Genomic DNA, 144,179 nt, shown 5'->3' on the forward strand with positions numbered 1-144,179 from the left:
TGCGGTAATCAAACATGAGATTAATAATAATTCAGGGTTGAAACGGTTATACTATCCACCGGGAATTTTACAGTCCAGTCATGAAATTGGTAGCTGTTCATCTCTAGCTGCATATTTTGGCTGAAATACTCTCAGGGTCTAAATTAAGGACTTCTGTTCTGTCTTGGTTAAGCTGGAGGAAGCTGTATGACAATTCTTGATAGCAGTTAAACAGTATAGTCTTGTAGTTACAGGAGAACTGTTGGCAGTAAAGTAATCCCAGTGTGTCCTTTAAGCAATAACTTGCAGCTGTTGTTTCCCTGTCACCATTTTTACATCTGCAAATTGCAGCTACCATGTGGCAACCAACAGAGGATGCTATTGTATCATAAACCCATAAAAAGTCAGTGCTACAGTGTGACTACACAAGCTGTCACGGCACCATATAAAGCCATAACCTAGCATGTTTAGTGGTTATTTGTTTATACACAACACAATAAAAGTAGTGAAATGTCAGCCAGACTGTAGATAAAATACAAAACAGTTGTTGGGAGGAAGAAAAAAAACTGTGTATTATATAATAGCTATAGAAGGTGTGAAATCTATGCATTCATTGTACAGACACACATAAACAGAACACAACACTGGCAGGCTTTAGCTGCTGACTACCCAGGATTTCTTACTGTTATCTGGTTTGACTTACCCTAACATTGGCCGTCCAGTATTAAAAAGCTGGTTATCAGCTAGTTCAGTCAACTCTGGGTTTTCCTCTCCAGCCACGAGTGTGTTCATGTGAAAGATGCAGGGGTGTTAATTACGAACAACATCATCAGTACCATGATTGAAGTAGGCTGCTTCATGTCACATGAGTGAAAGGTACTGAAAGTGTCTGTGACTGCGAGACAGTAAAATGTCATTGGCGTGGGATGTAAACGATACTCTGTAATGTTATAAAAGAAATATTGAAAATACTATGATGAATATGTCACATGAAACACTTTAAGGTGATGCCAGACTGTTTCTGCTGCTGAAATAAAGGGTGGAAAAGTTGCCTCGTTAATGACTGATGAGGTCTATCTGACTGAAGTGTTGCATTTATAATAACAGAAGCCAATTAACAGTGTGTGGATCATTTTGTTATTGTTATTTAGAGCTGCAGTGGTGGAATCAGAGTGTAAAAGTAGCAGCACTATCACTGTGGACTAAAATAAACTTTGTGTAAGTTAAAATCCTGCTAAATTTATGTGTGTAGTGCTGCAAAGATCTCTCTGTTCGTTGACCTCCTATTATCACTGACCTCTAACAATATATAGGTTACTTTTTTCTACCTGAGATTCCAAAATTTCATCCATGGATACTTTTTCTTCAGTGATCTGATTGGTCAGAGGTCGGGTTGTTGACAGGCTGTGATACGATACCATGAACATTACCTGCCCCGGAGCAGCATAAGTTATCACAGTGATTTATCCCGATGAAAACAGAACCAGCTTTGTAGCACTGAAAACCCAGAGTTAACCCTGAAGTTACCTCGCTACCTCCAAATCCTGCTTCGTCTTACAGGCCTTAGGTTAGATAACGACGTCAAGGACACACACCAGTATAAGGTGTGGGGGTGTTTACGAAACAGGCACCAAGAAGTCTGATGTCACAGCAACCATATAGACTCACAGATACACATGTATCCACATCATACTGTATGCATGCATACTGTAAATTTGCCCATATAGTCTTAAATGCAGACAGTGTAAAAATGATGCTCCAGTGTCCCTGCTCTCTGACCCTGATCTTTGTTAACAGCCGATCGCAAATGAATCACATAAACACTTAATTCCTGTGCTGTTCCCCACTGTTTATGTACAGTATCAATGAGAGGCTAAAGATTAGCTAGTATCAAAGTCTGTTAGCTTGTTAACATGCTAAAAATCCACTGTGTTCAGGTTCACAATCTGTGCCAAAGCCACAGAGTTGTGAAGACTGTTAGTTGCAGTAGATTGTAAAGTCTTTTATCCCTGTCCAGCGTTTGTCACAATGAACTTGTGTCATTATTTAAGAGCCCCGAAATCAATCAAGTTTTACTGTATTTGGTGAAAGACGTGATCTGAGTAAACACATCCTCATACTTAAATTAGGCCTGGACTTGTGAGGTCAGACAGTAGGAGAGTCACTTCCTCATCCCTTCAGCTCTCACTTAACCAAAACTAACCACACACGAGGTGGGAATTACCCAAATAAAGTAGCCTGTCTGCTTTAATGTCAAGTGACAAGTTGCTGATCTCTTTATCAAAGAGAAGGATTTTTTACACTCGAACATTTCCACACATTTCCACGTGAGAGCTGCTCAGTTTATCGGGGCTAACTGCTTCTCTCAAGGGAACGACTTGTGAGGGAAGGGAAAGCAATGTTCGCTCTGTTTACCAGTGTTTTCGTCTCCTCCCCGTCTCTGTTGTCCTCATCTTGTCTCTCTCCTTCCTCTCTTGCTTTGCCTTTCTCTTTCTTTCTTTCTTTCTTTCTTTCTATTTCTGTTTCTCGCTGTCTAGGAGGTATCGCTGCAGGATGTGCGAAAGGAGATCAGGTTCTGCAAGAAGGTGAAACTGCCCATCATCGGAGTGGTGGAGAATATGAGTGGCTTCGTTTGTCCTTCATGCAAGGTCACTGACAGATGCACACGCGCCTACACAGTGATGCAAACACACAGTCAGACACACACAAAAGAAACTGGTAACTATCTAATATGATGAAAGGCAATACAAGCAGAGGTTTGGACAGTTTTTGCCAAATGACCTCAGGACACACACAACAAAGAGGAGCAGTTGTTGATGGAGATGGTAAAACCAACGTGACCACAGAGTTGTCACTTCATCTGTTATAGCAAAACAAGTTAATACTGGCCTCCCTTGAAGTCTGATTAGGTCAAAACACCAGCTTGCACTGTGACACACAGACTTTGAGAGAGTTGCAGAGTGAGCATGCAGTGCACAGGTTTTCTCAACCACATGCAGCTCACTTTTGAAACCCACAAAATCAACCAAGACCTATGTGCTTTCTTCATGTCTGATGTGTTTTTCTTCTTGGTATTTTTGTCCTCTGAGATGATATTCTTGGTGAGAGACTTTGTACAGAATAGGGCTGGGCAATATGGCCAGAAATTCATATCTCAGTATTTACAGGCAGACTGGTGATACACTATATATATCTTGGGATTTTCTACAAAATGGGCTACATGTTTTCAGCTGCAAGTCAAAGTCACATTTGAGATGTCACAAGCACTTTTATAAAAACAGACTGTGATCAAAATAAGACAGGCAAAGACAGGGGTTTTTCCCCCCTGTTTGAAAATATATAGCTGCACAACATGTAAATGAAAATGATATGTTAACTTTTTGCACACAGCACTGGAGCTACAGAGGTTTTAAAGGTTTGCACCACAGGATACAAAACTATAACACGAGTGTTAAAGTATCAAGTAGGCCTAAATCCTTTATAGTTTAGAACAAGTCACAGCTCCACGGACCTGCTTCTCCCTCTGTTGTTGTGTCAGATCCCGGTTCCCACTTGGACTGTGTCTCTCCTACTGTTTCCCACGGAGTTCTGCCCCATTTGAAAGGCGAAGGAAGCCCGTATGTGGAAAGACGTCGCCTCCAAGATGTATAATGTGTATTATAGAAGAGAAACACACATTTCAGGACCGCTGACTTGTATCATAGGAACAGACATGTCCTGTGATTTTCAGCCTCCTTTCATATTTAATAGAGGGGGGAACAATACCTGACAGTCATATTCTCAGCTGTCAGGATGTGCCTGCTGTAAAGGGGAAATATAATCATAGAAGGCTGAAAATCACAGGACATGTCTGTTCTGATTATACAAGTCAGCAGTGTAAAGCTCAAGCATGTGGGGGCCTCCTTTCATATTTGATAGAGGGGGGCAGGGTTTCTAAAAGTACAGCTGTCAAGATGCCCCAGCCACAGGCCTTTGCCACCTTGGTCTTGAAAAAACCCAGGGAAAACCCCGTCTTTGTCTGCGTTATATACGTCTTGTATATGAAACGTCTGAGTTGTCGCTGCATTTTCTTAAACACATCTGTCACCTGCATCCAGGTGCTGGCTCAATGTCACAAAATAGACTCCAACTACCGAGAGGAACGGTGACACGCTACGATCGAACCTCACACACAAACTAGTAGCGCAGCGCTGCATTGCACATGTGCTGCGGTAATGTCAGCTCACAGACTGATTCAGCGTAGCATGTGCAACATACAGACTGATGTCACACTGTAGACTAAATTAACAGACAGATTAAACAGAGGAGCAGCTCTGTGTCTCTCTGAGTGTTGCTGGAGAGTGAGTGAGTGATAAACTTTCATGTAATGTAACATAACATCCAATTCAATTCAGTTCAGTTCAATTTTATTTACAAAGCCCAATATCACAAATCACAGTTTGCCTCAGAGGGCTTTACAGTATATGACATCCCTCTGTCCTTCGGATCCTCATAGCGGATAAGGAGAAAGTCCCTACTAAAATAAAGAGGAGATTCTTCATTCTCCAATATCGTAGATAAGAAAATCTACACAGTATGATAACCATCAACTTTTATATCACGGTATTCCTTGAAACCGGTATATCACCACAACCCTAATAGTGACATCATCAAAGTAGTGTCACATGTGGCTTTGAGACTGCATGTTTACAACAGAAAGCCTGTGTTACAAACTTTAAATGTAGCATTTAAAAGATGCTATTAGTTTCCAAATGCAGTGTTTGTGGTGCTTGACTCATTCGAGGGACTAAAAATCAGGATATCTCAGCCTCAGCTTCTCAATTTTGACCGCTCAGTTTTTAATCTGTCTCGTGAGTAACCCAACTTCATGACAGTAAAATGCTAAATTGCCTCCAAGCACGTGTGGCTTTTAATTTTGGCACCTGGTTTGGTTTTAATCTCAGTCCGATAAAAAGTTAGATAAGTTTCGGTCAAAGTTTAGTCATTAAATGTTTGTTACTTTCGTCCAGTTATTGTAAATGAAATGTTTATCTGATTTTAGTCATGCATTATTTTTATGTCTTCGAAGCATTTTGAGGTCACAGCTGTCACAGTTTTTGTTTTGTGCAGTTACAGCAGTTACATATATGACTTACAGTTCCCGTCACTCCCAAGGTTAGAGGAAAAGGCAGTGTTCACACACCCACAGTGTCTTATCCCTCTGCTCTCAGTGGCACAATGGACTGAATCTCCTCAGTGAATACTGTTATCACTTCCAAACTTTGGCTGCTCATTTAATCAGAGTTCTTGTTTTCAAAGGGTTTTTTATTTAGTTTTACTCTTTGTTGTTGCCGTGAAAAAAAGGTTGTCAAAGAATGTTTTGTCGTAGTGAAAATAATGCTGGTGTACATCTTGAAAAGATCTGAGAAAAGGCCTTTTGAAGTAGCAAACAGCTTCAGTTTGTGAACTAAAAATTAGCTGTTAATGCTTTATGTTGTGTCCCATGTGTCCCACAGACATGCCAAATGTTGAAAAGTTCCTATGTAACTTAGGTTCCACAGAATCTGAAGTGCAAACATTGATTTTTCTTTGTCCTCTCTGTTGTAGAACACGTCACAGATCTTCCCTCCCACCACCGGGGGCGCCGAGCGGATGTGTGCAGATCTAAATCTGCCCCTGTTAGGAAAGGTACCTCTGGACCCCAGGATAGCACGAAGCTGCGACGAGGGCAGGTCTTTCCTAAATGTAGTGCCTGACTCTCCTGCTGCTCAAGTCTACCAGAGTATTGTGCAGAGTAAGTGTTTTACAGGAATACATACCCACCACACACGCATATACACGAGCATCTCCGATGTCAGTTTCGTCACCTTTCACATCATATCGTACATTTTGTTACATTCTAGAGAAAGGAAGTTAGACACAAAAATGACTTCCAGTGAAGTCCCTTGTTGTTTTTGATGACTAGATGATTTGCTTAACATCCCAATTCCCGATTAAATGTAACGAAAGAAGAAGTGATCACTTCACAAATGGGAAGCAGTCGACTAAAGGGGAAGAAGGCGAGATCAAAATTCAATAACTGTACTTAAAGCATGAGATTAAAGTTGAATAGTTAAATGTGGTTTGTGTCACAGATGATTCACAGTCGTTAGCAGGCAGTTCATGAAAAGCAAAAACACACAAAGACGTTAAAACACAGAGTTGTATTTCTTTGCGTTCTTGGGAATCCTCATCAAGCTCATCATTGTCTTCCTCCTCTGCTCTCTCCTCCTCCAGGTATAAAGGACTACTGTTCCAACCGTGTGACAGAGGAGCAGAGCGCCGCCTGAACCCACTGATGGCGGCCATGTTGGACCAGAACACTGAGAGAGATCACATGATAAGAGTGTGGTAGCAATAATGAACTAGTGAATAAGAAACACACACAAAGCTAATGGCCTCCCAGAATGATCTCAACATGATAATCAGTCTTGACAGGCAGCAGCTTGCAAACCACTTTGGTGAAGTATTGGGGATAAAAAAAAATCGGAAATAAAGAGAAAAAATGTTGTAATGATGGGTGGGCTTATCAAAAACAAAAAGCACTAGGTCCTAATTTTAAACACGAATGCTTGCATCTAAAAAATAAATAGCATATAAATTCAAACTACCACTCTGGAGATACTTTGTATATGACATTTTATACTTACGCTGAGATAAAATACACTTTTAAATCTCTGAGGAAAAATCAATATATTGATATAAGGCTTTTTGAAATGTTTATCTTAAAGGATAAAGCTGGAGATATTATTCTTATTTATGTTATTGTCTTACAAATTCCATAAAAAGACCAAAACCCAACAATGTGTTGTGCTGTTTCTCAATTGACCTTTTGCTAAGCCCCGCACCTTTGTGATGGTCAGACAAGCTGTCGCAGTAAGCATGGAGCCCACACTGTAACTAACTGCACTTCCTGAAGAAATATTATCATATTTTTGGAGAAATGAAAGAGTGATTCCAGAGAGAAGCAGACAGAGGGATCTAGAGTCTGTGTTTGAAGGATATATCCAGGATGTCAAACTGATTCAGCAGCAACAACAGGTTAAAAAGACAAAGATAGTTGGAAGCTAAAGCCGAACTATAGGCTACAGATCACAGTGTAAAAGTGAACTACCACATCACTGCTGATCGCCACACAAGACAATGAATATAAAGGGAAACTTTGCTGATATTGAACCAGCTGTGTGGCATCGCAGTGTGTGCAGATGAACTGTGTTTGGCTTCACCCCGTGCTGCTGCCAGCACCCGGACATCCACCGCCAGATGGGCAGGGATCTCTGGGGGAAGCCAAACAACGTTCATCTGCACACAGTGCGATGACACAGTGTGGTGAATATCAGCAAAGTTTCCCTGCTTTCCTTCACTGGTTCCTGTACAGCAGGGTCGGTCTTTGTTTCACTGTTATAATCATTAAAAAGCAAAAGCAGCATGTGTATACATTCAGTAGGCTATATCTTCAGTAGCTAGCTGGCTAACCCTACACTTTTCAGGGTTTGATTTTGGTTTTGGAACAGGGAAGAAACGTATATCTTTTTCCAACCTCTCCAGGTAACGAGTATCATTAATACATGACGTGCCCCAGACACAACATTTAGCTCCAAATCCACAAAACCAGCCTGACAATGAAGGAAATCTGAAATGATTGCATTAGAGTCAATGGACCACAGCTGTGTTAGACCCTGGTCTGAGCAGACCTGATGCTATGTTATGATTGGTCAGTGTGCGTCCGGGGGCGGGATTTAGCGAAGGGTCAATTCTGTCAGCAGTGCACAGGTTCTGCTGTATGTGGTTCTAGGTGACAAGCCCATGGGTTAACACTGAAGATATATACTTATTCTGTAACAGCTGGGCACTCTACATTTTCTAAATATGGACTCAAATGGTCGCAAATAGTGCATTTACTGGGAACTATTTTCAGCTGCGGATGAATACACATTTGGGGCCCTATCTCACACCCAACACAAAGTGCCACACAGAGCAGTGTAACTGTCATTGCTAGTTTCAGGCCAGCACAGCTGTCATTTTCATGGCCAGCAGCCACATTGTGCAAATGTATTTGTACCCATCTGTGTAGGTCTTAAAATGAGCTGTGGTTAGGTACATTGTTTGCACACTGCTGTTTTGAGGAGGCAAAAAGCAACTGTGCCATTTACTAATAAAAAAAACCTGCTCTAAAGTGAGAATGGCACAGTATCGTCCTATTTAAAAGGCACGTAACTCAGAGAGTAAGGTGCACCAGCATAAATGGGCTCACAACACGCATACAGTCCACTTGTTACGCACACAGGGAGCATCAAGCTTCTGTTTGTTCTGACTCCTGACATCATTACATCTTCTCTGGCGTTCATTGTTTCAGTAAGATGAAATGAGCCAAGCTGACGATGTGTAGCATCTTCATATTAGCAAAAGTTTGAACATTTATATTTGTATGTGCGCTCTCAACAGCTAATTAATGTTAGCTCAAGTGGGTAGTCAACACTCCGGTTTTATACATCCAAAAAAATGAACTGCTTGGCAAAAAGACCAGGCGTCTAATTAAGACAGGCCTATATTTGTCAAAATGTGTAGCTACACCAGGCTAGTAAAAGGGACCGGGCGTTTAATTTAAGTTTTACGGTATATCACTTTCGGCACTGTGCGGCTGTTGTGGTGATGCCAGGAGATCAGGACACACTCAACGCTGCCGCCTCCAAGCACCTCAGGTAGCACTGGGGGATTCCTGCTGCCCCTGGTTCACTCGTGGGTTTTCACTTCGCTCAGGAGCAGATCTGTTTCCTCAGCAGAAAACTGCTCGCTTCTCCAATTTGTCACATCTGCAATTAAATAGCAGTGCGCCAGGCACCAGGCGCCAGGTGCAGCGAGCCTGGCTTTTAAAGGGAATGAGAGATGATACTGATTTGTTGAAGTCATGTTACACCTAAAACACACCCATGATCAATAAAAGAATTAAATACAACCCCTCTGCCCCTTGCACCTCAGTTTGTGCCCGGATTATTATGCGCTGTTTAGCTAGCAAAGTGGAGCTTGATGCCCTAAATGCACTTGCACCATGCACTCTAGACCATGCACATCATTTAAATGGGGTCTGTGGTGTTCCAGCTTTCATAGCAGCAGGACAGGATTGCACTCAGGATTGACTCAAAATAAAAAGTACATGTCTTTCAGTGCAGCGGTGGCGCAATGATGTGTTTTTAATGGAGTTCTGCAATGCGGAGGAAACTACATGAGGCATTAAATACTTAATTGATCCATTTATTGTTGTTTTTGGTCCCAGCATGGAATTTGTTGACGATAAGATGTAGAATATCACCAGACTTATTCTTTCATCTTAGAGTATATGTGGGGACCTGAGCAGTGCCACAGGCTCAGTCTGTCAGGGCGCTACATGTCATGTAGACATCTTACAATATGTATTATGCACTTTGTCTGAGAATGAGACTGTTGCGGATGCTGTGGTGCGTCCTGAGATACCGAATATATCCACTTAGTTCCTTTAGTCGATGAAAAGAGGTAGAGACTCTCACCATTATGCTGTAGTAAGGAAGGTGCTATTTGGGGAAGTTAAATGTCAGATCAGGTAGTAAATCAAGCAGTCATGTGAAACATTTAACCATTTCCTACAAGGACATTTAGCAGCCCTGAATCGTGATAGTGTATCCACTGACCCTCACTGTGCGTGGTTGCAGTGAATCGATTGTAAGAAGGGAGATAAAGTCAAATGATGGTACCGTCAAGGGGATTTAAACCTGGTTTATCACTTCCTCTAAATATAAAGCACAGTATCATCGTCATAGTATAAAATCTTAACTTCCCATGTGCTTTCTCAGTCACTAAAATCATTCCACATTTAAAATGAGGAGGCTTTACGGAGATTATAACCTTCCAAGCAACGTAGATGGTTTGCCTTGTTTTCAGCAGATCTAGTGGTTTTAAAAATGTGAATGTGTGAATCTGGGAGAGCTACATAGATTACTCCGTCTGAGATATGCAAACTGTGCATACAGTATGTGGAACTTTAACTTTCTCATTTACATTTCAGAGCCACTGACTCAATTGTGCAGAATTTAAAAAATGTTTTCACACATAAAACTGAAGGCAAAATCTTTGATTTTCTTCAAGTTCAGATGTAGCTAGGACTGCAGTAATTCAGTTGTTCCTGATTCACAGTAAATATGTTTTTGGATGAGATTTTTCATTTGTTATACACGATTGTTTCAGACACATTTTGGTTAGTGTAATGCACTTGCTTTAACTGATTTATGAAATAGATTACCAAACATGAAATGACCTGTAATGATTTTTCAGTCAAAATGATTAAACTCCTAATGCAGGATTAATTGCAATAACCTTGTCTTTAATATTAAAACCCTCACTCTGAGTCTTTTTCCAATATATTCCACTCATAATAATATTGGTTATGTGTACAGTGTTAGTCAAAGTGGTGTGAACACAGTCTCACCAGGTCTGTAGTGCCCCAGTCTTGCCACCATGTGTTATTTGTGTATGCATGTACAAGTGTCTGTGTGTGTACTTTGCCTTACATGGTCGTAGTTCCTCCCTGGTTCACTAAAAAACACATGTGAAACTGCATCTGCATCCTGCTAACAGACAAAACAACAGCAGCCCAAAGCCACACATGATGTTTTTCTCACACAAAGCTCTACTTTTATTTTATGATCGCACCGGCTGCGGTCAGGTGAGTTATAGAAGTATGTCTTTAAGGAAACCTTATACTGAGGGTACAAAATAGTTTTTCTCACCAAATAAGAATAGTGAAAGCAGCACACTGGACTGTTTAATATGGAAGATTATTAACAAATTATTTCACCTGCCTTAAAAAGCATCAGCAGCAACACCAATGAGCACCAGCAAATTTAAATGTCTTGACCCTCAATCATCATTAAAGGGTAAGTTTGCCCCAAAATCAAAAATACATATTTTACCTCCCACCTGTAGTGCTATTTATTAGTCTAGATTGCTTTGGTGTGAGTTGCCGAATGTTGGAGATATCGGCTATAGAGATGTCTGCCTTCTCTCCAATATAATGGAACTAGATGGCACTCGGCTTGTGGTGCGCAAAGCCACCAAAAATACTCAACAGCAATGTCTCTTTCCAGAAATCATGACCTGGTTACTCAAGATAATCCATGTTTCATGTATCATTTCATATCAGGAACTATTTTGTTTCTACTGAACTACATCCGCCTACCGTGTCACTGCGCAGAAGGAAGAGTGCATCTACTGCTAGCTCACCTAGCACCACTGATCTAGCTAACGTTACAGCTCAGCAGAAGAGAACACCATTAATATTTACATATGGAGCTGTCCTCTCATCCATGAGTAGATGCACGCTTCCTTCTGCGCAGTGATACAGTTGGCAGGTGTATGTCGATAGCAAGAAAACAGTTCCTACATGAAACTGCTCACAACAAGGTCTGTGAATTATCTTGAGTAACCGGGTCTTGATTTTTGAGTTTTTCAAAAGCATTTGAGCACCACAAGCCGAGTGCCATCTAGTTCCATTATATTGGAGAGAAGGGAGACATCTCTACGGCTGATGTCGCCAACACCTGGCAACTCACACCAAAACGTTTTGGTGTGAACTCCCTTTGACTTTCCAGGTATGCTCTGCTGTGGCGCTGTAGGTGTGGCACAGGTCATACAAAGGAAATGAAGTGCAGTGAATACAAGTCATGGCAGCTAGGCATGCATTGTTTGGCCAAACCAGTTCCAAACCCTAAAATAGGCAACACAGTGGACACATTAATTGCTAATGGTGACGCTGGTTTGCGTAGTAACAACTTGAGGAGAGAGCATACTGTTTATCAGTGCTTAGTTATGTGTGAACAGCAGTTTTGTGTCTGACTGCAAACCGATAAGTGTGTGAATGTGTTAAATCATGATGGCTCAACATGGAATGGGGAAGGACTTTAATGAGAAAAATAAACAAAAGTATTTCCTTCACTGTTATATTGTTTCACACAGAGGAAAAGTCCCTAAATCAGTGACAACTATAAGTCATCAAACCGGATTTCGGAATATGGTGATCCTGAGCGCCTTAAAGTAAATGTTTTGTAGACATATAAAACAGTGAAAACTGTTATAAGCATTGGAATAATGATGTTTTTATGAATAAATGAATTTGCTGTGATGAAAATACTGTTTTCTTGGTTACAGAGGTGGGCAGGGTGTTATGGCACAAGTAATGACGTGCATGTCAAACAAGAAGCAGTATGTGAATGTTGTAGATTATTTGAACACCATTAGACAAAATGAATACTAATTAATAATGCCGAATACACAACAGGGTTGGGTTGTAGAAAGAGTAATGAAAGTATTGTGTCTGACATTGAAAAACACTTCCTTATGTAAGCAGACTCCAACCTCACTTCCTAATAATAATGAAATCTCTGCCTACATGCCATTAGAGTCACCCTCACATGAAATCCCACGCAAAAACTGAAACAATGCTTCAAACAGACCCCACCTTCAGTGACACAAACACCTCCTTCTTCTAATGAAAACGCCTCCTGAACAAAATAAAAAGAACAACTTAAAACTTAATCATCTCTGCCAGCAGCTGTCTTATTTAGACATCAATGTGCCGGGAGCAGGCGTCGTCGCCATGACCCAGTTTGAGGAGGTCCTGGACGGAGTGCGGCTGGCTCTAACCTGGGCCTCTCCCGCCGAGATCCAAGCACTCCTGGAGGATTTGGTGGAAGGGCAGATAATTTCGGAGGCCTACGGCAAGAGCTTGATTTGGCAGCAACTTACTGAGGGGATCGCACCTGCGGCGTGTAAAGTGGGATCTGATCTGAGAGGATCGACCACACATTGGCACCTCGACCAAGGTCAGCTCAGCCAGGTGAAGAATTTAGGGTCAGGAAAGTCTATAGGAAGGGCTGTATCATCAGTGGGTGAGCATGTCAGCATGAGGTCTAGGCTAAAAATTCATCTACTTTGTGAACATCAAGTTGATCCAAGACTAAATCAAGAATTGAGGGGAGGACCGGTGACGGACGAATGCTTCAATCTCTTTTCTACCCCGATGGGACGTGACAACCAGTGCAGTCTTATTTTTGATGACGAAAATACAGAACTGCTGAGGAGTGCAGAATTAATGCAGAAGCCAGTAAGTGATAATGAAAGAGTGTTTAAGGGGAATTTGGAAGATGAGAAGGAGTGGTTAGAGCAGGTAGAGGAGGCGGCTAGGAGGATAGCTGTTCCTCTGTGGCAGCACTGGGACAGAGGACAGAAGATGCTGCTGCCACTGGTTCCTGCCAGCATGACTGCTGCCAGCTGTGCAACAAGTGAAAACACAGCGCGAGACGGCAAAGCACAATGCCCTGTTTTTAATATGGAAGAGGAAACAGAGCTTGCAGTCGCTTGCAGGACATTAGACTTGTACGCTGACAACTTTGACTACACAGAGGTGGGGATCACTGACCCGAGCTTCACACTGTGTACAGACGGAGCAGCAAAAGGCCTCTGTTTCTCGACATATGACTCTGTGGCGACTACTGGACTGAATCATTTGAATATCTCCGGAGCAGAAAGAAATGCTTCACCTGCTCAAGCCTGTGCAGCAACAGTCACAAACATCACAGACAGGCTGCAGGGCATTCTGGATGCCTGCCGGGTAGCTGACAGTACAACAGAAGTGGACCTGCTCTGCTTGATGGAAGGCGCACAATGTGGCACGGATGCGGAATTTACAGAAGATATTGCACATTTGATTTCTCCATGTGCACCAACAGATACTCAAACTGACGCACAAGATGACTCTTTTTACTCCAGCGTGGATCAGAGCATGACATTAGACAATGTAGAAAATGTTTGCAGGGCTGAGGAGAGGGTGGACTCACAGTGGGGTAAGTTTGCATCATCACATCACGTCTCCTCTTAACAAAAATCATTAATTTGTTTATCTAAAGATACAGTATCAATAACATTTGCTCTGTATTTTATGACTATGTCCTCATATTAGACAAAAACAAGCTGTTGGTTGGTGTATTTGTTTAGGACAGGGTCCATCTTATTGCCATGTCCTTGGTATTTCTGTAGCCTGGGGCTGACTCAAAATGAAACTGAAAGTAGGGTACAACTCAACCACCAAAACCTGTCCAGACGTTTACCTAAAACAGCAGTGAATTAACACTGCCTGCCATCTCATGCAGGTGACAGAGCTGACTTTCATTTATGCAGTGATTATTATGGTGAAGCACGAAAGGGGAAATGGAAAGTACCTGGATATCTTGGAGAGAAAATATGTTTCTTTTAAATGTTATGGCTTCAGTTTTCATATAACCCCCAATTCATCATGCACTTGAGTACATATATAAGAATAGACTACTACTGGCATCAGTGATCCATTGGCAGAATCAGTTCTAGAAATTCAAGAAGACACAGAGTGTAAAAAGAGGAATAAAGAGTTAGTATTTGTTGTGCAAGTTGAGGTGGACCAAACACCCATGCTTGGTCATGAACAACCTGCTATCAGTGCGCATAACACAAAGTTGAGGCAAGGTTTAAGAATGTTTGGCCTGCATAATGATTAGCTCTGTGGAAGTTACTGTAACATGACTCAATTAAAAGGGCAGCCTGGCTTTCATACATTTGGGTGTGACCTATTGTGATCCCTGTTTACCACGTCAAAGGTTAACATTATTTATGTGCTAGCATTTGGCTAACAGTCGTTTCATTTATTCCCCCCAGTTCAGTTGATGTTACAGCTTCAGAAACACATTTGTGCCCATTTATATTTAAGTTACAAAGAGAAACAGCAGTCCCTGAGTCAGCTTCATAAGAATAGACTGCCTTTATGAAGATTCATTTCGCCTCTCTTTGTCTTTGCTTCCTCTCACCTCCTGTCATCCTGCTCACACTCTTCGGACTCTTTCCTTTCCTTACTCCTGCAGGACAGACCGCCATATTTCCTTGCACTGACTGTGTATGTGTGTATGTTTGTGTGTGAGTGTCCATCTTGCACATCCACACACACCCATTGTTTCTGAGGACAGTAGTTTACCAGTATCATGTAAGTGGCAAAACGGGTACTAATCTCGTGATGTAATGAGCATGGCAGCATAGCACACAGCAAGCGGTGTATCTGCAGTGAGAAACAGGTAGAACAGGTACTTTCCACTCATAGCCAAAACTCCCCGTGTTTCCTTGTCCACAGCAAGAGATGTTGAAGTGTGTGTGTGATGTTTTTATTTTACCTGTTGGATAGGGGTCACACAGAGAATCAGAGACTCAAATAGTAGATTTTAGACATGAGCATATATATTTAATATTGTAATATTTGGAAGAGAAAAAATACAAGGATAGCTGAAAAAGTGTTCAAAAAGCAACAGATGAACATATGAGGAGGGGCAGAGCCGGCCACTGTAAATATTTGGGGCTCAGCCCAAACCAAAGGGGGGCCAGGGTCATGCTCCCGCTCAGATTTTTTTCACATTCATGGCAGCTTTATGCACTATTTTTCAAGCAATTTGAGATACTAAAATGCCCAAAAATCTGTACATAATTTGTTAAAAACGTGAGAGAAGAACACAACAAATGACTAATTTTCACTCCTGCCACCTAAAACGAGGCGTGATGTTACTATTTTTAAGTTACATAACATAGGTAGGGTAGAAATTTGGAGTAAAGGCATTACTAATCTTGAAACCTACTTTTGCACAGGATGAATATTTAGCTGACAGATCTGCTACATTTGAATTCATGCAATAATAATCTGTGGTCTTCAATGCTCTGCACATTTACTCAGTTATATTAGATTTCTTTAATATAAAAGCATAAACAACACGGGTATATATTATTATCTGAATGACATGGTTCAAAGTATTTTAAAAATCTAAAAGATTTGGGGCTTTTGAGAAAACATCCAGGGCAGGAACCACAGGAGTCACAGGAGTCACGCCAAAGCTCCGCCTCTGCATACATGTCTGTTATGAAGCATTCACTCAGGCAGAGCTCAGGTAGAAAAGAAAGAGGATCTTAGATATAGAAGGCCATGATGGAAAGGGGGACAATAAACTGACAGACCACCCTAATAATAATGATAACAAGGTGATAACACAGTGATAACAAGGCTGTAGTTATGATACATATTGGGGGGGGGGGCATCACCCCCAATATTAAAATATGCCCAAAAAGTCCCCCCAAGTATATTGTTGACAATATATACATGAATAAAAAATGTACTATGCTACGTAAGGCAACCACACACCACTGTCCAAAATAATCATGAGCAAATGTAAATTGCAAATGTTACATTTGGTTCTACCTACATATGGTGTGCTGCAGTTCTGCTGCCGCACCTGAGCAGAAGCCATTCTTCGACCAGTGTGTAGGTACAATCATTGTCAAACACTACTGTCTCTTCTTTTCATTGCTTTGAAATGTATTAAAAAGTGGAAACTAGAAAGTAATTAGGGATGTCCGGCTCAAGTTTTTATGCACCTGATCCCGATCCGAGTCATTTATCATTGAGCATCTGCCGCTACCAAGTCCCGATTTGATACTTCTGTGATCCTAGATAATACAGCTACACAGTGTACACTTCACACCCTGCATCAAAGCTGTTCCTTAGTGTTACTTTATGTATTTATTTATTTATTACTTAAAAAGTAACTAGGTATAAAATGACAACCCCCTAAACGCAAGATACTGTCAAACTGAGCTGAAAGTTCTCATAAATTTTGGTAACAAAAACATAAATTAACAGTCTCGTGCTGCATTTTTGCTGTTGTTTATGGCGTGTGGTGTTTTACCGTGGGCGGGGCTCAACCCGGGCTCTTACACATACACACAGGTGCACAGCGGAGTGAAGGAAAGAAAGACAGCAGGAGAGTTGGAGACGGCTGCACTCTGCATATCTCTACATTAAAGCTTTGAGTAAAAATGCCTGTGTGACAGGTGACATTAAACAAAGGATCAAATCATCTTTATAACTCTATATAGCCAATGCCGATCAGATAAAAAAATGCTTTAATTGGCCCTGATACCGATCTTTGAGATCAGATCGGAACATCCCTGAAGGTATTGTGAGTGTTTTGTAGGCTATATCACTGTCCATACTTATATTTTTTAAGTGTTAGCGTGCCTTAAAAATGTCGTAAATCAGGTCATAATTAAGTCATATGTTGGCTCCCTAACATGGCGCTTAATCATCGAAACTTTGTGAACCTCTGATCTAAGATTTTTATTTTAAAATACTCTTAAATGAGCTGGGATAGGCTCCAGCCCCCCCGCGACCCTCAAGAGGATGAAGAGGTTAGAAGATGAAGATGAATACTCTTAAATGGTCTGTTTAGCTAGCCTGGTAGACCATCCTGACAAGTCTGGACTGGGTGCCACCCCAAACCTTCTCAGTGGGTGGGAGTCCTCGCCTTGACAGACCAACTCCTTCAGCCAGTCAGCGTGACAAAACACCAGGACACGTCTTCATCATCAACAGAGCCAGTTGATAAATCAAGCTTTTGCCAAATCCAGTTGGAAGAAGGGAAAAAACATCTTTTCCTTCGTGAAACTCCACAAGTGCATACTCTTGTTCTTGATTAATTATTGTTATTTGACAATCTTGCAATGACTTCACTAATTGCTGTGTTTACTGTGCTAACAATACAGTTAGCGCTTGTTGCCTCTGGAGCAGCCATTACTGTTCTGCAAGCTGCGCCCTGCATTTTTCATCATCAGCTACAACGTAATCCCTGATTGATTGCTTACGCCAGGGCCACACCGGACGCGGAAGCGCTGCGAATAGCCTTGAAGCGCCTCAAAGCGAAGCCAGTTTCCTTTCGGCGCCCATGTTAACCGATTGTGTCATCCACACTGGCCGCGCCGCACAGCTCCGCGAGAGAGATGAACACACACACACACACACGCTCTCACACCCACTAATACAACACACACACACACGAGAGAGAGAGAGAGAGAGAGAGAGAGAGAGAGAGAGAGAGACAGCTATAGGGGGTGGGGGTTGGGGCACACACACGCAAACAGAGAGAGATACCCATGATGGAAAAACAGCCCCAAATGTGACGGAGACAACAGCTGGGAGCAGAAGCGCTTGTCGACCGGCGTGGAGAAATGCGCGTCTGATGTGAACGGGCTCGCGCAAGAATTTCGGTGCGCTGCGCTCCGCAGCACTTCGTTGGCAGTGTGGCCCTGGTGTTACACTGACAACTACGGTGCGGATCCCTCATTGGCCCCAATTGGATTTTAATTCCTGGATACATGGCGGGGTGGCACTGAGTGCAGACTGATACAGAGAGTGGAACAGAATATAAGTTCATGTCATCAGGATGGTCTTACCAGGCTACAGTTTAGCTGTTAAGTTTCTAAAACATTATTCTCCAAAGTTGTTGCAATCCGGCATTGGGCAGTGGTTGGAGAATCAGACACTGACGAAAAAAGGGGAGTGGTGGTGGATGGGTCCAACAAACGCTAACATTCACCTGGGAGGACTGTGTTCGCATCCCGTAAGACTATAAAGCCAAACCCTGTTTTTTTTTTCCTCAACCTAACCATGTGCTTTTGTTGCTTAAAACTAACCACATATGTTAGTTGTAGGAGAAAAAAAAAATCAATTCGTAGTGCATGTATTTTAAAAGAGATGTATGCAAACTGAATGCGTTGCCCATACCCCATTCAGGGGTCGGCTCGCAAAAAGTGTAGATTAAAACGGTCCCCCTAATGTTGAATAGCTGATTACGGCCCTGGATGATAATAATAAAATAAAACTGACTGATACAAAACTGATCCATGGCAGCAACATGCCACAGATGTCAGATGTCAGCTGTCTTCACATCCAAATGGGGAGATTATTTTTAGAACCACAGAAATTTGATGAAGCTGAATGGCATGGTGGAATCAAGGGTCTGCAAAGACATATTTTGGCCACATGTCTGCAAGACAGTACAAGAGAGGTCCATGACTGGATTTCTAGTGAAGTGAAAGGCAATTACTGGAAGCCAGAGCGCACAGGGACATGAGCCAGGCAACAGAATTCTGTACATATTTGTTTAACAGTATTTTTTTTCCTGACTGAGCTGTTGTGTCAGATTTTTGGTCATGAGCAGTGACACCTGTGGTTGTGGTTGATGTGGTGATGTACAGTATGTAAAGCTTTGACATGCGCTGTGTGACATCAATAAGCACATCCCATCTCCTGTGCCCAACTGATCGTTTACGCACCGTTGAAGGGCTTTTAAAAACTTTCACACTAAAGCAGTTACATGAAGATCTAAACCGAAACTGCAGCTTGTTTCAGAAACAAACCGATGCTCCCTATTTGTGGCAACCCAACCGCCACAGGCGGTTGGGTTGGCTGCTGTGGATGCGCATTTTTAGGCAAAGTGAAAGTAAAAGCCGAGTTTATTGTTAGACCAAGCAGGTTGCGCGCACTCACCGCGGTTACTGTATAGAATGTGAGAGGAAATGCGCAACGATTGATGTACACTCAGAGACTGGGAGTTCATCGCACAGATAATATACAGCAGGGGTGCAGAGGACTTGAGCATCACCCAGTGAGGCTGGCCCAGCAGGTAAATGTAATCCCGGCTCTGATGGGGAGATTTGGGCGCGTTTATCCAAAATGCGCATGCATCGACAGGAAAAAATGTCGGGGGGGTTTCAACTTTTAATTTTTATATCCGTGTTTGACGTATTTTAGCGCCGTTTTGTAATGCTTTCAAGTTATTTTGATTAAATATTCGCAGTGATAAAAGTTTTATCTGTGTTTTGCATCATGATGTGATCGGCATTGAGAAAAATACATTTCCAAAAAGGCTTTTTGTTATCTGATACCTTTTCTACCTTTAAATAACCTTATTTATGACCACCCCAAAAAATGTAGATGGGTTTAATACTTTTTCAGACTTCTAATAATATGATGCTTTGTATGACTTTACCCTCCGAAATGGCGAGTCTACTCCATTACGCATGTGTTCAGTGCTCTACTCCAGCAGCCCCCCACCCACCTCCGTATGTGAAATGGTGTATGTGTAAACGAGATTGGAGGTTCTTGCCAGGGGGTGTTAGTGGAACAGGGTATTTGGGGGGACTTCCAGGACAGAAAAGAAAGTGATTTTAGTAAAGGCGTGGATGTGTGTAGGAGTAGGCACAAGGAATTTCACTCATTCATGATCAATAAACACTTGAAGCTTTTCTCTGTCTCTTGCACTTTCTCTTGTAGTTTGACAGTCCTGCAGTTTGCAGTTTCTGGACCATGTGTTAAGCTGCATGTGATTGTGTGTTGTTTTTATCTGTGGACTTGCTGTATAAAGCAGCACGGTACTGTACTTATTTAAGTTGACAAGTTCCTCATTCTTTGGCTGAGGCCTTTTGTTTTGGGTATTATCGGGTGATAAATCAATTCCTCTAATGTGTCATTTAAAGCTGGCTGAAGTAGCATTAAAAACTGGGGTATTATTTACACTCGTAAAGGGACAGTTCACCCCCATATCAAAAATACACATTTTCCCCTCTTACCTGTGGTGCTGTTGCTCAGTCTAGATTGTTTTGGTGTGAGTTGTGGGTGTGTGAAATAAAGGATGCCTACCTTTTCTCACATATAATGGAACCAGGTGGCACTAGATGACTCAACAGCAGTGTCTCTCTCTAAAAATCACAGCACAGTTACTCAAGTTGACATCTCGTGCATGCAGCAACCTGGAAAATGAGGCTAATGCATAAGTGTCTAGTCTCCATATACAGACTCTACATTCAGTGAATGTAGAGTCTGTAGGCAAACCCCGGAGATCTTGCCTCCCGAAGAAGAGCGGAAGAGCCCTGGTTTCCGGTTGTAGGCTGTTTGTAGTCTGCGTGATATTGACCAATCACATTTGAGCCAGCTACAGTTGTTGCCAGGTTAAACGGTCCGTGCGGTGAACTAACGAGGCGGAACATAATTGGCGTCACTGCAAACTCTGAATCCATCGCAATGGTTCAATATATTTAGGCTACTTATATATAAACGGAAGTCGGAAACGGAAATTCGCCTCCTCCGCCCAAATCAAACTGGAATGCCAAAAAATCTGGGGTCTGCCCCCAGAGGCTGTATCGCCATCTGCCGGAAGTCAGACGCCGAATACAGCCGATGGGTTCCGAGAATGATAAGTGCCAAACACTGCAGTTCTTTTGAATGGCCTGTTGAGGTTGGCTCCAGAAGTGAGTCGATCCCCATAGACCCCCATAATAAAATGCCAAACTTTACAGCAGAAATAAACATGTTAACAGACAGTTTTGGTCTCTGTAGGTAATTTCAATATTTGTGACAACTGTACTGGGATGAATTTTCACATAACTCACCTGTTTACATTTTATTAAGGCTTAAAGTTACGCATATTTTAGGGCGAGCCCACTAGAGTGACAGGCTGCCGGCAAGGAGTCAGATCCACCCCTTGCTCCTCCAACCTCTCATCCAAATATGGCCACTTCTGGCTCCAAAAAATCAAGATGCTGACGGCCAAAATTGCTGCACTCGAGCCTTCAAAATGGCAGTCCACAAACCAATGGGTGATGCGTCTAGTATTTTATACAGTCTATGATCTCGTACTGTCACGAGCACAAGCCTGTCATCCATGATAACATTCACAACGCTCCTTCTGCGCTGTGATATGATAGGCGGATGTAGTCTTGTAGAAACAAAATAGTTCCTACATGAAACTATTCACAACATGATCTGTGGATTATCTTGAGTAACCAGGTCGTGATTTCTGGAAAGAGCTGTTGAGTTTTTCAAATGTATTTTCGATGCCTTGTGCACCACAAGCCGAGTGCCATGTAGTTCCATTATACTGGAGAGAAGGCAGACATCTCTACAGCCGATATCTCCAATAATCAGCAACTCACACCAAAACAATCTGAACTGATAAATAGCACCACTGGTAGGAGGAGAAATATGTGTTTTTGATTTTGGGGTAAACTGCCCCTTTAATTTACAGTAAACAGCAAATGCTGACTAATTAAATTTTGATAACGTGAGACACATTTGAGCTTGTAAGTCAGAGTTATGGTGAGCTTTGTTTGGTGAGAGTGCATGTGCATGGCAGGAAGTTGGTCTGCCTATCCAGCAGCTGCCACCATGTAACCTGAGAAGACAAACAAATTGCCTACAAGGAAGTCTGTCTTCTGCCAACTGGACCCAAAGCCTATCTTGAACTTTAAAAGCTACATGGCCCTGATGCCTGTGGCTAAATTTTTTTATTCATTTTAAGTGGTCCAAACAGTCAGTCAGCCAAAGAGAAAAGTCAGCAGTAAAATTCAGGTGCTTTCCATATAGCGCTTGTGTAACCCCTCGAACACCACCTGACAGGGACCAGAGCAGAGGCACTGCTTTCTGGGTCGACTTTTTTTGCAATCGCTCCTCTCCCTAAAACACAGGAACTGCCAATCTGCAAATTATCTGATCCTCCTGACATCCTCTGTGGTCTTTGCACCAGTGTTTGCTGTTGTTTTGTCAATCTGCAACGCAGATAAAATGGGTCATTAGAAAATTTAGTGTTTTATTGTACTGAAAGTTATGAGTCATCAGAGACAAGCATTTTAACAAGTGGTTGGTGTCAGCAGTGATTTTGCCTCCTCTTAAAACGAAAGTTAGTTGCATACCGTCTGAGCCTTTTCATACAAAAAGAGGCGAGTCAGGGCCTGTCTCTGAAACAGTCCTACACCGAGACAAAAGTGACCACCTGTGGAAACCACCTACCATACACAATACATGATACAAGTTGCACGCTGTATTATGTAATGTGACCCGTCTTAGATTATTATCAGTGGATGATATCATAACTGTCTGATGACTCATAACTTTTGGTAGAATAAAACATTAAATTTCCTGATGATCCATTTTAGCTGGGTTGTCGATAGACAAAACCACAGCGAACGCTGGCTCAAACACCACCTCGAGTCACGTTTTCAAGCTGTACTAAAAGAAGGTTGTCTCTGGCAGGTAATTTTATGTCTGATGATCCCTCTCGCATTTATTTTATCACACAGAAGATTTAGAGTCCCACAAGCTTGATTGGACAGGTTGAGGCACACTCGTGTGCTGTGGCTCTGCACCTCTGAGAAACAAACCATACATACATAAGAGTCCTGGGTCTCTATTTAAAGTGGACTTTGATATTTGTAAATTTAAGAGAGCTGTGGAGATTTCTCTGCCTGATTTAGGGAAGTCGTTTAGCATCCCAGATAGCTGCAGCACAGGCACAGAGGCACACCCAAGAAATGTTGTGAAATTACTGTACAATAAACTGTAGCATTGGCTGTGATGAATAGACGACATCTGAACTGAGCTCTGTGATTCAGAATAGGGTAGTTTTATCGTAACAGTTGGCGGCTGTGGCTCAGAGGTGGAGCAGGTCGTCTACCAATCAGAAGATTGGCAGTTGGAGCCCCAGCTCCTTCAGTCCGCATGTTGAGGTATCCTTGGGCAAGATACTGAACCCCAAGTTGTGTGAGTGCATTTATAGTTTAACTTAAAGTTGCTGTCTTGTAAGCTGTACTGTCTAAAAACACATGTGATTGGATGTTCCAGAACACGTTGGAGCAACTTAGTGGTGGTACAGTTCCTTTATTATATGTTATCATATGCATCTTAATTGCTGCTGAGGATAGTAAATACTTGGCTGGACATGGCTTGAATGTTTAGATGTGTTGTAGGGCTGTCTCAGATACCAGTTTTTGGCCATTGAAGCTTCATTGAGAGTTGAGAGATGACGAGACTGGAGACAAGAGGACATTTCTTAGAAACATCAGGCGGCACGGTGGTGCAGTGGTTAGCATTGTTGCCTCACAGCAAGAGGTTCCTTGTTCGAACCCAGGGTGGGGGAGCCTTCTGCGTGGAGTTTGCATGTTTGTCCCCAAGTCAGCGTGGGTTTTCTCGGGGTACTCCGGCTTCCTCCCACAGTCCAAAGACATGCATGTTAATTGGTGACTCTAAATTGCCCTCAAGTGTGAATGGTTGTCTGTCTCTGTGTGTCAGCCCTGTGATAGTCTGGTGACCTGTCCAGGGGGTACCCCACCTGTCACCCAATATCAGCTTTGTTAGCATGCAGGTCACAGTAAATTAGGCATAATAGCTAGAAAAAATTTGCAACGGTTTGACGGTTTAGCTGATACTTAGTTTTCAGATGATTTGCCAAGTCCGTTCTAGAGTTTTGATGTGCCAGCTTCCTTTAGCATATCTTGCACTTAAATTTCAGGGGGCGTCTTTGTAAATTTTGAAACTATTCCAGATGCTTGGCTTTTGACATCTTGCTACCGTACCTGTAAACCTGTCACAGATGGTCAAATTGTTGTAGTCACAATAGTAGGCCTATCACTACGTTTAAATGTTCTTGTCTGAGAATAATTGTGTTGGATCACTATATATTGATTCATGGGCTATTTGGGATTTTGGGGTGAAGGTATAGAAAGACAGAGCATTCGAATACTGATTTGGACATGGGTTACCGTTGCGGACGAAGCATTGAAGCTTTCAGCTAAGCCCTACTGTGTTCTGATTGTCAGTATAGTATACTGCATGTGAACAGTAAGTGATGACATCATAGCTGCTCTAAAATAATACCCGTGAGTTGAGGTAAGACAAGGTCATTTTATTTGGATAGCACATTGTAATACACAGAAACTTATTGTGCTTTAACTGCAACGTGTAACATGTACAGAAAAATAAAGACAAAGAAAGTGAAACAATCACAAAATTGTAAAAAAAAAAACCACCTAAAACCCACATCCACCTTAGAGACATAAACCACACACACATGCAGAGAGGCCATCAACAAGCCTGACAAACAAACTGTTTTCATTTTGCAACTGATTATGAGTAAGTTGCTTCACGAACGTGTCTCTTTTGCTTTTGACCCGTGTCTGATGATCTGTTGTGAAGACCTCTTTACACTGAGACTTTACAATAAGATGCACACATCGTCAGCATTTATTGAATCTAACTGGTGCAGTGCTCGTTCAAAATGTTCCTGTTCGGATGGGGTTGATTGCTTGGCCTGTGGTATTGCTGCTGGCAGCTTTGTTGAGAACTGCTCACATACGCAACTTCACACTTGACACTGAACTTCCTGAGCAACACATCTCAGCTCCAAACAGCTTTTGTTTTATTGTGATTTAGATATGAAAAGTATTGAATCACATTGCTATTTTAACTGTGCCCCAACGTAACAAACAGAAGGCCCTTGACGCATTAGAAAGAAAATATGCAACTCAGGCTACTTACTTACAGTGAGGAAGAACTTTGTACCACTACGTTTTACTGGTTACACTGCAGATTTAGATTTTGCTCACAAAATATCACAATAAAACATTAAAATATCCAGAATTATACTAGAACTGAAAGCTCATCTTTGAACAGACTTTAATTAAATGTAAGCACATTGGACTGCTAATGCCTCTTTGTCACTTCTACTTCAAAGGAAGACACTATAGCCTACTGACAGAAAAATGTTACTGGTCACGTCACTCAAGCACATCACATTCCTTATACATTTAAGAGAACAATGAGAGCAACCTCATGTTTACAGTGACATTTAGCTATGAGGAAACTCGCCAACTTGCCAACACGTGCCAAATCCTCATCTAATGCTGTCTGTGACAGTCATTATGTAATGACTCTGGTGGAAACTCAAATGCAGAGAACACACAGGAGGCAGAGTAGGGTAAAAAAAAAAAAAAAGCATGGACTTTACTTCAGTGCAAAAAGGTAATAACAAAACTGACGAGGAGGCAAAAAAATCCTTGAAACCAAACGGGCTAAGTTACAAACTGGTCCAGGAAATCAAACAAAGAGATTGCTAGAAAGGGGTGGGTATATATACAGGGATGGCTGAGAGGATAATCAGGGGCAGGTGAGTAAGTGGCAGCAGGTGCGATGAAAGGCGGGAAAACTGCAATAACACAAAAGTTAGTTAGTACTTCAAAATAAAACAGGAAATATAACAAAGTCCAGAGTGTTACACATTAGCCACTGCTAATCAAGAAGTTCCCATCAGTTCAATGCAATACTCAGGCTACTTAAATGCTGCATGATGCTTTCAGTCTTCATGCATCAACATGTTGGCAATATTTTTAATTTCATTTTTGTGTATGTGCGTGTGTGTGTCCTGTCAGGTGCCAAGATGCAGGACGTCAGTCAGGACCCGTTTCTCTGTTTGGGAGATCTACCAGGTTTGTATTGTTCGAGTTTGGATTACTTGTTCGACTGTAAAAAAGGCTGAATGGCTCAACATGAATCAAAACATTGACTTCATGGAAAGTTACTGCTTTTACCTCATCGTATCCAAAAAATATGAGGCAGACCGTGTTGAAGCCTACTGAATGAAACAGAACTACACTGCAAGTGCAAAACTGATAAGCATCAAAGCTACAGCAGGTAACTTCTGTGAAAATAAATTTAGTCATATTGATGAAACTGTCACTGTATCCACACAGTATAACACGAGACAGATATTTATGTTCCTCCTCCTCCTTCAAGTGCTCCTCTGCTCCTCTATCACCACATTCTGTCATTTCCTAGTGGAAGTGACAGAATATGGTGGTAGATGTGTTCTTGTTTCTCTTGAGAGGCCACAGTGTTTGAACAGTTGTCGTTTTATTGTGGATTTTTGTATTATTTGTTGTATTTGTTGGGTTTTAAATGTGTTTTGACGGGTTGCTACCAATCTCAATGGGACTTCCTGGTTAAATAAAGGTTAAACAAATCAAATAAAAGTTACCAGCTGTAGCTTTAAAGGAAATTTAGTGAATTTAATATAATATTATTGATTGAACTGAGCTACTGTTGCTTTGAATACAGCCATAGAGATGTTAACTGATGAAAAAAATCAATTTTAATGGGCATGTTTAACATGATCATATCACAAAAAGATGGTCTAGAATCTGGGCTGGTTGAAGGTGAAAATAGTGTACATTCACACATTACTGGTATTCTATACACTGGGTTCATTTGTCTACACTAAAGGACAAGATAAAGACGACAATTGTAGTGCCCTACAATTGTAGTCAGAAAAAGCTGATAGATATTGTTCTCTACCTGTGTAACTGCATCCTGATCATTCACCTTCAAGTGTGCAACTTGTTATAACGTCCATTTATCAGAACTGTTTTAGCTGCATATCTAAGTCAGTCTTAAAGAAGCTCAGATAGCCGGTAAGACTTGTAGCAGCTGGACCTTGAGCTTGTTGTGCTCCTCCTCTTCATTCAGAGATGTTGCTCAGTAGGAAGAGGTGCCAAAACCCTCTGAACTGTTTGAGACGCCTATCTTGATTCAGAAGTTCTCGTACGCCTCAAAAACATAACCGAGACTTTAGGAAAGCAGCCAAAAAAACAGACGTGCACACCTTAAACTGTCCTTAGCAAATATGAGCAGAGATGGGAAAGCAAATGGTTGCAAATGCTTTGTCTAATAAATGCTCATTGTTTGTGTTTTAGATGATTTATCGGAATTCCTGAATGATGATTACCTTGGGAAGTTTGTGGGTAAGTTGCAACCAAACTTCCGCACACATTCAGTGTATCAAATGGCTTACACATGAGCACACATATTCAAGTATGAATGCAAAGGTAATCTTTTGTCTAATTGCCTCCTTTCTTAGACACAGGAGCGCTCTTTGACGATCCCTGTCTCAACTGTGAGGAAGAACTCATCACCTGCTGTAAGAGGCTCTTGTTGCAGATGTTGACACAAACAGGCAATACATGAGAGTAAAGGAGGAAAAATAAAGGGGCTTAAGCTTTAAAAAAAAACTTTACTAGATAGTACAATCAGGGGCTGGGCAGGAAATATGTTATACTCCATATAACATATTTCCCTATTTGATATAATTACAATGCTATATGGCCATTTTGTGTAGTAATGTCATCTCAGCAAATGTGCAAGACCAGTTTGTGGCAAAGAGGAAGGTTTTAAACTCAACACTTTTCTACATATTGGGTTTTAAAAAGGTCAGTAGAAAAGAAAAATATATATTTGGTGCCAAAAAAATTGAGACATTCTGCAGCGGCGTCTATAAGACCCCAAACACCAAGAAAGTGAAACCAATGGATAAAAAACACAAGGGTTAGGAACCATTTTTCTGAGTTTTATCTTGTCTACCATTTCCTTCAAAATCTTCAAGATGTTTGGGGAAACGTGTTGCTGCTTTGATTTTCAGTTCACTACCGAAATGCATGAGAGCCATTTTTGGTTATTGTGTCCGTTAGCTGCTTCACTGACTCTTTTACTTCCTCTTTCGTGCACTTTAGGTGATCTTCCCCCGCCAATGGAGCTGCCCGGCTTTGACAGCCTTCAGCAGATACAGGAGGACAAAGTTACAAGCACAACAAACACCAGGAGAAAAAGATCCAGAGGTATAAAACCGTCGCTAAGTAGAACTAGAATTGGTGAAAACTCTCCTGGTCACCTCTTCGTCATGTAACACTTAATTTTTGGAATGCAGCCACAAAATTCTGTAAGCCTGAATTAATGTGTGGGTTTTAACTGTAACTTTACACTTTACATCTTCTGTTTATATTTTTCATCTCCAGCTTCCCGATCACAGCCACGCACTGATGAGAACACACCATCTAGGCCGAAAAGGCAGAAAAGAGCAGGTGACCGACCCTGACTGTGTTTGGTTTCTGTCTGTTGAGTATTCATGACGTGGCTTCAAATGTGGGACACTGTGAAATATATAACCAGAGCAGTGTCATGTCTGCCAAAAGCAAATTACCTAGCTAATGTTTTATCATTTTGGAAACCACCCTCTTTTGTTTGGCAGTCTCAGTGTTTTGTCAACAGTTTCAGGGAGCCACTGCTTTCATTCATGTATATATCAAATCATGTGGCGTTTTTTTTTGTCACACAGTGGACATTACTATTAGGAAATGATGCAGTCCAATGAAATCCATCCATCTCTTTTCTGTAGCTTGTCCAAGCTGGGTTCACCCTGGACAGGTCACCAGACTAATATCAGGGCCAACACATAGCAACAGACAACCATTCACGCTCACATTCACACAGGGAACTTAGAGTCAACAATTAACCTAACCTGCATGTCTTTGGACTGTGGGTAAACCCCTCCAAAAAACAAGTTGACATGGAGACAAACTCCACACAGAATGGATTCAAGCTGAGATGCAAGGTCGACCCCAATGAAATCAGGCTGTACAGAAATCAGTGTAAACCAATGGCTGCCTTGAATGCTAAGATGCTAACAAAATTTGTAGTTAAAGGGACAATTCACCCCCAAATCATTACAATCTACATCTTACACTGTCACAAGCACAAGCCTCTCGTCCATGAGTAGATGCACAGTCACTTCTGCACAGTGATATGGTTGGTAGTTGTGGTTTGGTAGAAAGAAAATAGTTACGACATGAAACTGCTCGCAGCAAGGTCTGTGGATTATCTTGAGTAACTGGGTCATGATTTCTGGAAAGAGACATTGCTGTTGAGTATTTCAAATGTATTTTTTTTAGTACTTTAAACACCACAAGCTGAGTGCCATCTAGTTCCATTATATTGAAGAGAAAACAGACATCTCTATGGCTGATATCTCCAACACTCAGCAACTCCCAGAAAAACAGCCTAGACTGTTAAATAGTGCTACAGGTGAGAGGAAAAATATGTACTTTTGATTTTGGGGTGAACTGTCCCTTTAAGGAGCTTAAACTTGCAAACACAATGGTGTGTTCCTTTAAATAATTCTGGTGGGTCTGGGCTTCTTTTGTGGCTGCCTTCCTGTGAGGTTAGCCAAGAATCATACTGTAATGTTTACAACCCTTCAACTCTTGCAGGTCGACCAAAAACCGAAGAGCCACAGGCTGAGCTGACTGTCACTCAAGGTACGTTTCTCATGTTCCTACTGTAAACTGAAGCAATACTTAGGGGAAGAGATAGACCCTGTAAGTTTTGTTTTAACATTTTAAAGGAGCATTAAAAATATATTATATAATATATTAATGTTATAAATATCAACTGAATAGCTTTTGCAATGCACAGTGCAAGGCTATGTCATATGAACACTATGCACATGAGAGTTCTCTATGTGAGTAAAATGACATTTTACAAACAGGGCAAACCACGTGAGGCTACAGTAGTAACATATGACTCATGGTTTAAGGGAATGTTGGTTGGTTATGGTTGACTCGGTTCCTTCGTGGCACAAGGATGCAGATTGAGAAACAGGAAGTTTAATTTTGAAGTCGTCAGATAAGCCATCACACCGTGAACCAAAAGAAGAACTCTGTCCTCACTTGACTCGATTCTATTTTCAAATCTTCTAAGTCTGCTCAAATGAAAGTCGCAGGCATGACACAAAATCTTTGGGTCCTAATCTCTTGTAATTCCCTTGGAAGCAAACCTATCTGCATGTTTTCCTTTACCATCCTTTGTTTTTGATTCACCCAAGGTCAACAAAACCTGTGGGCACAGACAGATGAGGGTTGTTGTCTGTGTTTCTTTTGCAGACGCTGACACAGGGTCAGAGCTGAGTTCACCAGAGACGGCGGCCCCCCCATCCACTCCCCCAAGAATCCTTCATCTCCATCCCTCCATTCAGTTCATCACCATCCCAGACAATCCGGGATATCAGGTTGTTCAGACACTGAGTCTCTCTCCTCCAGTTATTACACTTCCACTCCCCAACACAGCTGCTGCGCCTACTTACATTTTAGGTGAGTAAAGTATTCACATACACTGATTAACCAGTTTCAGTGCAGTAGCGCTGGGAAACATCCCGTCTTTTTTTGTTGACATTGTGTGAGAGAGGAGTTGATTGTGAAGAGGAAATGAAAATTCAGTTGGTATGCAGTTGCCCTGAAAACTGGATTATCAAGCTTCCTCTAAGAAGTGTAGCTTAAATAGGGGTGTAATTAGCAACCGCTGAACTATTTCCTGTTTGAAGCGACTGAAAAAGTTTTCTAGCAACTACTTTTCATGTTCATCTAGATACTTGTTATCCACAAAAATTTCAGTCCTAGTCCCACTGAATATTATGCTGTGTTTGAGTCAGTTAAGCATGTCCTAGGTCAGTGGTTTCCAACTGGTGGGTCGCAGTCCAAAAGTGGGCCACTGGTCCATTTGAAAGGGACTGCAAGTGACTTGCAAATGTGTCAAGCTTAAAAGTTCAGTGAATTTCCGGCACAATTTAGGTGCTGGTTTTTGTTGTAGAGTGAGTGACTAATGGACAGCTACTTGACAGGGACAGCAAACTAGCTTGACGATATGGCCAAATGCCAGTATGACGCTGAATATATTAAGCAGTAAGGACATTGAACTAATGACCGAGGAGAAATCTAGACCCGTGGCTGGACCAGTTGGGAACCATGTCCTAGACAGACTGGAACCACATTGTCTCCATTAGAAGTTATGTATCTGGTAGGATGTGGAGTCTCCCAGGGCTCAGTCCTAGGTCCTCTTTTGTTTGAAACCCCCACACCTTTGCCCAAAATGAATTTCTGAATTTGGCGACTGGTTCTGACCACGCGTGCATGTTAGTGCATGCGTGTACTGGCTAGCATTCACCACTACTTTGCACTGAGCTCACATGGAAGTTACCACTGTTATTGGGACTGTGTCATTGTGGAAGCATAGTGCCCACCCTTACATTCCCCCCTGGTTAACACGGTTAGCTCTGTCAGCACTGTTGCTGTTGTTTGGTGCCATTTATGGAGTTAGCACCTTTAGCAACTAGCCGCTAGCTCAGCCTCCTTCCATGTTGAGAACCATGTCTGGAAAACTTATAGGCTTTGAATTTCACATAGAGCTCCTTTAAATTAATACTAAATGACTCTTTTACAATGTAATGTATTCTGTGCACTATAAAGCACTTTGTTTATGAAACATGTTAAACATATTAACTTGCCTTGCCCCTTTTTTTATCCAGTTCCTGCTGCTTCACCACCCTTCAAACGCCAAGTGCCACCCCTCTCCCCGAGTGAGTAAAGAACTCTTTAATCTTGGATGTACATGTGCGTGTCTGCCTGTCTCTACTTCTTGTGCACATATGCAAAGATCCCATTCTGTCAGTTTTGTGTAGTTTATACTCCCACATGTATAGTTTTATTTCTGTCTTTTAAGAAACAAAATGGAAACCTCTCTGTACTGACTGCCGTGTGTGAGAATTCAGGGTATTGATTGTTCTCCCTTTGTGTTTTTAGTTGACGGTGCAGTTGCACCAGTCCAGATGAGTTCATCCCCATTAGGATCTCTGTCGGAAACCGCTAGCAAAGCCATGTCTCCCACTTGTACCTCACCCCAGTCTCCTAGCATTGGTGAGTTTCAGTATCTCTCTTTTCTCCCTGTGTGTAAATTACTGTGTGGAGTTACTGTCATCTTACAAAAAACTTGACATGCTGAATTTCAGAGATGTCTGCATGTAAGGAGTCACCCCTTCCTCAGTCTCCCACTGTCACTGACATTCCACGTAAGTTACCACATGCTTTAATTCCTCTTTTCTGCTTTGATGTAAAATTTCTCAAAAACACAAATCATGTTTTGTGGATAAGCAGGTTCACAAACAATTGTGTTTCTTTTTCAGAAGTTGTAAAGGACTACATCCAGGAAGCCAAAGCCCATATGAGTCAAACCTGCCAGGATATGGAGGCAGGCCTTAGCCTGACCTCTCATTATGTGGATGTGCCAGTGAGCCAGAGAGAGACTCGCTCTGGAAAAAGCACAAACAAAACCCTGGATAAGGAGCTTATCATCATGGGAGACACTGATCGGCAAAAGACCTTGCTGGGGCCGAGTCAGGTAACACTTTCACTTTAATGGGATGGATAAACAGTTATCATGTAGTGCTTTCTAAACATAGCCAAATTCAATACTATACAATGTATCCTCATACAACAGCTTGTATGATATCCTACAAATTTGCACCCCATGAATAACATTATGTGCTTAATGTAAAGTTGCAAAGGTTAGGTTAAGTCAAGTAAAGTTACTGTAGTTAGGTCAAGCTCCCAGGAACATCGCTCAGCATTGCTTCCAGTTTTTCCCAGTGGCCACTTGTGGTATCACAGCAAATAAAATCCTGTGTGGCCCAAAACCATTATAAAGAGACATCTGTAAAACAGTTGACAGGACACCTTTAACTGCAACAAGTTCAGTTATGACTCTTTCTAAAATAAATTCTGATCCATGGAGGTTTCATATTTGTAAAACTTTCCTTGAGCTGAGAAAAATGATTATAAATCTGGGACATCTGAAACATGATGATGATGTACATTAAAATGCCTCAGAGTTTACTGAAAGTTCACACGTTTCCGAACACCAGTGTCCTGGGGAAAGTGTTTTGTGGCCCATCCACCACCCCTAACTGCCCCCTTACAAGACCCCTTCTGTCTTTACCTTCCCAAAGACGTGGGTTATACACAAATTAGTGTCTCATGATGATGTGGGATATGTATGAAATACGTACAAACAGTGCATGAGAACAGCCTATACTGTAAAGTATGAAAGTTTTGATTTGTTTATATCCAAAACATTGCTGAAATCATTGGCTGCAACTCACTGGTATCCATATGTTTGTCTTTATCCACCTAGATCTTCGAAGGCTCAAATGGAGACAAACCCAAACGCTACATAGCGCTACTTGGCAATGCTGGTATGGGAAAAACCACCCTGATCAGGAAGCTGTGTCTCGACTGGTCCAGGGACTGCATCCCACAGTTTGACTTTGTCTTCTTATTAGATGGAAAATCACTCTCTTTAACAGAGGCGACCTTTAGCCTTAAGACCCTCCTCCTAAACCTCTCCTCCTTTGCTCCTTCCTGCATGGACCCCGAGGCAGTGTACACTCAGATCCTCGCAGCCCCTAAGCGCGTGCTGATCATTTTTGATGGGTTTGGCGAGTTGCGGGACTTTGAAACTCTTCTCCAGACTCAGGAAAAAGACATTATAGCATCATTGCAGAAAGACAGTAAAGCACAGAACTTCACAGTAAGACATTTATACTCTGGCATCCTTCAGAGGATCCTCCTTCCAGGCTGCACTCTTCTGCTCTCGACACGGCCAAAAGGCACTGCCACCCAGCTACTCCGGCGGACAGACAGCATTTTGGAGGTGTGTGGCTTCAGTCCCACAGACGTAGAGACATATTTGTCTCAGTACTTCACTGATCCTGACCTCAGAGCATCTGCTTTGCACTGCTTAAAAAATTGCAGCTATCTCCACCTCCTCTGCTGGAACCCTGGACTGTGTCGGTTAGTCTGCTTGGTTTTAGAACAGTGCAGAAGTTCAGAGGACCTCCCGAGAACTTTAACTGGACTCTGCCATCAAGTGCTTCGTCTGATAATGGAAATGGACAGAAAGAGCATGCACTCACAGGCTGAATCTCAGTCAGAAACATCTATGCAAACAGAAGAAGAAGCCCAGACAGAAATCTCAAGTAGTTCTCAAGCAAAAACGCAGCACAAAAACACTCGGAGAAAGTCCAGAGCACAAGTTCGCCCTGGCTCGCGCACCCAACGAGCAAGGAGGACAAAAGAACAGGACAAAGAGGAAGATGATGGCGATGGGGAGGGGATGAGGAGTGCTGGAGAGGAAGCAGACAGAACAGAGGAGAAAGAGTTGCTGTCCCAGCTGAGTTCTTTGGCCTGGGAGTCAGTCAAAGCAAACACCTGCACCCTCCCCACAGGACGAACCATATCAGCCAAACTCAAGGCGTTTGGCCACAGGACAGGGCTTTTCTTCTCTTGCCACCTGAGGGCGGGGCAGGTTGTCGCAAGTGGTGAGACAGAGGGAGGGGGAAGAGAGGATAGTGAAGAAATGGGAACTGGAAAGAAAGGAAAAAAGGGGACAGTCTCTGAACATGCTGACACTAGTGATGACCACATCCTGTTGTGGGCCAATCCTTTTCTTCAGAGTTACCTGGCAGGGGTGCATTTGTCTCTATCAAGGTAAAAGTTTCTTGATTCATCAGAGTAAAATAGTCTTCCTCTATGTTTTCTATTAGAATTATTTGGATAAAAAGATTAAATGAAAAGTGGTTGATTGAGTGTTAAGCTTTTAAGCTGGCATAGTATCTTCTATGTCCTTTGTTTAAAAATGAAAGAGCACATCTTTTTCCACTCCCAGCCTCTTTTCTCTTTCACTTTCAGTGCTCTACCCTCTCTGAATTTCCCTGACTCTTTCCCACTTTCTGTTTCCTCAGGACTATAACAGACCGTGCCTTTCATCCAACCCTCCCTTTCCAGTCAGGCCAGAAGGGACGTCGGAGACCCCAAAGGGAGGAGCTTGAGCTCACTCAGCGATTTGCAGTCGGACTCCTGTTCCACGACAGAACAGAGCTGCGGAGGCTTCACTCACACACAGAGAAAACCTTCAGAGATATGGTCACCGCCAAGCAGGCTTTAGTAACAAAACACCTTGAGGGTCTTTCCTACAGTGACCTGAGCCCCGCCCAGGTCCTGGAAGCATGTCACTATGTGTATGAGGCGAACTCCACGCATGGTGATGGTAACAGAGACAGTGGCAGCACACAATTAGTTGCCCACCTGGCAGCAAATCTTCCGGAAGTTCTGACATTTCGTGGAGTTCCACTTAAGCCGTCGGACGTGTTCGCTGTGCAGCATGTTCTCGAAAAGGGTGGAACTGAAGGTAGAAGGTTCTGTTTGGATCTGGAGGATTCGGGGATACAGATTTCTGGACTCAGAGCTCTCGTAGGGCTCCACAACATCAACACATACAGGTATACAATTAAGTTTGTAAAACCCCTTCCCCAAACAGTGATTGTCCAATCATAGCTTAACAACCCTAATAAGTGCTCAGTTCAAAGAGAGCTCTATGATACTAATCCATTGAAACCAATATCAACCCTTGGGTGTCTTCTAGGGCATGCATTGCTGATGTCATCACCTTATGGGAGCAGTTAGAGCAGAGTGGTGAAGAAGGTCTCCTACAGGAGACGGTGTCCAAATTCAAGATCCATCCTCTGAAAGCCACACAGGTGTGTCACATAGAGCACCTGGCAAAGCTGGTGAACATACATGTGCACAAGAGGCTGTCAGACAGGTAATACAACCCGCCACCTTCCCACACACACATGCAGATAAACTGCAACATACAGACTGTGTGTGTCTGGCCTCTGATGTGTGTGTGTTTGCTTTTAGTTCCAGCCAATCAGATTCAATCCTGGCAGAGGGAATACCAGCCGTCAAAGAGCTACGCAAGCTGGAGTTTGAGTGAGTAGATCTGACATTTGACCAGTGTTGGGGTCATTACTTCAAAAAGTAATCTATTACTTCACTTAATCACTCCCTGTAGAAAACTATGCTGGTTAGATTACTTCTGCAGCACTCGGCAACATCGCCTGAGATGCATTGTTACGTATTGCCAATTGATAATATGATGTTAAACCTTACATTTGCCCACATATAGGCACAAAACAAGGCTCAATAGGAGAGTCAATATGGCACTGCAGTAGGCTGTAACTACCTACACCACCTAGTATAAATCTTAATTGCCTCAAAATAACACATCAAGAGGCCTAAACAAGGTAATACAGGAGACTGGCCTTCTAACACCATTAGATGACAATGGACTAAAATGGCGTACAAACTGTTTTTAAGGGGTCAAACATACTCCAATGAACTCACTCAGTTTGCTCGTTCACAAACCATGGTTTCATAGCAGATATGTCCAGTTTATTTGACATATTTATCACTAAAGCAGTGGTTATACCTCATGAGGAAGAGTCTCTCAAGTCGTTTGTCAGACAACCTGTTCCTTCTCGGAGTCAGCACTGTACGGCATCGCTGTTGTCGTCACGTTTAATGAGCTTTTCCTATCCACCCATGCAGATGATTAATTAACTTATGTAACGTAATTAGTAACAACATTGATTAGGAACTGTAATGTGATTACTGAATTTAGGAAGAGTACATTTGAGTAGAATTGATGATTACAATGACAATAATGACTTTATCTTTCTGTCTAGGCTTGGTCCAGAGAAAGGTCCACTTGCTCTTCTCAAGCTGTGGGGGCTCCTGCCTGATCTACAAAACCTCCAGCACTTAGAGTAAATATACACCCCTTTACTTTTAGTTCTTCTAGTGCATTTGTGCGTTTGTCTCAAATGTCTGATGGTTGCTCTCCTTCTCCTTCAGTCTAGAAAACAGCAAGATAGGTGACAAAGGAGCAGAGAAACTGGCCGATGCTTTAGTCTCACTCTGTTCTCTGGAGATACTCAAGTGAGTACACTGTGTTCCTTTCTCAACCTGTGCAACATAGTCTTTATGTATAGAATGTGTGTTTAGCAAAGTGTGACCTCTCTCCTTCCGGTTTCTAGTGTGTCACAGAACTGTATCGGAGACCAGGGGATGAAGAGACTGGCAACCACACTGAGGGATCTGCCCAAACTGCACTGTTTAAGGTATATTACACACACACACACACACACACACACACAGGTATATATACAAATACCTACACAACACCACCCACTGTGGTACATACTGTAGACCCACATAATTTCACTTCCCTATCCCCTCCCTGTGTTTGTTCCAGTCTCTACAGTAACGTGATTTCTGATGAAGGGGCAGAGAGTTTAGCAGCTGTCCTCCCACACATGGCTTCGCTCACTGACCTGGAGTAAGACCTTACATATATATGTCATTAGAATTCACATGTATGATTTCTGTGTGTACGTGTGTGTTTTAATGGCGTGCTGTCCTCATATCTGATACCTCTTTGTTTATTCAACTGAAAATGCTCTGTGGTATCTGTACTTTGCACTGGATATCGTTTTCATTAAACTATGGACAGAAATTGAAACACACACATCAAATGAGGAACCACTGAAATAAAATTAGACACAAGTAAATGTTGATCAGGTGATCTTTAGTGAGTAATACGTTGGGGTGACATTTAAAGTGTAAATTGTTTTCTGTTTGGCAGTGTGAAGTACAACAAGCTAACAGACGTTGGCGCACAAAGCTTGGCAGCCAGTCTGAGAAACTGTAAGAAAATGAAAACACTGAGGTAAGAAAACATGTGTGTGTAACCACCTCGCCCCTCTCCTTTTGGGCAAAATATTTCACTGCTCCACAACCAAAACCAAAACCAGAGCATTGTTATCTCACTTCCTTCCCTGTCATGCCATATTACATCACAATATTTTGTCCATCTCATCCCATCACAGGATGTGGAACCAGTGTATTCCATACGGAGTGTTTGAGAGGCTTCAACACCAGGACAGCCGGATCCAGTCCTGGCAGTAGAGCCACATGAAACCTCCTTACCAAAATGAACTTTTTATCATGCGTCTCAAACATACATGTTTACACTACACAATACATTTTCTAAAACATTTATGTTGAAGAAAAAGGAACAAAGTGAAAGCGTGAGAAAGTGAAAGTGCACTAAAAGAAACTAAAAATGAAGTTCTTTGCTGCTTTAGTCAACATTTGATCTTGCCAGAGTCTTCCAAAGATCCCACTTAGTGCCACAGGGAAGTAATTCATCCTTCAGCATTACACAGTGTTGCATGTGTGCACTGTGTGAGTGTGTTGTAATTCTTGGTACAATTTCAAGAAGCTCATTTGCACTATGATATGTGACTTTATGTTGGTTGGTCTTTTTGTTACGCTGTTTTTATCAAATGTCTGCTACCATGTGTTGTTTTTGTGACATGAACAGTATTTTTGTTTGCACTTCTCTCTGTTGGCTGTTAATGAAACATTGCTTAACAATCACCTGGCACTTTATTTTACATAAAATGTCTCATCTTGTCACCATCGTTTTCTTTCCTCTTTTTTTTACCGCTTGTCATTTGACATGTTCACTGAAGTTATTGTTTTTTTTAATAACTTCTTTCCCAACAGGTTTCTGTTCTCTGTTTTCATCCAGCCTGACCTTTATCGTGTTTTGGTGTTTGCCACTGTGCGTAATTGACCATATCACTTTATCTGCATTAAGCCATTATTTTCCACCAATAGTTTGCTGACTCTACAGGGGAGGCCAGACTTTCCCCTATTGTGATATCTTGGTAGAATAAGGGGAACAACTCATCTTTACTGACAACATAAATACTTTGTTTTTACTTGTCGTGTTCCTCAAAGGAAAATTTTGGTATTTATGATTCTAGACCTGTATTCCCATGTGTTTGTGTCTAAAGTACTATTCGGACGGGATTAGTTTTACATAGGGATGTGGACTAATGTCAGTTTACCACAGGATGTCTGTAATATAAATGTCCGATTAGCACGGGACAAAAAATCTCCTTAATTCTACCAAAGATGGAAGTGGTGACTCGGTTTGCGCCCTGGCATCACCTCCCTGTCGGCATGTGTGTGCTATGTTGCTTCCTGTATGTGTTATATTTAGCTGAAGGATAATAATAATCAATGATTAGCCTAATATGAAATATTGCCCATGATCAGGATTGTGTGTACACAGTGTGCTTTCTTCTCGACCTTTTTGATTGGTCTCCCATGTAGGGCTATGCGATCATTAGAAGAATGTCCACTATTACAACTGCCGACGACACCGAATGCATCTTCAAGCGCCTCCATCATCGAAAAACGCAGTAAAATGGTTGTAAACAGGACGTGACGAAATATTTACATACATTTTTACAGAGGATCACGTTTGCACGGGATAAATATTACCCGAGGTATTTTCTCCGGACCGTTTTACAGAAGGTAAAAGTCAGACAGACATGGCACATTTGGACAGGACTAAAATCCCTGGTAATAATTACTTTACCCCACGTCTCCAGGTTAAACTAATCCCGTCCAAATAGGGCTTAAGTGACTAATGGAGACAGCCATTTTATGCTTCCACACCAGCGATGGCCATGGCTAGAGGCATTATGTTTTCATGTTGTCCATCTGTCTGTACATCTCATTCTCATAAATGCTATATCTCAAGAACACCTTCAGGGAATTTCTTCAAATTTGGCACAAACGTCCATTTTGATTAAACAACGAGCTGATCAGATTATTAGATTTTGGTTGTCAAAGGTCAATGACACTGTGACCTTGCATCTGTTTAACTCTTGTAAACGCTATAATTTAAGAAAGCCTCGAAAGAATTTCCTCAAATTTGGCACAAACATCCACTTAGACTCAAGGATGAACTGCTAAGAACTTGGTGGTCAAAGGTGAAGGTCACTGTGACGTAACAAATATGTTTTTGGCCTTAAATAAAGAATTCATACACTAATTATGACAATATTTCACACAAATGCCTAATAAGATACAATTATGAAGTAATAACAGTTTATATTCAAAAGGTCAAAGGTCAACTTTAATGCAAAAACACTAGCAGTCACAGCAGTGTAACAGGCTTCAATGTAATCCTTACGGCTACAGGCAATTATACACAGTCAATTTACATCCATTAAAAGTGCTTGCCAACTTGCTTAGACTGTGATTATCAGTGTCTGACAATGTTACGGAAAAGACCCTACAGAGAAATTAACCGTTTTTTTCTTGGTTAAAAAAACCCCCAAAGTTTCCATTTAAGGTGACCTCTGATCTTCAGACTGCGGTTCTTAGCGTAAAGTCCATGCTAAAAAAAAAGTGTGAGGTGTGCACCTTGAAAGACATAGACAGGAACAAGGCAGATGTTGAGTTGCCTTATGGGAAATGAAGGAGCCAGTGTTATGGGGGCTTGACCCAAAAGTCAGGATATCGAGGCTCTAACGCATTTCATTTTGCCAATTCTTTTCCTAAGCTGTTTCTTGTCAGTTCTCCAACATTATGGAAGTGGACTATGGCAGTGCTTTAAAAGTAAAATTAAACAAAAGTAAATACTGAATCACTATAGAGCTCAAATATCAGAGAATCACAGGTATCTCCCACAAGTTTAGACATTTGGACCAGGTTCCACCAGACCTCTGAACCATCATCCACATCTCTAATTTGATTACTACTTTGACTGGGCATTTTAATTATTTGCATGCCATCACGCACATCATAGATATGAAACTCTCAACATACAGTGGCTTCCTCTTTTGTATTTTTAGTTTTTATCTTAGACAAGTTATTGAGTTCAGAAGGAAGGATACAAGTGGCAGATGCTCCGTAGGTTGGTACTAGAAGTCTTCAATATATGCACTTGCTTTTATGAACCCTCTAGGAATATAATTACAGTTCTAATTCAGTCAATGAAGACATATTTGGTTGATGTGTAAATCAACCAAGCTGCACTTGAATCTGAATAAAAAGAAAATACAAATTGATTAAATTATTTTTTCTATATTTCACTGTCTGTGAAGTACTGCCATGCTCAGGTTAAATTTTGGTATACTTCCTGGCTGCATCACAATAATCTCAAATATCACATGTGAACTTTCCAACCCTCTCTTCAGTCAGAAACAGCAGGTGGCTGTGGTGCATCAGATCAGGACACATAACGTGGTGTCAGTTGTCGATCACAGACATTTTACTGAAACACCTGCCATGCTCTGGAGATTCTAAATACATTTAAAGACCAGAGCACCACTGATGTGTCACAAATTTCCATTGTCAAGCACCACTGACATCAAAGCACTCCAACAATGTCCTGCTGTTGTTGACTGGTGCACTGATGCTCTCTTGTGGACAAAATGTAAAGTGACACCAAAAGAGCACATGGTAACAAGTAAACAGTCTGAGATCAACACAGCAAGATAATCAGTAAGCACACATCTGAAATGACAGTTCAAGTAAGAGGCAAACAAGTTGGCATTCGCTCAAAGTTTATTAAATACACATTGGAAAATAAAACTCTGTTACGATCCATAGCTTATTATAGCATGTGCATGTCTGCAAAGAAGCAGATGTGGAGGGATGACACGAGCACTGGGTAAAGGCTGTATGATGATGATGTGTCACAGTCCTTTCGGAGTCTAATGGGGTTTCCACTTAAACTAAGATGCTGTGAACAGAGTTGATCAGAACCTGACCAGCACAGTGTGGTATCATGCCTGGGAAATGGCACAAACAGTCTCATACCTGCAACTTAACACCAGTGATATAACAGTTTAAATACAAAACATGGATCCTCCCCATCAAACAGCTTCACTTGCAAAATGATTTTTAGAATATGGGGGGCGACTTTAATATTTGAATTACTCAACTCATCATATGGGCATCCGCGTGTTGAAGGGATAGTGTGGATCTTTTGAATTCATAGTCAGTGTATTACATACAGTAGATGTCAGTCGGCATGCCACCAGTTTGGAGAAGCAGGCTGGAGTCTGACATGGAAGCTAAGCAATGTACTGCTGTAGACATCTTTTAGTAACCTTAAATGAAATATCACTTAAAGTGCGCACTATATTTGGAGTATTTTGACAGCTTTACTTTATGTTAAACAGTGATTGCAAGCGTGGAAATGAAGTTGTTATATCGCTCTCATCAAAGCCAGACTACATTGAGAAAAGAGGCGATTTAACATCACTGAACACAGGAGCTACTGGTCTACCACTGCCTTTGTTAGTTAGTTAGTTTTTATTATTGTGTGACTTTGGCTTTAAAAGGATTGGTTTGGATTCACTGAAGTCACACAATTGCACAAACAAACTAACTGACAGAGGCAGGGATAGGCCAGCAGCTCCTGTAATCAGCGATCCAAAATAACTGTTTTTGTCAATGGAGTCTGGTGGCTTTGATGCTGTTTACCGCTTACCCATCAGACCAGGCTGTCTAATGGAAAGGTAAAGTAAAGCAATCAAAATGTTCTTAATATGATGTACACTTAAGCTGTTACGTACTTTTTTAGGTGGCTAAAATATGTTTTGCTGCTGGCCCCCATCCACAGCAGTGCATTGCTTCGGTTCCGTGTCGATACTCCTGCTGCTTCTCCAAACTGGGGGCATGCTGACAGACATGTACTGTATGCAATACACTGACTATTGATAAGCACTCCGTACAGCCCCACTTTAAAAAATCCAAACTACCCCTTTAATGCTCTCCACCTCCAGCATAATGCGGTTTGATTACACATGATTCACTGTTCATCAACAGCAAGCCCTTTCCTGTTATTGATCGCATGATTGTTTGATCAAATTCCACACAAACATGTTTAACAATACTTAATGAATATTAGTATCCTGAGCTTTAGTGTCGCGAGATCTAAGTGCTGTTTCAGATGGACTTTTGTCCTGCCCAAAACAGACACACTGATTCATTCAAATGCACAAACAATCTGATCCAAACACTGTAAATGTCACCACAATATATTGCTTACAGGCAGCTTCAATCCAAATGGAAGAAAGAATCTGGTTATCAGCCATGATTAATCAATACTGGCTGAACTCTGAAAAACAGTCTTGCAAGGCATACGAAGTCTCCGAAGTTTCCTGCTAAACTTTGACACAATTATTTTTTAACATCCCTGTTCTTGAGTTTGAGTATGGCCTTTTCTGGACAACTATCTGGTTATATTCAGTGAGCCATCTTGATGAAAGGTTGTCCCGCAGAATGTTACGTTTAAAACACTGACAGTCAGGCAATGAAATCCTGGACTAAAGCTTAATTAGAGTATGAAACGTGCATGTGCACCACATCGCAATGATTATTTTGCACAATTTGCTTATTCTGGTAGATGCTGAATGCTGTGAGAATACACTGGTTCCTCTGCACTGCCTCCAAAATCAACGTTAAGTTAATCAGCTTGGCTTTAGGTGCTCTTAACAGACCTACAGTATGTACAGTACTTTCAAGGCTTACAAATAGCTAGTAAATCAAGTGAACGATCCCTTTAGAGGCGCTTTGCTTCCACCCATCCACAGCCACACTTAACCAACTGATTACCTTATTCTGTACATGAGCTCATTTGTATAACTACCGAAGTGCCGCACTGCTTGAATCCAGTTTATTATTGCTGCCAAGAATATACATTTAATTAACTGAATTCTAATTTCATAACAAAGTAAAACAGAAGAAAGTGCAATAAAACAGAATTTTGACAACCAAAGCCAATCTCTTTAAAAAAAAAACACACACAACCAATATCATGCTTTGAGTCTTTTCTCTGTGTCTAACACACACTTGTTAACATTAAAAGAACAAACACGAATGCAACAAATAGAGGATGAAAACGTCAAATATCTGAAGCACTTCTTCTTCTGAGGTTCTTTTTCATGTGAGGTTTCAGCCGTTGACATGACTCATACAGACAACAGCTGCGATCACAGCTTTCGTAACTATTGCTGTTCACTTTTATGTGGAAAAATTAAATGTGCACGTCATCCCAATTACTAATGTGATATAGATCATCAGAAGACAGACTGTATCAAAGAAATAACTCTCCCTAGATACTTTTGGAGTTTCTACATTATACTGAATAGTGTGGCAGGTGTGATATGGTTCATGAGAAAGCTTGAAAAGATTAGGGCTCTCATATATTCTACAGTTTCACAGCCTGTGTCCAGTGTCAGTGTCTTACCAGAGTTCCTGACTGTACTCCTGAGAGTGTGTACATCCCTGAAGCAGATATACAGATGACCTCAAAAGACACTTTTTTTTAAATTACACCTCAAGGATGAACCTGCAAAGTACCAATGCATTCTGAAAACTTAAAAGGACAAACAGTTAAAACAAGTTCTGCAAGTGATTTAGTATGCAACGGACCTAAAGTGGACATCGTTCCCACGCTGTTTGCCAGTTCTTCTGAGATGTCACACCGCGTAGGACATCACACTGTGACTGTGTGTGAAGATTTGATTCACTTCCTTCAGCAGTTGGCCACCAGATCCTGCACAGCCTGGGTGATTGTTCAGTGTAAATACCAGACACATCAGGCGACTGTATCTGAACTGGCTGCACTGCAGACAACCTGAGTCATGCTCCACATCTCTGTTAACATTCATTTTACATCCACGGGGAATAGCTGTCTCTGAGCACTTGCAGCACATGGTGCTTTCTTTCATTGTGTCCAAAGTGAAGGAAACAGATGCCAGTGCTAACCCCTTGGTGTGGCTATTCCTTCTAGTATGGCAACAGACTGACAGCTGATCCAGTGCAGAGTCCCATGAGACAGTCGCTAATCATGTGGCCAGTGGCGCCGAGTCTCCCCCTCAGGCTACCTTCTTTTAAGTCGAGACAACCTAAAAACATGTGGCACACCGAGAAATAGGACAGATAATTACCAAAATATTTATTCCAGCTTATCTTTCAATAGGACATTAAATTGTGAGGCTGATGAATAACAAAAAAAATATATGTTTACATTCACAAAACCTCCTGTTTGTATCAGGTGCTGCCTAAAAATGCAGTTTGTTTGTTTTTTTGCTGTTTGTCCTGTAAGGTAACCTTGTCTTGGATTAGTCGACTAATCGATGACTGGTTTGAGTCATTTTTCATAGAAAAGTACTATAAAAGTACCCAAAATACTCTTATTGCAGCTTCTTACGTTCAAATATTGGCAGCTTTACACACTCTCCCATGACGGTGAACTAAACCCCTTTGGCATGAGTACGAAACAAGACATTAGATGTCATAATTTTGGGGTTCTGGAGAGACGTTTTTCAACATTTTAACACATTTCCCGATAAATAGTCGACTAATCGAAGAAATAAGTGACAGATTAGTCGACAACGAAAATAATCATTAGTTGCAGCCTTTCTGTACAGGGCTACCAGGCACAGGCTGAGGGGCCCAAAGTGTCTTTACCTGCAAAATGTCACTCAAATGAATACATACCAACCACAAAGAGACTCAAGATGACCACTAAAAGATGCAAAGGAACTGCAAATACACATAAAATAACTAAAAAAGGGCCCAAACAACCACAGAGTGACACAAAATGAATACAAAGAGACACAAACAACTCAAAAAACAAAACAAAACAAACACACACAATCATCCTCAAAGAGACACAAAACGATGTATAACCTCTACTAGTTGCAACACAACAAAGAAGTAGGCAGAGTCTGTGTTTCCTGCTGCTATGTAGCATGGTGGGGTCTCGTGCATATCGGTGCCCAGGGGCCCATGAGCCCAATAGTACATAATGATCTATACCTCTCATTATGGACATGAAAAAAAATTTAAAACACAAAATATCTTGCGTGCACTTACTTTTTCACTGATATGTCTGTGTGAGAAAAAGGCAGCAACAGCATCCACTGTGAGGCATGTCCTCCCCACATCACTGACCAGGGAGTGTTCACGCTGGTCCAATCTGCCCCGGACCTCTGCATCATCATCATCATCATCATCATCATCATCATCATCACCACCACCTCCACTTCACTGTCTTTATCTTCCTTCAGGGCCGCCCTGTCACTCAAGATACCCCTCAAATACATCCAGCTCCGTGTCCGTGTCATAAGGGACAGAGGCCGGGTCGGACAGCACCCCGAGGTCCACCAGCGCCTGGTCCATATCCTCCGGCAGAAACACTATCCCCACATTCAGGACGATGTACTCCATCAGAAAGGCATAGTAGAGGATCAGGACATTCACAAAGAACAGGCCCAGATAAAACATATATGGAAGTTCGTCCAACAGCGATTCTACCGAATCTAGCTGGGCATAAATTGGATGTGTCATAGAAAAGAAAGACAGCCACGGTTTGGGTTGTTGCGTGTGAGCAAGGCCAGGACGTGGCGGAGTGGAGTCGCTGGTGTCACCGCTAGAAATCTGTCAGGGGTGATGAGGATGGGGCGTCCATTTCGGGTCGTCCCGACCTGTGAACAGTGAGTGAGAGGCGGCTACTTTATCTGTACGGTCCAGAAGAAAACGACACACACACAGGTAGACTCGAGGGCGTAGCGTTCATAGCTAAAAATAACTATTGGACGGTATCAAAATATCACGTTAGCTAGCTCGACGCATTCTTGACATTGGTTCTTTGGGTTTGCGGAATTCACGCCATGCCAGCTGGCTAGGGTTAAAAACAGTAGCATGCGATGATAGTGAAAACAAACGCGAACATATGTTCAAGCTACGTATTTGGACTTATCTAGTATACACAGCCGTACCGGTAAATAAGAAAACATTCACAAATACACGCGTCTGCCGATGTTTCTAAAGCTAAACGTCCCTTTTAACATTTTTGCTAACTGCATCAAAACAGTCCTCACCAGAAGCAACACCCGAAGCCTCGGCAGATGATTGGCTGTCCGCTTGACAAGCTCAACTGTGATTGGTCTTCACGGTGTCGATCAATAACAGAACCCTCGCGAGGACCTGTCGCATCCTTTTATCGTCACTGCCACACCGGAAGTGATTTTTCTTTTCTTTTATTTAAAAACGGTACATCAGATTATATTAATATAACTGAGCGAACTGCAAGACCGAAATAAATAATACAATAGATAAATAAATAAAATAAATTAAAAGGTAACAAAATACAAGTAGTCATTCAGAAAATTAAAGTACACTCATAAAGAGAGGGCCTTTCCAATTTTCCAGCACTTTACCTTTTTTTGTATAGAATTACTTAATTTAGTAATAAAGGAAATACTGGGGTAGTTTTAAAAATGACATTTGTGAATAAAATATTTTTGCCAAGATAATTAAATTATTTCTTGTCCACCAACTGGATCCCAACCATTATGTTTTCATAATTTAGAATTATAATATTCTGATCATCATGAGTTAACCAATATTTCAAAAAGTCCCAACGTTTTTAGGTACAACACAAGAAAAAAGAAATGTTCTAAGGTTTCAGTGCCTGAGTTGCAGACTGTACAAATATTCAAATCTAAATTAAACCTTTGGTGTAAGAAGTCATTACTTGTGTAAATCTCATTTGTTATTTTAAAGTGAACTTCTTTAGCATTGAGGGAATTGGAAAAGAGAGGTATCAGGTTCTTATTTTGACTGTCAACATACTGCTGTATTCTTAGAAAATATGTCTTTGCTTCAAAGGTGATGGTAAACAAACTGAAGTGAGAATATTCCCTTATTATTTAACAATGCCTTTTTGTTATCTTAAAAAAGTACATGCAACTATAATTAATAAAGGCTTTTGTGGAATAACCACAGAATAAATCAGCATGCCTCTAATTAACTGAATCATTTCTTGTGAGATTGCCTTAATTGCTGTGTTATATTGCCCATCAGTAGAAACAATTTTGTATTTTTTCATAAAAGTATATGTTAAAATATGAGTATGATTATCTAATAAATTAATAATGAACCAGATACCCCTCCCCATCCATTTTCAAAATTAATATACTTCTATTATTTCACATAGAAACCATGTGTGGGGTAAAGTTATGCATATATATCAATATCCAATAATGGAGGACTACATGTCAATAAGAAATGTCAATAAGACATGTCAATAAGAAATCTATACCACCAAAATTCATGAGTATTTTAGACAGAAAATAAAACCAAAAATGTCCACCTTTTTATGAGGAAACTTTGTAATCATTTTAATTTAATTTGATCTAAGTCAATAGCATTTAGATCCCTTCCTCAATACATTTATCAATATCACTTTTTCTTATATAATTTTGTTTATTTTTCCATATTAATTTATATTAATTTTTCAAGTACATCAAATGACTAATGAAAGTCTAGATAAACTACAGGAAGTGAATGTTGTAGTTTTCCTCCACTCGCTCTTGTAGGCTGTGTCCAGTGTCCATCGCAGGGAAAGAACTACAACTCCCACACAAACCACGCGCTGTAGTGTTACGCAATGACCCCTCAGCGCTGCTATCGCTGCCTATCACCTTCTGTTTGCTAAGTAGCTATCTGCACGGGAAAGTGGGTGTAATGGGTAGCTGCGGACGCTAACGTGAGCAAAATAACGCGCCTGTCAAAACATTACACCCCGTAAAACCACCACCATGTTCGGCCGGTCACGGAGCTGGGTCGGAGGACAGGGGAAAACGAAAAACATCCACTCCTTGGACCATTTGAAGTGAGTAGCTAGCATTAAATATGCTAACGTTAGCCTGTGTGATAGCCGGTTAAGAACGGCTGTTAGCGCTATCATTAGCTTAGTGTATAACAGCTTAAATAACAGTTGCTAACTAAATGTAGCTGTCTAATTAGGTGTTCTTCTATATGGTTGCTGCGTTCTTACTGTTCTGTTTGACAACGTAGTTCTACATGTGAGCTAGCGGTTAGCTTTAAAGTGACAAATCCACCCTAAAACAGAATTTGACCCTGTGCTACTGTAATGGTTTTGGACATAGTCAGTATCAAACATTGAGCACCAAGTGTCCATACAAGCTGGACAGCGAAGCACCGACATTTAAAGGGCTTGCACCAGTCTTTAGACATATGCCCAGGTTGAAATAGGGGGGAGCTATACTCGCTATTACAGAGGTCACCAAAATGTAATCAGAATGGCAGAATTTAAAGTTGTCCCACCACAACAGGTGCAACTAATTAACCAGGGAGTAATCAAGCTCAGTCTGCACACATGCACAGAGTCCTGAGAAGCAGTCCAATGAGGCATAAGTGAAAACACCTGTGTGAATGTACAGTGCAGGGGCTTTAATTTGGTGGTTATTATATTACACTATTAGAGATGATCATTTGACTAACTGTATGGGCTCATAGTACTCAGATTTTTCTACCACACAGATGGGTTTTATTTTGAACACAGGGTTTACAGTCAGTTCCTCAAAAGTTGTTTCATTATTCTGGTCTGTAGAGCAGCTTCTAGATACAGTATGTCTTCATATCACTGCAGTCTGTCTCTCTGCTGCTAAGTTCAGAGATAGATTTGTACAGATTAATACTAAGCTTTATGACTATCTCTCACACATCTTACCCTCGTTCCTGTCTCTCCATCAGGTATATGTACCATGTCCTGACCAAAAACACCACAGTGACCGACCACAACCGAAACCTTCTAGTGGAGACCATCCGCTCCATCACAGAGATCCTCATCTGGGGGGACCAGAATGACAGCTCTGTATTTGAGTAAGAACCAGTCCACGACTTTATGCAAAATGTCTCACCTGTAGCTGCAAATATGCAGATGTGATTCCTGTATAGGACTCGAGCAATCAAATTGACAGCATTGTATTTACTTGAATTTGAATCTCTATTCATGGAAGCAAGGTTGTGCAAACTCTATTATAACGTCACATTCATGCATTTGAAAAGCCACAGAAAACTGCTCCTCACTGATTTTTACGATTCATGTTTGATCACCTGATTGGGGGAAATCCTCAACTTAGATCCCCTTTCTCCAACATTGTAACTAACCTAGCTGGATAGTCATATTCAAGCAACTCAGGACTCCTACCGCACCTTATTTATATATAGCAACATTGCTAACAAGTAGGTTGCCATGCTGCTCTTCTCTGGCTGAGAGCCATTCCTAATAAGATAAACCTGTATCTCTGTGTCGCAATGATTCTTGATTTTCAGCCTGCCATGCTGGCTCTGCACCAAGTAGTTACATACTTGTGTTGTCAAAAAATACATAAAACATATTCTGGTCAAGAACATTTTTGCATTTATAAGCCCTTGGCAGTTCATTTCCCCCAAACCACTGAGGCATTTCAGTAGTTTTCGGGGACTCGAGCTTATTAAAATATGGTGTTTTGTTTTTAATCAGAAGCAGCTCTGCAATTAGAGCTGCATGTCATCGCTTCCGTTCATCCACTTTGCCACCTTTGGCTTTATTATATGAAGCAGGAAATGGTTTTGAAGAGCAGAAAAGCCACAGAGGATGTTGAAAGAGTACTTTGTGTGATCAGGAAACCCATGAAATAAACATGGACATGAAAACTCGCTTTTCACTTACTTGGTTAGGAGTTTCTCGGAATTTTTACAGTCTTATTGCAACATTATGATGATGATCTTCATGTTCAAAAAATCAAAACGTAAATTTCTATGGTTCAAAGTACTGGAGCACTCTTGTCGGTGTTTACTGAGGTGTGGCTCAGTCTGAGAGCTGGTCCAGTAAACTGAGGTAGTGATAAACTGCAAATCTTTCAAGGGTGAAATGAGCAGTATGCGAGTTCAGAATATTGACAAAGCACAGCACAAAAATGATGGTTGAATATGTTCCTGTTTCTTTTTTTTTAGATTTGTTTTGGTGTTTGTTGCCTTTTATCAGATATTGACAGTATAGATATAGACAGGAAACACGAGGAGAGACGGGGGTAGAAATCCAACGAAGGCCCATTGCTGCAATCAGATTAGTGATGTTGTGGGTATAATATGGTATGAGTCTTAATACTGTAAAAGAGAAACATTCTTCCCTTTTGATAATTATATTTCAGGATCAAGTCATCATGAACTGACAGCTGTATGTGTTGTTGTGCACTTTCCTGTATGTGTTCAGCTTCTTCCTGGAGAAGAACATGTTTGCCTTCTTCCTGAACATCCTGCGTCAGAAGTCGGGGCGCTACGTGTGCGTCCAACTCCTCCAGACCCTCAACATACTGTTTGAGAACATCAGCCATGAGACTTCCCTATGTAAGCATTTAAATCAACACTGTTAAAAAAAATTAGACACATACATTGATGTAATGCATTGCAGTTAAATAGTCCTGAAATATGTAATACATTTCTTATATTGTTACATTTCTGAGACTGCTGCTTAGTTTATTTTTTTGGTGAATCATGTGGTATGTTTTGAGGCTGTGGTGGTGTTCAGAACACTTCATAATAGCATCTACAGAGATGCCACAGCCTACAAATCCTATTCCAGATGTCAGGGAACGTGTTTGTTTGGTACAGACCCCACCAAAAATCACATCAACATTTGTATTTTATTTTTCCAGTGAGAATGAAATGGAAAAGTAGCTTTCCATCTTAATTCACAACATATATCGCAATTGCAATATTTTTCAAAATAATTGAAATAGATTTTTTTTTTGCACATCATGCATCCCTAGTTTATATTTTGTACAAGAATATTAGAAATATCTTACTATATAGTACAATATAGGGCTGCAACTAATGATTCTTTTTGATTATTCATAATTTGTCAATTTTTTTGTAGTTTGTGACATCATATTTAAATTGTGAATAAATTTGTTTTAGGTTAGATTAAATGTGAGCAGTGAAAGATGCCCATAGTAGTTATTACAGTGGTGCTGTATTGCATTGCCTTAAGATAGACGTATACATGTTTTTTTATAGGCTAAACAATGCAAGGCATGTTGCACTGGCTGTCTTTGTTGAAACATGCAATGCAGAGCAGACTGCTGCATGTTTTGCTGTTGCTAGGCAACCAAAGACTCAGCAGATGATACTGTAATTTATAAAGTGGGCTGATGTCTTTAAATAAGTAACCGAGGTTTGCATTTTGGTGAATTGTGGAGGTATTACAATCAGAGTCGTGGCACATTGTCTCAGCAGGAATTAATAGAGTTTTCTCATGTTCACTGTGCACATCAGTCACTGCTGTAGTCCATCCTCACTGCTGATCTCATGATAACAGCGCTAAAATGAAAGTAGTGCAGGGAAACTATGCACTGATCTCTTCTCTTCTCTTCTCTTCTCAGATTACCTCTTGTCAAACAACCACGTGAACTCCATTATCGTCCACAAGTTTGACTTCTCGGACGAGGAGATCATGGCCTACTATATCTCCTTCCTCAAGACCCTGTCGCTCAAACTCAACAACCACACGGTGCACTTCTTTTACAATGAGGTGAGGTTGATAACAGCTGGGGGGATGAGAGGAAAGAAAGAGATAGAGGATCTGTCATTCAGTGTCAACTTCCATCGTGCACTCACTATCACACAGAGGAAGGAAGAGACAAAAGATTAGAGGCTAAGAATTAAGCAAGTGAGTGATGAAACAGATTAGTAAAACCAGCAAGACAGACTGACAGAGACAACCTGTTTCTTGAATTCACCAACTTGTGAAAATTTACAATGGTACACATGTAAAAATTAGTTGTGCAACAAAAAAGATTTTTTTTTTTTTTACATCTGTTTAATTTGTTATATTTTCAGAAGCTCATTTGTATTTCCTGCAAGTTGACCTGTGTTTGTACTCATCAGGCTACTTCTATCCACACACTTCCTCTGTCAAAACATTGGCTTCCTGTGTAGATGGGTTGATTAGCTGATCTTGTTTACACGTCATCTTTCCCTTCACCAGCTGAAACATACATATGTGTCAATGTTACCTTCATTTAGGGGAATATTTCATGTATAGACCTCTGTTTTCACAACAAGATGTTGTTTCTCTGTCACTCAAAACTGTTATTATTCCGTATTTAAACTATTAATGGAATATTATCATGCAGACCTGTTGCTGTGTGTGTCTGTGTGTACCAAAAAAAAACTGATCTCCTGAACAATCTCTGATGATATTGTTACCCTTCAGTGTTTCAGCAGTATCTGTAGTCCTTCCACTGGCCTGTGTGTGCTGGGAAAAGTTATTGGTGTACTGTCGATGGTAGCCTTGCCCCTGAAGCCAAATCCAGACCCAGTGTGTAGATCTGAGAGTGTTTGTGCATGTGGTTAAATAACCTATAACTATTTTATTTTAGATTGATTTCACTTTACTTGGTTTATCAATTAACAATAAAAGTAAAGCTTGCCTTTTGGAAAGCAAAGGAAGATATTTATTTTTGGATGTAGATATACAGAACATGTTCATAATTAATCTCTCACTTCATGTATGATATTTAATTTATAACCTATTGATTTATCCTTTACTCACCTCCAGAGGGTGCTGTTGGATAGCTGATTACTTTGGCCACCTCTGTTCCTGTCAGATCTACACAAGTGACATTTGTAAGACCGGAGGACGCGCTCTTGGTTTGGGTTTGACGTCAGGGTCAAGTTTCTTCACTTGCTGCGACCTCTGTTTGTTTCTGGCCCTCCGCTGTGATCGGCTGGAGGTCGCAGTGACTGAGGAATGATTGGGTTGAGGATCAGGCACTGGCACAAAGAGAGATGACTGTAAGATGCAGAGCAGCCGGTTTGTCATATGCAGATTTACTTATGGTACTATGTGGTAGCTTTGTTGAGGTTTTGTCATGTTTCAGCATGGGCCAAAAACTCCCAGATAAAAGGTTTCCTAAGTGTTCTTCAGCTTGATACTAATCTTAAGATATGAAGTACAACCGCTGCAAGTTAGCAGAAGAATATGCCTACTTATTCATCCTGTATAGCATCGACATTGACTGGATTTTAAGAGACATGAGACATTTATCATGGATTCTGTAGGATTTGAGTTAGTCCACACAGTAACTTGTGGGCTGGTTGTTTACTGAAGCTGGAGGAATCCTCCTTGTTTAGTATCATGCTGCCTAATCTGTAGCATCTCAAAATAACTCTGACCTTTGTATATTTGCCCAGCCTGTAACTCTGAAAAAACTTTCCCAGTCAAATAGAGAACTAAATACCAGTTTGTTACTCTCATGAAGTCATTTTGACACTGCCCAGAATGTCTGTCTCCACTAGGTGCTTTCTCTCTGTCTCTCTCTCGCTCTGTGGTCATCTTTGGCCAGAGCACAGCCATGCAATGCCGTGCCTTGCTCACCAGCGCCCCCTCTCTGTCTCCCACACACAGCACACTAATGACTTTGCCCTGTACACCGAGGCCATTAAGTTTTTCAACCACCCTGAAAGCATGGTCCGCATCGCAGTCCGGACCATCACACTCAACGTCTACAAAGGTGAGTGCCAGGAACACGCATGCGCACATGCTAACCATACACACACACACACACACGGGTGCATACACAAACACTCACGAGATGCTGGGACTGCCTACCGCCTCTCTCTGTACTCCTGCCCTCTTCTCACTGCTGCTTCTGGTGCATGAGCATGACTAACAGGTAACGCTGTGATGAACACACACAGATACAGTCTGCTGAAGTTTTGGCCGGAAATAATTCATTGCCTTCTAATGTGTGTGTTGAACTAAAAAATTCTTTAAGCTGTCATTCTAACACAGTCCTTCATTTCAAGTTTTTCCAAAGGTCTGTAACTGAAGTAGTGTGTGGAAATCTGTCCATTATTCACAGCCACCTGGTACTAGTCAAAGAAGTATCTCTAAGCAGGTGTCAGGTCGACTACACCCGATCCCGTTTTTTACAGAAATACCATCTGCCATTAGGCACATGTGTTTTCTTACGATATCTCAGACTGCACGTCTTCAACACAGACTAGACATTCAGTAAATATTTGCTCAGAACCTGACAGATGAAAGCTGTTCACCTCTGACACTCAGCTGAAATGGCAGAATTGTAAAAAATATGTAGAAATACTTTAATCTACAGTGGGGCAAAAAAGTATTTAGTCAGCCACTGATTTTGCAAGTTCTCCTACTTAGAAAGATGAGAGAGGTCTGTAATTTTCATCAGAGGTACACTTCAACTATGAGAGACAAAATGAGAAAAAAAATCCAGGAAATCACATTGTAGGATTTTTAAAGAATTTATTTGTAAATTATGGTGGAAAATAAGTATTTGGTCACCCACAAACAAGCAAGATTTCTGGCTCTCACAGACCTGTAACTTCTTCTTTAAGAAGCTCTTCTGTCCTCCACTCGTTACCTGTATTAATGGCACCTGTTTGAACTCGTTATCTGTATAAAAGACACCTGTCCACAGCCTCAAACAGTCAGACTCAACCATGGCCAAGACCAAAGAGCTGTCGAAGGACACCAGGAATAAAATTGTAGACCTGCACCAGGCTGGGAAGAGTGAATCTACAATAGGCAAGCAGGTTGGTGTGAATAAATCAACTGTGGGAGCAATTGTAAGAAAATGGAAGACATACAAGACCATTGATAATCTCCCTCGATCTGGGGCCCCACGCAAGATCTCATCCCGTGGGGTCAAAATGATCATGAGAACGGTGAGCAAAAATCCCAGAACTACACGGGGGGACCTGATGAATGACCTGCAGAGAGCTGGGACCAAAGTAACAAAGGCTACCATCAGTAACACACTACACAGAGAGGGACTCAAATCCTGCAGCGCCAGGCGTGTCCCCCTGCTTAAGCCAGTACATATCCAGGCCTGTCTGAAGTTTGCCAGAGAGCACATGGATGATCCAGAAGAGGATTGGGAGAATATCATGTGGTCAGATGAAACCAAAATAGAACTTTTTGGTAAAAGCTCAACTCGTCGTGTTTGGAGGAAGAAGAATGCTGAGTTGCATCCCAAGAACACCATACCTACTGTGAAGCATGGGGGTTGAAACATCATGCTTTGGGGCTGTTTTTCTGCAAAGGGGACAGGACGACTGATCCGTGTTAAGGGAAGAATGAACGGGGCCATGTATCGTGAGATTTTAAGCCAAAACCTCCTTCCATCAGTAAGAGCATTGAAGATGGAACGTGGCTGGGTCTTCCAGCATGACAATGATCCCAAACACACCGCTCGGGCAACGAAGGAGTGGCTCCCAAAAAGCATTTCAAGGTCCTGGAGTGGCCTAGCCAGTCTCCAGACCTCAACCCCATAGAAAATTTGTGGAGGGAGTTGAAAGTCTGTGTTGCCCAGCGACTGCCCCAAAACATCACTGCTCTAGAGGAGATCTGCATGGAGGAATGGGCCAAAATACCAGCTACAGTGTGTGCAAACCTGGTGAAGACTTACAGGAAACGTTTGACCTCTGTCATTGCCAACAAAGGTTATGTTACAAAGTATTGAGTTGAACTTTTGTTATTGACCAAATACTTATTTTCCACCATAATTTACAAATAAATTCTTTAAAAATCCTACAATGTGATTTCCTGGATTTTTTTTTCTCATTTTGTCTCTCATAGTTGAAGTGTACCTCTGATGGAAATTACAGAACTCTCTCATCTTTCTAAGTAGGAGAACTTGCAAAATCAGTGGCTGACTAAATACTTTTTTGCCCCACTGTATATACAGCAAGATCTTGCTGTAACCCTGCCAGCAGCTGTCTGGCTCTTTGTCGTTGTGCAAACAAGCCACTGTGGAGCATGATCGGCTACTTTGGGGACGAATTAAGGGTTTTATTCCCTTTTTTCTTATTCTATACATTTGTTATCTCAGTAACATCTGCTGATGCTTAATTCAAACATTTGCCCTTGGCTTTGTCTCATTGCAACAAGCCAACTGTGGTCATAAGAGCATTTAGCCCGCATCAAATACCCATGAATTATTATATACTTTCACATTTGTACAGAAGATAACTGGATCCAGATACTGGACATACGTACTATAAGTATTTACCCACAATTCAGGTTGTTTTAGTTACCATTCACAGCTGTAATCCATTTACTGTATTGTCATGATTAGCTTCTCTTATATTATTCTTGAGAACTCCTGTTAAGTCACTGTCATGCATTACTTTTACACTTTACGGTGTAATAATTACACAATAAATACATTCTGACGTGACCAACTAAGGACAAGAATAGATTAAAAAAAAATCATCTGTTATAGATTACTATAATCCAGCAACTTATAAATCAGAAGAAAAACAACTTGATAAATGTTGGTTTAAGTTTTTCAAACCTGTGTACCTTTGAACAGAAAATCCCGCACTGCTCTTGCTCAGCTTCACAATTTACTAATTTACTAACGTTATGTTCCTCTGAAACTGAAACGTTAGTATTACTAATAAATTGTGAAGCTGAGCAAGAGCAGTGTGCAAGTTTTCTGTTCAAAGACTCTAGTGATATTTCACAGCGCACCTGCATCTCAAACAGTTGGATGTGCGAATACATTTCTTAGAACAAATGAACCCATGTACCTGAAACAGCAGATAACATTTGAGCTTTGCATGTGTGCAACGGCCAAGGTAGCGTCACCACAAGGTTCAGTATCACCGCCTCACGGAGTACCCAGTATGCACCCAAAATGTATTGCAACCTGCAGGTGTTTCAAAGTCAACGTCCTGTGACTGCAGCACCAGCACAACAGTGATGCTGTGAGTCTGTAAACAGCAGGATTCTTACAAAGGCTGTGCTGCTTTCTGCACTGTGCTGCTTCTTCTTCCTGCCGTCTCTCTGGGCTCCTCGGGGCTCGGAGCTGTCCACTGGCACTCCAGGGGAGGCGGGTGCTGCATTTAGCGGGTTTGGCTCTTCTCCACATCATGCTTCTCTTCATTAAACATAACATTTCCTCAACATACAGTCACTGCAACATACCAACTATGGCGTCCTGTCTGTCTCCGTACCTGTTTGTCTAACCCTGCATGCAACACTTTGCACAACTTTGCGTCTTGCGTCGTCCATGAAGTCTTGATTCTGTAACTCCCAACAGTAATGTCAGACAGTTAGCACAACTGACTTTAACCACAGTAGAAGTACAAGTCATGTATGAAGTAACTAAGTGGTGTGGGGAACATGTCATTGCTGGTCTGGCTATGGGCTAATCTATAGTAAGGAATCTGTTAAAGAGGGAAGCATCAACTCAGTGCAGCAACTCTGACATTTTTTTGTCAGGGAACAACACAGAACATCTGTATCCTGACGTACAGGCTGACATACTGCTGTAATTTCATTGTAAAATTATGCAGTGAAAGCTTTTCTAAAATAAACCCATTACTTTTGGTGGCAATTTTAAAGATTTCAGTTCTTGTATATTTGGCGACACCTGTAGTTTCTGGTGGGAACAGCAAGTGCAGTTTGATACAGGTCACAGAATTCTGTGGGCAGCAAGACAAACTGTTGTCATTTTAAGAAAGAAATCAGGCAACAATTTGCCTTTTTCCATCAATCTGTGACCAACCTTGATCTGATTTTATACTGCACACAGCATGAGTCTGTGGACAGCAGGGCACAGTGAAAGGAGTTGGTAAGTTGGAGGTGTGCAGCCTGCAGCCTTTGATCAAACAGTTCACTGTGACTGCTCCTTGATATTTCAAATTGATCCGCTGTCAAGAAATGCATAAAATGGCTGTTGCCTTGTTTTGTAGTCTCATACGTCACAGAAAATTGGGCTAGGTATCGTTAAAGAAAATTACAATACCAGTGCCAACACCAGTACCCTTAAAGTGATACCAATACCAAAAGAGTACCTTTTTTGTATATTTTTTTGCATAAAATAACACCACCACTCCTCCCCATCCAAATGATTTTTACATGAATACATTTTGAAAGAGTTCAAATTATTAAAATATTTGTTAACAACAAACTGCCAGCCCTTTCAAACACACTGCGCTCGACGTTGATACAGCACTTACTGAATGGGTTGTAGCTTCAGTAGTGAACCAATTACAGGTCGCATTCAATCAAAGAATGCTTGCATTCATTAACTAAGATAAGATAAGATAAGATAAGATGCACCTTTATTGATCCCATAATTGAGAAATTCCAGTGTTACAGCAGTCAAGGAGAAAGAGTCAGATTAAAGATTTCAAAATTAAACTTAAAAAAACTTAAATAACTAGGCATGCAAATAAGTACAAAAATACAAGAGATGGTGATAAATAACAATAACGATAATAATAATAATAATAATAATAACAATAATAATAATAATGATAATGATAATAATGAAAATAATAGGAAGTGGATAATAATGAGCAGCAGTGAATGAAAATGAGCAGTGGATAAAGGGAGCACATCTAGTGCAAGTGAAGGCAGAAGGCAAGCAAAACCATAAAAATTGTGATTTTTTTTTTTTTTTCCTTCTAGATTTGGGTACAAAAACGGATTGAATGCAGGTAGTATTTGACTGGAGAAGTTTCAACACTGCTTGCCACTGGGTTATGTCAGTGGACACCTTAAAGGTATTGAGTACTGATACCAAGCCCTACTGTAAGACACGTTGCCCATCCTGTGACGACTTCATATCAAAATTCAACACTTATTGCAGCAGTTCAATGATTTTAATGTGACGTTACAGCAGTTGGAAACATTCAGTTTGCATTAGCAGTAACTTAATACAGCATTTTTTCCACCAATGTCACCCTCAACCCCCAGTTTCTAATACTGCGAATATATAATCTTGCAGTACTTTCATAAGTGGGCCAAAGGCTCAGTCACCATTGTGTCACCTCATTCAGCAATAGATAGCAACCTAACAGACATTTATTTGAATACTTGCAGTGTCACGACTGTGAAAATGGGTCAGTATGTTCCAATAAAAATTTTAAGCATTACGATGTTGAACATTTCAGTTTGATGCTTCCTACTGATTCCTTGGGTCATGTACTGCAACAAATGACAACCTGGAAAAGGATTTTATGCAGCATTAAGACTAATTAAGCTAGTGTGAAGATATTTTAGTGAACTGATGCTACTACACTAGCTGTTTTTGTGGTTACTTGCTGCTTGTTCAGTTTTCTTTTGTTGGAATGTTACTCAGTGGAGACCAATGTGATATTCTGAAAATAAAGTGTGATGTAACATGTAAACTCCTTTACCAGATGTGCCATTGTTTGCAGTTTGCATTTGTTAAAATACGTGCGGGGTCCCACCCAGCCTCCACCCCCCCTCCACAGCCGCCCCTTTACACACATTAACCCTGTGTCTGTTTCCCCCTCTCCCTCCTCTTCAACAACCACTCCTACTCTTCCTCTCCCTTGTCTCTCTCCTCCTCTCCCTCCTCCCTCTGCGCGCCCCATCTGCCTAACTCCAGTTTCATGTAAGTTGGTTCCATTCATTCAGTCTTTTTTTTAGGGCTGGGTATCCTAGAAACATGTTGTGTTGTTATTTTCTGTCCCTTAAATAAGTCAGTGTTGTTCTAGTGTGTTGATTTTAGAAGTATAGCTGCTGTTAATGAGACTTGTCATTGTTTTTAATTCCTCAAATTTGAAATGTTTACAAAATCGTGTCTAAAGTTAGTTATTAATACTCAGTTCCTCTCAGTGTTTGTTGATACCCAGCCCTATTTGTACCTAATGGTGTATTTGATATAAATGTACGGGTATGAATATCCTTGCAATTCCTGTTCTTGTAAATCAATCTGTATCACCCACCTACATACATGCAGAAAAACCCTGCATGCCTATTTTAATTTCTTTTTCTTGGATTATTTGTTCCACATACTTAATTTCAGTTTAGCCCCACATGTTGGTTGTTATTTTGGTGATGGGTTTGACAGTTTTGGTCACTGTGGTTATTCAGTCAGTGTCACCCTCTGCTTAATCCTCAGCTCATCCACTAAATGGACTAATCTGGAATGACACTGTGACTCTGAGTAGTGGCAGCTTGTGATTTGTCCGTTTGTCTTCTGTTATTATGTAATTCATACATTTGATTTGGCTGCTCATTCATTACTTGTGTCAGTTTGACCTGTGTGGATTGGCACTGTGAGAATACTATCAGCTTTTATTTGCATTTGGATTACAGCATAAGAAAGTGGTACTACACCAGGACTGTTCACATCTCAAGTCAGTTAAGATGTCATTTACAGAAGAGATGTATCCTAAAGTGATTGTCTAGAATGTCTGGTTTTCCCTCACGTGCCCTGTGTGTTAAACTGGAGTAGGTTTTTATTCCAGACACATTAAAACAGATGCATACAAGTATTTGCAAATACATGTAACAAAGGTGTCTCTTACCCATCTTGTTATTCATCAGTCTAGATTGTTCTGGTGTGAGTTGCATAGTGAGATATCTGCCATAGAGATGTGTACCTTCTCTCCACTATAATCAGTAGCCCTTTTTAAATAGGAATTGTGCAAATTTGCAGGAAAGCCCAGTCAGTCTTTTTTCAGCATTGGCAGTATAAAAACAAAATTGGGGAGTGCAGCAAAATGCCGCCTACCTACTTTTGTTTATACAGAATGTGCCTTTTTCGGGGCAATGGGGGGCGTGAGCAAGTAACAAAACGTGTAGCTCAGCGTGTGACGTAAACAGTGACGTGGGTCCTTTGGCGACTCTCTCATAAGTTGGCCTGTCCTCCACTGCCCCGTCATTTGACCGTTAATGGCCTCTTCGTTTGCGAGGGCAAGGAGGGCGCGCAATTCTTTGTCTCCCCAGTTGCTCATCTTTACAGTGTCTGTCAGGTTTGCGTTTCCCTCTTGCTACTAGCTGCTCATTCCTGCTATCAGCTGTTTCCTGTTTATCCACCGCCAGTGGGTCGCACGTGCGCCGTCATCAACAGCTCCTCCCACAAGTCATCAACAGCCCCTCCTGTGGCGGAAGGCCGCCTCATTCTGTTTAAGCCAAAAAGGTTCCGCCAATATGACTACCCTACGAGGTGGAAAAATTGGGCACCTCGGATGAACTCGTCAATCCGGCTCTGTGTGTCTTGCCGGCAAAATGGCCCAACATTAGCGGAAAATCTGAGAGTGTAAAAGGGGCTAGTATCTCTTTCCTGGAATCATGACCCACTCAAGATAATCCACAGACCTTGTTGTGAGCAGTTTCATGTAGGAACTATTTTCTTTCTACTGACCTACATCTGCCAACAGCATCACTGTCCAGCAGGAAGAGTGCATCTACTGCTGAATCTCCACCACCACTGAGCTAGTTAACATTATACCTCAGCCGAGGAGGACACCATTTATGGTCATAAGCATGAGCCTCTCATCCAGGAGTAGATGGACTATTTCTCCTGCATGTTGATGCGGTTTGCGGGCGTAGTTGAGTAGAAATAAAATAATAGTATCTACATGAAACTGCTCACAACAAGGTTTGTAGATTATCTTGAGTAACCTGGTCATGATTTCTCGAAAGAAACTTTACTGGTGAGTTTTTCAAATGTATTTTTTTTGGTGCTTTTAGCTCCACAAGCTGAGTGTCATCTAGTTCTCTTATATTGGAGAGAAGGCAGACATTGGCAACACACTGCAACTCACACCAAAACATCTACATGGATATTTGTCCCTTTAAAAGCACAACACCAATTTAGCATTGCACTCCTTTAACATTGTCAGACTCAAAATGGACAGTTTAAAAAAACAATTGGTGCAGCAGAAATAGTGTGTTATGCTAGTAGAGGCTAATGTAGCTTTGAGCTGTTAGCACAGTGGAGTTCCCCTCAAACTTTGCACATGAATGAAATTTTTAGATTTTTTTTTTTAAACATTATGACTCATTTTGTGACTTTCATTACCACTAATACAAACTTGGACCAAATCTGGCTCAGATTTCTTGTCTAAAGACAACTCCTCTTCAGAGAGCATCAGTGAGCGTGACAAACTCATGAGTGCAGGCTCAGACCACAGGCTTGGATCAAACAGACATACAATCAGTAGGAGATGCCGTTTGCTCTTGTCTAATTACAGCCCCAGTCACACTGTTGTTTCAACTTGGACCTGAACTGGCTTTTCTCTTAATCCCACTCCACTATTCCCTTTATATTATATCAACAATGGACCAATTCATGTGTTTAATTTGACTTAACGTGGTTGGTTAATTTTCTTAATTTATGTCTTAATTTTATGGCTTTGCTGTTTTTTTTACTCATATTTAACTGTCACATTCTTGTAATTCTGCAGGCTCACAAATTGTGTGTACATATGAGTATATGTGAGTGTGTGTAGGTATTTGATACCAGTGGGCAGCCTTGGTGACAGTCCTAACCCAGTTCTCGATCCTGACCCTCATCTCTCCAGTGGACAACCAGCACATGCTGCACTACATCCGAGATAAGACAGCCGTGCCGTATTTCAGCAACTTGGTGTGGTTTATTGGCAGCCATGTCATCGAACTAGACAAGTGTGTGCAGACAGATGAAGAGTAAGTGCCATTTATTCGTCAGTGTGTTTCTCAGTGTAATTCACACTGTAGCCTCTAGGTGTCAGGCATATCTGGTCTGTAATGTCATCCTGGCGCCCTTTAGATGACATTTCCATTCATGATACACTAGTCATTGCATAATGATAAACTTAAAAAGAAAAACGTTGATATCACTGAATGCAGCCTGTAATGTTTTACTTTTAAGTAGCTTTCAAGCTTGCTAAAAAAAATAAATAAATAAAGTGTCACTGATATACAATAAAGCATGAACACCATGACTTTTTAATTCCTGAAAGTGTTTTTTAAATTCACAACATCTCTCTGCCTCCTTGTTGTGTCCCAGACATAAGAACAGAGGGAAGTTAAGTGACCTGGTAGCGGAGCACCTTGACCACCTGCACTACCTGAACGACATCCTCATCATCAACTGTGAATTCCTCAATGACGTTTTGACTGACCACCTCCTCAACCGTCTGTTCCTGCCCCTCTACGTCTACTCTTTGGTTATCCCCGAGACGGTATGTCACCCTCTGCATATCTAAATGAATGAGGTCACACTGATGTTATCAGGTTGCAAGTGGAGAGCTTGTGTCATATAGAAGCTGCTTCTTCCATTCACGTCTAAAATATGTTAACCCCAAACCATAGCACATGACATGTTATACCACCTAGTCATGTACGTGTTTCTCAGTAAGCTGATGTGTTAAAGAACACTTCAGAGAAACTGTGTACAGTTTGTCTCAGTTGAGGCCATCAATGGCTAAAAATGTTGACAGTTGAAATCACATTATAAAAAACTCAACATGTTTTTTCTTTATTGATTAATCTTTTGATTCGTTTTGTGATTGATCAATGAATTAAGTATTTTAAATGTCAGAAAATAGTGTCCCTAGTGTCGTAAAAGTCCATCACAGTCCAAGTTGACATCTTTCAGTGTGATTTGATTTCACTATATTGTAAGACAGAATTCTGAAATTTGTCCATAAATACACACAAATACAAAAAAATACAAAACAACATTTAACCAAATAACAAAATCATGCAACAAACTCTACAAATCACAGCCGACGTTACAAAAAAGTGGATGCAGTGCAACATATTACCCATTACCTGTCACAGTGGTTCCCAACTGGTGGGTCGCGGTCCAAAAGTGGGTCACAGATCCATTCTGAATGGACCACAAGTGGCTTGCAGAAGTGTCAGGTTTGTAAAAAACACATTGTTTCTTAAAGTACAGTGAATTTCCATTAAATAGCTTTTATTTTGAAGTGCTGTTTCCTGCTGTAGAGTGAGTGACAAACTGACAGCTACTTGACAGAGACAGCAAATTAGCTTGACCACATGGCCAAACACAAGTATGACGCTGAATATATTAATTAATATATAACTGTGTGGACCTTGAACTCATGACTAAGGAGAAATCTGGACCCTGTTGCTGGACCAGTTGGGAACCACTGGTCCATTACAATCTGTGTTCGGCCCAGGCTACTTAGACCCACAACCCTTAATGTCTTGTCCAACCAACCCTCCAAACTCCAAGCTATTCAATTTACAGAGATACAAAATGAACAAAAGCTGTGAATTACATTTGCCAAGGTGGAACCAGTAAATCATTTGCCTAATTAATTACTTAAAAGACCATACCAGTGCCTTTGCACAATCAGCCCAGTAAATCCTATGTGCTTAAACTTATATTACTGACAACCATTTCCAAATACTGGCAAGTTGTGCTGCAGATTTTATGTGTTTTTCCCTCCAGGGGCCATTGGTTTTAATTTGAATACATCATCAAAATCACATAACATGTGAATCAGTCATGGTGGTGCATTCACGTGCTGAAGTCGAGGTCTGACGACAAACCGTCTCCATTCAGCTACTACATACCATTGCATTCTTAAGTCATGTTGTTTGGAAACTAAACAGGGATGACAAAAATTATCAAGCATGGTTGTAGTAGAAGTTTTTCATACATTTGATAGTTGTATTGAATGGTCTGTGAAATGCTTAGGAAAATAACTGACAGCACTAAATGACAGGGTAAGCAGATAAAAGTCATTTGGGTTAATATACAAACTACTGGAACGGTCGTTTTTAAGCTATTAAATGATCATCAGACGAGTTAATCATTCCAGCTCTATGCTTCGTCTCTCCACACTTTAGTTTCAGCTTATTATGCATTTTACCCTCCCTGCCATTTTCTTAAAGGTACAAGCTATGGACCTGCTGTATGTGTGACATTGACTGGCCTTTAATTGTTGTGTTTCTTTAGTCTGAAGAGCGAAAGATCAACCCTCAGGTGTCCCTTTACCTGCTGTCTCAAGTAAGTGACACACACATCAGACGCTATGAAAAAGCCATCACCAAACCACTGATATACAGTCGTGTGGTTGGATTTCAACCTGCCTTTTTGGCCTTAGCATTACTTTTCTGTGTCAGCTAAACATGTGCAATGAACTCCTTTAGCTTGCAAAGTTTAAATTTAAAATTCAAAGTATGCTTTTCAGACTTTTATCTGACATGCAGCACAGTTGTAAGAGCTGATTACTGGGAGGCAGTGATATCTGTGGGGATATTTTGTGAGGGTCATGGGTCATTGTGTGTTGTTCTAGATACACTTTGTTGTACAGTTATGAACTTAAGCAAAAAAAAAAAAAATATCAGATATACTTGTGAATGTTTCTTGTATTTAAAGATGTTTTGATTACTCTGTGTTTTCCAGGTGTTCCTGATCATCCACTATCAGCCAATGGTCAACGCCCTGGCTGAAGTTATTCTCAACGGAGATCTGTCTGTCTTCACCCCGCAGACCGACATGCACAGCACACACAAGAACACGGTAACGCACACACATACACTCATCTATAACAACATCTAACATGCTACACAGACAAACATGTAAGCCAGACACACAACAACATTGGACATACACAGCACAGCACTCACAGAGACACCATTAAAGGAGCTGTACACAACATTCAGAACAATATAGCATATATATAGCAGCAAGGAATTGTTTGCTCTGTAAAGATATGATGGAGTAATGGTGTCCAGAGTAACAAAGGAAGTCACGCTACCTGTCTGTTCATTGTTGTGGTAGATGGTCCAGCCATGCTGCATGTTAATGCATGTGAGTCCCTGTGTGTCTCCTACTGGCCAGCTAATCGTTGATGCTCAGCACTGTGCTCATACAACAGTTACCACTGGTATCAGAAGTGTAGCACCCACAATGCTAGCTCTGTCAGCACCATTGTCAACGTTTGCACTGTTAGCACCATTGGCTGCTAGCCGCCAGCTTAGCCACCTCCAGAACCGTGTGCAGATAATCTCGTCCCAGACTCTGAATCATAGACATGCTAATGAGCAATACACACACAGAAACATACTCACACACACAGCAGGCTGTACATTGTGATCCATACTCACACTATTACATACACATAAACACTGGAGGTACAGAACACAAACAAGAAATGCACACAAGCACGCCTATGCAGGAAACCGCATGGATACATACACACACACAGACACACACACACAGACACATAGACTGGAGTTCCAGAAGTGCGTGTAGGTGGTTATGAGATCGCGGGGTCATGGTTTTCTCCATAATTCACCCACATCAAGGCAGCTGTATGCTAATTATCTACATTTATTTTTTCTTCTTTACATTTTTTGAACGCTCGCTCCCTTATTTCCGTCTTCTCTCTCGTCATATCCTCGGATTAAAGCGCCCTGTCTGTCTGTTTGTCCTCTGTCTTTGTGTCGTCTTTAACTGAATGTTTCTGTGTTTACATCTGTATCTTTATATTATTTCCCTTTTCTCTTTGTCTCTTTTTCTGTCTGCCCCTTCTCTCCCCCTGATCTCCCCCATCTGATTCCCCTCACATATCATTTTCTAATGCTCTTCCTCCCATTTTCTTTTTCTTCTTCCGTGATTCAGTTCTACACCCCCCCCCCCCCCCCCCTTAATTTTTTTGACCATCTGTTTGTAAAGCCAGGTGGGTGTGCTGAGGTAGTGAGCGTTTCTGAGAACCCTTGTGGTTATTCTCCGTGCAGTGTGTGTGTGTGTGTGTGTGTGTGTGTGCGTGTGCGCTAGACCTGTGGCTGTTGTAAGAAGCAGCCTTCCTTTTCAGTGAATGTGAGTTGAAGCGTGATGTCTTAACAACGTTGGTCTACCACAAAAGACCCAAACTAGTACCTGCCAGCTACTCATTCAGCGGTGCGTTTCCCCGTCTTGCATTTTCTGGACTTAAAAAGTGCCACACATTGCATTTTTTAACATTAGTGTAGCAGGTTTCCAAAGATTAGAAAGATATTTGCACTGTAGTAGCCATTTAAATGGACCAAATGTAGGATTTTTTATCAAATACAATAAACAAGATAAACAGACTTGAGATGAGCTTTTTTAGACCAGTAATTTGTCTCATTATCTGTATTAGTTCATAAGTTTTTTCACTTTATTTGTTCTCTACAGTTTTGCCTCCTTAGAAGCATGGCAGATTTAACAGGGTCCATGACTTGGATGAATCTTTTCTCTATTTAGGAGTCAAACAAGCTTTATTACTCTGAGTAGGAGACTGATTACTATTTTAAATCGTTTGACACTTTTAACCTGCAGTGATGAGTTTGGTGAGTTTGTGTCCTTGTTTGTAGCTTCAGTGTTCTCATACCTGTGTTCAGATGTTTGCAGGCACATAGGGCAATGATTTCTTGTGGGAAAAAGTCCATGAACATTCCTGATGATGAGATGATTAAACAGTTGCACAGAAATCATCTCTTTTTTTCTAAATGCATGCTGGATTGCAGATATGAATTGTTTCCACCACATCAGATAGAAGTGATGCTGTGTTATTGTTTGATTTTTTGTAGATGAAACGCAGACAGATGAGGCATGGGCTGTGTTTCTGTGCAGGTGGTCAGATGGTACTTCCTGTTTGTCTGTGATGTGGCAGGAAATTAGGTCACATGATGGAACACTGACAGAGCTGGCGCACCTAACCCAAATCGTTTTCCTGGAAGAGGTTTTTTCTCTCACCCTGTCTCTCTCTCTCTCTTTCTCTCTCACTCACTCTTTTGTACACGTGTTTACTTGCAAGTGCACCAGTTAGATACATGATGTCAATATTTGCATGTCTGTACCGTTTCTCCCAAATCACATGCAGCTGTTTTACTTGAGTGCATGTGTAGGTATATCTTTACCCAGCAAATGGTGCCCTATTTTGATGTGCTGCCGAGTGTGTTTCTGCAGGGGTTTGCCTGAGCATATGTGTGTAGGTTTGCCTTGCATGCTCCCTGACCTCCATTAATTTCTCAGCATAGGCTCAGAGTGTGAGCGGTTTACCAGAACATCGTCAGCTAACAGGTGCAACACACAGTGATGCTAATCTGTGGTTTATGTCTGACAGCGTACGCACCGTGTTTTAGCAGCAACTACAGTACAATCCTAGATGCACCCAGTGATACAGATTGATGATACAGATGTCAGTGATTTTATTGGCTGGCTACAGTCTGGATCTGCTTTATTATGTTCAGTTAATAGTCTAAAAATATGGTCGACTTAATCTTAAACACATTATCTTGTTATTCACAGCCCTAATAAAGAATACTTCCTTGAAAACTTCTCTAAAATGAAAGCATTCTCAAGTGTTTATTCTTTGTAAGACCACCTTTCCTCTCAGGAAAGTGTGGAGGAAAACCAGGTGGTTTTCACAGGAGTAAGGAATAAACAGGAAATTAAAAAAAAAAAACTCTAGTGTTAACAGTCATCGAGCAATGAATCGGTTTAGCCAGAAAAACTGGCTCCAGAAAGTATAGCTTTTAGTTTTGATTCATTTGGCACAACGCTCCTTCCAGTAAGTGTGTATGCTGAGAAACTGCAGCTGTTCTTGGCACATAAGGAGGATGGGTCTTCATCCTCTGACACTGCAAACGAGGTGTACATGTGTGTTTCGATGTACCTACATGTTCACGTGTCTGTGTGTGCGCGTTTGGTGGCTTGTGTTAGCGTAAGAAGTGAAGTGAAATAGGGCCACCTAGTTTCAGTGTGAGATACCTGATCCTCTTCCTCTTTGTCTTCTTCAACAAAAGTTTAACCTTTTTACATAAATGAAACAACGGAAGCAGGATGTTCAGTGGCTCTTTATGTGGCTGCACCATTGGACTCTTGACAGAATTTACCTATTATTATTATGTGGTAATCTATTATTTACTGTGAAAATACCCACCAAGTTTAATGACTTTGCATAATCAAAATTGTGTAATAATAAGAAATGTATATGGGATTAGGCTCAGGATCAGGCATGGTCTTTATTTAGATTCCTTGTAGCCTAAGGGTAGAATCTATTCCTGAACCTCTCAGTGCTGACCTGGTGTAACTGACACCAAAAGGCAGTTATCCAGGTGGTTGGGATCTTTCATGATTGTCATGGCCTTATTTTTGCAGCGCCTGATGTAAACATCCTTTAGGCAGGGTAGTGTAGTGCTTGTGTTGAGGGCCTGTTCTGTCAGTTTCCGTAGCAGACTGTGATGTTGGTGCAGGAGTTAAAATTCCTCAGTACTTTAAGGGAAACCTGGAATTTCCTCAGGTACCTGAAGTAACACAGTCTCTGTCTTGCCTTTGTCACCACTGAGTGAGTATGCAGCGCCAACGTCAGGCCCTCAGTGATATGGACACCAAGGTTCTTGAAGCTATCCACCCTCTAGAGGACTCGTAATATTAAGACAGTGTAGTTCCTTTGGTGCCTCTTCCCAATGTCAGGAGTAGGTTGTTGTCCTGACACCAGCGGGTCAGATACGCTACTTCCTCCAGGATGGCCTTTTCATTGTTATCTGTGATCAGGCCCACCACAGCTGTGTCGTCAGGAAACTGGATGATGGTGTTGGAGTCTGAAGTGGCGACACAGTCGTGTGTGTACTAGGGGTTCAGCAGAGGACTCAAAACGCAGCCCTTGCGTGCTCCGTTGTTAAGGATGGGAGTGAAAGAGGTGTGTGTGTGCTCCATAAGAACACTTCTTTATTTTAGTTTTTAGTTTTGTGTATCTTTTTTTTAAATTTGTGTCTCAGCCATTTCATTTATATGCTGTCTTTTCATCTGAAGCAGTAAAACGGTTTTATCATTAGTAGGGGTGCCCCAGTGTCTCACCTGGTGGAGCGTGCGCCTGTGTCCTTACTGCAGCTACCCAGATACACCAACCTGAGGCCCTTTGCAGCATGTAGCCCCCCCCCCCTTCACCGGTACTATCCATTAAAGGCAAAAGCCCAAAAAGTAATCTTTAGAAAAGAAAAACAGGTAGCGGCAGTGGTTATTATTGTCGATCTGATAACTCGGTTTTACTGTAAGTCAGTGTTGACATCTCTGCTCAGCATCTTATCATTTACCAGCTGTTTCCTGTGTGCATATCTGCGTTTTTGTGCAAGTTTGAGGGCTGTATGTGAGAAGCGGGTTATTTCGAGTTCCAGTATGGCCTCGCCGATGTGACCTCAAAGCCAGTGATCAACTTTGTGTGTGTGTGTGTGTGTATGTGTGTGCGTGTGTGTGTGTGTGTGTGTGTGTGTGCACTTGTGTCAAGTGGTCATTTTTTTCTGATAAGTGTATCAGGGAGGAAGAGGCTTTTGTGTGTTAGCAAACTTTGATCAACAAGATATGGCGAGAAGGATTTACCGTAAGGCACACTGTTTGTGTGTGTGTGTGTGTGTGTGTGTGTGTCTGAGTAGATAGGCACATCAGTGATATAAGTGTGTTTTTGTGAATGCATGTGTTATACGTGTCCATGTGTGTCTCTTTTTTTGGACACACTTCTGCCAGTAAAGGGTGGCAGTGATATTGCTTCCTGGAAATAGGAAAGTTAGTTTCTTCTAAGTATCCTGCCTCTGAGTGTGTTTCCTCCATAATATTTATACCTGACTGTATACACCCCTCTCGTTTTCTTTTTCTCACTTGTTCTGAGGGTTAATCTGCCTTTTTTATTCAGCCCTTACTGTGAGGTATGGCGCTGTGTTACCACTGATGTGAAAAACCAAAACATATTTAAAAGCATATGATAACACGATATATTCATGATTTCATGACCACCAGAAAGGATCCTACATAATGTAGAGGTATAAATAATTAATTAGTCCATGACCATCATTTTCAGGTATGTGCTGCCTTCCCTCACACACACACATCTCACACCCTTGCCTCTCTGTTCTTCTCTGACCCCACAAGGCCAGTGCAGGAGGTGTGCGTCGCTTCACCAAGCCCCCGGAGTCTCTGGAGCGCTCCCTGGAGCTGTCCCGCCACCGCGGCCGCAAGAGAACTCAGAAGAGGCCAAACTACAAGAACCTGGGCGAGGAGGAGGATGACGAAAGGGCTGGGGGAGGGGGAGGAGGTGGCGGCGGAGGAGGAGTAGAGGAGGGCTGGGACGACGACAGCAGAGGAGGAGAGAGGGAGGGAGCCCGAGAGAGGGAGAAGGGAAAAGGTACAGAGGGAGTAGGAGGAGGAGGAGGTGGGAGTTCTAAGGGAAGCAGAGCGAGTGGGGAGACGGCGGAAGGTGAGTGCGTGTCTCATCGGACACAGCAGTACAGGACTGTGTTTGTCAGTGTTTCTTTACTCCCATCAGTCAGACACAGTCTCCCATGATGCACCCTGGCTACCCAACAGCCACCACAGCAGCAGCCCTCGTCTCCAAACAAAAAAAGAGAGAAACAAACTCTTTTAAAGACTAAAAAGATGACAGCAGCTTAACTTTTACTGGAAATGTGCTCTGATTTTTCTGCTTTTCATTTGGGTCGCCTTTAGGGATGGGAATCGAGAATCAGTTCCAACTTGTTCTGTCTATTGGCATTGTGTGCCTCTGAGCTTATCACTTCCTTTTAATAGATGCCGGCATGACAGTCGTCATGACAGTACCGCTTATAAGACTGCAAAGTGTACTATATATATATGTATATATATATATATATATATATATGTGTATATATATATGTGTATATATATATATATATATATATATATATATATGCATATATATAAATATATATATATATATATATATATATATATATATATATATATATATATATATGCATATATGTACTGAGCAAAAATCATACTGTGCAATGAAATATATACAGCAGTAGCAAACATACGATACAGCTTTGACCTGCATGTGTGTGAGATGGAGCTGCTTGTTTGAGATGAGGGTTTGCGCTTGTTTGTAAGGTGAAGCAATAGCACATCACTGTTCAACTTGTACTCTATCATGCAGTGGTGAAACAGCACCTGGACACAGGCAACACATATATTTATAAAGATGCAGCGCTGTGACAGTACAGGTCTTTCGTACATCAGTTGTACTGTAACGTGGACCTGCTGATGCATATTCTACTCGCATTGGACCCGTTCATATGTAAGTCAGCTACCCCATCACAGTTTGTCACTGTGAGTCCAGTCTGCAGTGTGGTTTATACATGTCATTGCTAAACCAGAAAATTATAGAGTAACAGTGGGCTACATGATCAAAGAAAGTCTGTGTCTCCTGTGTAAAAATAACATTTGTGCCACGCAGGCAGGCTGAGCAGATTTTGATATGACTAAGAAAAACTAAATTAAAGATAAGAACAGACAATAAAACAGTTTTGATCGCGTGTGAAAACCTGCGTAGGCCTCCTTTTTTTTCCCCACACAGAAATTATCCAGAAATCGATAAAAAAATCAGACCGTTAATCAGTTCCCATCCCTAGTTGCCTACTTTAATGTGCACATGACTGTTGCTGTCTGTCATCGCCATGCATTTACTGTTTATTGTCAAATTCAGATTACACTATGCAGCCTCTTGATGAGCAGCGAGACAGCTCACGAGTTAAGGATATGCTCGATTCCTGAAAAAAGGAAGAGTGTTAAAAACAGATGTCAAATCATGACAGAGGCCAAAAAATGCAGAAGAAAAACAGCAAAACATTTAATCAAAAATTCCTCTTGGCTAGTTTTGAGATGAGGCCTCCCTCTTTCGGCTGCTTCCCCTGTTTGGCACCTTTTAATTTCCCCATGGTTACCATGGCTACCACTGACCACATGTCCAACACAATCTCCATGGAAGCAGACTGTCCATTTCCACGGTGACACACCATCCATCCTGTGCTCCTCACCTCTCCGCCTGTCTCTCACTCCTGCTCTGTGTGCATGTGTGTGTTAGTAACTGAATTTGTGTGGGTGTATGTATGTGTGTGTGTGTGTTACGTAAAAAATGGCATTTCACTCATCTGAAATGATTCCTTCTTTACTTTGACTGAATAGACTCTATATGCAGAGAGTCTTGTGCAGGGCTGCACAACTTTAAATGCTTCTAAGGTGCAAATGCACAGAATTGTTTTTGACACCATGGGTTTTAACACAAAGAACAATGTGGGCTGCAGAGGAACAGATAGTTTCAAAATGAGACATGTACCGTTTAGGGTGGAAAAGGACACCCACCCTGTTTAACTGATTGATAAGAAAAGAGATAAAATAAGAAACCTTTTGAAGGACGGCTGGTAACTTACTGTAGGTGACAAGCTGTACATCATCGATTGAAATACTCCTTACATTTGAATGCTATCAAATGGCACATTTGATGCATTGATAATGTTTGTAGTTTTGTCCCCTAATCAGTAGTATGCAGACACTGATTGGCTCATCTTTGCTGCCTTAACACATTTTATCAATTCTTTTTGAGCCAGTGAATGTTGAGAAGGAAACACCTCAGACTCTAAATTCATATTCACTTGTGACGAAAGCTAATTTTTGTCTTCACAGTTATGGTGTGTGTTTTTGTTGAGGATGTGTGATGTGATGGTGAATGTTTTTTTTTCTTTCTACATACCAAGAAACTTTACATTTATGGACACTTATGTAAGTAAGTACAACGTATGTATGTGTGTGTGCACACAGAAATAGAGATGGTGGTGATGGAGAAGTGTAAGGTGTCAGAGCTGACGGAGCAGAACATCACTGATGAAGAGAAGACGGCCGCAGCCACCCGCACACACACACAGAGGAGCAGGTACATGAACACACACATCTGAGCAAATCAAACTGTTAGTTTGGTCCACATATGGCAAGAATGAATAAAAGGAAGGACAGAAGTGTTGATGCACTGATGGTATCTTCTCTCTGCAGACCGTTCTTAGACATGGTGTACAGCGCTCTTGACTGCACCAACGATGACTACCATGCCCTGTTTGTCCTATGCCTGCTTTACGCTGTCTCACACAGCCAAGGTTGGTGTTTCCTGTTTTTTGTCCACCTGCCACTGTGGATGGTGGATTCCAAAATCTACCAGCCACTCAGTCTATTCCCTTTTTGTTTTTGGCTGATGACTGAAGCAAATCTCGCAGCCACCTGCATGTTTTACCCACATTTGGCTGGTGACTGGCGCTGATTTCCAACCCTGGTGTGGCTCATTCTAGATACCTGGTAACTAAGTTAATGGTCCATATATGGTGCACAGCATTGCTTATATTTTGGATTTGACTGTCTCAACAGAACTATTTACAGAGAACTGTATTTTCCCATATAAAGGGATAGTCCAGATCTTTTGAAGTGCGGTTGTTTGAGGAATTTATCACGGTTTATAACGTAGAGGAGATGTCAGTTGGCATAATCGTAATTTGGAGAAGCAGATGGGAATTTCGCCACAGAAGCTGTCGATGGGGCAGCAACAAAGGGTTTTTTAGCCACCTAAAAAAGTCCTATCTAAAGAATCAATATCAGTCTAAGTGTATGATATATTAAGAATATTTTCACCACTTTACCTTGCCACATAAAGTTTTTTCCAACGGGGAACCTGTTGACGGCTTCAGTTCCCCATCTATGCTCTCATCAAAGCCACCAGAGTCCATTGACAAAAACAGTAATTTTAGCTCGCTGATCACAGGAGCCGCTGGTCTACCACTGCCTCGATCACTCAGTTTGTGTTATTGTGTGGCTTTGGTTAATCTGAACTAACTTTTCATATGCCAAAGTCACACAATAATGTAAACTAACTAACTGATTAGTTTCCAGTGAAAACAGCTGTCTGGTGCCAAGGAAGAGCTGTGGAAATAGTCTAAATATACCACACTTATACTGATACTTTGTACGAGTCCCTGTTGCCCGAAATCTCTTCAGTGGAGGTAGCAAATGCAAAGTTAGCATGATCCATAGAATCACAACGACCACATTTTTGAGAAATACTTCAGGCTAAAATATGCTGTAATTTCAGAATCCAGGTTGATTAGAATAACGCCACACCTAAAGTTACTTTGAATTCGAAAAAAGAAGTGAGGACAATACTCCAACATCACAGTATTCAGGTTCATGCCACCCAATCTGCATGAAACTTTTTTCCTGACCCTGTCTGCCTGCCTGTCTGTCCATCCGTAGGCATTAACCGAGATCTTTTGGAGCGCCTGCAGTTGCCAGTTCCTGACCAGGAGAGAAGCTCCTACAGCCTGGTGCTGGTAGAGAGACTGATCAGAGTTATGAGCCAGGCAGCACAGCCAGGTAACACACACATTTACACACACACACACACACACACACACACACACACACACACACACACACACACGCACGCACGCACACACTCAGTCACCTGCCTTTGAGACTGAAACATTGTTAATTTCTTTAGTTATCTAAATTACCAATAGAAGCAATTCGTATTCCAGTTTGAATTCCCATCACTGTGCATGGCTGTGTGATGAATATGAAATTAACTTTACATGTGCTGTTCCATATTTAATCAAGTACCATTATTTCTTTCTTTGTTTTATTTGCATATTTCTAAGCTAAACATATGAGCATAGCCGCAACACATTTTTGTCTGTTCATTTTATATAAAATATCAACATTTTACACATTATTATTCTCTGTAAACTTTGCTTTGTAGAGCAAATGTGGAACTATAGTATGCTATCCTCATTACTTAAATATCTTTCTCGTATGTGTGTGTAGATGGTAAAGTGCGCCTCGCTACCCTGGAGCTGAGCTGCCTTTTATTAAAGCAGTCGGTGCTGTCTGGAAGCAACTGTATAATCAAAGATGTTCATCTGGCCTGCTTGGAGGTACAGTGCACACAAGCATGAACACACTACACTCACACATGCAGTCCTGTCTAGGGTTGTGTACCGAACTCGGTGCTTTTAAGGCTACTGGCCTAATTAAGTCAGAACTACTAAATACTGATTGAAGTTATTGAAGTTAGTTAAAGGCCAAATTTTGGTACATGAGGGTGCATCTGGGGGAGAACGCCAGGATCAGACAGGAGGTGGAAGCAAGGACAAGTGTGGCGAAGCTGGGACGCCAGCCACAGAGTCCCACTGCTTGCAGCGGAGCTCCATGAGGCTGCCGAATTCAGACAGAGCGGGGAAACGCTGCAAAGTGCCCCAAAGCTGGAAAGGTGGCCATTGAGCTCCGCAGCCTGTTGGCTGAGCCAGAACTATCGCTACAGCACCAACAGTTTTGGTCTATTTTCCTTTCTATTTTAGAAATAACCTCGTAAACCTATCACTAATGTTTGTGGTTGTGTTTTTTAAATCACATACTTCTTACACATGTTTGTCAGTTGTGTCTAAACAAAGAGCTGTGTGTGATTAGAAGAAGCAGAGGAACATAATCAGCCTTTGACTGGCTGGAGTACAGAGAGAAAGAGAGCAAGACTATGTCACCCCTACAGCTTCTTCAAAACTTCCCATAAAAGGCGCTGTTGGGTATAGGTACCAAATTCCAGGTAATATGATGGGTTCAAATGTGAGTGATACCCGACCCTAATCCTGTCAGCATATCACACACAGAATCCATATTCCCTCAAACACATATAATGAATGTTAGGCATCAGAGAGTCAGAGCAGGCAGGTGAAAAGCTGGATCTTGTTTCCATCCATACCAGTGAAACAATCCATTTAAATTAAACTTCATCACTTCCTCAAAACCAGCAGCTGCAGGGTTTCTCAGCAAGTTCTGGTTTGTCACTAACTGTCTCCTCCTCCTCCTCCTCCTCACTTACTCCCTCTCCTCTTCCTCTCTCCACAGAACAGCACTCAATTTTTCTTCCTCATCCTTCTCAGAAATCTTTTTATTTCCTCTTCTCTTACTTCAGGGTAATCCTCCACACCCTCTCTTTCTCTGCATCTTTATTCTCTTTCATTACAGGAAGCAGTTGTGCTACTGCTTGTGTGATGTGTTTTCTGTTGGAATTTCATTAAAAAAATAAAAATCACTGTCCAATCTGACTTAATTTAAAAGTGAATTGAAACCTGAACATGGTCATTTTCAGTAGTTTTTCTGAGGCCAGGCTTCACCTACTGTTGATATCAGTCAGTGTAAAATCACTGGGAGTTTCTGCTCAAATTTCCCACCTCTGACGCAAATTAATTTTAATGTAGAGCTCCTTTCAACTGAGGCAGTGCTCCTTTGGCTGAAATGGTAGTGTTGAGGGTTTTTCCATGAAATCTCATCACTGTTTTTAGTTACAATTTATTTTATTATTATTTTTTTTAATTGTGGCTTCTGGCTTTCTTTTATGTGCTGTCCAAAAAGATACAAAGCCCGAGAACTGACCTTTAAATAATAATATTATTTTAAATCGGCCCTGACCCTGCTAATTCTCCTTCCACTCTGCTGTTGGGAAATAGTGCACTAGTTGTGTCACTAATCTCTGACAGGAAAACTGGCCAGCATTCCCAGGTTTAGTTTATTCAGTATTAATCACACACGGCTTGTTTCCTTGTTTAAGGATTACTGTATCTAAAACTACTTTCATTCTGATGTTACTGCAGGAAAAACACCGGCTGTGCATAAGATAGAATAACATATACTTTATTATCACAAAGGCGAAACTTTGCTACTAGTGCTGCTTTAAAACCATCAAACATAATGCATAAGACTGAATGCAACATCATTGTGTAACGGCTGCGGAAGCGGTGATCCAAAGGGAAACTTAACCTGGACTAATTTTCTGATGTTTTTGTGTCTGAGTGACAAATGGAGACAACAGTATTTTTAAATTGGCCCAGTATTTAGCTGTGAAACACGCTGCAATGTAATCCCCATATGCACCGTCAGTTTATGTTCATTGAGAGTGCTTGTTTTTGCCACTGAGAGGCTCAGATTGTTATTAGAGGTGCAGCACTCGACAGTGCGAGCGTTTCACTCGCATTTGCAACTAAAAATAGGTGTGTGTGAACTGTAAAAAATATTTAGGGGCACGTGTAAAAAAAATCAGCCAAAGCAGCCTATATTTTTGTCAATAAAAAAATATGATAATCTAACCACAAATGTTGGAGGAACTTCAGCCACTGTCGTGTGGTTCAAGTGTGGTGGAGGAGACAGACCAGGTTAAGCGGCGGACCTCCAGGGAAGCCCTCTCCCCTTTCCCCGCAGTGAGGGACCGTTTTCCAAGCTACCACTGCTGGGCAGCGTGGAAATAAGTGAAAGTGTGGAGGAGACGGACCGGGTTAAGCGGAGGACCTCCGGGGAAGCCTGCTCCGTTCTCCCCGCAGTTAGGGACCGTTTGCCACGGTACCGCTGCTGGGCAGGGTGGAAATAAGTCCTGCAGAGTTTCAGAGGACCTGGAGAATGTTTTAGGATAGTAATAACATTATATAAGATAATCATATTGCAAAGATAATATAGGATCTTTGCAATATGAGGAGGAGGTAATAACATTATTTAAGATAATCATATTGCAAAGATAATATATATATATATATGTATATATATAAAAGATAATATATATAAGATAATAACATTAAAGACAAAATTAAATTGCAGTCCTTTTTTAAAACTTCATGATTTTACCTTTCTGTACATTTTGTATACAAATTCATTAAATAATTTTGCTTGTAAATGTCTATTTGCATCACGTTTATTACGGAAAACACATTATTTGATCAATTTACATTGTGCCCCTAAAGTTCTTTGTGCGCTCCTTACTTTTTCAACTTAGGAGCACATGTGCTCCTTGGGAAAAAAGTTAGTATCAACAGACCCAAGAGAGAAATGAAACGTTTCTTCTCACCTTTTGTTGTGACCCAGTCTCGCTCAAGGAGATGTCTCGTTCTGAAATATCATGACGGGCGACTTACTGCAGGGAAAGCTACGTTGAAAATGTTTGTGAGAGCTGGAGAGATGAGTACCATGAAGAGTTAGTTCTGTTGGAGTGAAGAAAGCCCAGCTTAGTGTAACTAAAATATTTTAAATGTCATGGCTGAATATTTAGCTAATTGTGTGGAAAGGTCTGTGAGATTTCACAACGAGACTTCTCCTTGAGTGAAACGTGGTTACGCACACTAAGACAGGATCAAACAAAGGTATAGAAAATATTTCACTTCTCTGGAGTAGCCTTTCAATTATGATAGCAGACATTTAAAATTAAATCTGAGCCTGCCAGAAGCAAAAACAAGCATTTTAATGGGCAGAAATTGACCTGGCATCTTTGCTCCTAGGGATTATGTTGCACTGCATGTTGTGGCTTCTGGCTGCAAGGGTCACACAATACTGGACCAGTTTAAAAAAAAATGTTGTTCCCATTTGTTACTGAGACACCAAAACATGAGAAAATAGAGTCCAAGTTTGAAACGTACAGAAGTTTCCCTTTAAGAAGTGGGAAAGTCAGTTAGGTTTGACTGCTCCTGCAAGTAATTTTGTTGGTCAAATTCAAGATATGATGTGATTTTATTCAGTGATTGTAGATTGTAGGTTGGATTTTATGTGGAAAGAGCAGCTATTTGTAATATATACATTGATTTTGATTTGATTTGCATTTTGATAACAAGCACAGTTTGTTTCTCAACACTTGGTTGTTTTTTAAGACACACATTTAGAGAAGATACAGATGTGTTACCTCTGCGTGTGTGTGTCACATCAGTGATGCTATCTATCTGAAATTTTTCCACAGTGTTTATTCTTCACGTTTGTGTTTGCAGGGCGCAAGAGAAGAAAGTCTGCATTTACTGCGGAGATTTTACAAGGTGAGTGTACACATAAACACACACCAACACACTCTTTCAGATAACCAGACACTTATCTACCCAATGCAAACACACATGCACCACTAACCTACATAAATAAGTGCTTCTCTCCCATCTACCCACACACATATATACTGTATATAAACACACAAAAACAAGTTAAGCAGCAACTGACAGCTGGAAACACACTCAGACAAGCAGACTGTCTCTGTCTAACATATGATTTTAATGCTAAATATTCAGTAAACCACTTGCTGCTGTTGCACAATAGGATTTCAGCTGACAGTCATACCATGAGCAACTTCTGCTGTTGTAGCTGCTCAGACAGGCAGCTGCTGGGCAAACAGACAGTTAGGGAGAATAATAAAGAAAACAAACAAAAGATTAAAAGGACAGACAGGTAAACAGGTGATCTGATGTTACAACCAGTTCCTCCTGACAGGCGTGTCACAACAAAAGCTGAATCACAATCTACCCGTTGAGTCTCTTTTGTCTCTGTGTGTAAAGTGTATCCACTTATTATAATTGAAACCATTTCCCTGAAGGGGTAATAGGTAAAACCGAAAGTGTTTCCCATGTATACTATAAAACGTCATATTTACATACATGGGAAAAATGCCGTCAGTGCAGCGAGTGCTTTCTGTTTCTCTTTGAGTGTCTTTGGATATCAGTTTTGGAATCAGTCACCAGAGTAAAGGTTGGCTGATGTTCTCACAATTGAAGCACATGGACCATGAAGGACAAAGAGGCAGAAAAGTTCTGTTTTGGCATTCATAAAAAGCTGCCCCTCCAAGCTCCAAAACATAACCAGTAAAAAAAGAGGCTTCCTGATGAAGAGATATGTTCAGTGCTTAGATAGTGGTTGCTTTCGTTAACTAACTTTTTGTTCAAAACTGGTACGCCCAGCAGGTTACAGTAAAGGTTTGAAAATTATTTTTAAATCCTGCTGTAACTTATGTTTCCTCTCAAACTTTGACACTATACAAAAAAAAAAATCATGATCACAGTGTGAAACGGTGCAGCTGCTTTATTTAGGAAGTGGAAATCTCATGAAATGACATTGTTTATTTGATTAAAGTGTATTTGGATTAGATAATGAAACTGAGTGTCTATTTGCAGCCGAGTGAGAATAGCTAAAAAGCAGCTATTCAGCTTTTTACACCCGTCCCTACAACACATTATTATGGATCAGTTGCGTGCTGCAATTGGCTGATGCTCACGCTGACGCATCAGGGACAAAAGCAGTTAGGATTAAAAAGGTTTTAGGACTTGTACTTGACAATCTCTGATATTCTCTGAGATCAAAGTGGTAATTTAACAAGAAAAAACTCTGCCAGAAAGTCAGATGACATAGTTTAAAGTGTGATTCAGTCCATAGAGGGAGTAAGACGTGATGAATGAGTGGGTCAAGCACAGAACTTTCACACAGCAGACTGGGGTGTGAGTCAACTTTTTAGACTTAGATGACTTTTTTTTTTGTTTGTTTTGTTTTTGATTTTAGGATGTATAAAGCTGCTGAAAGCACACTGTGTGCACAAACTTGGCAGAATAGCTGAGTAGACCAGTTTGTGTTTCCGTCATATTTCATTAATCTGACATGAGTAAACATTAGGTGTTTAAAATGGGGAATTAATTTAAAAAACTAGTCCATACCCATTGAGTGCACAGTTGCCCACGTACAGTTTCACATGGTGTGTGTTTGGGATACAGGTCATAGGAAATTGGAGATTAAATAGTGAACTGAACCCATTAAGAAGAGCAATGTATTCAGACAGAGTTTTTGTGAATTTGATAGTACAATTGCTTTATTGAAAGTACAGTAGTACCATGGCCAATAGTGGGATAGTTAGTGGGCTAAAACTGTACATTAGTAGTTGAGGTAGCACGTTGAAAGGCAGATAGTTAAAGTGTTTATATGTTGTATTGACTTAAAAGTGGGGCGCACTGGTAGAATGACTGACTGACTGACTGACAGAATGACACACTGACAGTTTCCGTGATTATGTACAGCATACCATACCATGACTTAGTCAAACCAAAAATTTGAAAAAAACAACAACATTGGTCCACAGGGGGAGCCACAGCAATCGGTCGCATTTTAGCCTTTTTTAAGAATTTTTCTGTTGTTATAGCGCCACCCAGTTGCCAATTAGAGTTAAATTTCTCCAGTCACCTTGAAGCGTCCTGTTCTACATATCTACCAAGTTTAGTAAAAATCCATATGGCGGTTAGGCCTAAATAAGAAATGAGCTCTCTAGCGCCCCCATTTTGTTTGATGGGGTCAATAATGGAGGGGTCCCCTCAGATTATGTGTGGTCATATGCTTACAAAGTTGCGTGGTGATGGGTGAAACCCTTGAGATGTTATACAGCTTTATGTGATGAGCCACGCCCTCCGCAATATTCGTTGCCTTATAGAAGCTCAGTTTTAGTAAGTTTTCCAACTTTTGCCAAGAGGGAACTTTAGATATTGGTCCCTAGATTATGTTCACCCAGTTTCATGCAGATCGCTCAAACTTCCTAGGAAGAGATCGATTTTAAGTGTTTTTCAAAAACTTAAAAATGGCGGAAAATCTGTATAACTGGAAGTTATGGGTTCTTGAGGCAAATTTGTTCCTCATGAGGAGAGGCATCTCTGTGCAAAGTTTCATGTCTCTACGACATACGGGGCATGAGATATGCCCATTCAAAGTTTGCCATGTCAGTCGATTGCTATAGCGCCCCCTTTGGCCAAAATAATGTGATATTGCTTCATTCGCATCCTCCCATGACCCTCTACCACTGTGCCAAATTTCACATGGATTGACCAAGTCAGTGAGGAGAAAAACGTGGAACAGACACACAGACAGACACACCCACAGACAGAGAGTTACCGTCTTTATATAGTAAGATTGTTAGTGCTTCATATTGTAAATGATGTTGATCATTACTCATTTAATTATTATTTTTTTTATGTGAAACCACATGACGACAATTCCATTGAGCACTGCATTCACCTAATCAAGAACACCTTCATAATTTAATCACTGTGTCACTTGAGTTGCCTCATCAAGCAATAAAAATGTTCTTGAATTGATTAAAGTAGTGGAGGATGATTTATAAAAGATAAAAAAGGAATCAACAAAAAAAAATTTAAATATGAAACATCTGATTTGCTTTTTTTAGTTTCATTTTTAACTTGATCAACAAAACATTTAATTTGAGGGCATGTTATGGTACTGAACATATTAATCTATGCTACTTCTAGCTGAGATAGTTTACGCTTTTACTTGAATGACAAGTGGAATATTTCAGCCGAGATGTATCAGTGTGGCTACATGAACACAATGAGCTGATGATAAGCATGTGCACATCATGTAAACATAAAAACAATCACTGCTTTGTATGCTTAGATGGTCAACTGTGTATATCCAAGCAGCTTATCTGTCCAGCATTTCCTATTTTGGTTCAAGATGTCATCTTGTTCATGGAATGTCATTTAAGAATTCCCCTCCCACTCATGATCATCCATGTGGGTAAATTGCTGGGACACAGTGCGGATGAGTAGGATTTGTGCACAGTGTTGCTCGTGTGGTGGTGTTTGGAAGAAGGGGACATGCAACAGTTTCATATCCCCAAATTAGAAACCGTCGTTTAGTAAGTCACTGTATTGTCTGCAACACTTTAACACTTGGAAGTGGTCCAGAAATAATGACCGTAAGCACAAGTGAAAGAACATGTACAACATTATCCCCACGGAAAATGATGCTTATCAGGAAGTGGCGTGAGAATGTGCTCACTTCCAAACATTGTTTCTACACTCTGCATGCACAGAGTTGCACTGACAGATGAGTCAGCTGTGTGATATATGGTAACAATTTGGGATATGAGTCATGTCATATGACCAAGTGGTAAAGCGATGGAAACACTGGGCGAATAAGTCTTGTCAGGACACAACAATTGCTTTGTTAAAGGGCAGGTCCGTCTGCATTCTTTCTGTGTTTCTCAAATTGTAACTCCCACTCAGCCATTAGCCATGACAAAGGTTACAGCGCTGATGCCCTTCTCTCCCTCAAACCTTACACACCTACCGTTTGTTGACAGTGTTAGAATGGAGAGTTAGGACAGTGCAAGCTTGGAAGATTTGGCCTAGGAAGTGAAAGATGTTGCTGTTTGGTTATTGTTTTATTATTATTGCAAAGCAGTGTAGCCTTCTGCTGTGGACGTTGAATTAGTTTGGTTTCCAAAGTCACACAATGACAAAAACTATGTGTTCTTCAGAATAACATCACTGTTTATGTCAAGGGAGTCTGGTGGCTGTGGACAGGGGAGCAGCAAAATGTATTTAGCCTCCTAAAAGAGGACCAACAGAAATAAAAAAAAAAAAGAGAGAAAGATAAGTTTAAGTGAACTGTATATTTAGATTGTTTACCACGTCACCTTGCTGTCAGGCAACCCCCTCTGATGGGGAGCTGAAGCTGTTTTATGGCCCTCTTCACAGCCACCAGACTCCACTGACAAAAACAGTAATTTAACCTTGCAGCTCAAGGAAATTGCTGGTCTGCTGCAGACTCTATTGTTCAGTTTGTTAGTGTTATTGTGTCACTTTAGGAACCAAACTAATGTGGCTTCCACAGTAGTAACATAGGTTTATCGAGGAGCAACCTCCGGGGATGAAAAATGAAGCCAACATAGAGGTGCCAATTCAATCCCCATAGACCCCCATGTTAAAATGGCAACTTAAAGCAGAAATAAACATGTTTACAACCTGCTTAAAAAAAAAGTTTGGTCTCTATAGCTAATTTCCCCGTTCATGACAACTTTACGGTTGATGATTTTTCATAAAAATAATCCATTTGCATTTTATTAAAGCTTAAATCTATAGTGCGTAACTTCTGTCGCCTCCCAGCGGATAATGCGTTATTACAACTAATAAGCCGGCGGCACTTCAATGTACACAGAGTAACACTCGCCACACACCGTACACAGAATAACACTCGCCAGTCACCACACACCGTGTACGCAGACTAACACTCACTTCACACCGTGTACACAATGCTACACAATGCTACACAACGTGGCGAACACCAGGCTGTTAACATTACATTACGTTCATAGCACCATTTCCAAGAAAATAATAAAGTACTAGGTCCAGTACATGTAACAGCAACACATACTACTCATAAAATAATTATAAACCAATTTCTTCCTTCAGGGCTCTCCACCGAGGAAAAGCGATGCCCATACAAATCCTTGTTTGCCTTCTCCGTCGGTCACTTTCCTTCTTTGCTAACCTTCAGCCGAACGTCCAGGCTTTTTCTTTGTGGTAGGATCCACTTCTGAACCGTGTCTTGGCCGCTTCTCCGCCATGTTGCTTTCTCTTTCTACCTGCGCTCTACCTCTTGCTATGACACTCTTCCTCCCCCTCCCTTCTTGTTGGGAGGAAGGATTTCCTGTGCGCCAGCGTGGGAATGTCGCCGGTCGACACGCAAACTGAAAAATGATATATATTGAAAAATACCACAAGATGTTAGAGGAGCCAATCGGCTTAATCAGCACTGTGTCATCTCCTCTAGTAGTGGTTTGGGTGAAACGGACATTTATGGACCTGTAGAAGTTACGCACTATAGCTTTAAAGTTATGCATATTTAAAGGCGGGGCTGCTTGAGTGACAGGCTGTCTGCAAGGCGTCCACATAGTCTGTGAGTCAGACCCACCCCTCACTCCTCCACAGCTTCACCCTCTCGTGTACACTCTCTCTTCTGGCTGCAGAGAGTCATGATGGGGACAGCTGAAATGCCAAATTTGAGACTTTGAAATGGCAGTGGGTGAAGTCATGGTGGCTATGTCCCTTATTTTATACAGTCTATGAGGTTTCTATTTAGCAACTACATTTTGCAAATCCCGACATCAGGTCATGTAGGAAAAGGGCTTGGGAAACTAGCATTTTGATGCTTAAATCCAAACTTTAACCAAGATGTGAGTTAACAGGACTAGTACTCCTACAGAATGAACTGTAACCTAAAAAGTGGAAAACCTAAAAAAAATTTAAAAAAACTCCACAGTAATGGAGCCGCCCTTTAAGCATGTGAGCATTAACATTGTCTCTTTACTTCCTTTTTAAAGAGAAATATTCCAGTATGGCTCACACCATAAAACAGTGTGTAATGTGTTCAGCAGTGGCTGCTTTGGCACTGTCCCAGGATGATGGTTAAACAAAACAAGGAGTAGAGGAGTGAGTGGGTACGCATGCATGAAAAGTAAGATGTGTTTGAGAACAGTGTGTCCATAGTGCTGTATAATTAGACACAAATGATGCATTTGCATATTGCTGCTTTTATGCACACGCACTTATTGTGTGAATGCTTCTGTTGTTCTGACAGCTGAGTTTCACTTTACACAAAAAGGGAGTGAAACTCTGAAACTTGGGATTCCATCCAAACTTTACTGTAGCTGTTCAAGTCCACAATTCTATTTTATTTTTTCTGCCTTGTTTTTTAACTGGCTTCCAATTTCCTCATGTCATCACAGGGGGAGGAGATCTTCTTGGACATGTTTGAAGATGAATACAGGAGCATGACGGTTAGTTGGGCTTCAAAAACAGCATGATTCACCTGAGCTAAAAAAATATGGTGGTGTTGCTCATGTTTGTGTGGGTGCTGTGCGTAGACTTGTCCAGACTCGTGCACGTGTGTATGTTGCAGAGTAAACCCCTCAATGTGGAATATCTAATGATGGATGCGTCAGTGCTGCTACCACCCACCGGTACTCCTCTGACTGGCATCGACTTTGTCAAGAGACTGCCATGCGGGGATGTAGAGAAGACACGCAGGGTACGTCCACACACACATATTTGAGCTGAGTCCCTATTGCATTGAATAAGTCTGAAATAAGTGGCTCTCAAGCAGGTTCTTACATTCCTGGGAAGTCAGGTCATGTAAGAATCTCCTATTGAGGCCTAGGGCACATCAAAATGGAAATGTTTTTGCTGTAGCGGTTGACACATTTAAATAACAGTATGATTACAATGCAGCACTCATAGCAGCTGCACCGCATGTTGCATTCTTTTGGTTTTGTGCTCTGCCAAAAGTGCCATCATTCTGTAAACAAATTGCACCAGAAAGGCGGCACTCCAAAGCTTAGATGAACAATAAACTGCATTAATCTGATTCTGTCAGTGATAAAAACATTTTATGATTGATGGCAAACTCTCAGCTTTTTTTTCTCATAGGCTTGTTTGGTGCTCTGTCATTCTTTTGTTCTCTGTATTGGTTTGTTGTAACTGTCAGTGTCAGACAGGAAGGTTGATTCAAAGGGTTAGTTTATCCCAAAATCAAGAATACACATTTTTCCTCTTACCTGTAGTGCTCAAAAATACATTTGAAAAACTCAGCAGCAATGTCTCTTTCCAGAAATCATGACCCGGACTACACCTTCTAACCATATAACTCGTGACAGCTTGAGATGTAAACATTGATGGAGTCCTCCTCAGCTGAGCTGTAACGTTAGCTAGCTGAGTGGTGCTAAGTGAGCTAGCTTCCTTCTGCACAGTGATACGGTTGGTGGATGAAGTTTGGTAGATAGAAAAAAGTTCCTACATGCAACTGCTCACAAGAAGGTCTTGGATTATCTTGTCTTGATTTCTGGAAAGAGACACTGCTGTTTAGTTTTCCATTATGTATTTTTTGTTGCTTTGAGCACCACAAGCTGAGTGCCATCTAGTTCCATTACATTGGAGAGAAGGCAGGCAAGGATAAATAGCACTGCAGGTAAGAGTACCAGTATGTATTTACGAATTTTTGGGGGGACTGCCCCTTTTAACGTAACTTCTCTAACTGTTTGTGTTTACACGTGTGTTTTTCTGCTCTCCACTCAGGCCATCCGTGTCTTCTTCATGTTGCGATCCCTGTCGCTTCAGCTACAGGGAGAACCTGAGACGCAGCTGCCTCTGACCAGACCTGAAGATCTTATCAAGACAGATGACGTCTTAGACCTCAGTAAGACACACACAGACACACAGATGCATACTGTACACTTTACAAAACCAGACCACATATTACAGGACTGCTGACGTGCATATTTATATAGAACTTTTACACTTTTGGGAAATGAAGTCGAAGGGCTGGACACCATAAATAACAACATTAAATCTAATGAGTTCAAAAAAGTGTATCCCATGAGAGTCAAGGAGAGAAAATTACAGACACTAGCCTCTCTAACTACAAAAACAATAAAAACTCTTGACTACGTCTACAGTGTACAGTTTCCCCGAAAGAACCTGCGTCAATCTACAGATACGGCGTAAATGTCTGACACACATAAGTAATTCTTTCTCCCTCTTTCTCTGTAACACACTCACTCTGCAAAAGACACCTTAGATCCACAACACAGACGTGTCAGTGCAGTCTTAACAATACCCACACACATGCATATGCATACATTCACAACCACAACGACAGAGACGAGCATACAGACACACACACACACACACACACACACACACACACGAGTATGTGAGCTCACAGCTTCCCACACACTGAGATAACCTGAACAATCTTCTCTCACTGTACACAGGTGTGTTGATGATGATATGGAAACTTGCACGTGGTTAGCTCAGCCTTGCAGGATATACACAGTAATGTGAACAGGAGGGATGAAGCTGTCACACACACACACTCGGTGCACAAACATGCTTTTTTTGCTGACATGTACGTGCATGCATTTGCAGTGCCAAAGTTTTGATTGCATTTGACAACACCAATGAAAATATGCAACTTTCCGTTATCACAACCTCTCAGCGCTCCACTTCTCAGCAACTGACAGGTGGCTGCAACTCAGCTACTAAGGAAGATAAGATGTTTTTAAAATGTGTGTTCAAAGGGTAATTTTTGAATCAGTATTTCTCACATATGGGCTGTATCAGGGCAGCTCACCCACGTATATATAAAGCGTAAGTTTCATTTTTATTGCTATTATTATCAACAAATTCCATGAAAAGACCAAAAATTATAGAGAATATATATTTAAAGATATTACTGCCTGTGTAGCCAAACTCTTTATACAGAATTTGCATAGTGTGTGCCTCCATGCCGAAGAACCAAACAAGCAAACTGTTGTATAAATAAAAGGGTAAAAGTGTTGCTTTGAGGGGCATACAATGTGGAAGTGTATGCAGTGTGCTAAAATACATAAATTAGGGTAGAATAGGACAGACAGAGTCTCATTTCCTGTGTTTAATACAGGGATGTTGAAATTAAGCGGTTTTACCATAACTGTGTTTATGTAACGTCTTGGTTTCATAACCTTAAGAACTGTAGAAGCTACGATATCTCTGGTGTCCTCATTCCTGCATTGTTACCATGTGAAATCAAACCTCGTGAGTCAGTTTGCGCTGTTACATCTCCTCTCCTGAGTCACGTTACCTGTGTGCTGCTCACTTGCAGCATTGATAAAAGCAGCTGTTGGGACCTGACAGTTCAGCATTACCTCTGCCAAAAAGCTCCTTCGATTGGCAGCGTGGGAGAATTTTGGATGTGTCTGACATGATGATATGTGCCATGTGGATGATGACATTTGACAAGCTTGAAATGTCTTAAATTCAAAGGCCGTAAGAGTTATTACATAGACTTAAATTTTAATTTGTGGGGTTGAAACTACCGCAAACATTTTAACGACTTTCATTTATCCGTTTTTTAATTTTTCTTTTGTGAAAATGAGTGAAGCCTCTCCTTTTAAAAGTCCACATTTCTAATGTTACAAACCTTTAAAAACTATAATACTGTCATTTTACTTCATACGTGCATTTACTTAAGTGTAGATTGTAGTAATAATAATAATACAGATGGACTTAACTCACTCTAATAAACAACTACATAACACCTACCTCTGCACAAGATCACATATATACCACTTGCCTGCGATGCTTGTCCAAAAATCTGTCCTAAATTTGGTTAAAAGGTGTCGTGAACAGGTCTTAAAAAGCTGTCTGATATCTGTAGACAACCTGATATTACAGTTTTTTAGTACATTTATTACTACCCTTTATGAATTTAATGTCACTAAAATAATCAAAATGACAGAGTGGAGTATAAACCATTTAACTCATGGCTTTCACTCTGAGTGTAGAGTGGAAGTGTAGACAGGAAGGACACCTCTCTTCTTTGAAATGAGCCTATTCCCTTATTTTTATTTTAAGTTCATTTTGATAAGCAAAGCTCTCAGAAAGAAAGTAAAGCTCACCACAAATTCCCCAGCATGTCGTACACTGTCTATATTAGGTGTATATTGTGATGCAAGCAGAGAAAGTCTCTGACAATGTTTTCTTTTCCTCTTTCACACTTAGTTTGTATCATTTCTTCCTTCTGTCTCTCGTTTTCTGTAATGCTCATTAGCACAGCTGTGAGGATGAACATTTAAGAAAATTACACACTCTTCTGTAAAAGATATTTTTTGCACCACTGTACAAGTAAAACATTCTGTGTTTGGTTTGCTTTTTACCTAGATTATTTATTTATTTTTTTGTGTGACTTGAAATGATTAAAATGATGATAGGTATACCATTAATATCATTTCTTAGAATTATACACGAAGAGAAGACTTCATCGTAAATTCCACTGGGTTGTTTACTTAGCAGTGATGACTGTACTGCCTGTGGCAAATCTAGGTAGTCATGGCCTTTTAAGAGTTATCATGCCATCTGTGATGACAGAGCTGCAGTTTCGGTACTTTCTGGAAACACATTTGCAGATCGATTAAGATTTAAACCTGACAAGAGTGGCCTGATGAATGGATCAAACCAATGAAGGAGCAGCATGCCTTTATACACTGATATGCTTTCTGTTGATATGTCATGGTTATATATTTTTCATTTATGTCTTCAGACTGTATTAAACAGCCGTAATTAGCTGATATTAATAACTGACCTAGTTTAAATTCCTGAAAGACCTTCCTTTTTGTGATAGATGTGTTTTGTGGTGAATGTTCTACTTTTATGAATCATATTTTATTTCTTCAAACCCTGGCGATGGAAACACCTAATTCTGATATTTCTTATTCTCTCTCCTCTTATTCATCTCATTTGTTCTCTTTTGGGAGGGGGGATGTCTCAAAAAATCACTCGATTAGATAGAAACATACCTATTGAAACCAAACGTCTCCCTGCAGCGTTACTTTCAAATCTAATTCAGTGGTTGAAACTGTGACTGTTTTCATAATTCCAAATGCTTGTTTAGAGAGTCTGTGGCAGATACAGGTAATGATAGCCTTTAAGAGCCGTTGTATCGGGGTTGTCATTTCAGGAGTGACACGGCTTCCAGTAATTTTCTGTCACCTGAAAAGATGTTGAACAATATCTGTTTTTTTTTTGTTTGTGTTTTGCGTTTAACTCTACCCCACGTGTTATACAGAAAACACAGTTGGGTTTACCCCTTTGTTTCGTGTTTATGCCTCTGCACTGGTGACGTGAACGTAAGATCTCAAGAAAGCCTTAAGGGAGTTTCCTCAGATTTGGCACAAAGGTCCACTTGGACTCAACAATGAACTGTTTAGAATTTGGTGGTCAAAGGTCAAGATCACTGTGACCTCAAAAAACATGTTTTTGGTCACTGTGACCTCACATCAGTCTCTTCTTCTGAACATGATACCTCAATAGCACTTTGAGGGAATTTCTTTAAATTTGTCACAAATGTCCACCTGGACTCAACAATGAATTGGTTAGATTTTGGTGGTCAAAGGTCAAGGTCACTGTGACATCACAAAACATGATTTTGGCCATAACTCAAGAATTCATACACTAATTATGACAACATTTCACACAAATGTCTAATAGAATAAAAATGTAAAAGGTCAGCTTCACTGTGACATCATAATACTGAGCAAAAACACGTTTATGGCCATTACCCAACATCATAACTCAGGATTTTAACTCTTGGGTGCCGATGTCGAAACTGTGCTGATTGCATACATCTTCTGTACTGCTGGGCTGAAGATCAGTGTGAAGCATCCACGCTTTAGAAGTTGTAGCTTCTTTGCAGCAACATCCATATTTGAAACACTGTCTATTGTCATGGCTACAAACTGTTAGCAGAGGCATACAACCACAAGGCAGTAATTCTGGTTTTCACTAAGTCACTGCCACTTTCATTTAAGCAAGGTGGTTGACTAAGAACACACTCTGACAGAGTAATTGTGGAGAGAGGGAGGGTTTTTCCTTGTGAGCTGGGGGATTTAAATTTGCCGCCTTCCACCCACAAACATCTTTTTCTGACCATTAGGCTGCCACCGCCTCCGTTTCACCAAATCTGCGAGTAGTTGTTAATTCACAGAACATCAGCTAATGTCTGTACCTGTGAATTGTGTCAGCGGAGTAGTAGTCTTGTGGTTTCAGAGATGGTTTTGCAAGTGGAAGGTCTTGTTGCATTCCCATCAACAGGAACTTTACTGAAAGAGCACCTGAGGAAATGTTCCTACTTGTGGTTGCATTCAAAAAGTCACTTTTGAAAAATCAGGTGACACAGACTTAATGTTCTGTTTATTTTCTATTGTCATGCCAAAGTGTGACCAGTCATTTTTCTCTTATCTCACCATGAAAGGCTCGAGAGATATGAAGCGTGAAACTAAACTGGAGTCATGCTTAGGTTTTTTCTCACACCAGTGAAAACAGTCACTCCATTGTCTACCTTCAGTAATGTTTGTGCAACCTGGCAGGCTAAGTAGTGTAACTTGATAGCTCAAGGGAATACTTGCATGGACAGGGAGTTAAGGCTGGCAGATGTTCTCATTGCGCTGTTTTCTGGTGCATTTTACCAAACAGCTGAAGTCATATCTTGCTCAATGGTAATTTGGTTGTCGTTAAAAAAAAAAAAAAAGGAGAAGAGAGAGTGTCTTACGTCTTAATCAAATTTCTGAAGAACTCAATGCAATAAATAGCATCAGGCACACATTCGTTGAATGACTAATGATATAACCCTGACAAAAGTGGCCAGACTTCATAGACAAAAACAGTAATTTATTTTGCTAAACCTGGGAGCTGCTGGTCTACGGCTGCTTCAATCTATTAGTTAGCTTGTGTTATGTGTGACTTTGGTGAATCCGAACTAACCCTTTTAAATGCCAAAGTCACGCAATAACACAAACTAACTAACTTGTCAAAGCAGTGGTAGACCAAAGGCTCCCTTGTTCAGCATTGTTAAATTACTGTTTTTCTCAATGGAGTCTGGCTCTGAAGAAAGCAATATGATGGCTTCATTTTTCCTCGGGAAATCACTGTCAGACGTTAAGGTGAAGCAACAAAAACACTCTCAATATAGCACACATTTAAACTGATATCGATTTTGTGAGGTGGGATTTTTTTTTAGGTGGCAAAAATGCATTTGTTGCTGTCCCCACTCATGTTACTTAGCTTCAATGTCAGAGTCTAGCCCGCTTCTCCAAACTGGGCGCATGCCAACTGACATCTACTGTATGTAATATACTGTCAATGGATAAGTACCCAATACAACTCCACTTCAAAGAAACTGTACTGAATGTATCCCTTTTAAGATGTATTTACTGTAAGGGAGGGGCAAATCTAAAATTTCACTTGACTAATAAATGGAAACATACTTGACACCAAATCTTTTATAGAAAGGTGCTTCATCTATTAGTCATCTATCGAGTGTCCAAAATTTTCACGCCTTTTTGACCGATCGGACCCACCCCCACCGTCTGTAGTTAGACGTTAATAAGAAGTCGGGGGTGGGAGGGTTTTTTTCCCAGCTGGTCAGGGGATTCAAGCCATCAAACTTCCCCTAAAGTCTCTTACTGTTTTGAAGCTGGTGTCACTTTGCTGCCATAATAAATCGGGGACTACCTCTACAGCTGCAGGTACTTTTCCCTGCTCACTGCTTCAGTGGGTAAAGTCAAGTTCCTGGTAACCCCCATTGATCTTTTCATATAAGCGAGAAAGTCATTTAACTAGTCGCCACATGTATAATATACACGACAAGACAACGTGGTTATGAACAGCTGTGAAGGTGGGGGCTCCTTAAATGAAGAAAAACACAAGTGTACTCCGGCCAATTTCACACGTATAACATCCGTTCCACGCGGGTTTAAAGATGGATTCTTGAGAACACAAATCAAGGAACTAGAGAGTATATGTTTTATTAAGTGGAAGGGAAATGAGTGATACTCTGCAGGTGAAAGAGAAGTTTCCTTGAGGGGCTGTACATCAGAAGTGTTACCAGTTTACATTTAGCACCAGTGACAGTGGGCGATATTAAAACCAAAACCAATGGTGTCAAATCACGTCATCATCAGTTCCACATTTCAGGTTTGCCTCACAGTACGTTTGGTGGTAAACTGAAGACGTGGGCTTATTATTTCTTCTTCATCATGCTCGACATGTGGGAGAAAAGTCTTTTCTGACCTTTTAAGTGTGTATACTCAAGTACAGCTCAACAGTAAAACACAAAACTATACTTAGTTAAAAATAATTGACAACTGTGTTCGAGGTGTAGCACTACTGTACACTCTCAGGAAGCAAGTGACTGTATGTTTATATATTGCACCGAGGCTTTTCTAGAGAAGATGAATCAATAAAGAGTCAGAATTTCATTTGGAACATGAAACAGAAGTTAGGTGTTAAAGCTCAATGTCCTCATTTTGTGTGCTTTTGCATTAGTAATGAAGTATGTTCCAGTCAAACAACCATCATCATCTGTTTGTGTGTCTTAGTGTAGCAGCAACTGTGTTTGTTGAAGCTTCAGTGTTTTAATCAGTGACTGTTGGAATTAAAAGCTCTCTAATCTAAATGCTGTTTTACAACAAGGCAATGATGGTCGCTCCCTGTCGATGGTGCTGGACTACTCAGTGTTTTAATGGAACCTGTGCTGTATGTTTTCACAGTAACTACAGTGGACATGTCCAGCATAGAGTTTATTAAAGGGACAGTTCACCCCCAAATCAAAAATACATATTTTTCCTCTTACCTGTGTTGCTATTTATCAATCTGGATTGTTTTGGTGTGAGAGTCTTTGAGATATGGGCTGTAGAGATGTCTGCCTTCTCTCCAATATACTGGAACTAGATGGCACTCGGCTTGTGGTGCTCAAACTGCTAAAAATATTAACTCAACAGTAATGTCTCCTTCCAGAAATCATGTCCCAGTTACTCAGGGTAATCCATAAATCTTAATGAGAGCAGTTTCATGTCGGACCTATTTTTTTTTTTCCTCTCGAACAACACTCGCCAACCGTATCACCATGCATTAGAAGGTGTACACGTACTGCTAGGTCACCTAGCACCACTGAGCTAGCTAAGGTTACGGCTCAGATGAGAAAGACGCCATTAATGTTTACATCTCGCACTGTCACAAGCAAGATCCTTTCATCCATGAGCTGATGTGCACTTCCTTCTGCTCTGTGATGTGGTTGGTGTGTGTAGTTTGCGAGAAAGAAAATAGTTCCTACATGAAACTGCACACAACAAGGTCTGTGGATTATCTTGAGTGCCTGGGCCATGATCTCTGGAAAAAGTCATTGCTGTTGATATTTTCGAATGTATGTTATTGGCGGACCCTCTGTGGACGATATCTCCTCCACTCAGCAACTCACACGACACAATCTAGCTTTATAAATAGCATGATCTGTAAGAGGAAAAAAAAAATTTCGGCATGTTTTTAATAGACAGGACACATCTAGAGTGAAAGGGGGAGAGAGAGGGGGAACAGCATGCAGCAAAGGTCCGTGGGTTGGAATCGAACCCAAGGATTGGAACCCTTGTACATGGGGTGTCTGCTCTACTAGGAGAACTAGTAGGCATCCCAAAAGTGTGAGGGTTTTTTTAATTTTATTTTGTGGTGAAGTGTCCCTCTGAAACTAAAACCTCTCAACACACTGCTCTGTTATATTACTTCTATCCAATCCAGCAACATGGTCCACCACTTTGGTCCAACCTGAAATATCTTAACAACCATCATATGGACTGGCATGAAATTGTGTACAGACAATCATGATCACCAGATGATGAAGCTTACTGACTGTGGTGATCTACTGACTTTTTATGTTGCTTCAATGGCTGTTCAAAGTTGTCACTTACCCAGAAGATGAATCCTGTTGACTTTAGTTATCAACTGACTTTTCCTTTAGCACCACCATAAAGATTTCTGGTTTAGAGTGAAATATCTGAAAAACTGTTGGATGGATTGTCATGTAGTTTGGTGATTTTGGCATTCATGGTGCCCACAGGATGAAGTGTCATTGCAGTTTTTGGGAAATTCTGAGTTTGTGTCAGTTGTCAAAATTTCTCCAGTACTTTCTGATTCATGACTAAATGCCTGCAAAGAACAGTGACACTCCCATGAAACTCAGCTATACTTTGTGTTTAGTGCTTGAATGGAAAATTTGGGGTCAGTCTTCGCTGTGATGATTAATAGAATGAACACAATGAGCATCAGTTGTCCTTGCTTAAATTTATGACGTCAGAGAATATCTTGGTACAGCATGTATCTATGGCCACAGATTTACCAAAAACTTAATGTAACATCACATTCATTCAGCTTTATACAGCATGTCCCACGTCATACAGCATCATTTATTATCATGCCACAAGTTTGGAGGCAAAGCAGTGTTGTGTAACCACTGGGTCAGACTGTTTACCTTGGGACAAACCAAGGTCTTCGTCTTATCTTAACTTCCAGACACCCAGAGCCTCCTCACCTAGAACATGCCAATTGTGAAGGACTCTGAGACCTCTCATAATACCAACCCATGACAATGCATTCCCTGCATTTCTTCATGTCTAATACATTTACATTATACCTGCTAAACGTCAGCATGTTAGCATTGTCATTGTGGCTACATTAGCATGCTAATGTTAGCATGAAGCTCAAAGCACCACTGTGCACTGCAGCACTGTAGGATAGCTCTACATTACTATCTAATTATTTCAATCGTTAATAGATCATTCCTGTTGATTCCTGGCTGTAGACTCTTAGTCTTGCTATGTATTGCAAACAGCATATTTCATATGTTTTGAGGGCAGATCATTGGTCGTAACGGATGATATTGTGTTTGATGAACATAAGCCACACCCAAGGCACTTGTGCAGCCGTACCTCAACTTGAGTGACATCTTACTATATAATGACGAAAACTCTGTCTGTGTGTCTGTTCCACGGTTTTCTCCTCACTGACTTGGTCAATCCATGTGAAATTTGGCACAGTGGTAGAGGGTCATGGGAGGATGCGAATGATGAAGCAATATTACACCAATTGGCCAAAGGGGGGCGCTATAGCAACCGATTGTGTAAACTTTGAATGGGCATATCTCATGCCCCGTATGTTGTGGCGATATGAAACTTTGCACAGAGATGCCTCTCCTCATGAGGAACAAATTTGCCTCAAGAACCCATAACTTCTGGTTATATAGATTTTCTGCCATTTTGAATTTTTTGAAAAACACTTCAAATCAATCTCTTCCTAGGAAGTTTGAGCGATCTGCATGAAACTGGGTGAACATAATCTAGGGACCAATATTTAAAGTTCCCTCTTGGCAAAAGTTGGAAAACTTACTAAAACTGAGCTATAAGGTAATGAATATTGCGGAGGGCGTGGCTCATCACATTAAGGTGTATAACATCTCAAGGGTTTCACCCATCACCACACAACTTTGTAGGCATATGACCACACATAATCTGACCCCATCAAACAAAATGGGGACGCTAGAGAGCTCATTTCTTATCTAGGCCTAACCGCCATATGGATTTTTACTAAACTTGGTAGATATGTAGAACAGGACGCCTCAAGGTGACTGGAGAAATTTAACTCTAATTGGCAACTGGGTGGCGCTATAACAACAGAAAAATGCTTAAACATGGCTAAAATGCGACTGATCGCTGTGGCTCCCCCTGTGGACCAATGTTGTTGTTTTGTTTTTTTTTCTAATTTTTGGTATGACTAAGTCATGGTATGGTATGCTGTACATAATCATGGAAACTGTCAGTGTGTCATTCTGTCAGTCAGTCATTCTGTCTGTCCCACGTTTTTCTACTCACTGACGTGGTCAATCTATGTGAAACTGCACATAGGCATTGAGGACTGGCATAGGTAGAAGGTGACAAAGCTACTAATGGGTATGGACTAGTAGCAGTAATTTACCGTCATGTCTGTCATCTTTTTTTCAGATAACAGTGACCTAATCGCCTGTATGGTGGTCAGTAAAGATGGTGGCCAGGCCCAGAGGTTCCTTGCTGTAGATGTGTACCAGATGAGTCTGGTCGAACCGGAAACAAAACGCCTTGGATGGGGTGTGGTCAAGTTTGCCGGCCTTCTGCAAGTAAGAGAAAAGTGGCATGTTCATGTTAATGTGGACATGTCTTTGTGATAAAGAGGGAATTAAATGTTCAGTTATTAAAACCATTGATATTCGTGTTCCACATTTTTTATCCTGTTTAAGGTTTTACCTATATCTGCTTTACTTACTTTACACGTTTTTCTCCTTCCTCTTTTTATGATTAATTCATCCATTCATCATCCTTGCTTTTACTGTCTCCTTATATTATTTACAGCTTATGTCATTGTCTTCTTTTTTATGTAATGTCCCATTTCTTTTTTGTTGTCTTTCTTAGTTTTCTCAATTCCTCCCTCACACTGCCACCAAGTTGTTCCTGTTTCTCTTCCTTCATTCATTCCTCAAATGATTGTTCAGCCCATCATATTATTTTTCATTTCATCATTTTTCATTTAAAAATCATGAGAGAGCATACAGTAACATATGTTAATGTAATTTCTAGGTATTCTGATGAGTCAAAGCATGTTGAGTCATGCTGTGTCAGTGCCACATCAAATAAGTTGAAGTGGTATTGCATTTATTTTTTTCTGAAGAAATTCTAAGATATGTATGAGTGTAGTATGATGTTGGGAAATGGACATAGTTGAAATTATTTAGTTATAAATTATTTTTGCAATTTCTTTTTTGTTCTTTATTGTTTTTATCTGCCTTTACTTTTCTGTTTTTGCCCCACTATTTCCTCTTATTGTCCTTCACCTTTTTGTCGTCACATTATCTATTTTCCTCTTTCTTTACATCTCTCTGTCTCTCGCTGTTTGATCTCTCTAATGCTGTCTGCCATTTGTTGCTCCCTCTCCTCCCCCCTCCGTCCCTCTCTCAACAGGACATGCAGGTGTCTGGCGTTGAGGACGACAGCAGAGCGTTGAACATCGTCATCCATAAGCCCAGCTCCAACCCCCACGCCAAGCCCCTGCCCATCCTGCAGGCCAACTTCATCTTCGCCGACCACATCCGCTGCATCATTGCCAAGCAGAGGCTGGCCAAGGGTCGCATCCAAGCCCGACGCATGAAAATGCAGAGGATTGCAGGTGAGTAAACAGGAAGCTTTTTAAGGTTTCTGTTGTCGCTCAATAGGTCAAAACTCCTTTTCTCTTTGTATAGTGGCTGCCTTTTTTCACACTAAGGCTGAAAGTGTTTGTGAAGCTACTTTGAAAATACAGTAGAATGGATTTTTACAAGAAATCACATGCAATGTTAACCAGAAAGCAATGAGTGAAAAGAAAACTCTTAAAAACAGAATTGCACAACACTGAAAATATAACAGCAGAGAATTAAGTCAAGTCATCAGTTTATGTAGAACCACAGCTTAACAACTAGCACTGCTTCTAGCTGATGTTTAGCAGGGCCTTATCAACTTATTAACATTATTAAAACAAGTCAGTTAATTATTTATCACTTTTCGAAATTTAGTAGAAGTGAAACAACTTTGCAGCAGAAGTGTAATAATGTCAGTTATTTCCATGAACTAAACAGTGTCCTTCTGCTCTTGTCCTTCAATTCTAATTAATTAATGCATTATTTTTTACTGACTTCCTCCTTCCTCCAGTGGTTTTGTATTGTAAGGGCTGATGGATTTACCCATCAGTCACTTGTACTTCCCCTCCTGATATTCTGGTTCTGTAGAATTACACACAAAACTAATAACAGAAATCTGAAATCTTGTCAATGCAGCAAAGTAAAAGAGGATGTGAGCCCTGCCAAAATAGTCACTGCAGTTACAAAAAGCCAGATCCTCTCATTGGCTGAACAGTCATGCATAGAAAAACATGTCCTAGTTACATCAATGCAGTAAAAACAAATATAGGGGAAACCATGTTTTTCCCAGTGAGACATGCTCTCCCAAAGTTTGAATTGAGACCCTTTCTGTGACATGAAGCAGATGCTCTTCTCTGGAATTTGACACTGTAAAGGTGCTCTGAGTTTCTCTGCTTCTTCTGTGTGCAGCTCTGTTGGACCTGCCTGTGCAGCCCAGTGCGACAGAGGTGTTGGGTTTCGGTCAGACAGCCAACGCTTCACCCAGCGGCCTGCCGTTCCGATTCTACGAGCAGTCGAGACGGGCACCCAACGACCCCACGGCAAATAGATCAGTCTTCGCCTCCGTCGATAAAGTGCCAGGTGACATACAGATAACCAGGGTCCACTGCCTGCACTACTACCTTAGCTTAAACACGACAGATCCAGAAACTCATCTTTTTATGCTTCTTTCTGAGCTTTAAATCTAGACATAGTAGACGCTAAAAAGGATAAATAGCAGAGCACCTGTAATCTAGATCTGAGTTATCATACAAATAAAAGGCCCCTGGTTGACACACACTGGATATTATGTGAAAAATATTACAATAAACAATATTAGAACATCAGGTAATGAAAAATGTATTAAGACCTTTCTCACTGAGTCTTGGAGAGCCTTTCTTGAACGTTACCCTGACCTCCAAACATGGTGATAGTATCTTAGGTGGAAATGGGTTTGTGATTTGATCTTTAGTGTAGAAGTGTATCAATTAGTTTGTATCAGGCGACCTAGGTTAGATGCTTTGTGTAGATATACGACTCCCGAGAACGCAGCTGAAAACTTTCCTGACCTTGCACTCTGTTTTTGTTCAATTCATGTATTTCCTTTTATGTTAAATACCATTTGCTGTAGTTTTACTTCAGGTTCACTTTTGTTGCCTTATCTGTTCCTGCTAAGCCCTTTTCATGGGTTTGTATTACCTGCTGCAGCTCCTGAATAGGACTCTTTGTTTATCCCAGCAAGGACACCTGCTCCTGTTTAAAGCCGGGGTAGGCAGAAATCTGGAAAAGGCAAAAAAGAGGCAGAATTTGAAAATAGACCCTCCTCCTGCAGCTCTCTTCTCTGTCCCATTTGTCCAAAGCCCCTCCCACCAGACAACCACAGGCATATGCACACGCTTCATACAGTAACCAAGTGTTTCCCATACGTTTTTTTTTTTCCAGCGTTCACTCAGCCCTTCCCTGCCTCACTTTATCAGACCACAAATGAGACAAGAACTTGCAAGCTAGCCGCTCACCGTCCTCATCCTTGTTACTCATGTTGTGGACTGCTTCCCTGGGAGGAGAGCTGGCATTAGTAGAGATGGACCTTTAGTAGGCAGCTGTAGCAGCCCAAATTCAGCCAGCACAGATCCCCCAGTGCCAGATGTCACAGCAGGCTGGTGGTCAACGGCAGTGCCAGGCCTAAATTGTGTAACAGCAGCAACAGAAAGTTTGCTGATCCGGCAGGAAGTTGAGGCTTTCTGATCCCCTAGAGCTGCTGACTAAGTGTCAGTTTCCAGAGCTGCTGCCTGCTCTTCTCCTGGCAAGGTGTGTGAGGTGTTTTGCCGGGGAGTGAGGCAGAGGACACACTGTGATTGAGGCTCTAGCTAACGTTAGCTGCATAAACCTGAGCTTGAAGATGCAGCCATTTGTCTTTGGCTTAACTATCTGCAACATTTTCTCTCCATCTCTGAAACGCTCCACCAATATTGAGACATTTGGGTTTTTTTGTTTTTGTTTTTTGTGAGACTCTCTTTTAGACTCTTTGATAAATCTGTCTTCCTTCTGTGGGTTGTAGTGTGGGCAGTTGTTGCCAGTGCTGGAATAGCAACTTCCTCCACAGGATTCTCCACCATTGAATCAGGCTTTCCCCATCTGTAGGGACATTCAAGCGCATCTGAATTTGTAGAACAGCCAATAGGAATGCCCGCTCTCTGAAATGACTTGTGATTGTCACATTCCTGTTTGAAAGCAGAGCCAAGAGGAGGTGCAGCAGTCTTGTGTTCTTTCAGTCCTCTTGAATTACAATATGCTTGAAGTTTGTGATGAATTTTTGCCCAATGATGCCTGAATAAATCTGCCTACTCCAGCTTTAAAAGGTGATGGTCCTGAAATCAAGGCTTCATTACTGTGAAAATGACAGCAAGCTGCTTTTTTGAGGATAGTAAATTAATTAAATATCACTTTAAAGGTCAACATAAGTCAACATGTTCTCACCTTAAAGGGCAGTTTTTCTGATTAGTTTCAATGTGATGTATGTTTTGAGTGAAGTGTAGTGGTTGATATAGGTTGTATGTCCCATGTACACATGCAAAAAACTGCACCTGACACATGTCTCTTACATTAGGTACATGATGTGTGTGTGTGTGTGTGTGTGTGTGTGTATATATATATATACTGTGTACCACACAATTATTCAGACTCAACTTGTGTCTTTAGGGCTAGACATGGTCAAGTGAAATAATTTCCCAGCCATGGTAACACATGACTTCATGTCTGTGTGTGTGTGTGTCTATGTTCATGTGCGCCATCTCTAGGTTTTGCAGTGGCTCACTGTGTGTCGCAGCACAGTCCCTCGCCCCTCTCCTCCCCCTCGCCTCCCTCCAGTGGGAGTGGGAGCACAGGAAGATGTGACTCTGTTACTGCAAGCACTATATCAGCTCAGAGCCCCACAGGTAGCTAACACACAGTACATACACATGCCCTTCATACATAAACGCACACATACAGAGGCACATACGGTGCATTACAAGGCGCAGAATTCGGACTTTAATGTAAATCAATCATGTCGGGAACGTAGCTTGACTGTTGAGCTGAGGTGTGGTCAACACAGTATATCTTCACACAGCACACATGTAGAGTATTGGGCGTAACTAAGATTCAGTAACATATATACACACACCACAGTAACCACAAAAGTTTGCAGTTTTGTCAGTTGAGCTGTTGATGTATAGGAAGTTGCACAAGGAAACATAGGCATCCTTGCGCTGCCTCTACATGTGTTGTTTGTCTGTGAATGTAAGTGATCACATATCTTCCCTTTAGAGTACTTGTTAAACTGGTTCACAGTGGTGTACCATACCTCAGAAGTTTCATGCTAGTGTCACTTTGACCTTAACTCAGCTGAATTGAATACCAGAGCAGGTGAGCGTTACATTGCACGCAGTGAGAATTGAGCAAGGTTGGGTACTCGATCTGATTAGGATGTTAAAATGAAAAGGGTTCCTCATGGTTACAGGTGTCTTTTTTACATAATAACATTAATATGATATTGAATGTTGCATATAAACTGCCAAGAGTTTGTGAGGCACATCACTGCTAAGAAACTGTATCATAAGAGTGTCTTATCTTATTCAAATATTTTATCTGTTTAGGCTCGGCTCTTTGGCACTGAGTGTATTTGTTCAGACAGTAAGACTCCATCCCATTTCTTATTTTTACCCCTCCCCCTCATTTTCAAGTCCCCTTTTGCTCTTCGGTACAGAGTTACACGGTACTGGTTGAAATCTTCCCGTATAAAATGGGACAGCCTTTTGAAACCCTGATACATCATCAGTAATCATTAATGGCATTTAGTGTGGTATTATAATGATATTTGCCATTTATCTGACGAATATATAAAAGCATGGATGCTCGCGATTTGTACTCAACTTAGGTTTCACGCTATCAATCGATCAAACAAGTCATAAAATAATAATAAACACTTCTTCATTACGAGGCCAGTTGCATTGCTCTGTAGGCTAACGTTAACAACCTGTGCTCCCTCTCGGCCAGTCTGCACTGAGGAGCAATAACAAGTGCAGCAACTTTGCTGCTGGACTTAAAATAAATTGTGGGTGTCATATGCCATTAAAGGGGAATGCGACATGGAAATATGTCAAAATGCGGGACTGTGGTGCACAAACCAGCAGTGTCAGTGTAATGTTAGCTAGCTAGTTAGCTACTGACACATCAGCATACTATTAGCGTTGTAGTTTTTGTTTTTTTAGCATAATTTTATAAAGAAAAGAACCTTAATGCATTGACACAACATTAATCTGAGATCATTTCAGTGGTAATCAGATTTTTAAAATATTTATTAACACAGAAAATACATTTATGCGTTTGTTTTTGTGCTTTTGTTGGCATCTTGCCAATGATTTCTCACAGCACTTGTTTTGGAGCTTGCCTCTAACCTCTGTTTGAAGGGCCATATGTCCCTAACACTTCTCCCTACTCCTCTATCCCATCAAGTATCAGGACACCCTACCCCAAAACATGAACAAAACAGAGGGGTGTGGGCTAAGTAGTAGGAGCAAGAGGGATTGACCCTAAGTGTTTCATACACTGACTCATACCTAAATAACTTCATACTGCAACTGCAGCTAATATCAACAAATGTAAAACAGCACATCTGTAAAAAAGGTATTTCATGACTAATGCATTTCCACTAAGAGGGGCCATTTTGGGAGAAAAGAAACAGTGTTTTCAGATCTTGTTGAACAAGTAGAACAGTCTGGATCAGTTCATTCACTCTCCAGAGTTACAGACCCTAAAAAAACTGTAACCTTCATACATGTTCTACTTTTATAGGTCTGACATTGATTATTTGTAAAGCTGAACCCTTACACTCCTACAGTTTGAGTATGCTTACACAGTAATTTACATTGAAGCACTACACATAGCTTATTCCATAGGTCTCTCCACACAAACTGTGCTGTTACTGTTAAATTACCAGTCCAACCGCTTTTGCTGCTGCTACTTATATTTACAGTCTTGTGCTGTGTCGACCCTGTACTCGCTTTTCTGCACCAATCATCAACACTTGAAACCGTCCCAACCTTGTTAAAATGCTCATTCTTTACTCTATAAACAGTGAAAACAAAAGGAGCTGGATGGTAAACACGCTGCACTGTTACTCATCAGTCTGCCCGTGTTTGGCCCTTCTTTACTTGCATAGATCTCTGTAATAGCTAAATGGTGTCTGTTAACGTTCATGTGCAAGTCCTGATGTTGTTAGGTTTATGGATTTATCATGTATCAAGTTCTAGGCAAGGGATCTTCAGTATTTTTCAGCTGAACATGAGACAGCACAGGGACCTCCTATTACATATATAGTAGAAAACTGAGATGCATATTTAACTGGGCGGATAGAGGTTGTCAGGCAGAGGGCCCTGTTGGCCTCACGCCACAGACTTTTCCTGTATTTGCTTTTCAGGTAGGTGACGGTGGAAACTCCACTTTCACAAAGATAAGTTGCTGCAAAAGGCAAAATATCTTGGGTTCATGTTAATGTGTATTTTCAGACCTATTTAATTTTTTGGAAAGAAAAAAGCCACATATTGTGTCTTTCTCCCCGCCTCACTCTCTCCTCTGCTCTCCTCTAGATGATGGTACATTTCTGGAGCACACCCCACCCTCGTCCTCAGGTGGAGAAGGGGAAGGAGGAGGCGGAGAAGTAACGCTAGTCTCTGCTCTCTCAGCCCCAGTCATGTCTCCGGCCCTGGCCCCGAGCCTCACCCCAGCGTCCCAGCCCACCATCTCCCTCCTCACTGACAACAACGCAGACACCCTTAGTGTGGAGTCGCTAACGCTGCTTCCCCCTGCAGACTCACCGCACCTGCACCCCTGCGCCAGCCACATTCCCGCTACGCACTCCCTCCAGAGACCAGACGCCTCCATCGCAGAGGAGGAGGAGGAGGAGGAGGAGGGTGGGGAAGAGAAACAGGAGGATAGGAAAGGAGAGCAGAGAGAAGAGGGGGAGCTGCAAGAGGAAGAGGGGTCGCCGACGGATGAGACGGAGACAGATGCAACAGTAAAAGAGGACACCACGACAACAGAGCTGGTCACCCCCACTGACGAGGCACCAGAGAGACCAGAGGGAGAAAATGAGCCCGAAGATGAAGACACATGTAAAGAGTATGTAGAGGACACGGAAGATACAGAGATTCGCACTGATACACCAGACTCACCTGAACTGGATTAAGCAACACACACAATCACGTTCATGCACTTAAACAAGTCTCTCACGCACTAAGAGGACAGTGAAGTGTGATAGATAAACTATCCAGCTTGACTGCAGTATATTTTCATGTCGCGGCCTGTAGATAGTGTGTGATGTGAATAGTCATAAGAGGATTTTGGAGGCATCTCAACATTTGTGTTTGCACATGAAGAAAGACTCTTTTTACTCAGAGCGGACAAGACACTGGTCGAACTCGAGGAAGGCTTAAAGCACATTTGATTTCCTGTGCGCCTGAGTGCGTCCGATCATGTTTTTAGCAAGCGTGTGTAAAGGCGCGCAACCAGCAATGTTTTTTACTCATTCTGATCGATTGTTTGTGAGCTCAAAGAAACACATACACATGCCACACGCTGCTGCTGTGAGCTGTTTATCCACGTGTGAGGTTTAAAAAGACCTGCTCTATTTTTGTGTCTTAGGTTCACCACCAGTGTTTTGTGGTGGTGGTCACTTCTATGCTAACACACACACACACACACTATACATACAGTCCACACACGCGGTCAGCTGCACTTGCCTTTTAACTGCTGCATGTCAGACCCGTTAGCAGTTACTGCCACCAAGAACTGCCACAGGGTAGGTGTGTGTATTGTTGCTATGGGCTTGAGTGACAGTTGTGTGTGTGTTTTCTACATTTTCTTTAGTTCTTGTTGCTTCAGGTGTAAATTAATGATCCATTCGTTTCCCATTTATTAACAGTAATAGAAAAGGTGTTAAGTGATCAGCAGCATTTTAAGCAAGGAGGAAGCAGGTCTCATCCTGTGAACATTCATTTGATGTTAACGTGACGTTGTAGTTCACAAAACCTTATGTTTTTTCTTTAAAGGTACAGCTCACGCAAAATCAAAAATACATACGTTTCCTCTTACCTGTAGAGCTATTTATCTGCTAGCAAACAAGGATTCTTTTATCTTAAAATGCAAGATTAGATGTGTGTGAAAGCAGCTTTCTTTATGGTATCACAGTTGGTATCCATCATTACTAACATTAATCTCTTGGGCTGACAGGTTAGTACAGGTTGCTTGAGTGCAGTGTAACAAAGCATTTTTTTTGAGATATGCAACAGTAATCAACAAACCTTGACCTCATTGGATTTGTTTTTATTTTCAGCATCTGTTCCAGGTCACTAACTTCCCTCCCATATCCATAGTGTAGCTCTGAGTCTGCAGGAATTAGATGAGTGTTTATTCACAGAGCTGATTCACCTAGAGTATCAGCAGACTGACTGACTGACAGAGTAATTGATTTGAAAGATGTGAATGGAGCTGAATAAGTGGTACAGTGGTGATACATAATGGATAACAGTTCACTGAGTAGTAGTAAATAATTCAGTCAGTCCATGCAGGCATTCATTCATTCTCTACATGAAGCATTTCAGTCAATAGCAACACAGGCGAGCTGCTGCTTTACTGAATGAAAAGCTGGATAGTGTTTGATATATTTAGGAAAAAAGATACAAAGTTAATTTGTTTAATTAGATAAAACTCTTACAGCCTCATAGAGTGATAGAGAGCTGATAGATATCAGTGATGTTAAACGTGCCGACTTCAAAGACTCACAAGACACCGTTTGAAGTAACATCTGTGTCTTCAGGTCTGCACACTGCCACAGCAGCACTGGGTTGAATGTATCTGCTGGTTGCCCCTCAGGCACTGACCTTAGCTCTGTTTAACTCTCAGAGAATCTGGCTTTAATACGTCCCTGCTATAATTTGATAAACTGGACAAAACAAGGATGATGTTGAACCAAAAAAATATATATAAAAATCCCGATTTAAGTACTTGTGTACCATGAAATCACGATTCTCTAGGGGAGACAAGCAGAATATAATTTGGTAAATAACCCCCCAAAAAGCCTAAAGCATAGTATTTAGTAGGGCTGGGTATTGTTTGTTGTTGTTGTAAATTACAATACCACTGTCAATCCCAGTAATCTTAAAGTGATACCAATGCCAATAGAGTTCATCATTGGATACCCATAATGTGAGTGGAGTAGCGTGTAGTGCAGCCACACTTTTAAATGTTTTGGTGGCATTTCGGCACACTGAACTGCCAACTCTGTCAATACTAGGACTGGGTATCATTCATTCAATTACAATACTAGTACCAATACCAGTACCGTAGTAGTGACATCAGTATTAATAGAGTATTTAATATGATTCCCTTTTTTTTCTTCTTCATTCGATAACCGTAATGGGAATGGAGTAGTGTGGAGTGTAGCCATACTATTGGACGTTTTGATGGCAACTCGGCACACTGAACTGCCAACTTTGTCAATATAAGGCCTGGGTATTGTTTAAAAAAAACAATACCAATAGAGTATTGCATTTAATACTTTTTTATCTACTTCATTCGATACCCATCATGTGAATGGAAAGCAACGTGTGAAAGTAAAATCTCACCAGACGCCACAGGTGTGTATAGTCATACTTAGGAACGTTTTGGTGGCATCTCGGCACGCCGAACTGCCAACTATGCCAAATACACCATGCTGGACTATACTACAGACTGTATGGCTTATAGCTGCAGTAGTGGGCCAGTCTTGCATGAAATTGAAGAACGCTTGCGATGATTTCCTGCGTGCAAAACCATACGAATTGTCATTTTTTTCTAGACCTGGGTACAAAATAAATCAAGTACAGGTATCGTTTAACTGGAGAAGCTTCATCAGTACTTGGTACTCGGTTATTTTGGTCGATACCTTAAGGTAATTGAGTACAGATACCCAGCCCTGGTGTTTAGGTTGTATTGTCACTCTAAAGCGGGCACACAGCTGTTTTTAAAACTAAAAGCAGTCTTGGAAATCCACCATTAAGATCTCTTCACGTGCTGCTCTGAGGTCAGTGTCGAGGGGCTAACCCCTCCCTTACCTCCTCCTTTATTCAGCTGACTAAAGCTTTACTACTGCAATAATCTTAAGAGCTAACCAATGAGAGGAGAGATGAATGTAACAGACAACTTGTGTCTCCAAACAGTGGCGTTATTTGATCGTTCTGAATGAGATCATTGTGTTTTATCCTTAATTCATGACTTGATTTGTAAATCTTAGGAACAAAGGCAGAAATCTTTTGAGCATATTTTCTCTCTATCTCCTCGTTCTTTTTAATTATTAACTTCCTCCTCCTTGTTATCTCTTCCCCTTTGCTTTCCAGCTCTTCTTTTCTGTGCCATCACCTCCCAGCTTAAGTCTTAATGCTCGATCATTCTTGTTTTGTAACTCTGTACAGCCATCGACATGTTTATAAAGGAGAAATTCAGAGCAATACTCTTGTTTTTGTCTCTTTCCATCCTGCTACTGTAAATAGCAGAAGGATGATAGTGATGATCACTGGCGTGCTGAAGAGGCTTGGCACAATTTGTGGAGCTGTTTCTGATGATTTGAAGCAACACGCCACCATGTTTGAAGATGGCGGCACGTCGCCTGCGACCATCGGTAACCTCTATCCAAACGTGTCATGACAAGCTTCTGTTAGTCTCTGATTGTAGTGTGTGTGTGTGTATGTGATATGTTTGTATGCTCTGTAAATGCTTTTTGCTTTTAAACCTGTAATTATTGTTAATGAACTGAAACAGAGGAATAAATAAAGATCTGCAATAAATTATTCTACTTAACAACAGTGAGGCTGCTGCATGAGTCTTGTTGTTGTGTTTGCAGACAGACGAGGCTTTGTTTTGTTTTTCTGCTGCTCTCTCGCTCGAGTTTTTTTTTTTTTCCTTTACCCCCTTCTTCACAGAATCACTCTGTGGTAGTAACAACAGAGGAGGTTCTCCTCAGAGTTTGAGCAAGAAAACCACAGGAAATATTAGAAAAAACTGCCAACCCCAGGAACACACTCACACGCACCCTTGTGTATGACATGACTGAGTGTGTGAAGGCTTCCAGTGATTGTGTTTCATGGATTCATGAGCTGTAAAACCCAGATGTTCGCTGATAAAGATGGATGACAAAGATAAAGAAAAGATCCATCCTTCACTACCATTCTACAACCAGGTGTTAACTTGTTTTTGAGAGTAAAGATTTATGTATGTTTTTGCATCTGACCTGAATTCATATTTGTGTGTGTGTGTGTGTGTGTGTGTGTGTGTGTGTGTGAGTGTGAGTGTGAGAGAGCGAAAGAGAGAGACGGTGATGGTGTTGCCTCTACACCTTCTACCTTTGTTGCTGTGGCTGCTACAGGAGCCCTCAGTCATCTTGTGGTCTATATGTGTTGCTTTTATCGCGGTTCCTCACTTCAGGGAAGTCTGGTTATGCGTGCGTAAACATGTGAATGAGTTCCTGGTACTGCAAAGATACTAGTGTGTGTATGTATGTGTGTTTTCTCTCTGTACCAAACCACAGTGGCAGCATTAAATTGAAGTTTTGACTGTAGAGATCTTACACAGATTTGAAGATTTGTGCTGTTTTCACGTCTGCACGCCCTCGAGTTTAAAACAAGACGGTACTCCACGTATGCCGGTTCTGAATATTAACCGTTGTATCAAGATTAATAACTTATATCTAACTCTGTGGTTTCCTTGAGTTTACCTCAGTCTCAGTGCTTCTTGCTCCTCATTGGTTAGTTCAGTCACATGAGAGTTAGGAACAAGGAAGTGTTGTGAGAGGGGAGAACTGTTCAGTGCTGCTTAGCAAAGTTATCTGTCTCCATCCTGTTGTTTCTCCTCATTACAAATGATCTAACCACCACATATCGAACCCTCATGTTACACATATGTAGGGGCCTCTATACCAAAGTTTATACCAGCAAATTAGCTTAGCTTAGCACAAAGACTGGAAATGGGGGGAAACAGCTAGCTCTGTCTATAGCTAAGAAAATCTCTCGAGTCTTGTTATCACCAGGCAACAAACTGAAACTCTACTGCACCCAGGTGTAATGTGCAGGTCAGGGTAAGCTAATCTGCTCTGCCCCATTAACCAACAACCTGCAAACTCTGAAACTGGAGCTGAAAGCTTCTGGTAATTGGCATTGCAAATAACAACCTACTTGCTGCTAGCTCTATTGTAGGTTATTTCCAGTCAATATCCCAATATAACACATATGAGGGCACAGCTGATGACATAAAGGATTCTGGGTGGAAAAAGAGATGTTTGCTTTCTTGCAGTGAAGACAAGGTGTTAGACCTACATATTCTCAGAGGGCAATATTTATTTCCGAACATTATAACTGGAGAAATTTAAATACGTCGGACTTTAAGGACCCTGAGTGCAGTGGGGCTGATGATGAAGCTTCTTACTCTGTGTGCTTTCACACCTGCCCTGTTTGGTTTGGTTCAATCGAAGTTCATTTGCCCCCTAAGTGCGGTTTGTTTGGGCAGGTGTGAACACAGCAATCGCACTCTGGTGTGCACCTAAACAACCGGCCAGAGACCTCCTTAAAGAGGTGGTCGTTTGCGGTGAGAACGTGTTCTGACCTCGATCTGAACCAACTGCAGCCACATGACACACTGTTTGGGTTGTTTCAGCACATCCAGTGCATCAAAACATCGTTTTCTAGTTGGAGCCGCGCCTCGTTTTCAAACTGTATGGTTTGACTAAAATGAACAATGACAGCAATATAGTCCACGATGAGCAGCGCTAAAATCAACCTGCGTAGTTGTCCCTCCATTGTGACATTAGAAAGTGTCACATTTATCTTGCAAGTGTACTCTTCTTCAACGTTTGCTTTACTTCCTGGATTTTTCCCACATGGAAATTCTGACCAATCAAGAGCAGCTTTCTCACACAAGGCATTTGATCTGGTCTACTTGTAAATATTGCTGTGAGAACATGAACCAACTCTAGGTAATTATGCAACTTTGACACAAAATTAGTCCCTGATTCAGACCAAAGGGGACAACTCTAGGTCTGAAAGCAACCTGAGAGAGAGACAGAAAGAGGGAAAGGGAAGGTGGAGGGTGGACTATTGCACCGTGTTTCTGTAAGGTACTCAGAAGGCTGCTCAATGACTCTCCTGTCCGAAACCTTTTCGCCTGACCTGCTGGTCAGTTCAGCCCCTGCATCACTAGCACCCAGCCCCTTATAAAAGTATAGTCTGTCCTTTTTAAAGTTAGTTGTTTTGTATGGATTAAACAAACAAGACATGATATGCTAATAAGTGAGCTTTAGAGGTGCTGGTAGGTGCATTTTGTTCCCTTGGGACAGGGCAAGGCTAGCTGTTTTCCTGTTTACAGTCTTTATGCTAAGCTAACCAGTGGCTAGCTGTAGCCTGTAATTTAGACAGACAGAATTCTCCACCCCAAAAAAGTGTGGTAAGTTGTTGCTTTGAGGCAGAGGCTGGGGAATTTCTGGAGCCATGATCTAGCAGCTGTTAGAAGAATTACTACATTACACATCCAAACTGGCTTTAGTTGAAGTTTTGAACATCACTGTGTTGTGTGATTCAATTCAGTATCAACATACTCATGAATCAGAAATTCTGAAACATCCCACTAACAAGAACTGGTGAGTAAATTAATCCTGTGAGAAAGCCTGAAGAAACAAAGGAAACGGATGACTCATGATCTTCTTCAGGGAATGGCGATTCTATATCTTTTTTTAAATGAGAAGTCAGGAATTAGTCCCATTGAAAAGCTGTGTCCAAAGAAACACAAGACCAGAGAGGATGCCAGATGCTGATGATGCAGATAGCTCTATCTCAAAGCCAATGGCCTTCATTCTTACCCACACTGAATCTCAAGCTCATTTTTAAAATAACCTCTCCTTGTTATATTTTCTCACTCTGTCCTCGGCCTTTTTCATGTGCACCTTTTTCTCAAGGTGTCGGTTTTCAATTCATTTCTGTAGAAGGGTGTATGTTTGTGTGTGTCTATGTTTTTAAAGGACAGAAAACTCCGAGTGAAGGATTCCACAGAAATCAGCTGATCAGCATCACACAATCACAGAACACCTCACTTCACCTTTCACTTCTCAAAATAGTCGGGAATGTCCTGAAAACCAAGAAGCTATGAATGAAACTGCTACGTATGCCTCACTTACCACCCCACAAGAACACACACACACATTTGTGCTGAAATCTGTGATCTCATTTTCTATGTAAAGCCTAAAAAAGTGAGGAATGGTGACAGATACACACCTATACAACAGTAAGATATTGCAATCAATGCTTTTATCACTGACTCATGTTCCACTGTGGTGTGTCTTTGTATGTGTGTGTTCCACCCCTGCTCAGCCTCTTCCTCAAGCTGAGATAATTATATCCTCAAACGAGTCAGGCTTTACTTGAATTAAGATGTGAGTATTATATTCAGTATGAATCATCAATGTGTGTGTGTGTGAGTGTGTGTGTGTTTGTGTATGTGCGGCTACATTTGTCTAGACCCAAGAGATTAAAAAAAAATCCCCCAAAAGATCACAAAGCCTCATGGTAAGGTTTGGGTTTAGCGTTGGAGTTCTGGTTAGGTATGAGGAAGAGGTTGGAGGTTAGTTAAAGTTACAATCTCCAACCAAATTAGAAATGAAAAGTACACCACACTGCCTGAAAAAGTGACACATACTCTCACAAATGTCATGAAACTGCAAAATTTCAGCAAATGATTCTGATTTCTAAAGATAATGCCAGTTGTGATCACAGCTCATCTTGTCTGTCTGCATCTACAGTTCCCACACATTCTGTGACAGGCTACATGCCGCATTTTCTAACACTGCATTTTTATTTCCACTAATACAAACTCTGATGTCAGTAAATGGAATTAATTAGCATAGCTGCAGCCACATTCATTTTTTAAGCCTAACCTGAAATTGGGATTCACCTTAAAAGTGACAAGATGTAGCTTTAACAGCCTGTCTTTAAACTTAAAGGTCACATATTATGCTGACATTCAGGTTCATACTTGTAATTTGGGTCTCTACCACAACATGTTTACATGCTTTAATGTTCAAAAAACCACATTATTTTTCTCACACTGCCTGCGTAAATATACCTGTAATCACCCTCTGAAACGCTCTGTTTTTCTATATCTATAAACTGAATCACAGTGTTTATTTACAGTAACGTTCGGGTAAAAAATCCTTGTGTCATGTATATAAAATGAAACAGTGCTGGGCAACGCTGCCTCAATTGGTTACTTTATAGCAACCTAAAATAAAGGCCCACCAACAATATCAATATCAGTTTAAGTGTATGCAATATTCAGAATATTTTCACTGCTTTACCTTGCTGTCAGACAGTCTTTTCCAAAGGGGAATTGGTGCCAGACTCCATTGACAACATTCATTTTAGTTGCTGGTCTTGCACTGCCTTGATTGGTTAGTGTGAAAGGTAAAGCGGAGCAAATATTCAAATATAGCATACACTTAAATTGAATTGATGTCATTGTTTTTTAGGTGGTAAAACACATATTGATGTGGTAAAAAACTGCAAACAGGAAAAGAATCCAGGCACTCCAAACAAAAATGAGAATGAGGAAGGAAAGATTAGATTAAAAAGCCTTTAATATAATGGCCAACTCATTAAAAAGCCAACATGTTTCGACCACTGTTGGTCTTCATCAGGGCTGGAGAAACAGATGCGCCAAGGTGTGGTTTCATCTATAAAGCAGCAGCAGCCAATAAGAAACTGTCACATGACACAGTTAATGACATGACAGGTGAAGCCAATGAACCATGATAATAAATCACAGAGAATGAGAAAACAAGAAAAACACACAAAACATAACCAAAAGAAACATCAATCAAACTTAATAAAATACCCATGAACCAGTATTCAACATATGTTCAAGATATGATAAACATATTAAACATAACAGAAACATTAAAGGAAACATGTAAGGTCTATATCTTCATTAAGACCAGGATATTTTAATGCATCCAACTGATGAATCCAAAAAGCTTCCCTTTGGTTAAGTCTCTGTATTCTGTCACCACCCCTAACCATAGGTTTAATGTGCTCAATGCCCTCAATGCACAGTAAGGAGTCATTGGCATTGTGATATTCACTAAAATGCCTGGCGATGGGGTAGTCATGATTTTTAATTCTAATGGCATATTTATGCTCAGCTAGACGATCTCTCAGGCGTCTTTTGGTGCGGCCTATGTAGAAAAAACCTTCCTCACATGGACAGGACAGGCGGTATATAACAAAAGTAGTGTTACAGTTAATGAAATTACTTTGTTTATAAATCCTGTTTGTATTTACATCAACAAATCTTTTAGTTTGCAGGACATTATCACAGTGAGGGCACCGCATACATTTAAAAGTACCCACCGGCTTGGTCAACCAGGTGCTTTTTTTATCTGCTGGAAGATATGAATGCATGAGCTTATCCCTGAGAGTGGGGGCATGTCTAAAAGAAATGACAGGTGGTTGAGGAAACACTTGACTCAACAGATTGTCACTCTCAATAATGGCCCAGTTACTTTTAATAATCCGTTTAATTTGTTCCGCATGTGTACTATATGTAGTAACAAAAAAAGAACGAGACTGATGTACAGGTTTGTGTCTATTTTTATGAAGAAGAGTATCCCCCATTTATCCTAAAATGTTGAAGTTACAACTGAAATTGACAACAGATATAAAGAAGGTTGCCGATGTCGCATATCTCCGTAGTTGAAATCAACTGGCAGTTGTCTTGGAGGTGATTGTTGTTGTTAGCTTAGCATCACGGTGATCCAGTCTATTGGCTGTTTCACTGGAGCTGCATTGCTAGGGAACACCTTGGGTCCATGTTTACTTCCTGTCAGCTAATGTCACTCACATACACTGCAAACAAGAAATACATTTCTAATGTTTATGTTTTAAACCGTATATATAGTATACTTGTGACATCACAAATTCACAGAAGTCCTGTCGGCTTGTTTAAAGGCACAGTTTCCGAATACGAACAGTGTGCATTTCTCTCTGGACTGAGCGTTTAGATACTTTCACGGTATGTTTATAGCACTTATACAACCCGCTTTATTTTGAAAAAGACAGGGGAATCTGACTTTTCACAATATGGGACCTTTAACACTTGATAGCTAGCTTAACGCCAACCAAACATTTTTTTTCTGGGCTCAACCGCAGCTATACCTACCTACCTACTTGGAATTAATGCTTATAATTAGAATAGTTTGACCGTACTTTGACATCTAGCCTGGCTCTGTCCATAAGTTACTAGCACGTCCAAAAGTAACTGAAACATGAGTGCAAGCACCTCTTGAAGGTCTAACCCCACACCTGGGGTTTACTAGGCCTTATTAACTTACTAACTCCTTACACAGTGTGAGTGTAAAAGCAAGAACAGTTTTGTGGGGATAATGTGCCAGACTTGCCAATGTTTCTTGACAGGGTGCTGTAACTTGGACTCGCTGCTTGTTTGAGAGTTGTGAGAAGATGGATATCACTCCCAACCCCGCATCCCACATCTCCTCATAACTCTCAGTAAGAAAATGAAACCAGCAGACAGACTGGAGAAGGGAGGGACACCTGGCAGATAAAAGAAAAACACTAGTGCTATATTGAAACAATGCTGAGAAGCCTCATCATTGTTAGCAATCTGATAACACTTTCACAACCTAGACACCCCACATTTTAGCTCCATTCAACAATCAGTGTTACCTTGATTTATGTAGCAGTTGAACTCTTCAACTTGTGGTTCAGACAGGAAGAAAGTTTCATCAACATCTGCTGCAACTCTACAACAGTTTGGATGCAACAGCCCTGTGTAACAGTGTGTAATAGATATGTAAGGTTCCTGTGTAATCACTGTCCCCAGAGTGTTTCACATGCTGTCCCCCACTCAACTTGACCATAGCTTCATTTCTTCAGAACTAGTCTTCAGAGATGCTTGACCGTGTGAGTACCGATATACTGTCATGTGTGCTGTATTTTTTTAATGAAACACACATTCAAACCAGGTATAGCCACCTGGTTCAGTGTTACCACACCCGTTAAGGAATGGTGGTAATTCAATCAGTGCATAGTTAACAATGGCAGTCCTTTGTTGCAGTCGTGCACTTGACAGGCTTTTATGTTCAGTATGAATAAAGTCTTTTGACATATCTTTGACCTTTCACCTACTATCTAATATTACTTTTATTCCACTCTGCTGATTAACGGCTGTTCTAAATGTGTGCTACACAGATGTTTATCAGAACTCTAAAATCAAAGGTGAGATGTAACTCTGACCCTGACCTTGATCTAACATGTCTATCAAACCACCAACCCCCTGAAAATTTCCCACTTCCTCCTGAGGAAATTTTATGCGCTGGGTCCTCATTAAGTTAAAAGTGCTACACACACACATACACACAATCACTCTCTTCATTATGTGTCACCTCTGCCCCTGTTTCTGGTAAGTGTGCGTGTCTAAGCGTAATAGTCCATTTACTACCAATGTAACCCCACCCACTTGTCACTTTACCCTACACAAATGAGTCATTGTGGTGACGATACTGTACGTAGCCGTGTCACGCTTCCTGTCTCTGTCTGTCTGTCTGTCCTTTTGTGTGTGACAGACTGTGGACAAAGTATGTGAGATAGTGTGGACAAGGTGTGTGTCTGTCCCTCCGCCCCTGCCAACTCCCACCTCTCCCTGCACATGAAATGATTTCTGGGAGAAACATACCACAGTCAAAAAGTGACTAAAAATCCAGCAAGGTTAGTTTAAATATGTTTTATTTCATATCATAGAAAATAAAAAATATAAAAAATATTCTTATATATTTAACTCAGTAAAGACAAACTTATTATCTGCCTGGCAGAGATGGTTGAATAAGAGGCGTGATGCCTCTACATACAGTACAACTTAACACCAGACCTCGTGACTCCAATACCAGCTGACGTCCTCTAAAGTATCTCATCTGCCTGCTGCGAGCAGATTTTAAAAAGACATCAAGTGGTGTTAGAGCCATCAGTGCTGGCAGACATTCATGTGTGTTGTAAACATTCAACATTAGAGTATTAGAGTCTGCTACAAAATTAAATCCAAGTACCACAGCCTGTAAAGGTTTCGGCTGTAACCTCCAACAAGTCCACTCTGTTGATGCTCCTAAAGTCCTTCCACAATCCACTTTTAAATACTTTTGGAATTCTAGTCGCCACAAACTGGCAACTACAGTTTCTAGTAGAGCAGTCCCAGTTGACCCCACCAGTACTTTAATCTCTGTCATAGCCCCGCTGTGTCTGTAGATTTCTCTTAATGCAGCGTTTTCCAAGTTTTCATGCTTCCTCAAGACCAGAAGGCGCTCTGTAAGTGTGCAAGTTGAGTCTCTGGAGGTAATGTATGTTGAAATGTCATGCCCTGTCCAATTGGAGGCAGCCTGTTCCTGACTGTGGCGATAATGTCTCTTTTTAAACTTTCTGCAGTCACAGGGAGATGCTTTTATGTGGAGCCATGGCGATGCAGCCCTAACCTCCAACACATGATGGGCAGGCTTTACCAAACACTCCTGTTTACTGTCACTTGGTAAAAACTGCCTTCTTGAAACTAAAAATAATACTATCAAAACTTTAAATGGCAAGCTAGTCATAGTTTGTAAGGGAATTCCAACAGGAAGTCTCGCACAACATGGGTGACTGGCAGCTCTGGCACCCGGCTTTCTCCACCACACAACCCCATGATGCGCTTCCTGCACAGCTCCTGCAGCGTTGGCTCCCATTTCCTGTACGGGATGCTCAGGCTCTTCTTGGGAGAGCTGGTGTAATGCTCCAAGAGGGCGAAGAGCGTCGGGAAGGAGCGCTCGTTGCCCGCCAGTGAGAACTTTTGCCACTTGTAGTCGATGCGCACGCTGACCGGCCCGCTCTTGCCGTGGTAGGACAGCGTGAAGAAGACGTCTTTCTGACGGCTGTCCCGGATGAGGAAGCTGCCCAGCGGGGCGTCCCGCAGCATGCGATGGGCGTCCTCCACTCCCAGGGGCCCCCAATAGAAGCCGCTGCGCTCGAGCTTGGCCGCTGTGTCTGTGATGATCTTGCAGTCCTCCTTGCAGGAGAAGGTGGGGAAGTGGGTCAGGTACGAAGGGGGGACGGACACCGACCTCGGGTTTGGAGCTGGAGCGGCGCGACGCTGAAGCTGCTCAGACTCTGTGCGGCGAGGGCTGAGAGCGACCTCGTGCCTAGCCAGTGATGATGATGAGGACAAGGAAGATGAGGATGAGGATGAGGATGAGGATGAGGATGAGGACGACGACAAGCTTGACAGCTGGGTCTTGGCATGGCCTTCCACAGCGCTGTCGGCTACCATCCTACAGGGGAGAGAGGCCCCAGACCCTCTCCCATCTCTAACCACCACACTGACATCCTGCAAGAGACAAGACAAGAAACAGTTATCATCTGTGTAAGAAAATTATTAGGAGTTACATTGTCTTTACAAAATCATCCAGACAGTGGTGGTAAATCTCATCACTCACAATAACAACACACAACCTTTAGGCCATGACCATATAGGGCCATGATGCTCTATAAGGAGAGATTTGAAGTGTGGGTGGGCGTGCACAATTCTGTGACTGTCTCCGAGGGTAGGTTAGAAAGTCATTCAAGTTTCCATGGACCTGCACTGTGTTTGATATGAGTGGAATCTGCGGTTAGGGCCAAAATACAGTCAGCTATGATGTCAGCCGCAGACAGATTACTGTACACTGCCTGCGCACTCACACAGGCGTGCACACACAAGTTTGTAGGGCTTGTAATGGCATTTTTTTCTGCCTTAATGACTTAAATTCCAGGTTGAGTAACTTGTTAAGCCAATATATTTTAAAGTAGTTTTTCAGGACATAAATACATTGCTCGAGTCTGGACTGGCTGGATGAGGCGATGCGCATCTGTAGATACTCATCAGCTGAGCACACACCTCAGTACCCACACCACCTTTCACATTTCAACAGGCCTGTCCCCGTGTGTGATTCACCTCCTGTCTGTATACTTGAATGTGAATTACCTAAAACTTGTGCCACTAGTTAATGAGAAGTAGCTTCAGATTCCAGGAAAAGGTAATGATTAACAGGTGGTGACCTGTGTTATAATTTTGGGGATCTCAAGTTTCAGTGCCAGATGATCAGTATCACATGTCCAAGCCATGGAAACAAGTTAAATTATTATTTTGTTTTTTATTTGAAGTGTTTATCTCTGCTACAGTGTGCCAAGTTCATTGACTGCATCTCCTTGTAAAGCTGCTGTTAACATCTGGACAGTAGGAATAAGGAAAGGAGGAAGAATGAAACCCAACCCAAAAAGTCCACACCACTTTGATCCCATATTTCCCACTGCACACGGCCCGGGAAGAAGCAGCCGTGATTGTTGCATTATATCATTTTTGACCTTCAAGAACAGCAGCACAGCGTAAGTCCAGTTTAAAAACTCTTACCGTTTTGTTCTAACAACAGCAGCTGTTTAAAGATCCCTTTGTGTGTAATCCCAAAATGCAAGCGCTGCGCTGGGAGCGGTAAATATCCTGCAGGTAATCCGTGACGCAGCGCAGGGTGGAGGGCTACGTTGCATGTGACAGCTCGGGAGAAACTTCTGCTCGAGCCGCTGGATGTGATTTCCAGCCGTCAGGTCGTGCTCTGGTGTGTGTTTGTGCTGGCGTGGTAAACACTGCGCTTGTGTTTTATACAGCTCGTTGGCCCCTCCTCGGGTTGCTCTGCTTCCTATCAGCCGGCTCGCTTTAGCGGCAGCCGGCCAATTTCTGAGAAGCGAAAGTGAAACTTAGCTCAGGCAGTCCCAGTGTTCTCTCAGTTCGTTTCAGCTTTTATTTGGAGAATTTCGAATAAACCGCAAAGCCACATGACAGTAGGACGTTTACAGAAAGACAGGTGACAGATCCGAGTAATGGCAGAGTTCATTACACATGGAGGGGCTGTTTTAAGTGGTATGTTACAAATGTTCTCTCCCCCTCTTTCTGTCTGTGGTTTTGTCACAAGCAGTATATTATCGACTCACTCCAGATGTATGGCTCCAATTTAGATATGTATAATTAAACATTCCTGCGTCAAAACAGCAGTCATTTCAAAAGAGCACAGGATGTGCTGAGTTTATTATGTGGGATGGCCCCGCCTGAAGCAGTCTGCACTATCAAATGACCTATCAAGTTAAATGTCTTTCATGTCTGGTTTTGGCATTAGTCTCTCAACACTTGAAGCAGATTTTGCATAAGTTCCCGATAAAATCAGGCATACTGGGTGCAGGTTTCAAAAACCTTTGCCCACAAGGTAAGGCTCGATAATGATCTCTGCAGTCAGAGAGCACTTACGGCACAGACCCAGGGGCCCAAAGTGTCTGCAAAGACTCACAGCAGCTATGGAAAGGGGCAAAACAACTACAAAGAGACACAAAAGTAGCACTAAGAAACATAAAACAACTACAGAGAGACACAAAGAGACTACAAACAGATGCAAAACAGCTGCAAAGACACACAGAGACTCACAACAACTATGGAAAAGGGCACAACAACTACTAAGACACTCAAAATGACTACAAAGACATTCAAAATGTCAACAAAAAAATGCAAAATAGCTGCAAAGAGACACGGAGACTCACAACAACTATAGAAAGGGGCAAAACGTCTATAAAGAGACACAAAAGGACAACAAAGCGATGCAAAATGACTACAGAGAGACACAAAAACACTTCGAAGAGATTCAAAATGACAACAAAGAAACATAAAAATGACTACAGAGAGACACAAAAAGTCGACAAGGAGATTCAAAATGTCAATTAAGAGATGCAATACACAGACTCATCACAACTACGGAAAGGGGACAAACAACTGCGAAGAGACACAAAATAACTATAAAGAGACACAAAGCAACTACAGATTCAAAATGACCTCAAAGAAACATAAAACGACTACAAAGAGACACAAAACTACTATGAAGAGATGTAACAGCTGCAAAGAGACACAAAGAGACTCACAACGACTACAAAAAGGAGGAAAACAACCACAGACACACAAAAACTACAAAGTTGCACCACAGAGAGATGCATAACAACTGCAAAAAAACAGGCTAAACAGCTCTAAAGCTTGTGTGTCTTGTTCCTATGCAGGAGAGATGATGGGGCCTTTTGCATGTCTGTGCTCAGATTCCCTTTGTCTCCATGTCCATTTATCTCCCTCAGTATTTAGAATATGTACATTTGTTCCCACCCAATAAAAACATGAAAGTAGCAGAGGATTATTAATTTATTTCCACCATGAATTACTGCAGAAAAGGAACAAATTGATGCATGAAATTTCACCAGAATGCAGGAAATTCATTTTCCTGGAGGAGGACCCCCAAACCCCCCTACTGAAACAACCCCTATGCCTTTCTGTGAAATATCAACTCACATGGGAAGGAAAATATAGATCTGTATTTTAAAAAAGCAGTAGTGAACAGTTGACTGGAGCTTCATGGGGAACCAAATCAGTGTCTCGGCTGCACTTCTTCATTTGTTGTTAATTGTAGGCTCTTCTGCAGAAAGAGGTTTCATGAGGCCTTCACATTTGGGATGATTCATCTCAGAAAGGCTCACATTGTGACATCCTGACAGTCATTTCACTATTTTGACTTCCAACATTGAGCTAAGTCAAGCCAGTTCAACTGTGGATCCTATTTTTTTCCTGTGTGACACATCGAAGAGTAGCTCACATTCCTCTTTCACTGTGATTAAATGTTATTACGCAGCCAGTGAGACTTGGTGGCATGTTGTTTCTGAGTAAGTGCCAACTGTTTCACATAAAGGCACATCGCTCTGCTGCCTATTTTTATGATCTCTAATTATTTAAGTTACAATGAGTTTGTACCAGAATGACAGCAAACATACAGAACACTAAATTTAAGTTAGACTAACTTTATTCAGAGAGCTTTTGTCTGCTCTTGTGTGTGTGCACACAATTATAAATTACCTTATCAGTGTTCCATGCCAAATGATTCATGTATTGGGCATGTAGCGGTTAAAAGTGCATACAGTTAGGCTATTGCACATGAATCTAAATATAACTGCACAAAAGCACGCACACACCAATGGGGGCATGATAGTTCAAGTAATTATAAACCTGTTTTTAGAGAGCCAGATGAAGTAAGCCCCGGGTGGTCTAGTCAGGTTACTAAAGAGCGAGGCGGGCAAACAGAAAGTTAAGGAAAGGCTCAGGGTCAGCTGGCATTGCTGAAAGAGGCAGAGACAGACAGGCAGACAGGCAGGGAGGGAGGGAGACAGATGATAGCTAAGATAAGCTGTCAATAAGGTCATAGTGTTAGTGTTGTGGTTAGTTTCATTTTATCAGGTCTAGTCTGACTCAACCTCAGATTAACCTGCAGGATCCGTTATGTGTATCTGGTGGTGTTAATCATGCCCACTCTGTAGCAGGTGTTGGAGAGGTGTTGGAGAGAACTGCTGTATATACGTGGTGCATAAAGTGTTTTGTAGCTTCAAAGGAAGGTGTCTAGTTGCCTCAAGTGATGTCACATGAGTCACTGTCAGTTGGGGGCTGAAGACAAAAGGTTGTAGCCTGCTTGTCATCTTTGCTTGAAGCTAGCGGCCTTGGTTAGGTTAGCCGCTATACCAGCATGACACAGTATTTAGTATGCTAAAACAATATATGCAATTTTTTTGGTATGTCCAAAATCTTAGTATATACCAACTGACTGATCCTAAGCCCCACCACCCTTAGTTACTGTTGCTAAGTCGGGCAAGCTTGACAAAAAGATCTACAGTATGCGATGGAAGGTTATATCCACGAGGTTAACTGTTATGAACGAGGCAAAACGATGCAAATCCAGGAAGAAGAAGACGCTGAGGTTGCTAAGACAATAGCTGTGTCTCTTATCAGGGGCTGCAGCTTTTGAAGGACGCGTCCTTCGCGGTCGACTTCGGGCATGTCCTTTGAAGACCGCATTATCAAAACCGAATGGTCTTCGAAATTGGATGGCCTGGTCTGTGGAGACTTTTCTGGTTGCATCACCAGTTGTTCTCGCCCCGACCCATTGGCGTTCCTGTTACCTCGCAACCAGCTGCACTTGATGAAAGAAGGAATGAGCTAGTAAGTTAGTCAGCCCTAAATCACAGACTTTTATTTAAAACTTGAGGAGGTGATTCATCGCTGGAGACACTGCCGTTTGATATATTTCAGGCTGGGCCACGAAGGATTCATCTATTGCATCCTCCAAATTCTGGAAAAGAAGGCTTCATTTCTTGGCCGCATTTGAGGGAGCCTTCGAAATGTGACAGCCTTGGTCGCGCCGATGTGACACAATCGGTCCTCAAAAGCAGCACTTGAAGGCTGCAGCCCCTGAATTGAGACACAGCTAATGAGTCAACATTGCTCCTGCACTGTTGGGTACGTTTCCCCTTTTCCCCTCTGGTGATCAGTAAAGCGCTTGCTGACCCAACATTAGTCTCTCTTTACTTTACCTAGTTACGTTAGTGACTTTAGGGCGGCATGTAGCCTTAAGGCCCTGACACATCAAGACGATGCTAGCATTTTGCTAACATTAGCTAACTTAAGATGTGACTATACATAATGTAATATCTAGTCTTCTTTATAAGATTTTTGGAGCACAGAGCAAAAAGTGGGCAGACTTTGGAAGGGCTAATTGTATGACTTGAATACTTGCGTGGGAAGCTGGATTCCAAAATATCGATGCTCTCGATACTACATTGTCATTTTTAAGATCAATCTAGGCATCGATAGGATCAAAACCAAGACAGGGATTAGTTTCTCTCTTTTACATCATGTGGATTTGTATTTCAAAAGTAGAACTGTCTGTGCAAGCAATGTATGCAATTTATCGTAACGTCTCCACTGCTTTTGTTTTGTCTGCACTCACACAACTTACTCCAGACTCAGCAGCTTTTTCTTAGTTTCAATTCACCCAAAGTCTGCAGTAGGAGGACGGTAAGTTCATCTCCCAGCCCTCCGGTTACTGCTGCAAGGTGACACCTGACTCCCAGTGAATGAAACTGTGTGACTGTAGCTGTGTGCAGACATTCAATGCAGAAAGTATTTTCGAGCCTGACTACTTTAATCTGACATAAGTAGTGACGGCTCATTGAAAGAGCAAATAAACATGAGAAAGAGAACTTGGAGCTGGCACAGTGTTCAGAGAGACTCGGACAAGGAATATTCAGGTATACATCAGCCTAGTGAAATTAATATTTTAGTTAAATCAGATCTTTAGCATTGGTTAATGTTACCTTTAAATTGTAATTGGTCATCATTAGCTGTCACTTAAGCAGACTGATAAATCATGACACATTGCTTTCCCCGTGTCGTATTGTATCGCATCGATATCAGTGACTCTGACCCTGTAATACTTGTTGTATTGAAACCAAATTTTGCAGTAACACCCACCCCTAGCAAACACTGGACACTATGCTGGCATACATTTCCCACAATGCAAGGCAGTAGACGAAAACGTTCATAACAGACAGACAATGGCAGACAGCAACCAAAACAGCTCTGCATGTGTACGTAGAGATTTCACTTTGCCAGGTGTGATATACTTTTTTCAATTATTTTACATTTCCATTAAAGCTGAGGTTGCCACGGGTTACCATGGTTACCCGTCTCAAACTGGCAAGGAGGCTCTCAGGACGCAGCTCAGTGTGTTCGAAAAGATACATTTGAATGTTTCTCCACACAGAAGTATCTTGAGTATTGGGTATGTAGTGCATAGCATGTGATTTCTGACACAGTGGATATCTCTGGTTCTGCCACATTGCTTTGCGAGTTGTTTTTCCTCCAGTGTTATAGGTGTGCACTGTTAAATTGGTGGAGTACTCTTTTAAAGGTGCCCTTTGACCTCCAAACAACTTTTAAAAAGCAATATGTTATCAGTTACTTCTAAGAATCGGTCTCATATCTTATTCTGGAACAACCTTGTTGCTGTTACTTTTTTTAACATGATTTCCTTTTGACCCTGGCGGCAGGATATCATAATATATCTGACATTAAAGACGTCATTTTTGTCTGCTTTTTATAAACAAATGGCTCACACACTGTATCTGTGTGTGTTTTGGGGGTGGCTTTAAGAGTAATCTCGGATACTTGAACTCTAATCTAATCTATTTTTGCTTTTGACTATAGGGCGTTGAATGTTATGTGCACAATGCATGGTCGGAGCATGCAGAATACATTCAGATCTTTGCAGCCTGATGTGATTCAAGTTAAGAGAGAGACAGCCAGAGAGAGGGAGGACTGGGTTTAGTGCTCTCTCGTTGCCTGCTTAATCAGAAACACACACCACCACCACACAGTAACACTGGATGCCTGCCTCTGCTGCCTCTGCATGTGTGTCTGTTCAGGATTTCTTGTGTGCATTGCAGACTTTTTTTTAATTACTATTGTCTCATACTGTACGTTTTGTAAGTCTGTAACAGTGTGTCTATGTGTGCATTTGTCTGCGTGCATAGTGTTATGCACTGTGTTTATGTGTATTTGCACGTGTGTGCAAACTCCATGAGTTTCATTTCTGTGAAACAGGGAGAGAAGCCAGAGACTGAAACACAGCCAGCTTAACAGAGTGCTTGCTGTGTCTGATTACAGATCCTTGTAGAGTAGTGAGAGTGTGTGTGTGTGTGTATGTGTGTGTGTGTGCATGTGTGTGCATGAATGAATGCAGCAGCTCAGTGTACATCCAACACAAGTTTACACTTTGTTGCAGTTAAAAAACGTGGGATCAGTTTTAGTTGTTAAAAAGGTTTTTGTTGCTGTAAAGCCACATTCAAATTTATTAACTAAAGTTTATTGTTTGTTGTTTTTTCTTTTGCATGAGTGTGTGCATTGTGGGAGGGCTCATTGATAGATGACAGATGGATGAAAAAATGTAGAGTAGGGAAAATCCATTTTTGTTGTTTCTTCTTGTCCTGCAGGAGCATCTGGGTGAAACAATATGAGCTTTGCTGCAGTTTGTCTGTACTTCATGCGGCTGCATGTTCGGTAGAAGATGCTAAAACATAACTGCTGATTTTCAGTGCTGAACATAAGCAGATAAAACAACGTCACGGCACATGTAGTCACGTTTCTGCATGAGCACGCTGATGCTTTGCTGCTGTTGTTTTTCACTGTTAACTCACGGGATCCGCAGAGATACCGGTAACTATTTAAGTTTCAATTTTCCTACGTATTGTAAACCTGCCTCTCAGCTCACACAGGATCATGTTGTGTGTCATTTAGTTTTGTGACACCAGCAAAGACAGATATACAACGATGAACGGGAAATCAAAACTTGCACATCCCTGAGGTGTTCTGGTCAAAGCGACTCCCTGTCTCACCCCACCCCTCCACAAACGAAAAACTAGGAAGTCTCTTTTAATCAAAGCTGAAAGTATATTTGTTCTCCGGGTTGTTGGCTGTGGCTAACATTTGCACAGTTGCCAGAAGTGACTAACAGACGTGTTGATGGGAAATTAGTGTGTGACTGTTGTTTTGTTTTTTTTTTGCTGATTACATTGTATATTTGGTCTTTTTCTGGTAAATTCTGTCTCAGTATCTAATTTCAGTCCCCATTTTTGCATTGTTGTATTGTTTTCCTTGCTGTGTCATTGACATTGTCTTTATTTTAATTTACTTTCTATTGTCTTGCAGATAATCACAGATGTTACTGTAAATGCCCCAACCCCCCCCCGCCCCACATGCAGTCATCAGGCCTTGCTCCATAGCAGAATGTACTTTCAACATGACGACAGCCTGAAAATGAGGAAAAATGTGCCTTTAATTGGACTTTCAGTTTGCCGTGCTTTCATTTTTACGCACTGTAAATTCAGATAGGGATTGCAGGTTATTACTCTGCTGCTGAAAGATAAGAGGTGAATGGCGGTTACAGTATATTCTCAGTGTTATCTCCTTGTAAAACATTACAGAGCACACACACAGTATCTGCTATGAAGCTGCTGTGAGGGCTGTCAAGCTTTGTTCTACGGCAGTGTGTCCTGGTGTGCCCTGCCGCACTAAACCAACAACTAAATAATCTATAAAGGTGCCGTCTAACTTTCATTGTTGAGTTGTGTGTGTGTGTGTGTGTGTGCGTGTGTGTGTATGTGTGTGTGTGTGAGTAGTTTCATTTTGTATGGCTTATCACAAACTTCTTAATGGTTTATGAACGGCTTTACAAGAAGGCACGAAACAAAGGTGGTAGAGGAAGAGAAGAGAAGCAGGAACGAGCTGAAGAAGACAAACAAACAAGAATATTTAATCCCATTTATGATTTTTAAAAATTATGTTTGATGTGTCATACACAAGACTAAGGAAGTTTTAATGAAAAGGCAATGCTGTTTTTACGATTGCTTGTAAGTGAATCTTATTCGGCTTCTTCCTTTTCAGGATGTTGCCAACCACCATGAAATAGTTAATAATTATTCATTTTGGCATTTCCCAGCCTCTTGGTCAACTGCTTGACCTGCAGCCAAAACAACTTAAAGGGACAGTTACTACAAAATGAAAAACCTGTACCTGTATTGTTATTTGTAAATCTAGGTTGTTTTGGTGTTAGTTGCCAAGTGCAGGATCACTAAACCTTGAGTGACAGTTGGCTCGGCCTTTACCTCTTTGGTTTTTGGTCAACCTGCAAGAGCTAGTCTGGGGCCGTTTAGTGGCTGTTTTGGTAAGGAACTGGAACCAGGGCGAGAAAGACAGGATCCAGAATGCCTTTCCGTCAAAATAAAAGCACCAAGCTAATAAAAATGCAGTGAAACTTTTTAATTTAAAGAATATAATTTACAAGAAAAGCCCCAAGCCATTAAGTTAACCTTTTTCTTTTATTGTAAATCGATGGTGCGCCAGAATTTAAAGTTTTCCTTTGGTGAACACTTTTACTGGTGAATTTGGTGAATTCCAGATCCACTCTCTAGACTGGAACCAGAATCCAGACAAAATTCTGAGTGAATGGAAACCAGGCTCTTCCCTGTACGTGAAGAGCCTGGTGACGCGAGGCTAGCAAGAGCTGAGTTGAAAACATTACAAAATGGTTCTTAGCTAACCTCACAGGCAGAGAGCCACCAAGAAGAAGCCCAGAACCGCCAGAATTACCTAAAGAGCACACCGTTGTGCTGTCAAGTTTTAGCTCCTTAAAGGAACAGTTCACCCCCAATTCAAAAACACATATTTTGCCTCTTACCTGCAGTGCTGTTTATCAGTCTAGATTGTTTTGGTGCGAGCTGCAGAGTGTTGGAGATATCAGCTGTAGAGATGTCTGCCTTCTCTCCAATGTTACGGAACTAGATGGCACTCAGCTTGTGGTGCTCAAAGTGCCAAAAAAATACATTTGAAAAACTCAACAGCAATGTCTCTTTACAGAAATCATGACCTGGTTACTCAAGATAATCCACAGACCTTGTTGTGAGCAGTTTCGTGTAGGGACTATTTTCTTTCGACCAAACTACACCTGCCAACTGTATCACCAAACAGAGGGAAAAGTGTTCTACCCATAAGCGAGAGGCTCGTGCTCATGAAAGCGCGAGATGTAAACATTTATGGCGTCCTCCTTGGCTGAGCTGTAACAGTAGTTAGCTCAGTGGCGCTAGGTGAGCTAGCAGTAGCTTCCCTCTGCATCTTGATAAGGTTGGTGGGTGTAATTGGCTAGAAAGAAAACAGTTCAGATGAAACAGCTCACAACAAGGTCTGTGAATGTCCTTGAGAAACTGGGTCATGATTTCTGAGAAGAGACATTGCTGTTGCATTTTTTAAATGTGTTTTTGGCACTTTGCGCACCACAAGCTGAGTGCCATCTGGTTCTATTATATTAGAAAGACGCAGGCATCTCTACGGCTGATATCTCCAACACTTGGCAACTCACACCAAAACAAACTATATATATATATAAATAGCACCACAGGTAGGAGGGAAATATGTATTTTTGATTTTAAGGTGGACTGTCCCTTTAATATCAAACTCAGCCAGATGGCACTTGTTTCTTTTATCTCTTCTCTGTTATTGTATGTAAGTGTCAATCAGAGGGAAGACAAGAACCAGCAGGCCTTGGCAGCTCCACTAAATTTGATCCAGCACTTCCTGTATTCATCTGTCATAACACAATTCATTTGGGATGAAAGTGGAAGTGGAGCTGCACTGAAATCAGAAGCTGCAATTCAGTGAATCTTCAGTGATTATAGTAAGGGGACACTGGGGACATATCACTTTCTAATTCATAAAGTGGAAATTACAGGCCACCATAGCTGTTGTGTAATCTAGATCAAATGGAATCATAATAGGTGACCTATGCACCAAAAGTAATTCTGCTGAATGTGAAAGTGCAGTGTCTTCCATGAATATCTGAGGCTTATGGAAAGCACTGCAGTATTTTCACATTTACTTTAGCCAATCGAAATCCCTTAGGCCTCAATAGTTTCCAGAACTGTCTGGATCATTTGCTCTTCTGATCTGGTTTTTATTTCAATGTCAGATTGTTATATAACAAGCTTCTACATAATGCCTATTTAAAGCAGTTTTTTTTTTTTTTAATTTTTCTCCCCCAGTCAGTGATTTATTGTACGGATCCTTCTCTAACCAGAACAGCTGCTTTCTAAAGAAAATATTCACGAGGCCAAATTTAGTTCAAGTTCTGGAAAATAATAACTAAAGCACCCAGAAAACTTATCCTTGTGCTCTTGGTTGTTTAATTTGCTGCTCGTCCCTCAGTCATATTTCAGTAGCTTTCTTTTTTTAATTTCTTGTTTCTTTCTGACAGAACAATGCCATGTTATTGTTTCTGACTTTCCAAGAAGTGGGCAGCAGACCAGTGTGGAAACAGTTCTGGAACAACACACTTTCAGGCCTGCCACTCTGGAGTCATTAAATCACAACCTCTTCCTGACTATTAACTCATTCAAGCTTTCTTAGATATTGACAGTCACGGCATCTGATCAGCCTTCTGTTGAAACATAGGGTTCATTCAGCAAGCAAAACAGTTTACAGTGACGTGGTCTCGGCAAGTGAATCAACAGGTTTACTTGAAGAGCCAGAGTGGCTCTGAGAAACCAGTCTGACAGCTGTACTGATAAAATTCTGATTAGGAGTTCTTACACCACGACATCAAGCCTCTGATGAAATGTCTTCTGAAGAATTCTGAGGAAGAGGTTAATTCCTACCAGTGTGCTGCCCACACTGTGCCAGAAAAACACATCGGCTTGCTGCCAAGGTCCAAAGTGAACTTTTTTAGTTGAGATCAGAGTTTCATTGTTATCCACAATATGGTGGTGCTTTGAGCACTACACTTCTGACATGTGAAACAGCTTTTACAACGTTCAAAGACAGATAAAAAGTGCAACAAGGATCATCAGAGCCTTTCCTAAATTAGCTGAATGAGACAGAATAGCTCATATGACTGTTAACAGCCGCAGTTTAAGGCCCAGACACATCAAACCGACATCAACAATTAGCAGCGACATAATCCAACTGTTGTGTCATATTGCTTGTGTCTTGGCCGAAACGTTGCACATGAACACACCGCAAAGACTACAGCCAACGGTCAACCAGCACTTACATTCAGTGCCTGCGTGCACCGAAATAACCCTCCACACCAGCAGTAGGCGGTAGACTGTAATCCTCATTCAAAAAGGTCAACTGGAAGACCATCTTGACGCCACTTAGCATGTTATCACATTAACTCAATCCAATGTTGACAGAACAAAGCATATGTACTGTGCACCAGTGAACAATGACACAAGCCATCACAAAAGAGCTCAGTGGCTGAAGAAAAACATTTTTATCTTATGTAAGTTTGTTTTGATTTGCCTAACTTCCACCTCTGCTACCATCACCGTCATATTCACGGTGGTGTGGTGGTTAGCACTGTTGCCTCATAGCAAAAGGATTCCTGGTTCGTCCCCGGTGAAGGAGCCTTTCTTTGCGGGGTTTCCATGTTCTCCCTGTGTCAGCGTGGGTTTTCTCCAGGTACTCCAGCTTCCTCCCACAGTCCAAAGACATGCAGGTTAATTGGTGACTCTAAATTGTCCGTAGGTGTGAATGTGAGTGTGAATGGTTGTCTGTCTCTATGTGTCAGCCCTGTGATAGTCTGGTGACCTGTCCAGGGTGTACCCTGCCTCTCACCCAATGTCAGCTGGGATAGGCTCCAGCCCCCTTGTGACCCTCAAGAGGATAAGCAGTTAGAAAATGGATGGATGGATCTCTGCTTGTAATAAAAAAAAATCCTTACGTGGTTGTATTTAAGAGAAGGACAGACTTAAAAACTGATGAGTGAAACAAAGTGAAGAACTCCGAATGAGGGGTGAATCCACAAAAGAGTTACAGTACAGGCCAAAAGTTTGGACACACCTTCTCATTCAATGCGTTTTCTTTATTTTCATGACTATTTACATTGTAGATTCTCACTGAAGGCATCAAAACTATGAATGAACACATGTGGAGTTATGTACTTAACAAAAAAAGGTGAAATAACTGAAAACATGTTTTATATTCTAGTTTCTTCAAAATAGCCGCCCTTTGCTCTGATTACTGCTTTGCACACTCTTGGCATTCTCTCCATGAGCTTCAAGAGGTAGTCACCTGAAATGGTTTTCCAACAGTCTTGAAGGAATTCCCAGAGGTGTTTAGCACTTGTTGGCCCCTTTGCCTTCACTCTGCGGTCCAGCTCACCCTAAACCATCTCGATTGGGTTCAGGTCCGGTGACTGTGGAGGCCAGGTCATCTGCCGCAGCACTCCATCACTCTCCTTCTTGGTCAAATAGCCCTTACACAGCCTGGAGGTGTGTTTGGGGTCATTGTCCTGTTGAAAAATAAATGATCGTCCAACTAAACGCAAACCGGATGGGATGGCATGTCGCTGCAGGATGCTGTGGTAGCCATGCTGGTTCAGTGTGCCTTCAATTTTGAATAAATCCCCAACAGTGTCACCAACAAAACACCCCCACACCATCACACCTCCTCCTCCATGCTTCACAGTGGGAACCAGGCATGTGGAATCCATCCGTTCACCTTTTCTGCGTCTCACAAAGACACGGCGGTTGGAACCAAAGATCTCAGATTTGGACTCATCAGACCAAAGCACAGATTTCCACTGGTCTAATGTCTATTCCTTGTGTTTCTTGGCCCAAACAAATCGCTTCTGCTTGTTGCCTCTCCTTAGCAGTGGTTTCCTAGCAGCTATTTGACCATGAAGGCCTGATTGGCGCAGTCTCCTCTTAACAGTTGTTCTAGAGATGGGACTGCTGCTAGAACTCTGTGTGGCATTCATCTGGTCTCTGATCTGAGCTGCTGTTAACTTGCGATTTCTGAGGCTGGTGACTCGGATGAACTTATCCTCAGAAGCAGAGGTGACTCTTGGTCTTCCTTTCCTGGGTCGGTCCTCATGTGTGCCAGTTACGTTGTAGCGCTTGATGGTTTTTGCGACTCCACTTGGGGACACATTTAAAGTTTTTGCAATTTTCCGGACTGACTGAGCTTCATTTCTTAAAGTAATGATGGCCACTCGTTTTTCTTTAGTTAGCTGATTGGTTCTTGCCATAATATGAATTTTAACAGTTGTCCAATAGGGCTGTCGGCTGTGTATTAACCTGACTTCTGCACAACACAACTGATGGTCCCAACCCCATTGATAAAGCAAGAAATTCCACCAATTAACCCTGATAAGGCACACCTGTGAAGTGGAAACCATTTCAGGTGACTACCTCTTGAAGCTCATCGAGAGAATGCCAAGAGTGTGCAAAGCAATGTTTTCAGTTATTTCACCTTTTTTTGTTAAGTACATAACTCCACATGTGTTCATTCATAGTTTTGATGCCTTTAGTGAGAATCTACAATGTAAATAGTCATGAAAATAAAGAAAACGCATTTGAATGAGAAGGTGTGTCCAAACTTTTGGCCTGTACTGTATGTGCCTTTGCAGCTGATAAACCGGCACAAATAAGGCATTAGTGCAACCACAAAGCATGAGATACAGCCCTAACTGTGCTGCCAAGCACCAGGTGCTCCTGTGCTATGTACACATATTAAGGTTAGGTAATATGCAAACAACTGGCACCTTTTATATGCAAATAAGCATCACTGCAGAAACACCCTACAATGATCAGCGCTAATGGCATCAAATCCTCTTTATTGGAAGTGCTAACAATTCATAAACACCTGAAACATCACAAGGAGCCCCAAGATGCTTTTTTTGTAAGGGGTCACAAGCTGAAAAGGTTAGACACATGTAACAACACTTAATGCTTTTTTGGCCATGTTATAGTTTTGTTTTCAGATAAAAAGTGGAGTTAAGATAAAGATAAACGTGGAGTCAAAAGTACAATATTTCCCTCTGGTATGTGGCGCTGTAGAAGTGAAAATAAAATGGATACTCAAGTAAAGTGAAATTAAAATAGTTCTTATCTGAGTAAATGCAAATGTTTTTTTCACCACTTCCTGAGACATACAGCACAATGAAACCCCGAACATTATCAGCACACACTATCCACTGAAAGTTCATGTGTGGATGAACTTAAACTCCACCTCAGAGTCATAATGACTGATCACATTTTTTAAAACTTTGACCTTGTAAAAAAAATCCCAGGAAGCCCAGTGTGAGTCACGGATGCATTTATTTGAAGACTTACAGTTCCTAGAAAATGCTGCGGTGGTTTATCATACCATGAGGAAACAACTGACAATTCTGGAATATTATCACAGCAATAATCATTTGATCGTCTTGATCCTGGCCTGAACATTATCAAAATAGGCTCCCAGGTGCTCAAGTGTATTTAAAGGGACAGTTTGCCCTAACATAAAAAATGCATATTAGCCTTTTGATTTTGGGGTGACCTGCCCCTTTAAGGCACAGTCTCTGGGCACTCCCTGTTTGTAGGTCAAGTTTCCAACTGTACTATTCCTATACTTCTCAGCCAGTATTCACTCATCCAAGGATCATCTGTCCACTCCAGTGTCCAGTCCTCTCCTCAGCTGCTGGCTATTCTCTCCAGTCTTGCCATATTATGCCTGTGAATGTGCTTTGAAAAGCTCTGGTTCTTTGCCTCTTTAGCAGAGTGAATATAATGTGTTATGTGGATCTGGTGCATCCTGGATGTGGCAAAAGTTTCCTGACATTTCACACTATGTTGCTAAATTGTGTCATGTGTGTCTTTGTGAGGAAAAATTTGACTCCACTGGCGTTTATCATGATCTTCCTGTCATGTTTCTGTACAGTCATTTGCACTTCTTGTGAAAAGCAAAAGCCTGTAGTCAGCTTCAGCACATTCAAAATGAATCCAGGCGCAGCTGTCTTTGGTCAGCAGTGCAGCAATGAATCACGGGCTAATGCCTGATTGTGAGCTATAATGTCAGCGATCCAAGTCATACTGTATATCTGTGCAATCAGCTCCTACCAAGTGTTGCCTCCGTCGGCTCGGCCAGTCAGAAACACTGCTGTGCTTGTTCACACCCTGGCCACCTGCCCTGCTAATATAAACCACACACACAAGCCACTGCCATGACACAATCACTGCAGAGGTCAAATGGTCATTTGAAATATATTTGACGAACTGCTGCATATGGATGCCACTGTGCAAACAGCTGCTAATCTGCTCAGCGTCAAGATGTCTGCTGAGATGAAGTCTGCCTAGATTCACATTTGGTTTGAGACTTTAGCGCTTACATGCTCTTGCCAGACACAAAGTGTGAGGCAGAACTGGAGCTCTGTAGCTGCAGGGCAACTGTGCACATTCACTCTTTCAAAGTGGCATAGTTGCCGCATGTTAAGTACATATTCACTGTGAAATAAAGCTATCTACAGTGGTGGCTTGAATCCAGGAGGCCGTGATGAAGAAGTCGTCAGAATGAAACTGAAATCTAAGCAGCTGACGGACCCAAAGATTAAAGGTCTTCAGTTTGTTAAGATGAGGATTTGAATCCTGTTGAGCTGTTCTTTCCTGCCGCTCCTCCTCTTTCTAGGAAAAGAAGCTCATGTTTCAGAAGTGAAGCATGGACTGAACAAATAGGCCGAGTCAAGAGAACTTTTTATTGTCAACAGCACAGCTATCTGACCTGAGATCAGTGTCAATATGCAAACACATAATAATTTGACAGTTGGAAGATAGATGGCTATCACATGACTCACCCAAATAGATGCACACAACCTGACAAACACACATGCGCACACAAATGCACCCACACACACAGTTTCTTAACCTTAAAATCCCACAAACAAATCTGCAGACAATTATAGGCCTCCACATATGCAACACACACTCAAGATTTTTTTTTCTGTTTGCCTCAGAAGTGTGTGCATATCCAAGCTTTGTGTTTTTGTGACTGCATGCCAAAAAAAAAGTGTGTGTCTGCAGAAACAATACACAGTAACCAGTTTATTTGTGTATGCTAGCCTCAAATTTGCAGTCTCTGTCTATTGCAGCTGCCGTACTATTATGGGAATGATCAGTTTTCTCGGAACCTGAAAGTGAAAGTAATCTGGTGCGGTCAGCCCAGTCTCTGTTCTACATGGTAGCTGGTGATGCGTCAGAGCCTTTGCGAATTCTGATTGGCTCTTTTTTCTTCTTGCAGCTTTGAGTGGCCGTTAGAACAGTGAACTGTTGATAGATTTTTAAATTGATAAGCTGTGTCAGGCGGGCTTGTTAATTCGATTTTATTAGGTTTAGTTTAGTTTAGTTTAGTTTAGTTGGACAAAGGGTAAAAACAAAAGTAACAACAGAGGTAAGAAGTCCAAAAAGGCTTACAGGTAAAACTTCCCGCCTAGGATTTACACTTTATCCTAATACAATGGATATTTGATACATTAACACAAGAAGATAAAAAGGGAAAAAGAGCAAGTAAAGGGAAAATGAAAGAAAAAAGTAAGTTATAGAAATAGTAAATTAAACATAACTACCATTAAAGGAGTGATATATTTTCTGACATTGCAGCATTGGTGATTTTGCAATGGCTTCTTGATATCTCCAGTGTCTTCTTCCTGTAATCACAAACTTACCGGACAAACCAGAGTTAATTCATACATTGAAAAATAAGGACATAACTCAAAATGTCTTTGAGCAGGTTCGTTTGAAAAGACTTCCCTGGAATGGTGAGTTGACACTGAGGTAGTTTTGGGGGAATTTATTGTGCCTGTATGAAGTGAAAGACTGAAGGGTAAAGCAGAATTTCAGGTTCCTTGGAGCGGTTTTCTTGAAATCATCCATCTTTCAGCAGAAACTCAAGAGAAAGTAAATCTCTGCAGATGGATATCGGAGCAAACGAGGCATTTGTGTCATCGCCCGCATGTGCACATCTGTGTTTCCGCCCACTTAAGTGCTGTATTTCTGCTGTTAAAAAGTCCTGAACGATGTTTATGCCCCGCTCTTATCTCCATAGTGCATGAAAAAGCTTATTTCCAACAATATATCTGATTTCTTCTGTTATTATTCAGTGTTGTGTAGAATGAGCCATTGTTTTCAGGCTTTCTTTCTCTTCTCAGTTCTGCTTTGACAAAGTCTGAGACATTTTCTTTTCAATAAAAAGTGAAGCAGGAGCACATTTATGGGTCAGTAAAGCCACTTTCTGGTCCTTTGTTTATTCCTTGCTGTCAAAAACAGTGATACCAGGATCCTGATTTTACCCCTTCTCTTTCTGCATTGCTTTGTTTGACATGATAAAGTGGAGTTGTGGTTTTCACTTTATTGTTCGCTGTCCTGCATTCACATGGATGCAAACACACAAGCCCACAGTCATGTTTTTTTTTTTTTTTTTAGTGACTCACTCTTTCTCAGGATATAAAATCTGGAATTCCTCCACAGACCATCAAGTGTAACGAGGCCATGCGGGTACATTATACCGAGCAAAAGTGCTTCTGCTGTGTGAGGGAGCAATCACACCCACAGGTTGCTGTCTTTAATCCAAACCATTGTTAAAATGCTAGCTTTTTTCGGTGGGTTCATTGAGGCTATCTCAAGGAAATGAAAGCAATTTGCACACAGCTTATTCACTGCTTTAATAACTGTCCTCCTGTGGGAGTGGAAATGTTTACAGCAGAAGAGTCAAACCAAGTCTGACCTGAGATCTTGTGAATCTAACCCAGAACGACCAGTCAGTGCTACCATTCATATTAAGAGGTCTTTGTGCTGAATAAGAGAGACAAAAAAGGATAAAATATTTGCTCCAGACTGTTTGTTTTCAGGTCAGTGTGTCATGTGTGGTTTTTCAAGACCTCTGCTGGCTATCACGTCAGCGCTGGTTTCTTCAGAGCCATCCGTCTGCCAAGGGAGGTGCCGTTTGCGGTGCCGTTTGTGCATTTGTCTGCAAGATTATGGAAACACTACTTGCCTGATTTTCATTTAACTTGGTGGAAGGGTGTAACACAAGCAATGGAAGAACCCATTACAGTTTGGAGTGGATCCAAATCATGGGGTGGATACATGAAGTATTTTTAACTTCAGTTAAACTTGCCATATATACACACTACTCTCACCTTTGGTGTCAAAGTCAAACATGGTGATGTGGCTGAGCCAGTTTGGTGCCAGCTAGTGGTGCAGTGCTAACAATGTTAACAGTGCTTGCAGAGCTAATAGTATAAATGGGAGTTAGCTCACACTCGCCACACTTCCACGTCTAACCATCCTCTCTCGGTGACAGCTTACTGACTCTGAACCATAGTTGGGAACACACTGACTTATTCACATTAATTTAGCTTGGCTCATTATTAGCTGGTAACTAGCTCTGCAGAAGGAAGGATGGCGAAGTGTGCATGTGCCACAAAGCAACAAACACGGCCTTCTCATGAGGTTAAACAGCCCTCAGCTTATATAGCCACTTAATTCTACTGACTATCATCACTCTTTGCCAACTGTCGTCTTCACCATAACACCCCAAGAGAGCAGCTTCCCTCCACATACACAATGAAGTACACGTCACACCCTCACAGGTTTCCTACAGCGCCACCGCCCTTACAGGGAAAAAAGTGAGCCAGTAACAATAGGGACGGTGTTGTCAGCAGTACTGGATACACTAGATCAGCTGACATGTGAAGTTGACAGATCCTATTCAGTTCCTATGGAGAGCAGGAGATCCAGGTAAGGCATCATAAACATGACTTCAACTTTATGTAAATAAGGTCTGTCCATCACAACCTAGACTCACAAGTCAGTCTTTAGACGCTTTGCTTAACTAAAGACTGATGTCTTTCTCCCTGATTTTTTAGATGGGCGGATACAATTTCAGAGTTTAAAAAAACTACGTTGCAGAACCAATAGTAAATCCGCAGGGCGGTCCTTTGGTGGCTCGCTGAACTCTTGTGCTCGTAAACATAGTCCGACTGCGTTAAAAGTTTTAAACAAAGTCGCTGTAAGTCTTTCATTTCCACAATCTTGTCAACTGAGCACATGTTTGATAAAACAGAGTTAAATATCTCGGCATCCATTTTCAAGTTCTCTGTGTGTTTGTGTCCTTGTGGACGAGAAAAGGGGGAGCGCACATTTCCGGGAGGGCGTGTCCTTTTCAAAAATGCAAGAGGCGATGCTTTGTTGCCGGCCGTTTTCTCCGGTGTGTTAAACACACTTTAGAAAGGAGTGTCCCCAGACTATCAGACGGCGGAGATCTCTGATTGTCTGGTGGCGAGACTAATGACAACCTGAAAGATCAAACTGTCAAACTAGGCAGCGCTGATCAAATATGATTACAGATTCTGGAACTGTTTTGTAGGCTGTTGCATAACATATACCCCATCCATCCAAAAGTCTCAAAACTGGGATATTTATGTGCATGTAAACACATTCAATTATTAGTAATAGTACATTAGATATAACTCCTACAACTACTGCCTTAATATTGTTACTACCAGTGGTGGAAAGTAACTAAGTGCATTTACTCGAGTGATGAAGAGGGAGCTGAGCCTGAAGGCGAAGCTTTCGATTTACTGATCCATCTACATCCCAACCCTCACCTATGGTCATGAGCTCTGGGTAGTGACCGAAAGAGTGAGATCACGGATACAAGTGGCTGAAATGAGTTTCCTCAGAAGAATGGCTGGGCTCAGCCTTAGAAATTGGGTAAGGAGCTCGGACATCCAGAGGGAGCTCAGAGTAGAGCTGCTGCTCCTTCGCGTCGAAAGGGGTCAGTTGAGGTGGTTCGGGCATCTGATCCCGGGAGAGATGTTTCGGGCATGTCCCACTGGTAGGAGGCCCCGGGGCAGACCCAGAACACACTGGAGGGATTACATATCTCATCTGGCCTGGGAACGCCTTGGGGTCCCTGAGGAGGAGCTGGAAAGCGTCACTGGGGAGAGGGACGTCTTTGGTGCTCGGCCTGCTGCCCCTGTGACCCGAGACGGATGGATGGATGTACTTTTCTTGAGCATTTCCATTTTGTGTCTTTATACTTCTACTCCCCACATTTCTGCAACTTTCAAGGGATATGTACATTAATCTATCAATAATTATAGTTCAATAATACACTTTATATTATCCTGACATGGACTATTTTTAATGATAAGTTCTTTAATGTTTTGTACTTAAACTACTCCTTAAAATACCTCTGTACTTTTACTAAAATAACATTCCTAATGCAGGACTTGTATTTCACCACTGATCACTATTATTAGTGCTGCTGCCATTTATTCTCACACTATTCACTACCTTTACTGTTGCTACAATTACAGTCCTTCTACTACTCCTACTACTGCTGCTATTTCTAGACAATGAGTTATTTCTACATAATGAGTTATCTCATACATGTCACTCAACACACAGAGGCATGTTGCAGCATCTTGCAGCCAAGTAACTTGGCTCCGCCCCTTCTCAGGACCATTACAACCAGTGACTTACAGGAATACACATAGAGTACACACAGAGTAGCAGGTTTACCGTCAGAGTCCTTATCATAATTTCTAATCTTTCCACTAAACACGGTCTCAGTCATTAGTCAACCCGCGATAAACACTCACAAACCCACATACAACAAACACACCCACACACACACAAACACAGACACACACACGCCAACACACCACAGCTCTGTGGTCGTCCCCCTTTCGTACTGACTCAGTTTTATGAAGTCATGTGACCTTCTATCAACTCAGTAGTATCTGTTAATTGGTATGACTTACTCAACAACCCTGTTGGTGGTGTACGTACCTTGACCTATTAAAGGAAACACTCACATGTCTGCGTATACACAGATGTCATGATTTAGCCACAGATGCAGCGCAGTGTCATACCTGACATGTTAGCCTACTTGATGCCATGTTTTATAAACACTTTCTAGAAAAACTATGTTGAGAAAACTATATTTGATGACGCTGGATGTATGCAGTCTTTTTTTTTTTTTTTTTACAATTTTCTCTTTCAAAGACATGAAATGATGAATTGAAAGTGATGTCATCGTCTCACTGTTAGTCATTAAACCAAAGAAAAGGGGAATAGGCTGTTACTGTTATTAAAACAATGACTCTTTATGGTGTTCAGATAATTACTGCCCAGACTGTAAACTGCGTGCGTGTGTTTGTCGAGTGCGTGAAGCCAATAAAAGAGGGAAATGGCACTTCTCTACGATAATTTAGCATTTCAGAAGAAGAGGATCTATGCAAACCATTTACAGTAAGCAGACACCGATACACACAAACACACACACCAACAGAAACCTTGTTTGATGTTGAAATGTTACAATGTTAACGAAAGGTTTTCACTTGTGTTTTGGTGTCAGCCAGGTCAAAAATGGCTGCCAGTTTTTGACAAGCAATAAGAAAGTGGTGAAAGACAAGTCAAGGATCATTAGGCACTGACTGTGTGTTTGTATGGGATTAGACTCTTGATTGGCTAATGCACAGTCTCATCTATTACTCAGCATCATCATTATGATGGTGGGGTAGGGCTACAATAACAAAAATTCTAATAATAATCATGAACGTTATCTACTCAGTACTTTCCCAAACAAGTTGCAAAAGTTGACATAGCGCATCCGGTCCTATTACAGGCTGTGACAGATCCACAAATAGGCCTGTGGCACAAAAGTGAAAGCATTGGTGTAAATTATAAAAGTGACAGCTGGATTTCATTTAGCTGCTCCGTGATAGGCTCCTGGCATTGATCGTGCTGCCTCACTGTCACACTATCATGATTTACTGGTGCACTTCTGCACTATGGTGCAATTGTTGGTATTATTAGTAACACCTGTGTGTAATACGGTGGTGTTATGATTAGACTTTTAGAGGAGTAGTTTGACATTTTGGAAAATGCAATTATTTGTTTTCCTGCTGAGAGTTAGATGAGAAGATTGACACCACTGTAATGCCTGTATGGTTATATGAAGTTGGAGCCAGCAGTAAGTTAGCTTAGCTTAGCACAAAGACTGGAAATGGGGAAACAGCTAGCATGGCTCTACCAGCACCTCTACAGTCCACTAAATAACACCATATATCTGGTTTGTTTGACAGTCCTGAGCTCTGTTTCTCTTCAGGCCTCAACTCTAGCTCCTCCTCCCCTCTCTTGCACCATTGGCTCGGGACCAGTAGCCAATCAGACCATCTGGGATATATAAACGCTGAGGAGCTGCTTGTCTGGTTCTTCGTTTGCTGCCATGTGTATCTTGTTGGAGTGTTGGTGAGCCACTCTGTGCTGCTAGTCCCGAGCTCTTTATGACTCTTTGTAAAGTGGAGAAGGCAAAGACTGTTGTTGGGTTAATCTGTGTTAAAGTACTGTTACGTGTTAAACCAATCTTGTTGTTGTTAGACACACTGTTGTCAAACTACAGGGAACTGTGAACTGTAAACTACTGCCTTGTTCTTCGTGAGGCCTCTATCACCTGTTGAGTGTTATCCATCCTAATTCAAACCTGAATTTTATTGACAGGAGGCTCTGTGAAGGAGAGCTGCCATTTTTGTTACCCTCTATTTCTCCTGTTTCTCTGGGGTTTTATTTGTATTTAGGACTATTTTGTTTATTTTGGTCTGGGCTCTCCCTGGTGTTTTTGTGTGCTTCCATAACTGTCAATAAAAGGGTTAAACTATACCTGACTCCTCATTTCCCCATCTAGCCTTATGTTCCTCTCCCACCTTGGGGGGCATAACAGCAGTGTTTAAAGCATGAATACAGCAGCAAACATATAGTGGCGTAATGGCGTCCTGATCAGTGAATGAAGTCATGCTACCTTTGTATATGTTATAATCTGAGTTTTTCTCAGGGGGTGTTGTGGTAAGCTGGTCCAGCTGTGAATGCATGTTAGTGCATGTGTGTATCCCACTGGCTAGCTCGTTGCTGCTGCTTTGCGCTGTGCTCACACAGTGGCTACTGCTGATATCAGGGTGGCGGCTGGCTGGTCATGGACTTTCCACGTCAACATGATGCACAAGGTACCCAGGGTCGTTGGTTGTTGATATTCTGGGACACTGTTAACTTCAGCCTTTTACATTTACGTGCGTCTTCAAAATACACTTTCGTTTTCATAGGAAATGTGCAGTGTGCATACAGTCTCTTTCAAAATAAACTCACTGCGCTTAACACTTCATAAAATCATAAAGTGTCATTTAAAGACTTTTTCCCAGATGTTTCATATTTATATAACTCTACAAGAGAATGGGAAAAAAATGGAATAAGCATATTTCCAAAAATATTAAACTGTTCCTTTAATTCTTACACCTACGTTGTTGTTGTTGTTGTTGTTTTTTTTTAATTATTTCCGTTAAAAGTAAAGGTGTGAAAATTAAATTTGAGCAAAGAGGGGCTTTTGGGGGGATTTTAAAACATGATGGCTGACTCAAAACCAGTGATGGAAACAAGAGCAAGTCATGGATCATTAGATGATGTCACAGCTACGTGTATTTTTAAAATCTGCAAATGTTTTTTTCTGTCATCTAACAAATGTGCATGTTTCAATTTCATTTTGATCAATGTTACAAGCAAC

The 144,179-nt window shown here is 41.3% G+C and overlaps 5 protein-coding genes across 11 annotated transcripts in view; 3 read left to right on the top strand and 2 right to left on the bottom strand.

The window, feature by feature from the left end:
• The window catches only part of nubp1 (nucleotide binding protein 1 (MinD homolog, E. coli)), a 14,001-nt gene extending 7,203 nt beyond the window's left edge, over window positions 1-6,798 (top strand). Inside the window, exons 8-10 of the mRNA XM_033643831.2 lie at window positions 2,517-2,627; window positions 5,566-5,752; window positions 6,235-6,798. Of these exons, the coding sequence (XP_033499722.1) occupies window positions 2,517-2,627; window positions 5,566-5,752; window positions 6,235-6,287 (351 nt within the window). The 3' untranslated portion in view covers window positions 6,288-6,798. The remainder of the gene's footprint in view (window positions 1-2,516; window positions 2,628-5,565; window positions 5,753-6,234) is intronic.
• Window positions 6,799-12,571: 5,773 nt separating this feature from the next.
• ciita (class II, major histocompatibility complex, transactivator) lies at window positions 12,572-38,733 on the top strand. 3 transcript variants are annotated; one of them, XM_078161179.1, is made up of 22 exons: window positions 12,572-13,868; window positions 26,125-26,181; window positions 27,445-27,492; window positions 27,609-27,668; window positions 28,258-28,362; window positions 28,540-28,605; window positions 29,791-29,838; window positions 30,463-30,669; window positions 31,881-31,931; window positions 32,155-32,268; window positions 32,361-32,420; window positions 32,535-32,749; window positions 33,542-34,896; window positions 35,151-35,687; window positions 35,831-36,010; window positions 36,109-36,180; window positions 36,936-37,016; window positions 37,105-37,188; window positions 37,287-37,370; window positions 37,505-37,588; window positions 37,895-37,978; window positions 38,139-38,733. In XM_078161179.1, the coding sequence occupies exons 1-22, from the start codon at window positions 12,623-12,625 to the stop codon at window positions 38,215-38,217; spliced, it is 4,917 nt and encodes a 1,638-aa protein (XP_078017305.1). In that variant the 5' UTR covers window positions 12,572-12,622; the 3' UTR covers window positions 38,218-38,733. The 3 variants fall into 3 exon arrangements, with proteins under 3 accessions (XP_078017305.1, XP_078017306.1, XP_078017307.1); XM_078161181.1 differs by lacking the exon at window positions 12,572-13,868 and adding an exon at window positions 19,146-19,550; XM_078161180.1 differs by lacking the exon at window positions 28,540-28,605.
• A 2,931-nt stretch (window positions 38,734-41,664) lies between these two features.
• Window positions 41,665-47,089, bottom strand: dexi (Dexi homolog (mouse)). The gene is made up of 3 exons (XM_078161182.1): window positions 47,016-47,089; window positions 46,009-46,619; window positions 41,665-45,035 (listed from the first exon to the last, which is right to left on the bottom strand). The coding sequence occupies exon 2, from the start codon at window positions 46,480-46,482 to the stop codon at window positions 46,213-46,215; it is 270 nt and encodes an 89-aa protein (XP_078017308.1). The 5' UTR covers window positions 46,483-46,619; window positions 47,016-47,089; the 3' UTR covers window positions 41,665-45,035; window positions 46,009-46,212.
• A 1,501-nt stretch (window positions 47,090-48,590) lies between these two features.
• Window positions 48,591-110,104, top strand: clec16a (C-type lectin domain containing 16A). 5 transcript variants are annotated; one of them, XM_078161821.1, is made up of 23 exons: window positions 48,592-48,811; window positions 49,696-49,824; window positions 51,200-51,333; window positions 52,368-52,516; window positions 54,395-54,500; window positions 63,316-63,439; window positions 63,783-63,957; window positions 65,709-65,759; window positions 66,159-66,275; window positions 71,646-71,970; window positions 74,349-74,460; window positions 74,577-74,677; window positions 75,822-75,941; window positions 76,392-76,501; window positions 80,363-80,407; window positions 86,917-86,967; window positions 87,090-87,218; window positions 88,262-88,382; window positions 98,548-98,699; window positions 99,538-99,742; window positions 100,659-100,829; window positions 103,025-103,162; window positions 105,854-110,104. In XM_078161821.1, the coding sequence occupies exons 1-23, from the start codon at window positions 48,738-48,740 to the stop codon at window positions 106,450-106,452; spliced, it is 3,438 nt and encodes a 1,145-aa protein (XP_078017947.1). In that variant the 5' UTR covers window positions 48,592-48,737; the 3' UTR covers window positions 106,453-110,104. The 5 variants fall into 5 exon arrangements, with proteins under 5 accessions (XP_078017948.1, XP_078017950.1, XP_078017947.1 ...); XM_033645240.2 differs by having other exon boundaries at window positions 71,646-71,898; XM_078161822.1 differs by lacking the exon at window positions 103,025-103,162 and having other exon boundaries at window positions 48,591-48,811.
• Window positions 110,105-118,061: 7,957 nt separating this feature from the next.
• On the bottom strand, window positions 118,062-120,992 carry socs1a (suppressor of cytokine signaling 1a). The gene is made up of 2 exons (XM_033644322.2): window positions 120,762-120,992; window positions 118,062-119,699 (listed from the first exon to the last, which is right to left on the bottom strand). The coding sequence occupies exon 2, from the start codon at window positions 119,640-119,642 to the stop codon at window positions 118,929-118,931; it is 714 nt and encodes a 237-aa protein (XP_033500213.2). The 5' UTR covers window positions 119,643-119,699; window positions 120,762-120,992; the 3' UTR covers window positions 118,062-118,928.
• Between the last annotated feature and the right edge of the window lie 23,187 nt (window positions 120,993-144,179).

This window comes from Epinephelus lanceolatus, chromosome 18, assembly GCF_041903045.1.
Source record: "Epinephelus lanceolatus isolate andai-2023 chromosome 18, ASM4190304v1, whole genome shotgun sequence".
Taxonomy (NCBI): Eukaryota; Metazoa; Chordata; class Actinopteri; order Perciformes; family Serranidae; genus Epinephelus; species Epinephelus lanceolatus.

Coding starts and splice junctions, on each gene's coding strand:
- dexi (XM_078161182.1), bottom strand. CDS start 46,482: ATGACACATCCAATTTATGCCCAGCTAGATTCGGTAGAATCGCTGTTG.
- ciita (XM_078161179.1), top strand. CDS start 12,623: ATGACCCAGTTTGAGGAGGTCCTGGACGGAGTGCGGCTGGCTCTAACC. Junction 29,839..30,462: donor TGAGCTGACTGTCACTCAAG/GTACGTTTCTCA, acceptor TTTCTTTTGCAG/ACGCTGACACAGGGTCAGAG. Junction 35,688..35,830: donor CACAACATCAACACATACAG/GTATACAATTAA, acceptor GGTGTCTTCTAG/GGCATGCATTGCTGATGTCA.
- socs1a (XM_033644322.2), bottom strand. CDS start 119,642: ATGGTAGCCGACAGCGCTGTGGAAGGCCATGCCAAGACCCAGCTGTCA.
- clec16a (XM_078161821.1), top strand. CDS start 48,738: ATGTTCGGCCGGTCACGGAGCTGGGTCGGAGGACAGGGGAAAACGAAA. Junction 54,501..63,315: donor CACACTCAACGTCTACAAAG/GTGAGTGCCAGG, acceptor TCATCTCTCCAG/TGGACAACCAGCACATGCTG. Junction 88,383..98,547: donor AGATGACGTCTTAGACCTCA/GTAAGACACACA, acceptor TCTTTTTTTCAG/ATAACAGTGACCTAATCGCC.